This window comes from Opisthocomus hoazin, chromosome 1 (genome assembly GCF_030867145.1).
Source record: "Opisthocomus hoazin isolate bOpiHoa1 chromosome 1, bOpiHoa1.hap1, whole genome shotgun sequence".
In the NCBI taxonomy this organism is placed as follows: Eukaryota; Metazoa; Chordata; class Aves; order Opisthocomiformes; family Opisthocomidae; genus Opisthocomus; species Opisthocomus hoazin.
The window spans coordinates 122,112,333-122,256,511 of record NC_134414.1 but is presented as its reverse complement, the minus strand read 5'-3'; the positions used below and the strand labels follow the sequence as shown (position 1 = coordinate 122,256,511).

The following is a 144,179-nucleotide window of genomic DNA, read 5'->3' as shown; positions in this document are numbered from 1 at the left end:
CTGGGAGCCCTGGGGAGGGTGCGGTGGTGGTGGTGGAGGTGGGTGGCCTTTTGCTAGCCCCACAGTGAGGGCTGTGCATGGGAGGGGGGGACCTTGAGAATCCTGTTGCTTTCTAAGCGATTACTCGTAAGTCCCGGCTTAGTGTTGCCAGCCCATTTCAGGAACTAATCTCATTGTCTTTTGCATAACATGTACTTTTGTACAGTACAATAATTATCCGCCATCTCCCGGCCATTAATAATTTAAAACCCTGTAGACTGTGTGTCATTTGCTGCTTAAGCAGAGATTTGATGACTTGTGAAGCAGGAGCTGGGTATGGGTGAGGTCCGAGACCTCCCATGGCAACTACAGTGATGGGGAGACAATTCAAACAGCTCGGGTAAGGACCTGCGGGTCAGATGCTTGAAGGGGACTTGCCATAGCAAGACAGAAGACAATCATATTTAAGGCTGTGAAGGCCATGCTGCCTGGTCCTGCTCCACACTGTTGCACATGCCTGTCATTGGCCCCTAACAGGCACAAAATTAATTTTCAGATGGATCTGCATGTATGGGCTCACGAGGGGATCTGCTTTCCCTCCTCTTGTTTCTGGGTGGCTGTAGGGAGAGGGAGGACATAGGGATTTTTTTTGGCCCTCCCTCCAGTTCGTGACAGGATTGTTTTCCACCTCTCTCTCCACCTCCCCTCATGAAGTGTGTGCGGAGTGGAGGTGTGGGAGGTCACTTCCTGGCCTTCAGCTTTGTTTCTTTCAAGGTGTTGTAATAAATTTCAACTCCCTTAATGAAAAATTGGTTGAGTTATAGCCAGGGCTGCCTGTTGTTATGGCTGCCAAGCCCTTTGTCTGATAGTGTGTTACTTGGAGTTATTTATAGCTGTCAGGCTTTGACAATTCAGGATGAAATTTTTCAGGCTTAGTGAGAGTCTCAGATGAATTTTTATGGACAGTTTCACCAATTCCACTTTTTATCAGAGAAAGAGCAAGGGAAAGTATTTTGCTTGGGTTTAAGAAAAAAAAAAAACAAAACCAAACTAAACCCCTATCTCTGGAATAACTTGTATTTTGTCCCCATGATTAGAATTTGGAACTCAGATTTCCTTTTGTCAGAAAGATGTGTTTTAACGTACCTTTGAAAACTGGCCTGTGCTTGGTCAATGAAATAGCATTGAAAAACTGTAGTGTGCTCCAAAATAACAAACAATTTTCTAGAGGTTGAAGGGATGCAATACTGAACATTTGTGAGTCTTCCTTCTTGAAGAAGTTCAGGAGGGTGCAGCAGTGAACACGAGCCAGAGGTATGGGGATAAATATGAGAATGGGGGCAGACTGGAAAAGATAGATCAAAAAGGGTTCAGATGTATAAAGAAACAGCAGTGGTGAAGACTGTGTACGTTAACGTCACCAAAGCCATTTTCAGGATATGCTTATTTTGAAGAGCTTAGATTAAGGTATCCTTGGTTTTGAGATACTGAATTTTGAGTATTTGACTTTGCAGATATGATGTGTGCCTTGACTAGAGAGGATAATTGTTTTGATTTGATTGTAGCTAGTAGGCCGATGGTAAACAATAGAAGTTGACCTATTACTACGTTGGAAAAGTTACTCTGAAGATAGGACTTACAATTTATTCTTAAGTATTTTTACTCTTTACAATACAACCAGTACCAGAAAGATTACCATTCTGCCCAGAAGAAAATGCAGGTGCACATAAGAAACTGTACACAGAACTGGGAACAGCCCCAGCAGAACAGGAGGTCAGAGGCTGTACGTGAACATGACTGCATTGTGCTATATAGTAGCATCCATCACTGTGGCCAGGTGCTTTAGCCGAGACCACCTCATTGCCTTGTAACAGAGGAACAGTACAACTACTAAATGTTTCAGGTCTGGCATATGGCACTGACTTTGGGTAGACACTGAATATGCTGTTTGATTGAAAAGGGGGGGAATTGAATTGCCATTGAACTGAAAGGAAAGGGTAAGGAAGACCTTGTTGCTGGCCAAAGGAGAATGTTATGCATACACACCTGTATTTTAAGGGTCCATGGGGAGGCAAATCTCTCACCCTTCACTGAATGCAGACGAGATACTTTTGAAAGCAGGCCAAATAACTACAAACTGAAAGATCATACCTTGGTGTCAGCCTAAGAACTGTAGCTCACCAGTGAAATTCAGTCATCCTCAGAATTCGGTCCCAGGCCTCTAAGCTCTGAATATAAACAGTCCGATTTTAAAGGCTACAGTGCAGTGAATGAGACTGCTGAGACCAGAAAGGTGATGCTTTCAGCAGCTCTGTTGTGACTCTGGGGCTGCCCTTGGAGTGCATTTGAACAGCTACCAATTTCTCAGCTTTCAGAGCAAATCAACTGCTCCAGGCATGCACATTGCATATGCTCCTGGCTCAATAGGTAGGAGAAAAGACATATAAATTTTATCTCTCTTAAATAACTATTCACTTGAATTTAAAATCAAAGCTTTTTACCCTAAGATCAGAAAAATGAACGGAGACCATACCTGACTTATTTAGGATGGCAAAGCCCACCATGGTGACTGGCACCGCACAAGACTAGTAGAGACATGGTTTAGTCTGACTCACTAGTGACATATAACTTAATGCATGTCTCTGCTGTCAGTGGTGAGGTCCAAATCAGGAACTGCCCCTGGTGAAGCAGGTGACCTTGAGCTGTGTCAGCAAGCCTCTTGTGCCAGTATTTCGTAGCTCTACTTTCTAATAAGTGGATCCACATATTGTGAGAGAGAGATATTCAGACAGGTTAGCTTAAGTATATGTGATGTTGGGAAAGAAAAGGTGTGGGACACTCGCTAAAGCAGGAGGTCAAGACTTGGGTGATCTGACTAGAGCTCATTATTTTGTGAATCCTGACCTAAATTCTGTAGAGAAGCTTGCAACATCTCTTGGGTACCAATTCCTCAAATTGTGGGGACAGTAGGTGCTGGCACAGCACAAAGAATTTTTTTGCTTTTGCCTCAAGTATTAAGCTGACATACAATTAAAAGAGAAGACAATGAGACCAACCTATAATAAAGTTTTATGGTATCTGATTAGTTAGAGCACTGAAGCCTTGCTGAATTATTTTATCCCCTGTTGTTCTAAAATGAAAGAGTAATGGTGCAAATGTACATCTAAAAGTCTCTGTGGGGCAGGTTTTCTGGCTGTCTGTAGAAGATCTAGATGAAGCCTACGTAGAATTGAACATTGGATTGAGTATGAGGAGGTTAATTTATCCACTGTGCTTTAGTTTGAAAATAGATGTAAAATGCCTGCTGATAACAAAGAAACCTTACTTTTGATTTTTGATGTGTCAAATTCAAGCCAATGCTATGGAAAGAGTACAATGTAGAGATCAGTGTGTGCATGCATGCACGCATGAGCACACAGCTTTCCATAATTGGTGTCTTTGTGACAGCTGATTCATTTTTATGCTAATTTTTTCTGTAGAAAAGATTCAGTGTGTGTCGTAAAATCTGGCATTCAAGGCATACCAAACACTGCCAGCAATTTCTTTTTATGTAAGATGGATCTCAAATCAGTTTTATTGCTCCTTATTTTTCAGTTACTAAGAAAAAAAATCTGAGCAATTCCTTTTTATTAGCATTTCAGTTTACTTCAGTTAGCCCGAATTCCCATGGTTTTTTCCTAGGTGTCAGACATGAAGGTTTATCTGGTACATGTATCCACATGTCCATACTCTCCCTAGAAAAATTTTGATACTGCAGTATCTGAGCACCTTCTTGTATTTTATTGGCCACTGTGGCTTACTGGTGGTGTTAATGGTGATCTTGTTTGTAACTAGTTCATTATTAAAAAAAAAAAAAAAGCAAAACAAACAAACACAAACCCACAAAAAAACTTGCAACAATTTGAAGTGTGAAAGAGTGTTTCTGAGGAGCTAAGAGGGAGTTTAAATGTATGTATAGTTTACACTAGAAAACTGAAGGTAGAAGGGTAGTAAGTAGACTTGGTAAGATTTGTGATCATTCTATGTTGAACTAGTTGCTAACAAAATTCTGTAGGTTACACAATTAACCTTTATTCCTCTGTGAACTTCATACAAAGGTTATACTTTGAGATCACATTGAACCTCATCTCCTGTGATTTTTTTAAAGTATATTTCGAGGTGTTGTATTTAAAGTATGAAACAGCTCTCACTACCAGAGAAGAGAAAAGTATTGGCTTTAATCCACATTCATGTACATACTCTCACATCACTTTCAGTTATTGTTATTTGTTATTTCAGTTGTTGTATTTAGACATTCTCAATAAAAATTGCCAAATGCTCAAAAATGGTTGTAATGCTTTTCAAAAAATTTGGCCTTTATTTAACTTTTTCTTCTCTGTAGGAATTTGGGTCAGCAGATGAGGAAAGTGGAACTGCCTGATATGTCTGAACAGACCCATAGTCTAGCTTTCACATAATTTGCTTACTTCCATTTAAGGAAAGAAAGGGTAATTCTTTCCTTGTTTATGTGCAGGTTTCAGTGTTAACTTTCCAAAAGTGACCTGTATGCAGGATGGTGTTTGGTCATGCATGAAGTTTGGAACAGAAGCTCCAAAATCTCCAAACCAACTTTCTAAACGGTGGCAAACTTTCAGAATGCAAGTTTTTAACAGTATTTTCTCTCAAAGCAGTAGTGAAAATCTTTATTTCAAATAGTATTCCAGTTTTAATTTGCATCAGTGTAAAAACAGTAAAAAAACCTTGCATGACAGTTAAGCACAAATGAATATTTGTGTTCTGTACCAGTTGTTGTACTGCCCTCACATGCCCTGGTATCTCAGTGCTCTCAATACTTTTTTCAGACTTGTGCTTAATGATATGACCAAAATACATGAAAACATTTTTTTTTCCTCACTCCTACTAGCCCATTTTTGCTAATATTCTGGTTTCTTCAGCTTTTCTCAAAATGGCCAATATGTATGAAAACTATGAAATTATTAGTTCAGAGCGTCCTTTCATGGAATTAACAAATATCTTTATTTTGAAAGAGGCCATATGGATACTGAACAGCCTCTTTATTTCAGCTGTAATTGTCAGTTAAGCACACAGTCAGCTCTATCTCTCTGTCCAAAACAAAGCTGTGATGTGCTTGTATTTGAATACAAACAAATCTATGTTGCAAACTTGTAGCATTTTTGCCCATGGATTTCCTATGCTTAGAAGATGATTCTTGATCATGGAAAAGTTCTGATCTTGCAGAAGTTACCTTTTGAGAGCTGACAGGCCCACAGTGAGAGCTAAGCACACTGCCAAAACTACTGTTATAACAGTGGCCTTATTTTTAATGTGTAGTTTAATGTAAGAACATGGAAAATCTTACTGGTTTGCTTATGTGTTTAAATCCAAACTCACACTAGAATGGTGTTTTGCCTACCGCTTTCATGGCAAATAGTTTTGTGTCAGCATATGCCTCCTTTCTAATACTGCTCCGGTTATGTTTCACTACAAAGGTGACACTTTTGAAACAGACATCACCTAATGTGATATTTTACTGGTTTATATCATTCTTAGCCACTGACCAAATAGAGCAAATTAAATAAGAAATCTTTGCCTAAGAATGATTATTTAAAGCTAAGCTATTAATAAAATCCTCTGACAGGTGGAGGTACTTAGTAATATCAATTAGTTCTCTCTTCAGATATGAAGTATTCATTTTATAAATTTATTTATTCTCTATATAAAGTTTGTTGCCTCTTGAAAAATGACTTGCTATTGGGAATACCTCACGCTATTCATTTAGAAGAATATTCCGTAGATGATATGGACATGCTTTCAACTGTCTTGGGGAAAAAAGAACAAGTGGTTTTGTTTTGCAAACATGAAGATGAGTCTGAGTGTTGGATTAAGAAAAAGGTTGAGAGATGGCTTCATGGAAATCTTCTGCTCAGGTACTGCATTTGCTATGTGGAGATGATAGGTTATCATAAGCATTACTAGTAACATGTTTTTTCTAAAATGCCATATTTCTTAATTAGCTTTCTCTGATAGAAATTTTTGTGAACTCAGAGGTAGTTTGTCTCAGGCTAGAATAAAACTGTCACTGAGAGTGGTAGAAATTCATTGTAAGGACTTAATTCATCATTTGGATCTTTATTTGGCTGATGATCTGCATGAAAGCTGTGTAGCGGAACAAATAACAATAGCTGTGAATCACATCAGCATGGGGATGTTAAAAAAAATTAAATGTGTTTTTTCCCAGGCATTTTGAAAAGTTGCCATGCTTTCAGTGCACCGGAGTAAAGATTATTTATCTGGTTTTGCATTCCTTTTGCTCTGTGTCGGGGTGCATGGTGCAAATAAGGGGGCAGATGCCTGCGTGCTCTCTGGGATCGATCAGTCAGGTAGTTCACCAGCATTTTTAAACAGCTCCATCAAGACTGAAAATCCAAAGCTGGTGGCTATTCAGATCTAATGAAACCTGTCTCCTGAGGGGAAGGTAGCTACTTAGTCTGTCTGAGACAATCCAAAGGGAAGTTCTGGAAGAAATCAACTTATTGTTTATGAAGACAGAGTTAAATAAAAGTAGTTGGAATACGGTGGGATTACTATGTTCTGCTTCCAGTAAATGCCAGCTGGTAGAGAAAACGGTGGTGGTTTTCACCTTTGCTATACTTTCGTGACAGGGGAAGTGCTGGGTTTTTTCTTACTTTCTTATTTTCGTCGAGGAAACAATAATATAGTTTCCAAATTAACTTCCAGTTAAATATAAACAGGTTAGACTGTACCTAATATCTGAAAAATTGTGCTAAACCAACTTTCAGACATGCCAGCTCTTTCTTTAGCTTACTGTAAATTTTTGTTCAACTTCTAGTTTTAAGTTTTACTAGACAACAAGAAAAATGTGGCTTCCTCTAATGCAAGTGATTTTACACCATGTGATTAAGTCAACTGAGTAGTTGGAGGCAGCTTAGAAAAAGAAATTGTAACCAGTTCCAAGTTATAGGGGAAGCAGGTTCTGAAAAGAGGAGGAAACAACAAAGAGAAGTGACAAGGTGACAGGGGAAAGATTTCCTTATCTGTTTGGTCAACCAAAGGGTGTTGGGAAGATGCGCTCAACTAGATTACATTTTGCAGGGTAACTTGTTTCACATGGGTGCTTGGCTCGAGATTTTTCTTGTGGTTTATAATAGATTGTGTTATGGAAAGGCTAGTAAAAGTAGCCTTTTCTGTTTTGTTTGGTTTTTTTTTTTTTTTTTATTTCTTCACTTGAACTGTTTAAGTCCACAATGTTAAATGTTAACGGTGAAGTGGTGAGCATCTGGCACAATTATCAGCGTAGACCTCAAAACCAAGCCGAAATCAAAGATGCTGTTTGCAAACCATCTCCCCATGCTTGGTTCTCCTTTGCTTCTGAAAAGACTCATTTGTACCGATCTGAACCAGAAATGGTGAACAGGGAGGGGAATTCTGTTAGTGCTCTTCCTAGGCTGTGTCATGTGGATAAGGACTTCCTTTTATTTCTGTACGTTCATGCCCTGTGTCTAGGTAGCACATGTAGGAATGCTTAGTATTTCCTTGTGTATAGCCCTTTTGGAGAATGTAGTCTGCAGAGAACCCTCTGTATTACTGACTTGTTATTCATCATCACACACGGATAATTATTATTCTTGTGAAAGAAAGCTCGTAGTTTGATAGCGACTTATGAAGAATGTTATTTGTGTTTCTCGGTGTTAAGTTACTGCAAGGACTGTCTTATGTCTTCCTTGCAATAACTTCCTTATTTCCCCTCATCTGCTACAGTATCGTGGTAAAAGGTGTAAAGATTGTAGAGAACAGTGGTCAGCTTGTGCACCCTGTTCATTCTCTACCCCATCCTTGCTATTCAGGGGCTGCAACGGGGAATAGTGGAATTTCACTGTGGTAAAATCCTTCCCCTCACAGGAAGGAGTGTGTGGAGAAAAATAATGTTTGAAGTCCCTAGGTTGTTTGTATTGTGCTCCATACTATTGGAATCCTCTGACTTAATGCATCTTTTGCAAGAGCGTCCTAATGGAGACTTCCTTAAAAGCCCAGCTCCTGAGATGCTGTGCCATCCCAAGACGGGCTTGGCCTGGCAGGTGAAGGAAAAGGGCATTGCATGGGAGGATCCTTTAGGTTCCTTGCAGGGCGCTTGCAGGCACTGGTGAATAATAAGCTGGGGAGTCTTTGACTGCTCTGGAGGGGAAGAAATCTGCCTTCAAAAAGGGATTCCTACAAGGTTCTCTAACCCCTGCACCTTGCATATGAAACAGAAGAGTTCCTGGATGGCCATGTCTCATGCTCCTGCTCCCTGCCTGCCTTCTGGACCCACAGGCTGGCCAACAGCCCCAGGGGTACGTGGAGACTGGCCAAATACATCTTTCTGATGGTGATGAAGCAGGAGGAAGTCTATCACATTGCATGACAGCTTTGGGTATGGTACGAAGCAGAGGAGGTCTCACCCATAATTGAGCCATGCTGAGAGTCACACACCCTACCCACAACCTACTGCTGTTCTCCCCATAGGGCTTCCTTGCATGGGAAGAAAAAGGGGACTTCAAAGGTCTAAATGTTGGTGAGCTAAACTGAGGATTTCATTTGCCAGGGATGATTCTCTGTAAAGAAACAGAAGGGCTCCCCTCTTCTTCTCCCCCCCTCACACGTACATGTTTGAGTTGTGCTTGTTTTAACTCCTGGAAAATGGCATAGTATTTTATTTAAATATCTGCTCCTTCAGATCAGCACACCTGCTGGTACAGTGAGAAGCTTCTTGCCATATGTTACATGTGTATGCTGTCAGATTAAAATACAGTGCTGTCATTTAAAAGGAAATTTCAAAGCCCTGTTGTTCCTCCCTCCCAGCATGGTTTCCGTAACTGTGGTACCTGTGTGGCAGGGTGCTTTAAAAGGAGAGTGAGGCCCTAGTTAGCAGAGCAGCAATGTTGTGAGAGGGCTGCAGACTCGGTTCCAATGAGAAGCACTAAAATACTTGCCCTGGGGAGAAAGGAACACATCCGAATGGTTTCAAACAATGAGTAATTCTTCTAGTTTCATGCAAATTATTTATGACAATTGCTCCATAGTTTTTTCTCGAATTTAGTTGTATTTTGCTCTGGGAAGGTTCCCACTTTCCGACTTTCACCTGAGCAATATTTTAAGAGGGGTGTGTATATGAATGAGATCATTTTACTTCTCATGTTTAAAAAAAATCAGAAAGTTCCCTCTCAGCTGTCAACTTGTCTTGAGTCTGAATCAGCTCAGAGCTTGGACAGTGGCTTCTGAATTTGGAGCCTGGACAAGTATGGTCCTTTGTCCTTGGACAGACCCTGGAAAGCACAAGGCGAATTTCTGAGTCCTTATGTCCACCTAGTGAGACATTTCAGGCTTTCCCTCATGGCACAGGAATACATTAAAAGCTGTAGAGTTTTATAAGTAAAGCATTGATCAAAATGTTATTGATAGATCTGGCTGCTGTCCCTAGGCTGGCCACTGATTTTGTATTCGCTTGGATGAGCTACTTAACACATTGGTTTCCTTACCCAAAAAATGGAAGCAATACCTTTGCGGACATTGATGAGATCTTTAGACGAAAGGAGATATTGAAGGGCAAAGTGGTGCTAATACCATGATGATTATTCTTTTACTGAGAAGGCACACTTTTCAAGTTTAACACAGGTAATGACTAATCAAGTTGTGTGGGTTAAATTTTTAGTGAAAGTTATGAAATACTTTCCTAAAGAATAATGCATTTTAAATGTTATGTGAGATTTAAGAACTAAAACTTTGTCTCGTATTTCGAAGAATTTGAAATGACCTTCAGACTGAGCCAGTCCATAGTTTGAATATTCTGATGAAATCACTTTGCTTGCAAGATGTTTTGTTTGGTAATGAAACTCAAAACTACTGACCATGTTGAGCTGATGATGTTTGTCTGTCTAGTGCACTAATATTCATCAATGCAGTGTGTGCAGGTAAAGTTCAGGTATGAATATAGATGACTAGGATTTTCTGGGAGCTCACATAATGGTGTCTTTTAGGTCTTGATCTTTGTTGCCAGCTGATGACCTTTGTTTCACACTGATAATGAAAGAAAAGCAGCATTATTTTATCACTTAGCTCCATGAATACAGAAATAATTGAGTTCTCATCACTAGTCATTTTAGCAAACCAGAAAGTCCCACTTAGCCCACATCGTGGCAGCTGTACTTGTACTGAGTACTGTTTTTCAAGTATTTTGAGACTGTTTACTGCTCATTGAGGATATCAAAGTCCAACCCTAATATTTTGAATGTATTTCAGAGCCCGGTTATGGGGTTTTTGAGGTTGTTTTTTTTTTTACTTGATTGTTGCTATAATTGTAATTAGACTGAACCTAGATGAACACAGGAAATTTTTCAGGAAAAAATATGAACATTAAGTAATCTTGGTAAGAAAAAGCAAAATGGATCTGTATAAGCTGGGATCTGAAGTATTGGAGTTGTTTTAAAAAGATAAAAGGCTGTAACCTCAGAGGATTCAAAATGAATTTAGAAAAATCCTCAGATTTCTCTTTTATCTTGTGCCTTTACTACTGTAAATCTTATTAAGTAACATCTGTAAATCTTATTAAGTAGCATTGTAATCTTATTAATTATCACAAATTATCACAATCCCAGAAGAGTGGGTGTCTAAAGTTGCAATTTGTCTGGAAATCTTTCCTCCCGCAATTTATCCTATATAAGCTGTTTGTACTATCTGCATTAAACAGCACTGGTAATACTGCAGGTCAAAGATCTTTTAATATTTTACCTAAAACAACCTCAGATTATTAAAAAAACCATGTTTTATTTAATTTACAAAATCTCATCAAAGATGAGGCCTTTGGTACAGTTTCTGAAATTCGGAATGACTTTTCATTAAAGCTGAAACTTTCTTTTTAAATATGTTGATTTCCTTTATTTTATACCAGAACTGTTGAAACTGAAGATTTTGCTTTTAATTTTGGAACAGTTTTATAGCTGAAAAGTGCTCACCAGTTCTGCTGGTCAGATATCTGTATATAATTGGGAACACATCAACCTATTCCTCTTTCCTGTGACGCTTAATAAGGAAGGAGTGGGGAGCAGAGGAGGAAAGCAGATGAGCACATCAGAGAGTGATTGTTATGCCAGAGGGAGAAGGAAAGAAAAAAAAACAGAGAATCCTCATTATTCAGTACATTTCCCATGAGTTTCAACTTCTCCTTGTCCCAACTTTCCAATAAAGTTGAGCAATGGGCAGAAGTATTAATCAGTCTCCTGGAATATGATTTCAGAGTTGTTATCTATTACACGCCTCTCACACTTCCCTAGAGAGGCTTGGGCATATGAGACACGCATTTGCCTCTGTGAATCGTGTGAAATTACTAGCAGCATATAGTGCCTACACTACCAAAGTTTCATCAGTATTCATTCTAATTAAGTTAATTGTAAAGAGTCGGAGATGAGGCCATGTGAAGAATATATGGTAAACCAGGTTTTTTCACTATGTGGCGTGAAGGAGGTGAAGATGCTCATGAGGATTGTCTTGCCATAGCAGAAACTTTGCTGTGATCCACCAAGAGCTGGAGCTGGGCCTAAATCCAGATCACGAAATTCATCTTCCCAGGAATGTACAAAAGATGTATATTGTTCAAGGAAGGTCACAGGCTGTAATGCCAAAGGCATCTCATTGCGATAAACAGCCAGAGAAGAACGTTTTGAGCTTTTAAATGTGCTCTGATCCTTTCAGGATTTTTGACCTCTAGAAGGAAATTTCTGTAATCCACTCAAAAGATAGTGATGCTAGTATTCTACGCCCTCCCCGGGAATTAAAAAAAAAAAAAGAATTGTTTTTGGAGATACATGAACTGAAAGATGCTTTCATGAAAAAGGGGGGGTTGTTCATTGTCGATTCTTAATACAATTGCTTAATTATATAAGCCCAGCTTCTGAGGAAAAGTTATGTTCAGTAGATTTTTTGCATTTTGGATAGGGGAAAGCTTGTACTGCCAGTTAGATTCTGTCTTTTCTGACATATCTTGTCATCTTTAATAGTAATGGACTAATTCATAACAAAGCTGCAGAGATTAGATGATGTGGTCTTAGGCTACATGTAATTTTAATGAATTTCTGTATTAGGTCAGTAGGTATTTGAATGGCCTGTCTGGGTGGTTCCAAGGCATTTTCTGGGGAGAGATTTATGATCTCAGGGACATGGGTTAGCAGCTTTACGCTGGCAAGCTGTCTCTCTCAGGTCTGACTCATTTGCTGTACTTTCTTTGCCCTGGTGTGCTTATACTCATTCCTTTATATTTTGTTTCCTTCCATTTTTGTGTCACTTCAGGGTATAAAGGGGCATTTCTGTAATATTTCAGACCTGGAGCTGGTCAATCCTTCTTCTTGAAATTTTTTTTTTTTTACTTATTTTTTAAATAAACAGGACTTTTTGATTAACTTCATTTGAGGAGAAATTGTTTTGCTAACAAAAGTATAAACTGAGAAGCAGGTGATGTGTATGCACCATTTTGGGGAATGTGAAGGGACCTTTAAATATAAGTGAATGTAACTCATTTCTGTGCTACAGTAATTTGTAAATATTAGAGTTTTCCAAATATTTGCTGTTACTATCCAGCAGGAAAAAAGACCCCCCATACCTAACCATTATTTTTTTTGCCCAGGTATAAAGTTGAGAGCTTTTCCCTTTTTAAGAAAGTAACATGAAATCAAAGTCTTAGCAGGTGATACCATTTTACGATGTTTGTCCTTAGAGAACTACTCTGATTTTCTTATTGTTTGTTGTAACTAAGTTTTAGTAAACATATACTGTACTGTATGGATGAATGTTTTCATATTTTGAAAGTATTTTTTTTGTAGTCAGACACTTCTGAATCTGAAAAAATCAAGAAAGATGACATGAATGCAGAAGTTTGATTCATAATTGACAGCTTAGATGCAGCTAGATATTGAAGTCAAGTACTTTGAAGCTGTGAGGCAATGCTGAATTTGCAAGATTCACAGTGTACATGAATGTTTACAAAAGCTTTGTGAAAGCAATGTTTGTCTTGAAGTATGAAGGAAAAAACTAGGAAAGAATTAATGATCTGGCTACTGTAGCAAAAGCCCATGTTTGCATGATAAAAGTTTCCTGGTGTTACAGACATCCTTTCTGAAATGACATAAGGAAAATGGAAAGAAGTCACTTGGACAGGAATAAGAGTGCTCGCTGAAAAGTTAGGTTGCTAGAAATAGCACTGTGTGGATTTTAGTTCGTAACCAGGTATATGAAAATTTCTGTGTGGAAAAAACAGACTTTTGCCACTGAAAAGGATGTTATGTGGTTCTGAATTAACTGAAAATGAGTCAACCGTAACACATCTGAGTTTTAAATCTGCCCTTTAACGATTGTGAAATCATTATTAGTAGTAGTATTTTGAAAATGTTTTAAGGACGTGAACTATCATTTTTTTCCACATAGCCGGCTAAACTCTTACCTAGTATAGGTCCACTGGCTGGGTCCAGTTGCAACTGTTTGTAGCCTGATCCTAAACTGCTTTTCACTGGAGTTACACTGGAATGAGCTTGGACCACCACCATGAAGCATCAGGGTCTCTCTCCAGCTGTGTATGTGTAATGTATAACATTTTGAGAAGCATCAGTCTGACTGGGAGCACGAAGCAAACTAGTGGCACTTCTATATCTGTGTTACTTAAGTTTGTAGACCTTATCTATAAGTTTAAACATATTTTATGATGCTCCCTGTACGGGGAGCTGCTGGCAGCAAGGCTTGGGTTGTTCTTTGAGAGCCGTGGGAACGACACCTTTCCCTGCAGATAACAGATCATGTCTGTGCTGTACCTTCAGGGATTCTTTTCTGCAGAGATGATCTAAAGTTAAGGACAGGTGGTTCGGAGAAACAAATAATCTTATGTTCGTTTTGGTCTTTATCAAGTAGTCCCACTTGGTCTAAATCAGGCTTTAAGGCTATTGTACGCTCTAATGCAATTACACGTGTTTTTTGCTCAGACTCCAGCGAACCAGACTTTGGCAACAAGACCAGCTAAGCCTTCTGTAGGTTTTTCAAAGGGAATTGCATTGTGCTGGTCCCTGGGAAAGTGTCTTCCTTAAAAATGTTTAATCCACCCTCCCTGCCCATCATTTGCAGATGAAACTACCCATGGCGTATACTGACAGTTAGTCAATTTATATCTTACCTAAGGAAGATTTTTTTTTTCCCATGCACAGTGTAATATACTTACAGATGTCTTTTTCATTTACAGAGTGGGAAGTAAACCGCAAGTCTATGACATCCCTCCGTCTTTAGTATTTATATAACATGAGCATAGTAATTATAGTTAAAAATCTTTCTGGATAGTAAAATTAAGGTGAAGAATTGTGTAAACATGCAGATTGTATAGCAGTTGCGAATTACTGAAAATATTAAAACGTTGCAAAAATGACACAGCATCTGCAATTGTATCATTAGTGCTTATTTCCATCTAAATCAATGGTTTTGTGTGATAATACTGGCACATTTAATGCTTGCATTCCGAGACATGCTGATATCTTTCTCAGCCTTGCCATTCTGTGATGCTCAGTCCTTCCAGCTCCTATTGATACTACCTACTGTTGGGACCTTTTACTCTGTGAAGACAAGTCCTTGAAAAATAAAGTGCGTTTGTGATACTGAGGAGCAGCCCAAGCATCTGTATTTAAGGAGCTACCCTCACCATTACTGTTGGCTTCATAGGCCAACTTTCTGGTGCAGCCTGTGCAGCCACGATAGAGTATTTCTGCCTGAGGCCCAAGAGAGCTGAGGCCCAAGTGTGGGGAAAGGAGGAACTGTGCGCTTGCTTTCCCAATAAGGATCTTTTAAAGTCTGTACGCACATGAAATGACCTTCACTATGTTTTGCAGATGCCCTTGCTGCACAGTGTTCATCAGGCAGAATTTCAATACTTCATGCAGAACGGTTACGACAGACTTCTCAGCTTTGCACAATTGCTGAGCAGTGCAGAGTGTGCCAGGAGTACAATGAATTAAAAAATTACCCTACATACAGGAATGATACAACTGAAAGCCCCAGTAGAGCTGGGACTCTTTGGAAATCTGGAATGCAGTTGGAGCATGTTCAACCCATCGTTTTATCATGTATCCGCCGACGACTGTTACTGGGAAGATAGAAACAAGTCAGAAGATAGTTTTCTGGTTCCTTTCTATTTATTTAATTTTTCTTACCCAACTCAGTAAAAAGTAACCATGAAATTATGGAATTAAAACCTGGGAAGTTAGGTATTCTGCATAAAAATTAAACGTGTGACAGGGGAATCTTTTTATACAAGTACATTGTGCAAAAAGTTACAGGGATGACAGGTTGCAAATTGTAGTAGTATCAGAAATAGAAAGAGTTAAAGATCCCCCCACCCAGTGTGCAGTAAAGACAAAAGTGAAGCTTACACCCCATGGAACCAGAGGTTCTCTGAGATGCATTATTGGGAGAGAGGGATAGCTGTGTGTGTGTATGTATATGTCTATACACACCCCCCCTCTCCAGAGTGCAAATGTACATGTGCGCAATTATTTGAGTGGGGTATGTTTCAGCCTTAAGAGTTTCATAGTGATTGTGCTTGTAGAGACTTCCATCTCTACAAACTCTTTATTTGAACAAACCTTATATCTGTGACTTGTCTAGAAGAAAGTCTTGGAGACCATTGAAAAGGAATGAATGAATGATGCTGCCAAGACCTGCATTGTGCCTGGTTTCCTTTCAATTATGTAGTGCATAGCAAAGCCGAAGATGAAAATCCATGTTGTCGATCAGCATGGGTCTGCATGTTCCTGGGAACAGAGGTGCTGTGCTCCTGTGAGATAAAACATGGTGCTTTGCATTGTTGTCTCACAGCCAGTCCTGAGAGCTTACAAGGAGAGGCTACCTCTGAACTGAGAAAACCATGTGAAGGGATCTTAGTGCCATGAAAACAAATAGCTTAATTCTGTATAAACAAAAACTCAAAGGTTTTTTGAAGGCTCTCTTCAATATTTTGGGATTCATTCAGAACAATTTTAAGGGGAAAAGAATCAGTCTCCTGACATGAAGTAAAAACTGGAGAGAAATTAAGGAAGAAATTAAAGTGAGCTCAGCATTATCCCATAGTGTACAGTGTAAAAAGGGGCTCAGTCATTAAAAATCCTGATTTTCCCTAGTCTTCCTTATATCAGGTCATAGCCACTTGAAAGGCCAGTTTCAACCGAGTTTTCAGTAGAGGGCAGATGGGCTTTACTGTGACATGTACCAACATCACATCAACATCTAAGTGGAAAATGGGGTCTGTGTCTCAGGGCAGAAAACCCCAGCTGAATTTCTGGGAGCAGTTGTGAGCGTAGGGAAGGGAGGACCTATTTCAGTCAGTAGCAGCAGGTCTGAAATTGCTGGCAGAAGCTCTCAGCTGAACTGTTCGGCTTTCATTTTTAACTGTTAGAAGACAACTCAGAAATAAAGGAAGAGAGTGCTTTCTGGGTGATAATAATTTCTGTGTATGTTTCTTGGTCACTTGAGTATGTCCAGTGAAACCTTTCTCTTTCATAAGGCACTTTCTCACTAGAAGAGGACACATCCATCGGGTTTCCATAAACTGTCCAAACTTGGGAGGCTGAGTATTGAGATTCAGATGGTGAGTGGAATTTATTAGTACATAAATAGTACAGTCTTCCCTTTCTTTTTAAGATCTGGCCAAAGACTGTTGTTTAGGGGGAGGACAGATACAGGTCATATAATGAAGTAAGGGGAAGTGTTTCTGTTCTAAGGCTACAGATAAGCTGGCACAACCTGTTAATTTCTGAGGAGGTAAAAAGGACATTGAATAGCCTTTACAGTCCTGTAAGATTAAGATTTTTTTTAAAAACCCCAACCAACTAACCCCCAAGAACCTCATCACTCCAGTTCTCCCATTTGTGGTCTACCAGCCTGGAAGAGCTTGGTTCTTCTGTGAGCGTAGTCAAAAGAGACAAGCTACTGTTAGTTCAACCTGACTTCTCCAGTCTCAAAGTCTAATTGCTTCTTGACACAGGAGAGGACTGTATCATCCTTTTTACTTGGATTAACATGTTCTCATGCCCAGAATGGAGTGTCCTTAGACCTGGCACAGGTTCCTGAGATGTCAGCACGGCAATAAGAAGGCACTTCTCAGGTCCATGTGGCCCCAGGACCTCCCTAAACAAGCAGAAGAGTATCTATTACTGCAGGTATAGATAGGAGCTGGCATAAGAAGAGCAAATGTTGGCAAAATCCTTGTGAGGCAGAGTTTAAAGTTCACCATGAAATTATTATCTACAGAATCATAGCGTAGCTTTGGGTAAGACACAGTCTGAAGCCCACCCAAAGAGCTGAGTGTGGCTGGTGTGTCAGGGCTTTGCTACCAAAGGATTCTTGGCAGAACAGAAGTAGTAACAGATCAGCACAGTATCCCAAGGAGGTTGTTAGAAAGCTGCAGGAGTGATGCTATTCTCTTTAGAAATGAGCTGTGTTATTTGATCTGATGAATGTGAAATCTGTCAAATATCTACTATTGGTAATGGAGTCTAGCTATTCAGAATCCTCAAAAATGCAGCCAAATAACCTTATTTTTAAACCAAATGCAACTAAACAGACATAATCAAAATGAAAATAAAAATAGTGAAGTGGTTACCTGTAGTGAGAAGCAGGCAATGTGGCACAAACACATAAAACCGAAAATCCAAGTCATTCAGCACTATGAAACACAACACTAAAGAGCAGTGGCATGAAAAACTCTTTTGAGGTGGAGCCTGGGATGGTGTCGTAGAACAGCTTCTTATGTTCTGAGAAGTTCAATGTCTCATGATTGCTGGCTGCAAGTACTTTCCCAGTCTCTTTCGGTCCCAGCTTCTGTGGGTGAGCAGCCTTCATGAACCTGCTACAACTTCCTAATGAACCACACAGGTCTGGAAAGCTTGAGCACCTGGGCAAAGTTAGCTAAGTCTCCTGACCTCGGGAAGAAATGGAAATCTCAAAGTGAGCTCCATCTTGCACTTGAGGATGGGCTACAACCTCTTTGCATCTAGCTATGACTTTTCAGTAGAAATATTACCTGTTGGGATTTGAGAAAAAAGCATTGCCAAGGACAAGGCTGTAAAGTTATTTAGTGATACTTTTTCTCCTGTGGCTTCAAGGCCGCAGGAGGTAGGTAGGCTGAAGCCCTTTGTGGATGTACCATGTTCCTTGTTGAGGGAGAAAAGGTCACCAGAGGTGAAAATGTTTAAAATAATTGTCAAATTTCCACTCGATTGACTAACAGTTTATACACTTTCTGTTAGGTATAGCGCTGGCCAAGTATGTTACACACCTGCCATTTGAGCTAACAACGTTTTTTGTGTCTAAAGAAGGATATACCATTTGAGAACTGTTTATAGTTTGTAAAGTTCTATAATGCCCTGTTATTGTTGACTGCTGTCCTAGTTTCCTTCAGTGCTATGCTCTGATCTGAGAATTGCATGGGTTCCAAATATATCCTCAGCTGAATGAAGTATTTCAGTTTAAGACTCGGTTGTCATTCATTAGTCAGTGTACTTATGAGTCCACAGACTTTAATGTATATCAGACCAAGCCCAAAGTAATATAGATGGCAGTTCACTTGATGACAGAATCTTCCATACTATTGCAAGGATTATTTTAAAGTTTTTATTTTGCAAAAGGAAGTGCATATATGGATAGTAGTTGTGAGCATAGAGCCCCACTACTGTCAGAGCACATGTGCAATTTGCCATATGAAGTACTTCTGATACTTATCAATAACCTCAGATGCAGCTGTCCTCAAAACACATTTAAAGATAATATCAAGAATTCTACAGAATGGCAGTGCAATACCACTTTTCTGCAATAATCCATGAAAAATGACACCATAACACGTATGATTGCTCCCATATCACATCTCGGAAGTCTATGCCGTCAAAATCCTAATTCAGATATTTGAACCAGTTTGGAATATCAAACACACAGAAAGTATCCTCATCTTCACACAATATAAATAAAACGTCTGAACCACCCACCCCTGGTGACAAAACACCAAAAAAAAACCCCACCCTAAAACCCCCCAAAAACCAGACCACCAAAAAACCCCTACCCATCAATACATTTTACTTCCGAATAAGTAAAAATAAACGAAATAGACCTTCTGTGTCATTATTTCCTTTAAAATTTATGGCATATACATAGAATACGTGACTGTGGTGTACTGCAGTAATTTTCATCGTTTTTAGAGGAACTGACCTGCATGTTCTTTACTATTCCAAAGTAGTTCCAGTCTCACGCCGACAAATCACTTAGTAAATTCTTTGAGAAAAGATCCTGCTTTTACTTAGTGTGTAGCAAAATAAAGACTGGGACCTTCTAGATGAGACTGTAGCTGCTGTGGTAGTATAAATTAGTAATAGGAACTGTGAATGAGTTTTATGGGACACTGTGGGCTCTTTTAAGGGTTTATCTTAGATAAACATTTAGCGCATCATGCTTATGTAAAGCTGTCTGTGCAGAAACTTCCTTATGGATACAGCTGCTCTGTATTACACATCTCTGATTTACACTGGTAGAAGTTAAGACAAACGATCACTGTGCAACTGCTGGGAATTAAGCTAATTTAGATTACTTTGCTATGGGTTCTTGACTTTTGCAGACTTTCGACTGAGCTCTCAGACGGTTGCCTTCCAGACAATTGCCTGGATAGAGATTTTGGGGGCAGGTGTTAACTGTGGAAACCTACTTAGTATTAAACGTATTTGTCTCACAGCTACCAACTTTGGAGACGATACTTTAATTTTTTTTTTCTGGTCATTGTTCTTCACAAAAGACCTAATTGAAAATATCTGTCAAATCGTATCTCTGGTTTCCCTCCTTTTCCCCCCCGCCCCATTAATTGGACACGTATTGTGTTTGTGTGGGAAGGAAGGAGGCTCTATAGCAGTGTAGCAAAATTGCTGGGAAAAGAACATTAAAATGGATAAAGGGATTTCCTGGTGGTATAAATACCTGCACACGACCTCCTTGTGCTCTAGAGCTCTCCTGTATATGTATATGCAGGTAAAAAGCCTGGAATAGAGTTCGAGCTGCTGTTAACTGTGCAGGATCTGTTCTGTTGGGAAACAGAGGCAAGCGACGCTTTTGCCCATTCGAGGGTATGACTTGCCAAGCGTTCGCCTCGTCTGACACCTTTGTACCCCTGAATTCTGACTCTTCTCCCTCTCTGCCTCTGATAATGCATCACAGCGCTGCAGAGTGCCTCCCGGTTTCTAACCATGCCACCAATGTTGTGTCTACAGGTACTTTTTAATAATACTCTTGCTCTCAGTAACTCTCATTTGTAATGCTTTTGGATTATACTTGTTCATCAAGTTCTGCAATATTTAAAGTGTTTGGTATCAATACCCTGTCAGATTGGGACTGCATTAAAGTGGAAGGATTTTCACAAAACTGCACGATGAATGAATCAGGAACACCCCAAACATTTATATTTTAGCTAGATTTATAGCTTGCTGTTAGTTTGTTATGTGATTAGGGTTTTGAGTCTAAATGTTAACTTTTAACAAGTTCAAATACTGTCACTGCTGTTATGGCTACACAGTCTTCAGTGACAAGTGTCGTGTAAATTAATTGAAATTTTGTTTATTATGTAAACCATTAAAAGAATATGAGTTACTTTAAACAGGAAATATATTTAAAACAGGTCAGGTCTAAATATCATTTGGGGAAGCTTTCAAAAAGGAAAAACATTGCTTTAGAAAGCCTATTGCACACTGAATCGAGACTAAGATTTGAATGTCATGTTCAAAATTGATGGCAGGTCTCATCAGTATTTTTGAATTTTGTGTGTTTGTGTATATAATCCAATTAATTGCATTTAAATATTAGGAATATGTAATCATTGAACTATCTGAGAGAGAGAATGAGAGTTTTCTTGCAGCCTTAAACCTTAGAAGTGCAATTCTGGAATACAGGAATTGTTGATGGAAAGGTTTCAGGAACAAAAAAGAAACAGTTTTGATTTATTTGAAATTGCATTGAGGTAAGAATTTTATGTGGAGTCTTAACAAGATAGCCTTCTCCTGAAAGGCATTGGTGATAAAACATTTTAATAATAAGAAAAAGCATGCAAGTAATGAAAACTAAGCATTGGTGATAGATAACAAGATCTTATACATTAAACAGGAGGCTCAAAATATCCTAATACGGCTGTTAGTTAGCAGTGGTACTAGGGAATAAGAGAATTTAAATTTTGTAGGAGGCCAAATTTATGTATCTGTATCATAGTTGTATTTTCTAGATTCATCTGGTTCATAATAAATAGCCTACAGTGATAGCCAGCCAGAAGGCTTTGCTTATCTGCTTCAAATTTGGTTTCTGATATTTTGTAGTTATCACCCAAGAATAAATACCACTGCAGTCAGTGGGAATTTTGTTTGCAGGATCGCATCTAGCAGATGACCCTGTGAGAATCGAAGCAATGACAGAGGGTGCTAATTATAATGAGTTTTACAAACTTAATACACAGATTCAGAAATTGTAATGAACAATGCCATTTGGTGAAAGCATCTAGGGAGAATTTGTGCACAAAGTAGAAGTGAAAGAATTTTCAATAATGATTTATGTTAAATGTAAAATATTGTTAAATGCACATGACAATTCTGCATAACAATAGAGGTGGATATACTTCTGTTCAAATACTATACCGTGTCATACAGCTGACATTCTGCAGTATCCTCAATACTTAAACCGTTATTATTTAATTTAAATAGCATTATCCTAACTATTTAATTTTAAATCCTTGTTAGCAAGTTAAAAATTCTATTTTTATGCATAAAAATTATAGTCTATGGATTATGAAATAACAGAAGAAAAAAACCCGGTGAACATTTAGATCTTATCTCAACAGAAAATTTGCATCACTTTAAATACATTAATATTATTAATACAATTTTTATTTTGAATACATTTATACTAGTATAAGCACGACTGATTTTGTATCTGTATAAGTGCATCTAAACAGGATGTTTTACTGTTATGATTACTGTTGTAAAAACCAGAGATTCTAATTCCTAATTAATTATATTGTTTTGAACAACTGGAACTTGTGCTCTAAAGTGCAGTTTTACATATCTGAATGTTCAGGAACATGAATTTTTGATATTATACTTTATGGCAGTTGTTAGAGGGGACAGGATATGCATTTCTGTGCCTGCTTATGCATGAGAAATAGCCATACCTCTCATTTTGCATTCAGTAAAAAATTGTCTGACTCTTCAGGCACTGGTGATTGCACGAAAGACAAATTAATTGTGTGTTTGTTGGTGCTGATGATGGAAAAATGTTGATTTAAGCCTAATTTTTTAGAATAGCCCAGAGTCTATCGTCCTGCTTCCCTACCACCCTGCCAAAGAACTCTGAACTGTTCTTCGTGGCTTGGCACTTCAGGAAATGTAACTTCTGGATGCCTCAAAGCAAATGGCCCAAAGTTCTGCTTTTGGAAACCCAGATCTTAGGCATGCAGAAAATATTGCCTTCCTCAACGCCTGTGCTCACTGTGGGGTTTGCCCGACAGTGAAGCCAGTCAATTTTCTGGGAACATAGAGAAAGTTTTTGTGTAAGATTAAATGAAATGGTGTGTGGAAGTTGTCGGGCGAGAGGAATCGGTTCTCTCCTGGAGAGTTCAACGCTTCCCTTGCTTAGCAGTATATATAAACTGGGTTATGCCTATAGATTATACTACAAATCATGCATTGAGAGCACAGCAGGACAATTTCTGGTCTTGGCTCAGAGAGTATCGCACTGTTTATATTGGCAGTCCCATCTGGTGCGACCTGGCCAAGTGTCTGGACTTCCAGCACTGTTGACCTGATGGTTATGGCCCAGAGTTAAATGCTTACTGAATGCCCACAAAAACTACATACAGGGATACTGTCTGTCTCTGAACTTAAAGGCTGTGTCTTGAACCCTCACACGTTTCCTGACCAGTCCTGTCTGTTTTGCCTTTGATCCAAACTCCTGTATGCTCCCGTATCCGCTTCGCCATGACGCCTTCGGGAAATGCTTTGGCAGGCCTCCATTACTCTGTGCCTTCCTGTCATTATGGAAACCAACCCTCTGCCTACGGGGTGATGGCAGGTAAGAGACATACCCTCAGCTGGGTGAGCTGTTAGCATGCTGATTTTGGTCAGTTTTCCTTTAGCAGGACGGATTCGAGACAGTTGCTTAAAGAGGACAGGACTCAGCGTTAAGTCACTAGGACAGGGGTTCAGAAACTAGGGGTCAGTGCCCAGAGTTTCCCCAAATCTCTGCATCTCTCGGCAGATCACTCTGTATCTTATTTCTCCATGCAAGACCGGGACAGTTCTGCTCTTTTTGCTCTCCTGTGTCTGCTTCCCCTGGGGATCATCACTTTCTGTGGGACCAGGAGTGACGTACCTGATAGACCTGTGTATTACCAGTACCTTGGGTGATGGAGCCCTGACTGGAGCTGTAAAATAAAATGGAGGCAAAATGGAAGGATATCTGAATTCAGCAGGCAGATCATACAGATGACACTGTATTTTTACACTCATGAATGTATGCTAGGAGTGTGTGCATTCTGCTCAGTTTTCCACATTCCAGGCTGAGTAAGAAACAGGAACTGTTATTCTATGCAAGTTCAAGTAGCAATCAATGAGATAACTTGATAAACCAAATTAACGTAACCCCTAGGAAATAATCGTGACTCAGACCTAATCCAAAATCAAACTCAGCATTTTATTTCACTTAAGATGAAGGAAATATTACAGTAAATCAGCATAGATGGATATATCTGCATAGAGTCTTTTTACGGATGGCGAGTAGGGTTCCTTCACTGTGTGCAAATGTCCAAATGCTCCTATTTCATTCTCCGTTAATGTATCTGTTGTAAACATTGCTGGCATTGTTCTTATTCCCACGAAAACTCCATAGGTATTAAAGAAAATGTATTGCTCAGAAGCTCATTTTGTTTATTTCCAAAATAAGTACGTCTTCATTTTTCTCCTTTCTTTTTTTACCCTTGCTTTTTTTTCAGGCATCAAGCCTGCAACTCCAGAGATGCTGTCAGCAAGTCTCTCCCAGAGTCGCATCTTACAGACATGCAGCATGCCACATCCCAATGTGGTAAACAGCGTCAGCACCTTGCAAAGCAAGTACTTCTCTGTTTTGGGGGATTTTTTTAGTCTTTTCCTTTATTTTTTGAGCTTATCTTCTTCTGTAGTTATTGTGTGTGAAGTGAATAAAGTATTCCTATGGGTTTAGAACCTCCAATGTTGGTAAGAGCAATCAGGGCAGTAAAGACAAGAAAAGTAAATGGAGGAATGGGTGGGAGGTTAATGAAGTTCTGAGCTCTGCTACAAAGTTTTGTGTAATTAGAAACTTGAGGAGGATGTCCTGAGAACCTGGAATTTACTGGCTGATCCAGATACATTGAGGAGTGTTAATATTTCTCCAATGATTTTTTTTTTAGTCCCTTTCGGGCCAGAGATTCTTTAGCTCTATGTACAATACCTAGTGAAAAAAAAACAACAGCCTTCATTCTTCACTGAATCTCCTTGTTAAGTCTGATATTTGTGAACAACATGTAGCATGAAATGGTTTTGTTTTGTCCTTCAGCAATTCCTTTTTAAGCCAGAACAATCATTCTGAATGTGTTCTGGGTTTTGTTTTTTTTTTCTTTGAGTTCTTACCTGTGTGCTTTCTTCAAACAAATTTTATGCTGAAGCTAAACCAAGATAATGTCTTGTCTGAGCATCAAATTTTATTTACATGGAACTATTCTTTGTACAGAGATAGAGTGGCACATTTTAGTGGCTCAAAATGACATAGATCCATCAATCTTGTTGTGCCACTTAATTCCAGCCAAGGCATTGGTTTGTTATTTGTTGAAGTTTGGGCCATCTACCATCTTATTTAAGGGCATCACAGTTTACTAAGAAGTAGGATGGCTGTGGCCTGTGAAAGTGGCTGTTGATAGCTTTTCGTATATTAGGACAAGAGAGAGACTGTATCTCCTAGGAGATCCTCACTCTTCGATACTTATGTTATATAATAAATCTTACAGGCATGGATTAGGAGGCGACGAAGGCGGGTTTTTGTTGTGTAGCAGTAGAGAATAACTGTACTGAGTTTTCTTTTTGGTGTTGCTCAGGCAGCCTGACCCCTTGCCTTTATAAATTCCCGGAGCACGCCCTGAGCGCCAGCTCCTGTGCCCTGGGCCACGGCTTCACCCCCATGCACCAGTCCCTCCTCACAGACGATCCCACCGCCGCAGACTTCAAGCAGGAGTTCCGCAGAAAAAACAAGCCTGTCGAAGAGCCTGTCGACATGGACTCCCCTGAAATCAGGGAACTGGAGAAATTTGCTAACGAATTTAAGCTGCGGAGAATTAAGCTGGGTATGTGCTTTACGCCTGTGAACAAAAGGCTGAAAAATTCCAGTGAAAGTCCAATTACTTCCGAATGCTTTATGGTCTAGCCTCTGCAGTTGTCTAATCATAACTCTAATTCTGCCTTGCACTTCCGAACTTTCTCCATTCCTAGAAGATTTGCAGAGAATTAATGAACTTCAGCTTTTTGCAATTTAGTATGCAGAAAGTGACTCTAAACTTTCCTGCCCTTAAAATATTTGTCTTAAATGCAGAGAAAATTACTGCCGCTCATTAAATTACGTTCAGTAGCAGGTGCATTATTTTTGCACAGCCCCAAATTCTCAGTAACTTAGGGCAGCACGTGCTCTAATCCCTCATATCCATCCTCTTCACCATGAAGTGCTTCGCAGTCCGGTGTCATTTCAATGCACAGGATGGGTGACTACTGTGGCACATCTTTCATACCGGTAGGAAACTTCTCTTCCTGATTTGTTTTCTTGTGCCATGACACAGGTACAACAGCATCTTTGTTGCTGTCTGATAACCACTGAGGCTGACGCAAGATGGATTGCTTTAGCAGGTCTCCAGTGAGGCACTTGTCTTTCACTGGACAAGCTTAGCTGAGGACAAAGGTGAACTGAGGCCTGTCTTTCTCACCTGCAGGGGACAGAGGTACATTGCAAAGCAAAAAGCTGTCTCGCACTTGTTTGGACTGTAGTGAAAAAAAATAACATCCAGTGCTTCAAATTCAGCCCACTTGTGAATATTGGCTACTCCGAATGAAGAGCTGCAATTTTGGCATTATTGCTTATAACATCACATTGTATCGTTACAAAAGAGGGCATCCTTCTAGCTTTATAAATGTAAAAAAAAAATATAAGGATATTGCAGGTATCTATGCATTATCTTAACAGCTGGAAAGCTAGTGCATCCCATCTGAAGCGTAAAAATAAAGACTGAAACAAAAATTCAGGGTTTAAAAAAGTATTTGCAACTTGGTCAGTTTTGCTGTATATCATGTATTTAACATCAGCCACAGCCATGGAAAGGTTTGCTAGGCCCCACGCTGTTAATTACTGTAATTATTACTGCATCTTCATCCTGAATATATGAGGGAACAAAACTTCCTCTGATGCAAACAAATTGACACAGAGCCTGTAAAACTGGGCTTAATGCTCTGGTGGGAAAAATGCGATTTGCACACGAAAACTGCTGTGAGGTTGAGCTTTACAAGGGAAGACAGAGTTAATAAGGGCTGTGGGTCTGAGGCACAGAGCTAGTGCAGTCAAAATGAAGGTAAAAAGCTGCCTCCTGAGACCTTCAGCATCTAGAGAGATCCTGCCTGTCCTGGTGCAGAGGCAGAAAGGGAGGACGAGAAGCCAGACCCCCGAAGGTGGCAGGTACACGTTCAGAGCGCTGAACGGGGAGCTGCTGTTACGAAATCAGTGTCTGCATGGAAACTGCGGCATTTCTCTGATGGCTTCGACTTAGTTGTTGCAACAAGTAACAGGAGACCAGTGGTGCCACCAGGGAGTAGCTTCTTGCCACTGCACCATCTATAGAAAGAAAGATATGGGGTGTCTGGATCCTTCTCAGATCCCTAATCTCGGAGTGTAAAACTCCACTAAATCTGTTTAAAGCTCCACTGAAAGCAACTGGAGACTACACACATCTGAGGTTAGCTCAGAGTCGGTCACAGAGACCTCTGCAGAAAGCCCATCCTGAAGACACTGCGGGCACCCGCTGCTCATAAGAGTCAGCAGTGCAGGGCTAAGCATCTCAAGAAAAGTAACCTTTTCTAGAAAGCTCCAAAGTGACTTTTGTTCTCTTCGTTTTTGACAGGTTATACGCAAACCAATGTTGGAGAAGCACTGGCTGCTGTGCACGGCTCTGAATTCAGCCAAACTACTATTTGCCGGTTTGAAAACTTGCAGCTGAGTTTCAAGAACGCATGCAAACTGAAATCAATACTGTCCAAGTGGCTAGAGGAAGCAGAACAAGTAGGAGGTAGAGAATTGAAATCCTCTAAATATTCATTTGCATTTAAACCAGAATCCTATTTATATGTTGAAGGACAAGTACGGGCATTCCATAGACTGAAGTTTTTGTTTTATCAGTTTTAAATACTAAGGCGTGCTTTATTAAAATTTGGATGAGCAAAGAGGGGCAAACTGAAATGCATGGTGGGTACAGAATAGCAGAAACATTACTTAGCCTACTGGAAGTAAGATCTTGCAGTCCCATCCCAGTAAACTAGCTCCACTCCTGCAGTGTCAGTCAGAGCTGTCAATAGGGTCTGCAGGACAGCCCCTTTAGCAGCGTACAGGGATTCTTCACTACGAGAGGACTTTCCTTTCCAGCCTCTGGCATACGCGACGTGGGGGAAAGGATTTGAGTTCAGCCGAAGCATTGGTCTTTAAACCCTGAAGAAGTATAGCGTGGCGCAGAGGTTTTTGATGTGACCTTTTAGCTGTTAGGGGATTCCCTTCCTTTTGCCCAGTTACTTTCCAGTCCCAGGAAGTCATGGGGTTCACTGGGCAAGGCGTACGTTGGAACAAGTTTGTGGGTTTAAAGGAAATGGGTTGCTTTAAAGAACAGCCTTTTCAGCTGGATGAATTGCGATGCTGGAAGCAGTATGCCTGGAGGTGACAGTGAAAGCCAGGACTACCGCTGCACAGCACTCACCTAGCATGGGAAGAAAGAGATGATCTGAATGCTGCTTTTTGGATTTGCCATTGTATTCAACAGTAGGAAATGCTGTTGAACAGCTGCTTCTGCCACACACTTTGGTTTCCTTTGAAATAAGTGTAGAAAGATTCCCTCCCCTGTAGCTGCACTAGAAACCGGAGTCTCTCCTCACGTTGCCGGCTTGTTGCAAGAATCACTTGTAAGGGGTTTGGGGTGGGTGGCAGCTCCTGGCTGCCCAAGCAGTGTTACAGGCTTGAGCTGCAGGGCAAGATCATGCATGCAGGCGGTGGCCCCTGAGAAATGAGGAGGGACTTGTCCATCAGAAGGTGGGGTGGAAGAGGCAGACAAATAAATGGGGTTGGGAGTCAATGCTGTATTTCTGAAGAAAGAGGGTGAGCCAAGGGGTATGGAAATGGACTCCATCTCCCCCATCTGTACCCGGCAGAGCCAGAGGAATAAGGTCCGTAGAAGGATGGGGCTGAAGTACGGCTCTGCAGCTACGTAGGCACAGAGCCAGTGCTGCTTGCAGCTTTACCGGAGGCACACCATATTTTCTTATAACCATTTACAGCTGGAGGTAAAACAATGACCAACCATCTTAAAGAAAAAAGTGCTCCTATGTGTGGTGCGGCTCTTCTTCAGTGCCATTATCTGATAGCTTTCTTTGGTCTTCAGAGAAAGGGTCTTTTTTCTGGAGATAATTGTTCTTGTTTTTCATCCCCTGTGGAAGGTAACTGCTGGGTTTGGTTTTGTTTTGTCTTTAATGCAGCTTTATACAATGAAAAAGTTGGAGTGAATGAGCGGAAGAGGAAGCGCAGAACCACCATAAGGTAATAAATATTTAGGGTGTTACATGTTACCCCTTTGGCTAAAATGCTTCTTTTTCTTGGGCTTGAAATCAAAGTGTTATTTTCTACTAACAAATCTCTATAGCTAGTATTTAAAAATGTTTCACTATTTTGAAACATTCCAATGAAAAATAACAGCATAACCCTCCAAAACACCAATTTGCTCTAAATATACTACCAATTAAAGAGGGTTTTTTTTAACGTAAGACAACATACTTTGATGTGGAAAAATATTTTATTTGAATTCTGCCCAAATTATATGGTATCTGTGTAGGTAACAAGGTATCAGAGCACCTTGCTTTCATTTTGGAAGGTTCAACTTTATACAAAAATAAATTGCATTATTTCACCAGAGAACTGAGGTCTGGGAAGTTTGAGAACAAGCTTTTACACATAACATTGGATCCCCATACCTATTTTCTGTCACTGCATTCTTTGGAGTTCCTAAAGACACACCTTAATGAGCCAAATGGGAAAAGGGAGTTGTTCTGGGAACCTCCTTCTCCTGCTTCTGTCATGTCTGGTGGCCAACAGCTACGATCTATCTAGTGTCATCTCCATATGGAAATCAGTAGGCTAATAAATTATATTACAAAAACAATTACCAAGTAGGCAAAATGAGAACATAGGGCAATTCTTTTGCTGTTAGATATACCAGACTCTTATAATCTTTGGTGAAGAATTCACTCAGGGGGCCTCCAAGAAGCCTTAGCATTCTTCCACAGGAAGGGAATTTGGCTGCCTCTGGGCACCATTGTGGTGCTGCCAGGCCCCACCTGTTATAGTGAAGTGCCTGTCCTTCGAACAGGGATCATTCCCGACGTGCCGTGCCACCTCCCGGAGACATAGGCTGCTCTGTTGTCCCACAACCTCAGAACCCCACAGCCACAACATGTACCTTTTCCTCTCACATTCAACTTGAGACCTCTTTTTTGAGTTGCATTGCCTTTGATAAAAGGAATAAAGATGTGGTTTCTCTCTGACTTTTAAAGTAAATACTCCTCTGATGAGACGCTTCTCAATTAGGAGTGAGATGGGGATGGGAGATGCTTCATAGCTTATTTGCTCATCACAGCACCTCACAAGGGATGAAGCTTTGTTCTCAGGAGGTCAGTTTCTCCTCTCAGCTTCTCTCCAAGCCAGTAAGGACTTCAGCAGCAGTGCCAAGACCTTGCCCGGTTTGTGCAGTATGGCCTGAGTGACAGCTGTGAGTTGAGAGCATCTCCATCCTAGGTGTTTTCCCCCAGCTAGAGGAGCCCGCTGAAGACTGCTTATCTAACATTGTGCATTTTGGTGTTGTTTGTTAACAGCTATTGAGGAAATCAGTTCTCATCTTAAGCATTTTTTAATTATTCCTGCTTTTGCATCTAACTCCACTGCACTGGGACTTTAAAATATGGCAGATTGTCAAGTGCACTGATAATTGAGGGGAAGTTCAGGACCAAATCCCATGTAGTAAGAAAATAGTAATTGTTCCTTTGAAAGCATATAGGGCCTCAGTTTCAAGACCTCAAACTAATCTAGGAGATGGACTTTGCCTGAACTGCAGCCATACTCTTAGCAATTCTTAGTGGAAGTTTGAAGGTAAACCAGGTGTAAAACAAAAGTCCAACTAACTAAACTAGGTTAGTCGTACCCTGAGCAAAAGCTACTTAATGTGAATTTGTGGAAGCTATTTTCTTTTCTATTTTGATCAGAAAGCCTAAGAAACTGTTAGTCAAAATTGATGTTTCTACGCTTTTGTGTGTGCAGAACACCATGCTACTAATTAGAGAATTTTGGTTATGTTACTAAATATTGAAAAACTGACCTATAAATGAAAGACCTACAACCTATTACAGATGAACTAATGAAGTAACTAGAACTGCAGCAGATGCTTTGTGTGTGTCTGTAACAGAACTACCTGCACCTCATTTCCAGGATCGTGCTTGAAGTGCCCTCTTGTGTCCAACGAAATTACAGCTACTGCTGAAGCCAGTTTCGGATGCGTCCTGATGGCACACAAGCATTTTGCAGATGCTCCTCGTTTTCTGAGAATATGTAACACGAACAGGAAAGAAATTCTGTCTGGCAATGAGGAAATATGGGAGTCTTAACTTACTTTCTTGATTGAACCACTCAGCTGTGGTCACTGCCGACTGTGAGGAATAGCTTGAGGCAGACTTTTAGAAAACGTGGTGATTGCTAAAACAGCTTGCCAAAAGCTCCCTGTTTTCTGGAAATACTCTAGTGTTCTCTCTGTAACAAAATGAGATGCAGAACTTGACACAACAGACAATGTTTCCCAAATTGTAAGTGATGGAGGTCTTCCCCTTCGTAAACCCAAATGATTTGACAGAACCAGGTAACCCCAGTAACATGCATCTGCTGAACCCCCCATGACATCACTGTGATGGGGGCAGAATGGGTGCCCAGGCTTGTCCAATACCTGTGATCACATTCATACCTGTCTAGTAGCTGTGTCTCCTAGAGAACACCAAGAAGCACAAACATTTCACGATTACCACTGAAACTGCACCGAACTTGATGCAGGTTTTGCCTTTAAATTACTTTGTGCTGAAATTCTGCGTGATGTGATGCTGTCCATGCCAGCAAAGAACTACAGCGTACTTTAAGCTCTGTGGGTTTCCTTTACACACAAAAAGAGGAAACTAACCGAGTCACTGTCTTCAGTGCTCTTACTTGACCCTTCTTCTGAACTAGTGGTGAAAGCCTGAAAGTGTCAGAAACGTTTTAAAGGTGACATTTTATTCTTTACCCAGTATCGCTGCCAAGGAAGCCCTAGAGAGGCACTTTGGAGAACAAAGTAAGCCTTCTTCTCAGGAGATTATGAGGATGGCTGAGGGGCTCAATCTCGAGAAAGAAGTTGTGAGAGTCTGGTTTTGCAACAGAAGACAAAGGGAAAAAAGAGTGAAGACAAGTTTACATCAGAACACTTTTAGTTCTATTGTCAAGGAGCATCATGAATGCCGGTAAAGTTTTTCCATGTATGGATGTGGATTTCTGGTTTGCTTTTTGTAAATGATGTAAATACCATGTTGTTTAAGAAAAAAAAAAAAAAGAGAGAAAAAAAATCAATAAATCACTTGTTTCTCTTACAAGCTAGTCAGCTTCAGATGAAGCGTATTGTGGAAGACACAATTTTAATGTAAAAGGTTGGAAACAAATTAAATGCTACTGCATATATTTAAAGAGTTGGAGGTCTCTGCTTAACTGCAAGGAACCTATTATGTATTGTTCGACTAGAAATGCTTTCAGAGTTGCACAGGTAGTTGCAGTTCCCCTGTGCTGTGCCTTTCTTGCATCTGCGGTACTTTTAATGATTAACGGAGAACCCCACATAGGTACGCTAAGCATCAGGAAACAAAGCCTTTGCGTTGTGTGTGAAGAAAGGTTACAAAGCTTGATATCAGCAGCTATTGTATTGGAAGTATTTTGCCTCTGCGTGTCCATGCATGTGCTTTACCCCCACCCCATGCTACCCAGCGAACTGCGCTGACCTTTGTGAGATTGTAAGCCATCAGGCACAGGGCAGGGTCCTACCTTCAGCAGCGAACCCTGAGCATCAGGGAGAACTGAGACCTTCCAAGAAGAAAAGGTGAATAAGTGACCCTTAAACAAGCAGTGGCGACACTGCTGAATATCTAGTTATGGCCAAGGATGGGCTATACCCATGGGACCTTGTGGGACTGCCACTAGATCTGAGAGCCACGTAGAGGAACGCTAGCTGAAGACCTGCATTTCCAAAGCATGGCTCAGACTCAGCTACCCACTCACAACAGCTGTGCGCCTCCGAGTGAATCATTTCGGGTAATTTCCTTGTGTAAGTTCAGGACAAAGCCATTAGAAATGGGCCATAATTGCTGTCATTATTTATGGTAGACCAAGCTTACCAGTACGGAGGTGCCAACACTGTTCCTACTGTGTGCTTTGTCTCAGCGTACCATTTGACTGCCTAAATGAGTGCCAAGCAGAAGTGACTTTTTCTTATGCTTATTATCAAAGGCAATTCTTGCTAATATATTATATGCCTTAAAGCTTGATTTGGATGGGCTTAGCTATAAAAACTGGGATACAATTTACCTGAAGACTTTGTGACCTGAGGGGAAAAAAACAGAGAATCATCAGGGGATTTGCTACTTTGGGCTTTCTCTCTGCATTGTGTTTTTTTCGGATTAAATCCACGTGTGGACATACTTACACCAGAGATAGTGTGTTAAACTAAAAAAAGAAGGCCCCTGTGCTCTAAGTATCCACACAAAGCATTTATGGCACTGCACATTCCCACTCTTACACCCCTCTAATTGAAAAGAATCCCTTCTTTTGTCATCCTGTAGCCTAGAGAGACAATCAGGGGAAAAAAAACCCAACCCAAGTGCCAGAGCTCTACCTATCAGAAAGCCAGGCACCAAGAAACTGAATTAATGACTGGAGTACTCACCAGGGACAGATTATCCAGCCACCTCATCAACCCTGCTCATGGTTATTAGAATAGCCCATTACCATGTATGTGGTTTTCACTGTTTTCCCAGGACTGAAATTGAGTACATGCAAGTAGTAATGGCCAGACACATTTTATTTTCCCATAAAACAGACCTGATGATTTAGAAAGTGTCTAGATAATAGGCCCACAGAAAGCAAAAGGATTTTAATGTTCAGGACCACTTAGAAGCAGTGTGTACAAGTTAAGTGTTCTCTCTCTAGTGTACATTAAATTATCTCCGATACCTATTACAGTGACCTTAGGCATATTCAGCTATGGAAATTAGGCTGCCAGATTAAAAAAAAATACTTTTTTTATGGATGCATGCATCGCTATAACCCCTTAATTTAGAAGAAAACTTCAGTGTACTAACTCACAGGAGAGAAATTGTGCTATATATTCTCTCTGGGCTGTTCTCATCACTAGCATAGCTCACCCACTACGGCAGAGAAAGACCAAGCCTTAGCCTTTGTCCACCATGTCTATCGACAGATCACAAACTTTCCAAAAGGGTGAAAGAAAAATACAGTTGAGAAGATTAGCACTCAGTAAAGCTGGTGGCATGCATCTGGGTATCTTTGACGTTATGTGATCTAATGCTATGTATGTTGAAACTATCTGATATATATATAAATTTTATTTATGTTTTAAGTTATTTTCTTTAATTATAAAAAGGCTTCCTAGAAATGCTGTAAGCCTCTGCTTCCCCCCTCCCAATAAAGTATTCTTATACATTTGGTATTTCAGGTAACAGTTTGTAGTTCTGTTTTGCTAATACTTTACTTTCTCAGTTGTGTATCACATTGCTGTTCTTACTCATTTTAGTATGCTGTAATAGTTAATTCAAGAGCAGACTTACTGTAACATTGTGATTTCTAGTCGTAGAAAAAGTCTTGTAAGTGAAGGCTAATTGCAGAAGCATAGCAAACTAAAATGAAAGGTGACACATAATGCCATTTTCTTTCAAAAGAATGACAAAAGGCTAAGCAGAGGAAGCAGCCATAATTTAAGCACATCTAGCTGTTACCACAGAAATTACTGACAAATTAGAGCAGAATTGTTTAAAGAAAAAAAGCTGGATGAAATCAATTTAATGTGCTGCAGCTGCAGCCATTAGACTTGGAGAAAGTAGTAATTCTTTTTTTTTTTCCTATAGGAACAACTTACTCACTGAGTAATTGACAGCAGTCACTCTTGATTGGGGAAAAAAACCCAGACAAGGCTTATGAGGGGCAGCTTCATAAATCTGCAAGAAAGAGTTTAGTTGGCCGTTTGACTAACAACGGGCTATACTATTTTTGAGATATTCGTGGGTTTTTTTCTTGCTCTTCCTTTTCCCATGGTAACTTTAGGTAGGCTGTTACAGCTAGGATAGAGGACAAACCAAGACATTATGACAACGTGTAAATCTGAGGTTCACCTGTCTCTGAAGTACTACGTAGCATTCTGTCCCCCTCGTCTGAAGGATACAACAGAACAGGAAAAGGGCCCTATGTGGGCAAAGCTGATGATCAAAGGTAAGATGAGTAACTGTTTAAGCTACTGTCTCTCTTCTAGATTTAATGTGTGTGCATTGAATGCTATAGAGGTCTACTGAACCATGAGCTGTACTGAAAAGCTGGCTGGAGGCAGGCTGTTCAACATCTTGCCTCTAACATAAGAAAAAGCTAGAAAAAAAAAGAAAAAAAGAAAGCTAGAAAGCAGCTTAAGAAAAGCCAGAAGTGGTGGTTCTTGATGTGGTGGGCAAAAATCTGTGGAACTCCCCTAATAAAAACCATTGGTGCCAGAAGTTCATTTATATGGACAAGCTCACAGATGAGAAAGCCACTTAAAGCTGTCGTCTGTAGAGGAACTTACATATGGCTCTGGAAGTGCTCCAAACTGAAAACAGTTAGAGACTGAAAAAGTGTTACAGGAGGAAGCGTCATCTATGTTTATCTTGTTTTCCTGGGCATTGCTCATGGGCACTCGCGGAGCAGGATTCTGGGCGAGATGGGCCTCGGTCTGCCCCAGCAGAGCCACTCTTCAGCGCATTCACAATCGCATTGTTGTTCTTGGATGGAGGACTTTCAGGTTCAGTTGCTATTAAGGTGTCAGCAAGGATAAAGGAGTTAAATGATTGAATGGGTTGGTTTTTTCAGTCTAACAAAAGTGATTTTAAAGGAATTTGTTCCTAAGTAGGGGATGCAGTTTTGTTATAGACAGATACAACATAATAACTATAATTGAAATAAATACAAGCAAGCTTGCAAACCTACAACACTTCGCACTCTGCTACTGAAAGGTTTTTATACAGATTATTGCTGTGGGACTTAAAGGATAGCTGGTAACAAAATGCTGGATAGATACTGCCATTAGCCCTAGTTCAGCAGTCTTACTGACACCAAAAAGCAATGCTTTTATTACTGTTTGTCAAAGACCCTGTAGATAGATGAAAACTCATAATAGAATTACTCATAATAGAATTATGCCCAATTTTGACAGTCGTTAAAAGGATAATGTGCACACTTCATTCAGAAAGGACATAAGCCTTGGTGTTCAACCAAAATACCATCCAACAGTAACATACCTAACTAATTTCACATTAAGGTTTCTCCCTCAATGCTTAAGAGCAGTACTTGGGCACTCAGTTACAGACAGAAGAGAATGCAAATTTGATCAGGTCTCTACAGAACGTCGAATTTAAATTCAAGGCCCACAAGCAACTACAACAAATATGCTGAGCTATAGTTCAGGTCAAAGGAAAATTTCCCAGAGCTGACAGCAGTCCAAAGAAAGCCCACTAAGAGACAGGTATGCAAGACTAACCCTACAGAGGACAAAGTCATTGCAGAATAAAAAGCCTTTTATTAGATTTTTACAAAAGAACTTGTGAAAAAAAAAAGAAAATTCACCTCATATCGGATATATGCAATATACAAACTTACACATTCCTACCTACTACCTCACAGATTCATAGTTTGTCCATTACTTCATTTAAAGAGAAAGAACACTGGCACTTCTATGCCAAAAAACAGATGAAGACTCATCTATGTTTTTTCTTTCTCTGCTGAATTCAGTCCTAAAAACGGTGCGACAACAGTAGATTCACAGAGGTTATGGTTTCCTGCTACATTTTCTGTAGCAGCAAAGTATTTTTGTGAAGATTTTCCCCCCTCCCCAGTTCACCTGGTTTCACTCTTGGGAGGTATTTTGCTTTTCTCTTTTTAAAGCCAAGATGATTTTGCTGTTTCTGTTCAAAGAACAGCCCCGCTGCATTAGCACAACTGTGGGGCAAATAATCTCCAGTAGAGTAAGGACTGAGGAACTTGACACCATCTGGGGAGTCATAACTGGGAACCGCATCCTCAGACTTTGTCATCTATTTAAAATATCAACAGTTCTTATTTCATTAGCCCAATGCATTCCACTTAAAGCTAGGATCACATTGATGCATTCAGAGACAACAGAAAAACCTTCACAGAACCAGCACTCTTTTATTATAGTGTTTAGACAAGTAATTATCAGGTATCATCCAAAACTGTTCTCAAAACTAAAATTTAGATTTAGCTTATCAATGTGATCAATTGCATCTTAGTAAACAATACAATTATGCACAGTTATCTTCCATTAAGAAATACTGTAAAATATATACAAATGTTGTTTCAGGCAAATAAATGTCCTTTTTGCAAGGGTGCAAGTTGCATTTCTGAACAACTGCATTTCTGAACTTCAGCACTGAGTCCCATCAAGTGTCCACCGAGGTCTCACCATAGTGTTTTGTGAAACCATCTTAATTGCAAGTTTACTCACCTTTAAAGGACCCATTCTGAAAAAAAATCACAAAGGTACAAGATTTATATACATAAAGGCACAGCAATTCTGTTGAAACCAGCTATGTTACAGTACAATAGAGTTCAATCAGTGCCTTTCATGCAACAAAGTTCACTAACAAATTTAAATCCTCTTCCAGTAAAATTAACTGCACAAGGACTGTATCCTTCCCTTTCAGTAAAAAGAATAACCAGCTATCATTTAATCAACTCAAAGTTACTACAGGAACTTGAAAGCAATACATAAAATGCCTTTTCTTTCTGCCTAAATTTGCTACACTTTCAAGGCTATTTCTCATCAAAAGAAAATAGTTTCCAACCAAAAGCAAAGGTGGTTTCATTTGTGCTAAGATGACAGACTAAGAATTTTTCTATAGCAACAGTTTTATAAAAATGATATATATTAAATAGGTACTATCCCAGGAGGCATCACCATCAGCCACAGAACAGCCAATTCTAAAGATAGATCAGGAACTGAGACAGAAGAAAATTTTGAATTCAGAGGGCAGGTTCAGATCAGGTATAAACGACTTTATCATTGGAACTGCATCTCTGGTTCATCCAGTGCTCAAGAAGACCCCAGGCAATGGACACACTAAGCGTACTTCTCCCCGTAAATTGATTCAAAATATTCTCCCCTTCTCCTTCCCCCAGTATCAACTTCAAGTCATCATTTCTGAAGCTTCAGAGCTTCCCTAGACATCAGTTGCACTGAAAGAGTATTTGCACTTTTTACATCTGTCTGTAGCTGAATAATTAGAAGGCAGATTGTATATTGCCATCAAGCTAATCAACTCCCAAAGCTTTGAGCTGTCGTTCAATCTCTTCATCTGATATGGTAGCAGCTTTTGATGTTGATGCAGATGGTAAGCCTCTGGCAGCTGACGGGGCTTTGGCCATCTAGGAGAAGACAGAAGGTTTTTTCAGTAAAAATAATACATGTTATGACAAGCTGACTTCTAGAATAAGACAGTAAAACAAAGGCTGTTAGAATAAACTATTTAAAAAAAAGGAATGAAGGGGAAGAAGTACATGAACCAGGTAAAAATAGCCATACCTTTCCAGAGATTTCAATTCCTATCTCATCAAGCACTTGGTTAACAATATCTTGGCTTTCTTCCTCTTCATCAGAAGCATCAAAAATATCATCCAGAGTATCATTAACTTAGAAAAAAGAAAAAAAATCCACACTGCATGATGCAAAAATGTTACTAAAATAACTTCGTACCATCTTTCTGCCCTCCCAGAATGTGGTAGTAATACCACTGTACAAAATACCAACAGAAAGCACCTGTATATTGGAGAAGCTTTCTTACCTCTGCCTTGCAAAGCCTGTGAGCACAGCTAGAGCAACAACAGGGTCAAGCATGGCTGCTTTTTTATAAAAATGTTTAGTTTCACCAAAATAGTTCAGTTGCTCTATTCCCCCCCCACTAGAATTTAACATTTCTTAAAAACATCTGCTACAGTTCCATAAAACCCCCTTTCCTTTTCCTCCTCCACGTATGTTGCGAAACTGTTAACTACTCAGCTGAATTTCTGAAGTGCAACAATACAATTCTGCACAGCTGAGGTACTCGCGTCTTGCTCAACAATATTGTTTTGAGTCCATGCTACCTCCTACAGCCAACACAGTGGCAGGGATTAGGCTAGGAAGGAGACTGTGCTAGCAACACCAGGAAGTTTGATATTCCTTAGTCGCCAGTGGACAGATGCAATTGGGAACAAGAAACTTGCCACCCCCCAAGAAGTAGTTTGTGGCTTAAAAAAAAGGAGACAAAACCATCCCACACCACCAAGTACGTAAAGCTGAGATTATCAATAAATTAAGTGTCCAGTCCCAGAACAAAAACCACATGCAGAACTATCAGCTATAGAAAGGGTAATTTTTTCAAGTCCCCCTACCAGTTATGTCAACAAGGTTTTGAACTGGTCTCAAACCCTCCTCCCTTCCAGTTTGTTCGTTCTAGAAGTATGACGGGTAGGAACAGATTCTAGATTTAGTATCTAGAGCTACTAAAAAGCCTAAGGCTCAGCCTCCCTGCTCAGACACGCATTGTGTCATTTGATCTTCAATTTTGCTGTCAATTTCATTAATCGTAGAAATAAAACCTCAAGCATCGGTATTTCCAGACTGGTTTTACCCTTCCAAGAGCACTGTGGGCTGAAGCCACCTGTTGCCTTCAGTGCAGAACTTACTCATTTCTTCAGTCATTTCCATCTTCATGTTTTCCTTCTGGAAATTCTGCATAGTTTGTAGCGTCTTTTGTGGATCCATTTTCTTATTAACTGCTTGCATTGTCTATTAATGTTGAAAAAAACCTTAATCATACAACGAGACATTAGTAAAGGCTGATATATACATTAAGAAGGATTAAGACTTTTCTAATAAAAAACCCTTCAGGCCAAATTTCACTTTCCTTGTCTCTTCACATCCTGTGAGAACAGTAGACACACAACAGATCGATAGTACGGCCTGCATCTAGTCAGAAATATTGCTATCTACTACCCTAGTAGATATGCTTTTAAATGTACGCATCTTTCTTGCACCATGACCTTTCTCCTGGCCTCGTATTAGGAAAAATCTGCCTGATCTAAACGAAAATAACGAGACAATATTTCCTAACTTGCAGGCTACATAAAGACATGAATGGCTGCAGGTCTTTTATTCAGTACGGAACATTTATTTGAACCACCACTAGAGGACAGGCATCAAATTGCAATTGTTTCCTTATGCTATAACAACGGAAAAATTACTTTTCTTTAAAAAGTAAATGCCGAAGTGTTCAGGAAGTACATATTAGGTTAGGGTGAATCTTTGTAACGGGCAGAGATCTTTCTGCGACAGTGTAATAAACTTCACTTGTTTTACTACAAGTATGCAGCACTGCCTTTGCAGGCACTGGTCTTTAATATTTTCGTCTTTCCTAAGAAGCAAGTTACTGTATCACTCATGGGACATCAAAAACTAAATATAGGCATGAGCAATTCACAAGTAAAGCCCAACTATCATTAAGATAAAAGAGTCTGTTAATTAAAAGGGATGCTATCAAGCTACTACGGCTGCTACTGGCTTCGTAGAAGCTCTTCTGCCTTCATGTCTGAGTTTGTTTAAAGTGATACTGTATTATGCTTCTAATGTTAACTTGAATTTCAATGACTGCTCTTAGTCACATTATTTGAATTTAAAAAGTTGTTCTGGACTTAGAAAGTGTTGGTTCCTTAGAATTCTTTTACAAGAGTTACAGTGCAAATATTTTAGATGTTCATCTAAACCGATGTAGTTTATATACCTTCAGAAAATAAGAGTCAGATGCATGATTAAAAGAAACCGTTAACTTCAGTGGACTTTACTATGTCAAAAATTAGTCCCATAGATGCTAATAGGTATACAGAGAATACTTTTAAAGTTTCGCATTCACATATTTGTCTTGCTTGTTGAGGCAACTGATTCCATATATTTTTCATTGATGGTTGTATTATATTAAGAATACTTCATAAGCTTCAAAATAAACAACTGAATACTTTTAAGTTTCCCATGTTGATAAGGCAAAATACTCACTTTAAAAGTGACCAAAAGAATTGAATACATTCCTCTCCAATAATGTTACACAAACCAGTCCACAGATTACCTGCTATGTTTCAAAAAACATCAGTTTTCTGGGTGCTGGTTAGTTTATTTTTTTTACTGTTTTTGTTTTTTTCTACTGACTTAACCTTTATAATTAGTCTAGTGACACTTTGGTTTTGAGACATTTAATCCAAGACATCTCATAGATAAAAACAAGTCAACCATATAAAAATAAAAAAGCAAGACCAACTTGTTCACGTGAAACACTGTTGCAGGAATACCAGTCAGCTGTTTAACTCGATGGGTTGTACAGCCAGACAACCCCCCCTTCGTGGATTAGTCATGGAGCATGGCACGTTTGCTACAGAGCCACAACTTTGTATCACTGAACAGCTGATATCTGCCAACAAACTGCTTCTAAAAGGCACCTGACAGCAAAGCCTCAGCAGTAATTACTTTCTGCACTAAGCTCCATTGCATTATCGTGTTTAACTGGCACGTAACTTGATTTAACTTGGACTGTGATAAAAGCACAACTTGTCTACAATGATGTGCGCTAATTCTGTTTCCAGCACCTCAAGCTGAACAATCCTGCTTGCCAAGAGCAAACTCTGTACTTATCAATTCAGGGAAACAGGTGAAAGTTAACAACTAACTCGGATAACCGAGATTTTTCAAACTCTTATAAGCTGAGACCTGTGAGAAAACAATGTGATACTGTTTCCTTAGAGCACAGAGAGTAAGAATGACAGGGAACTCCAGATCATATTTCCTTAGGAACTTAAGATCCAAAGCAATAACCTAGTTTTTGCACAAGCCATAAAGCTACTGTGACACACTGCCTTGATTTCAAGATGAAGCATGCCCTACTTTTTCCCAGTAAAAACTGCTTATGACAAGATACGCAGGCAAGGCACTGTAGCAGCATGGTGTGGGTTTTTTTTTTTGATGTACTAAAAGAGTTCTTCCATTGGCATTAGAGTTTACTTTTATCATGCAAACATCTGACAGATGTCTAGCCCAAGCAAGTATGCTTAGTTAGGTGCTAACTGGCTGGATTGATTAGACAAAAATTTCATAATATTAATCAAATTACATCTCCCTACTGTATCCTCAATGCCATTTGCGGTATTAAACAGTAAGTTTTATGCCTTCAATTATACAAAATAACACAACTTTCGCAACCATACGCTGCATTTTAATGTAAAAGAACGTCTTGTGACACCTTACTTTCGCTGTAGTTGACATAGCTCCTGCCATCTTCATCTGAGAGTTCATGACCTTTGTTTGAGTCGACATAGAAGTGACTTTAGAGCTAACAGCGTATGTTCGATTTTTCTGCTTCCGCAGTTGTACAAGCTGTTTTGCTAGCACTTTACAGGCTTCTTTGTTCCCAGTCTTAGCCATTTTCTTTATCTCCAGTTCCTGTTAAAAGAAGCGTAAGATTAATTCTACAGAATTTTCATTCAGACAAAGACAATTATTAGTGGTAAGACTTAATTATAAAATACCGAAAGTTCACTATCCTCTTGATTTTGTTTTTTTAATGTTTAAAGTCACATAAAGTCTTCCTTACTTTTTACCAAGGCTATTTAGTAGAACAAATGCAATGCTGTTATGATTTGACCTGAAGAAAAAAGCACAATGAAACTGAATTATAGTATGATAGCACACAGTTCCCCAAAAGGCTTCAACTTCTGCATAATGTCACATTCACTTACATGTGTACATTCAATTCCATATCTGGGCAGGGAGTAACACTTCAAAAAACATCCCAAAAAGTGAAGAAATTATTATAGCCAGCCAACTATTTGTGCCACGACTAATCATCTTTGATTTCCAGCATTCACGAGCAATCAAGCCACATCGCCCATGGAAGAAATGGGGAGTTCATACGTTCTTTTTAATACTTTTTCAGCCTCAAGACAATCTCACAGCCTTTTTGGGGAAGAAGTAGATCAAGTTAGATGAGCAATAATTATAGGCTGTTTGCCCACATAATTTAGCTGGACTTAACTTAGCACAAAATAAAAGCAGTACAACTTGTCTACAGCAACATGTGCTTAAACTTTAAGGACAACATTTCTGGCTTACAAAAAACCCCAATCTATCACTTTTAGGAGCAATAGCAAGCTATTTAGCCCAGAAGTATCACGAAAACATTTGGCACAAATAATCTTGTGAGCTGGGATTTTTCAAACTGTACCTTCTGATTTTTGACTTGGTAATGTAAACTTTTCAACTAATTTTTTCCTTTTCAGCCTTTTAAAGGAGGGCCTGCCATAGCAGCTCAGTTCTTTGTATATGTCCAATTGTACGTTTCGATTTTTGCCATTAAGTGAAAGTAGCCTTGAAAGACCAGCTTTCTCCTGTGATCCTTCAGGAGACTACACCTGCCACAGGAATACAGTTGCTCCACTTTATGTGCACTGGTAGTCCAGAAAACTGCACTTATAAGAAGATATGTTGCTCTGAAAAGGTAAATACTGGTCATCAGGGTATACAAAACAGTCATGTTTAAAGGCAAATGTAAGCTGACCCACTGCACTAGCTTTACTACTAGGAAAGATCACGGTTAAGTCTACTACAGAGATGGCACTGGCACAAGATCTTCTCTGTAAATCCATAATTTCTGAAAGGCTGTGTCATACATACTATTTTTAATCCAAGAAGGTACAGATAAGCAAATAAGGAGCATGAGACTGTTCAAAATAGTATTAGGGTCCTGAAATACATTTAAGGCTGTCCTCTGTGTAAGCAGCTCACAGAGACCACAGAAACAAATTTCTGTAGTGTACCAAGAATATTATCTCCTTTTTTCATTCCTCAAGTATTGTGGAGGATAGGAGGGATTAGTTTGTACACTAGTTTGCCACCCTAGTTTGAAGAGCAAACATTTGGAAGTAGGGATTTTCTCACTGGGATGAAATACCTAAGTAGCATTTATAACCTGATTTTCGAAGTGAAATACAAACCTACACCAACCATTGTTACATCACTGCAAGAAACCCAGCTGCAGAAATCAAACCCTATATAAGGGTGATTTTATTCTTCATTCAGAAAAATCGGAGTAAAGAGCTGCAATACATTATTTGCCTTTGAGAGGTTTGGGGCAAGCTTATTCAAGTCAGTTCTGTTCTTCTGGAACAACAATAATCAAAATTCATATAGTCATATGAGGTTACTGAACTGAAACAGAACTGTCTGCATAGTTTAAGGTATTTTTATCCATATAATTGATATAACTAGGTTTTCTCAAAGTAGTACCTCATAATTCAGGAAAAAGCCTTTTTGAAGAAAGTACATAACAAAATGTTCTTAGATTGAGTGAAAAGCCCTTGGTCCTTTTTCACCTGATCTGACTCTGAAAATTAGTATTTATTGTCCATTGATTCTCTCATCCTAGCAGCAAATTTTAACTTTTTCAAAGACATATTTCACTTGTCCTTTCTTCTTCTCCTCAGAAATCCAACATTTCTGAAACAACTTACTGTAGTAAGTAATCAAAACTTCAACCTGATTATTCATGAAAACTAAGGTTATTTCCAGAGTCCGAATATTCCATACTGAAAAAAATGCCATATCTATGAGTAACCTATTATATCTTACATGTTCAAGGCTTCCAGAAACAACTTCTCTGACCTCTTTTAGGTGGTTATTCCCAGCTCTTGGTATTCATGCGACCTGCTACCATGAAACAACACCTCAGCAGCTACTGAAACAGCGGCTGGATTTGCATAGCTTTTCTGACAGTCTGAACATGTCTTCATGCATCAAACCTCACCATCTGTCACATCCGTTTATCCAATTATACCGCCACACAGGTGCAGCATCCATTCACTGAATACTTGATAGGTCACACACATTAAGTCTTAAATAAATCTTAATTTAGGCAGATAGTTTTACTATTATTAGCTAGCTTTAGGGAAGTTCTATATGACTGAAAATAACAACCCTATGGGGTATTCATGACACCCTATGGTTTTTCGAGTACTCTCTCCCACTGCAGAGTCATGGTAACATACGATAGCGCTGACGCTTCTAGTTTTTTCCACTAAAAGACCACTGCTTTACAGGCCTGTTAGAAAAGAATCTTCTGAAATATAGAGAATGCTAAGAATGGAAAGGAAAAATGAATGTGGTTATTTAATCTAAACACATTGTTTCAGGCTTTTCCTATGTTAAAGAGTGAAAAATCACTTTTAGATAGTAAATTTTTTCTGACACAATTTAAATAACTGAAAAGTCAAAAGGGGAAGGCAAAAGTGTTCAATTATTATGCATTGAGTTGTATCTTTAGCACTTTGCAAGGTTTCCTGTTATATTGGGGGGTTGTGTTTTTAAAGAGTGAAATGAAGTTCCCTGCTCTACTTACCAGTTGTTTTTCCTGTTTTTCAAGTGCTGCTCTATCTCTGGTTATAGCCCTCTGTGTACCTCTTAACTCCCGATTTTGCTCCTTTATTATATCTGGAAAGAATATGTTAAATATTAGCAAAATACAGTTTTATGTACACAACGCGATTATGTTTCAGCAGCACAGGCCACATCCCATGACAAAAAGGCTATTTTACCTAGTATGTTTCTTTACATCATAACCATAGCAAAAGCCTTAACCACACAGTAAGAGTTAGGTACATACACCTTTCTGCAAGTTCAACCCTAACACAGCAATAGCATATTCACTGTGAGCCCACCGCTTTTCACCCAATCAGGCCTAACTGCAACAGGTAGGTCAGCTGAAGAAACCTTGTGCACGAGATCTCAGAGCAATCAAGGAGTTCCCAAGTCCATTAAAACAGTGAAAGTACTCCTGGATGCAAGCCCTGGATCCTGCTCTTCTCTGTCCTTATTCTGGTTCGACAGAGATTACTCTCCTGCACAAATGCACCACATCTGTGCAGCCCAACTTCAAGTCAGACCATAAAGCAATAGTGTTCAAACTTTTTCAATTAGCAGATGCTTAAGAAAATTAAGATATGAAAGTGGAAGCCTTCATAGCAAGTTTAAGTTTCCCTACAACTGACATAGCCAGCAGGAGCTTGAACACTCTCTCAGGTGAAACATCTCATCCTTCAACAGTGTTTGTCCATTGCACTATTTGTCCACTGTACTATTTACAAATTATTTACCGGTAACATCCACTTATTAAAGCAAGTATTATTTACAGTAGAGGCATCCATGATGCTAGTTGCAATTAACTTTAGTTAGAATTTACAGCTTGTGCTTAGGTGTGATTCACCTGGACAAAGGTAGAGAGGTTTGCATCTGACTCAGCATCCTCTGACCTTTATAAAGGAAAGAAGTTAGTAGTTTTAGGAAGAGATTCATTTACTAATATACGTGCCTACATGACATTAGGTAAGCTTTGGGTGGGAGTTTAAAAGGAGCAGGCTGTCACATAAACCTTGTGTAGAGCTCTTTCTTCTAATCCAGAGAAGAGGCACCACAGCAGGGCACTGCTATTGTACTTACAAAGTTTGAAGCACATGAAAATCAACACAAACAGGCAGAGTTACTAACAGAAATACAAGCATGAAGGACAAATTCTAGAAACCGCAGCCACCTTTTCCATTTTTATAAGGCTTGCAACATTTTTCTACAAACAGAAAGAAGCATTCATGTTTTTCATTCCCACAATTAGAAATACTGTAAAACATCCTCTGCTGAAATTATTTCAACCTTAACAGGTTTGAATCAGAAAAGCCCCAAACCTTCAGTGGCATTTTAAAGAGGGCATATAAACTACCCTCTCCCATCAACCATTTTTGGCCAAATAAACACATATTCCAAACAAACTCTGTGAAACAGAGACCTGTTCTTACAGTGCTACTGCTGCTCCAAGAGCTACATAAAAACAGCATCTTCAGGACTTTTCAATGGACAATAATGAAGAGCTGCAAGATGACATGGAATATAACACTGTATTCTTCACACTGGCAAAGCAGCAGTGAAAATTATTCTGAAAACAATGCTACAGGCAAGTAATTCTGAAGGTAGACAAACGTATATTACTTGCACAGCTGCACTTGTGAAAATGAAAGAAAAAGCTTAATAGCTACTTACAAGATCTCCTTTTCTAACTACAGTAACTATTAAAAAAAAAAAATCCCTTAGCACAGAAAGCTCAAGAAGTAGGAAATTCAAGACGACAAGAATCCAGCACTGTACTTAAGTCAGCACTTAAGGGGAGCACGATGCTTCTTTCTTACCTCACACAGTAGCTCCAACTAAGGATAGCAATAAACCAAAAACAACAACTATCTGCAGTTACAGGCCCTTTCATTTGTTGTCACAAGTGAAGGCCCAGATGAGAACGTGGCTCTTGTTTCTCTGTGATAACTGATGCAAATACCTAGCTTCATGCCAGCAGACAGAAGAGGACGGGGTATTCCCAAGACAGTCTTTTGCTGATAGCCACTCCCATGTGTCACACCACCACCGCCTCGCACACCAGGGTAAGGAGGAAGCACCTCCATTCCTTAAAACAGGTCGGACAAGAGACTCCCAGAAGGGCTTGACCTGGCTCCTACAATCTGCCTTGGCCGTGGAAGCTTCGTGCCATCTCCCCCTTCCTCCCCACTCAGATGTTGCGCCAGCCCTGGGAAGAGCCAAGCGGGAAACGCACGTGTTCTCCCCCGGCGACAGACAATTGGTTGACGCACAGTGTCATTTCTGGCGAGCCGTTTTCGAAGGAGGACCCACCTGACTCGACGCAGGGCACCCACCACGCCAGGCTGCCAGCTCCGGGGCTCACCGCGCGTGGGGCACGCCGACTCCGAGGGCTGACTATCATTTCTAGCGAGCTTTGAAGGAGGACCCACCTGACTCGACGCAGGGCACCCACCACGCCAGGCAGCCAGCTCCGGGGCTCGCTGCACTTGGGGCACCCCGCCTCGGAGGGCCGACCATTGCCCGCAGGACTGCTGTCAGGTAAGCGATCCATTCTGGCTTTACTTTGGAGCAGGCTATTTCTGCCCCCAGTCAACAGGCCGACTGCAGAGGCACCCAGACCGCCTGGTTTTAAGACCCACGCACAAGGCCAAGAGCGCAAGCGGCTGCTCCCCGCCCCGCCGGGCTCGGCCGCCACCTCCTGGCCGCAGAGCTGCGCCGCTCGTCTCCAGCAACTCTCCGCAAGCCCATGTCGTCCTCTCGCCGCCAACGAGAGCCGTTCAGCCGCCGCCTCCTCTTCCTCCTCCTCACCCGCAGGCCGGGATCACCGGGGCGCGGCTCCCACCACATCCCGGCCCAGCCACCCCACAGGGGAACCCCCCGCCCCGCTGGCCCGGCCCGGCCCGAGCGCCGCCGGTGAGTCACCCCGCGCGGGCTGCGGCCTCCTCCGCTCCCTACGAGCTCCCGCTCCGCCGGGACGCAGGGCCCGAGGCCGCCCCGCAGGCACTGCCGCCACCCCCGGGCGCCCGCTCCCCCCGAGCACAGGCCGGGGCCAGCTCCGCGCCCGGGACCGTACGAGGACGCGCGGCAGCGACCCCCGGGCGGTGAGGAAGCGGCTGGGCCCTCCCTGGGCGGGCGCCGGCGACCCCGCGCCGCACTCACCGTCCACGGTCTTCTTCTTGAAGAGCGAGGCCATGGCGGCAGCCGGACCTGCAGCCCCCCGCCGTCTCAGCCGGCTCCTGCCTCCTCCGCAGGTGACCAGGAAGCGGCCGGGCCGCGCAGACCCGCCCGGCTCCGCCTCCCCACCGGCCAGGGGCGGAGCGGGGCCGGGCCGGGCCGCTCTGTCCCCGCCTACTCGCGGCCGCCCGCGGTGGGACGGGCGGGAACTGGGCAGCGCTCCCCGCCAGGGCCGCTGCTGCCCCCGGGGGAGTCTCGGGCCAGGGCGGGCCGGGGCAGCACCTCCTTGTCGGGCTGCTCCCCGCGCAGGGGTTCGGTTGCGCCGGGGCCAGGGGGGGACCCGGGTCGGGAAACCCGGTTTGGGCTTTCCTCGCGTATGTCTAATTACTGAGAAGTTAATTACGTCCAGCGACGTAACACCGCGCGCGCTGCGTTCCCGCGCCGCCTCTCCCCGCGCAGCCCCCGCGTGTGAGCGGCCGGGGGGGCTTCGGGCTCGTGCCGCGGTTGGACACGCGCGGGGCGAGACCCCGCGGGCGGTGCGTGGGGGGCCGGGCGGGGCCGAGCCCAGCGCCGCAGCAGCCGTGGGGCTGCGGTGGGTTCGGGGGGGTTCGCGGCGGGCTCGGGGGTTTTTGGTGGGATTTTTTTGTTGTTAAGGAGCATCCCATCCTCGGACCCTCGCCACGGCCGCGCCTGGAGAGGGGGCAACACCTGGGTCTTCGGAGATAAGCCCTTGTCCGGGGGTCGCAGCTGCCGTGGTGCGCAAGATGTGGGAGCGTGGAAGGAGGAAGAGTAATTTTGTTGGTTTTCAGCGTCTAATTACCAGCCTTAATTTTTAATAAGGTAGACTATAACGTAGCTGTGGTTTTGTCACTGGCAATTACCGGCGTACGCATCGTGACCTTAGGAAATAAACCAGGAGCCATAGCAGAAAACACAGAGCCATCGGTGTGAATGCTCGCTAGATACGCCTTCACTTCAGAGTGTTGGGGGTTTTATGTTAATTCGGTAGGAAAAGCAAGCGATGGTAATGTAGTAATGCATTTTGATAGCCAGATATAAATTTAACCTGGGGAAGAACTGTAAGTCTATGGCAAATGGCTAATAAACCACACTTTTACAACCTTGCTTGGAGAAACAATGTATTAAAATATTATAATAGCAGTGTAAAGATATATATGGACATAGGTAGGTACAAACTATGTGCTTGGTGTCAGTATTTCTTCATTTTTCTGGAAATGCTAATTTTATTGCAGGTAGCAAGTCTTCATTGTTCTCCACGTGGCCTTTCAGTGTTAGCTGGTCTTCACTATTTGTGCTAGACTAAAATCAAGATCGTGTGTGATGACACAGATGCTATAAAATTTAGCAATTCACTATGAGAGCAGTTAAATAAAATACCCTTTAGAAGTTTATTCCTGTATGTCTGTGCTGTCTGCTAGATCAGATCAGTCAGACACGAGTTAGTAAGCAAACCTGAAATGCACAGATGAAGGGGAGGAGAGCGCTTGTAATTTAGATTCGGTTCCCCACTTTCCTTGAGAGAGAGAGAGGCTGGGGGGCTTAACTATGGGGTACTCTCAAATTGCACTAATTAGCTATGAGACCAGAAGAACATTTTCCCACAATGTTTCTTCATGAATTTTTACTTGTGATGAGGTAAACAAAGATGTCTCTGATAGGCTTCATGACTGCAATAAATAAAGTGTCTGAGCCATGGCTTGCCAAGACTTACTTTTTTCTGCTATAAGCCTGAGTGCTGGGATGCTACTGTGTGCTTGATTTGAATCTTTTTGGCTGTAGTTATAGGATAAGAAAAGTCCTTGAATTTATCTTTTAAAAGAATAATGCTTAAACTTCAGTGTTTCTTTTAGATTCTCAGTGTCCTGTTCCAGGATCTACTTGCAAATCAAAATGTAAAAAGAGTATCTTAGTTCTTCATACTATAGACAAACTTCAAAAATCAACCAGATGGAATAAATAACCTTTCCTTAGTGACAGTATGCAAATAACAATTGGGCATAAAAGCAGGGACTGTGTGTTTTCTGTTTGTTGTGCATTGAGTAAAGTGGGACACAGACTGGTTCAGAAGGACCATACGATATCCTGTATGAATTTGAAATTAGGCACCTTCAAATCGAAGTATGACAAATGAATTTGGATACGAAACATAGATTAATTGCAGGAAGGACGGTCTGTGGTCCAGAGTTGTACTTAGAAAAAGGTGGGACTTGTTTTTAAATACCGATATAAGCTACTCTAGCATTGGTCCACAGGAATATTTAAGCACACTGTTAATTTAAACCAGGTGACTAGGTTCAGTCTGCTTAAAGCGAAACATGTTCAGGTGCTCGGATGAAATGGCTGCTGTGAAGAGATCGTTGCAAATTGGCTCTTTCGTGTGCTGTTCTGTAGAACAGTAGATACAGCAGCTGATTTGCAAAAATACTTTTTTGTTGCGTTCACAGGAGAAAAAGGAAAGGTGGGCTTTCAGGTATGTAAGTCTTGAAGAAGCTCTCAAGGTTATGCTTTAAACATTTTCAGGCTTTCTGGCTGTATCAGCTGGTCTAATGAAAGTTATTAGTCTTCCTTATCTCCCTTTCTAGGGTAAGGGAAGCATTGCTAGTGAACTTTAGCTGATAAGCTAAGGCAGACTGTCTTGGGATGCCTTGTGGATAATGACCCAAATTCAGTAGTCTGTCTGATCTATTCTGGGCCTGTCTAATTTCTCATCTGCAGATATCAGGAAAATAAATGAGGCCATGTGTAGTAAAGGATGAAGTGGGTAAGCTGAAAATTACAGGAGCTGGAATGAATAAACGATCAAAGACCAGTATTGTTATAAGAAACACACAGTGCTTAGCGAGTAAAATGATGTTATGAGGAGAAGTGTCTCTGGGGCCTCAGCAGCCGGCCATCTTCCGCATCCTGCAAGGATTTGCTAACGCTTCGCTTTATCCTGGAGGAGTGCCACTGAAATCAAATGGCATGTCACATGTGTAAGAGTTAGTGAGATCGTGCCCTAAAGGCTGTGTGACCTTTTACCATGTTGTGTGAAGGTAGGCTGCTAGGAGGGGGGCATGAAGGGGAGGGTGGGGAGGGTGTTGCAGGCCCTGTGGAAGCTCAGGCTGCAGTTCAACTCATCGCCCGAATTTCTTTCCTGAGTAAAAATCTGCTGTGGCACAGGCTGAATGTTAAGGCTGTGCTTAAATGCTCCGCTCAAGTCCGTGTGTGTGTCGTGATGTTACCTCTAACTACACTTGTTAGTAATGGTAGCTGGAAACTGGAGTGCGCTCCCCAGGGCGGAGAGGTGATGGCAGTGCGCCCCGTGGGCACAGAATGTGGGGCGCTGGGAGGAAGGTGAAGCAGAAAGGGGCAGAGGAGGACAGGTGGTCAGCACAAAAGGCATGTGTGGAAATTTGTGAAGAAGAATAAAGAGTTAGACACAATAGGAATAAATGAAGAAGGCCCTGGAGGAGCGGATAAGGAGGATGGAGAAAAGTAGTGGAAGTGGTTCAGCTGTAAGATGCTGGAGGTTCCCTCTGGTACCGTGGTTCTGAAATTCATTTTCTTTGCTTTGTTCAAAATAAAATCACTTATTTATGTGTACAAGTACAAAAGAAGTGTTTTATATGGTGCATCTTGCCCTTACCTTGCAGAGAAGACAACTTTCCAGCAACTTTTGTGGAAACGTCACAAGAACTGAGAAATACCTCATTCATAGGAGGAAAGGAGGAGTTGCATCTAATGAATACACAGGTACAAAATAACCCTTAGAAGCACTGAAAGTAAAATTATGAGATGATAGATTTCATAAGGGAAAACTATTGAACTGTCTACAAATAACGGCAGTAGTGAATTGCTGGCAGCTAAGAATATTGCCAAAATAAATGAGGTTGCAATGGGAATCAAGTCAGTGAGCTACAGAGCAATCAGTGGATTACCTATCTGGAAATAGTTTACAAGTCTTAAGATTTTAATTTTTTAAAAAAGATATTTTTCATTAATTTAAGAAACTGTTGAGGAATGTGGTGGATCTGTAATATGAACGAATATCTTGCTTCGCATCTGTTCATGATTGAAGTTGATTTGGGCATGTATGTGACGCAGAGAGAGTGTATTGTTGGTCTTATGAATAACTTCATTGTTTCTTGCTTTCTCTGTCTGAAAAGGATCGATTGCCAATAGACCACTACTCATCTATGCCTTACAGCATACAAATTGTACAGGATAGAGGGGAAATACGCATCTAAGTGTGGAAGCATGCTTTGATTTAATTTGTTCTTGTGAGGAATGTGTGACATCTATGGAGACTGAAATTTTTTTTTCATGTGAGAGGGGGCTTTGTGGTGTGCATGTTTTGCCTGGTAATCCAATGAATTCATTTGACAGACTGAGTGAGTAAAATACCTGCAAGAATGAGTTAAAGAAAAACTGTAGTGTCTTAAATGTGAAATGTTACTGTAGAGCTTTTAGTGAACTGGAACTCTGAACATTTAAAGGATACTGTCTTCATCTTAATTTTTTACTCATGGATGTATTTGCAAACAATTCTGGAAAAAAAAATAGAACAAAAACCCCAACCTTCAATATATGGGAGAGACTAGGCAAGTAAGTTTTTTCTGTTGCATAGAACCAGCGTATCAAAGTATGATACTTATGTATGCAAGATTACACTTTAGTTTCAGTCACTTTCAGCATCTTCTTAATAAAGTGAAGTACTTTGCACCATTTGGTATATGCATGTAGTTCAGTACTTCATGAAACCCTCTAAATGCCTGACTCCTCCTTACAGTAATCTGGTTTTAATTATTACCTTGATTGGTGATACTAAGATACTTCTGAGTTGCAGACTACATCTTTTATAACCTTCACATCTGATTGCAAGGTTTTTCCTTGGTGAAAGAGCAAACAGTTCTTTATAAAATAGTGCTGTTACTTTGTACAAACAGATTTAGTTCTGCTTGAGTAATCAAGTACAGTAGGACATCATATTTCTGTAGGGCATGCATGAAATCAAAGGTTATACTTTTAAAAGCATTTGCTTGCTAATATTGTATCTTTAAATGACTTTGCCCAAGGAGAAAAGGAAATCCAGGCTAACAACAAAATAGGTAAATAATGTTAGCATTTTATCACAAGCTTCAAGAACTCCTCAAGGCATCAAGTTTAGAAAAAAGAGTGGGAGATTATAGGGAGGATATTTATTATTACAAACTGCAAAGTCAACAGGGACTGCTAAATGTTCTTACAGTCATAATAGCCTATCTTATGTTAATTCTAGCCTGAAGCTCTGTGACTCTATATGTGCAGAGATAATGGGGGGTAAAACTGTATTTTTAGCTCAGCAGCAGATTCCTCCCAACCATGGAAAATAAATTAGAGAGCTCTGCAAACTAAAAATGATTTGGGCTTTGAAGGAATTCCCAGCAATAATATACAAGACTTATTACCCTGGGTAGTTAGAGGGTCCCGTATGTTTGTGGCTGATAGTAGTCATTTTGATTTAATATTGCCTCAGCAACTTGTTTTCAAACAATTTGCCTTTAACCCAGATTTGTTGATCCAAAAAAGAAGACCTTTTTGGTGGTGGTCTTATTGTTTTTACTTCCTATGTGTATCTTGGGTAAAATTTAGTGTATGTTCCCCAGGCAAAATGCAGCATTAGTGGCAAATTTGTTGTATATTGCTTAGCTGGAATTCACCACATATCAAGATGTAACACATCAATACCTATGTTAAATAGGTTCAGATCTGAGAACATGTGTACTTTTTTTTTTTTCTCAAAGTGAAACACACTACAAGTGGTTGTTCTAAAATAATGCATTAAAAAACTGGGAAATTCCATTTAATGTTATTATTGTTCATTGTTTATGTTACATTATTATCCAGGAACATGACTGCTTTGGGCTAGGAATGCTTTAAAGGTGAAATAAAGCCACTCCATCCCCCAGGGAACCTATTGTCCCAATATAATACGAAATAAGACGTGGGTGTCAACAGACTGGACAGTGCCAGGAAACCAGAAGTTTCCTCACATACTGTCTGTGCATAGATGTCAAGATAAAAAGATGTTAAGCATTTGAAAAAAGACCTCTGTGTCAGTTTGTGAAGAAGTCCTTCCAATAGTGACAACAGTGATGAGTAGGTAAGGAGAACATAAAAGTTGGTTGTCAGAAGAAAAATTAGTATGTGGCTGCTAAAAGCTAGAGTTAATGAGAACTGAAGGAAGGAGTCAGTGTGGGCTATGAATGTGGGGTGGTATGGAGGTGGTACGGAGATTGGGATAGGCGAGGGAAGGCCTTGAATAGAGACGCACCGTTTGTGGTGAACAACTGAAGGAACCACCTGGAAGTAGGCAATGAAAGTGGCAATGTGATCAAAGTAATGAACTAAGGTGATGGCCTTTTGCAAAACATTTTGAAGGAGCCAGGCTGGATTCACTAGGGAGGTGAAGAAAGCTGCTACACTTACCTTGCGCCACAGTTATGACTATTTGGTCTACAGCTTCAGCTTTGTGCCTTGGTCAGAAAGGCTGGTCTAGCAGAGCTTCTCTGCAAGAGGAAGCTGTAAGATTTTTGTACAGCTAAAACAAAGAGCATCTGGAGATGATGTCCAGCTGACCACCCTCAGTAATGGAGGTGAAGGTGGTGGTGATTATATTGATGAGGAAAGGGAGGAGGTTCAAAGCACTGGGTAGGTGACAGTTTGGAAACACTGCCTTATGCAGCTTAATATCTATAAGCTAATGGCGGACATAGAGACTGACATTTCAATTCAAACAGACGTCTGGAGTAGAGAAGCAGAGCTATAAATTATCAGAAAAAGTGGGTTGGTGGATTTTTTGTACTAATGAATGAGACTCTGGAGAAACAAAATAGAAAAGAAAATAAGGACAGGGCCTTATGAAAAGGAGAGGGTGCATTTTAAATATGTGCAATTCTATTTTTGTTTTTTAGCATTTTTGTAATTATATTTATGGAGGGGATTTTTTTAGAAGTTTGATAAAGTGGAAGTACTTTAATATTAAATTCTGTTCTAAATAAACTGCATGATATTCATCCCTTAAGAAGGCAAGAAACTTTTTAACTTATAGTTTAAAAACATTTATTATTCAGTCTTTTGACAGTTGTGAAAAGAAGCAAACATTTATTTAGTGGAGTTGTGATGGTATTCTTGCATCCACATGAAGACAAAGTAATTTTAATACTTTATAGAATAGTTAATGTTTCTCTTAAAGTGTAAAAGGGATACAAAAATATCTCTTAACACAGGAAATGTCAAATCAAGGATTTCTCATCTTGATCTTTTTGTTAATGATTTGTATTTTCACTGGGGTTCAGAATGCTTGTCGCTTATGCTGTCCTTTGAGAATAGCCATAGCTACCTAATGGTCCCTTCCAACAAAAAATATGTTCAGTTCCTGCATCGCAAAAGTGTATATAAAACTCATAGTCACTAGAATCTGCTCCCAAAGCAGATACTGCCAGAAAGGCAGATATATTTTATATTGCATTGGGCCCTAAAGTGTTATAAAAAATGGCATGTCCGTTTTTTTCGTAGCTTTATGACCAGTAAGACAGCATCAAGCAGTTTATTGCAGACCCTGTTTATGCCTTGCAAGAATGCAGTGTAGTAGACCCTTGTGCATGCTTTGTTTTCAGCACCAACTCTGGAAGCAATTTTGAATCTCATTTGATTTTAGTTGAATCTGTGTTCTCTTTGTTGCCTGTGTGTGAATCAGTATTGAAAACAATTAGACCAATGTTGTTTTCACTGTTTAAAAAGGCATTCCATGTATTTTAGATCTTTTCAAACTCTATTTTTATGTCATGCTTATCAATTTCTTTCTGAACCCTGTAATGCCATTGTCACGTTATGCAGCTAGGGTAAAACACATCTCAGTTCCAGGGATGGGGCAGAGTGGAGAACTCAGCGACATGTAAATGAGAATTCAGTTCTACAAAGCCAGGAAAGACATTTGGCCACATTAATTTCAGTGAGAATTCATATGGATAATCCCTTTATAAGCTAATTGGGATGTTCCATTGGTAAACGAGGTAGCCAGGATCCACATGCAAGTGTCTGTGGCCTTCTGGGAGCCCCAGCTGCCGCTGATGGAAGCAATGCTGAGCAGCCTCTCCTTTGCTCATACAACATCCAGTCTCCTGAGCTGAGCCTTTGAGTCTAATTAGATCCCTGTTCAGGGAACTTGCCTGGCTTAACCTTTAAATTGTATCTGAAAAAAGGTGTTTCTGTGGTGGTTTTTTTTTTTCTCGACTTGTATCAAGATGTTGAAGTGACTAACTTAGCAACCGTTTGCTTGTAAAAAAGTATTGCTGACTTACTCCTTGATTCTGATATGGCTGTAGTTGCCAAAAATGTGTGTGTGACAATGATAGATCTTGGTCCAGTGTTAGAGGGAAAGCATGAACCACAGGTGGTTTTGATGTCCCAGTTCAGCAGATTTCTTCTGAATCGCTTGCCTGTACACAAGTGCACAATTCCTCTCTCAGCAGGGAAAGTCCTTTTGTCAGGACTCGCTCCAGTCCTGGAAATGAATTGGAGATACAGCTATTCTGCTGAGAATGAAGACTTGGTGGCTACCTCTATTTTTTGCTGGTTTGTATAGTGCACAGCAAAATGTACTAGGATGAAATTATGCTCTGTGGAGCGGAAGGGAAAGAAACTCGACTGTGTTTTTTTTCTCTGCTGCCCAGGAGAGCCAGGTCGCTCCAAGTAGGAGGGGACCCTGTGGGTGTGGGAAGTGCAGCTGGCTGGGAAGTCAGGGAAGAGCAGCACTGTGTGGTGGGCCTTTTTTTGCAATAGCAGTTTCTGATTGTAACTTATCCTGGGAATCACAGATATTTTGGTTTTAGGAATAGTCTCTGTACAACAGGATATTTTACATGGCGGTGCCAGAATTCTGAAGAGGGCTGTTTCCTTCAGAGTTCTGCTGACTACATCACTTTATAACAAAAGACCTCATTTATGAAGTGCCTGATCAGAACTACTGAAATTTGTAATGTTAGCCAAATCCACCAACTGACAATTTAGCTCTCACTGCAGTATCAATTACAGTTCTTCTGGTTGTTGTTGTCATTTGTGTTCACAGAATGCCTTAATACAGGGAATACAGAGAGGGTTATCATGTGCTTTCTTGTTGTACAGAAATAGATGATGCAAGCGCACTGATTTTGTCTCACTTATGAATAGCTTCCAGAAACAGTGGTCGGTGAGGGAATAGGTCTGATTGACTAATTCGTTGTGAATAATTTAGCCTGAAAAATTTGCATTTTTCTACACGTATTATTGACGGAGAACTGAATTTGCATTCATCTATTTGTTATTCACAATCTTCCATTTAATAGTTTATGAATTGGTGTCTGAATTTTTTTGAGAAGTGCTCACCTCACTCTTTTGTTACACATGATGTGTGATGGGCCTCTGAGTCATCTTCAGGATTTCTGGGTCCTTGCTGGAGGACTGAAACTTTTAACTAGAGAACGGGTACAGCTGTCTGTGGTTCTTTGTGGACACATGAGAAGACGACTCTCCCCTATGAAGAGGACTCAGGTGCTAGTGCTTTTTTAGGAGATGGAGGTGGTCAAGGGAGACTTGCAGTGGTTGTGAAATCAGTTGCACTGTGGTTTTTGAATTCAAGTTTGTGCAAGACCTCCTAACCCGACTTTCTTATCAGAGCAAATTCCCCTTTCTTTTGTGAGAAGGCAGGGTCATACAGAGTCCATGTAGGACTGGGAAATGTGATGTCCATAGCTACAGCTCCGAAGCGTGAAGCTGTGTATGTGGAGGTGATGGAGAGCCACTGGGCAAAGTAGTGCAGGTGCCAGAAACAGAGTGTGTACATTAGCATGCTATTCTACCTATAAACATATATCTATATCCATCAGGCTTCTAGTTTAGGAATTTCTTAGATATCTCTACTGAATTGTGGTTTTTGTATGTGTATGTCCATTGTGTGTGTATACGCATACATCTGATGTATACATGCCTCAGTTTCACTCTTTTATTAATTTCTGCTCTGTGTGTGAGTGGCCTTGCACAGGTCTGTTTCTCATCAGCAAACAGGAATAGCAATTATTTACCACTGCCTTCTCAAGATTATTGTGTTCTATTAGTCCGTGGTTTTGAGGTGCTCTAAGCTTGCTGACCATTTGTGTGGAAAACCTGATAGTGCTGGATTGCCAGCATGCGCGAAGGAGTGCCAGGAAGAATTAATGCTATAATCACACAAGCAAATATACAAAATCACTGAATGTTAGTTTTATGCATGGTTACAATCAGTGTCAAAACTATAGGATGTTGTATAATCAAATAATTTATTAGGCACAGCTGGTTAACTGCTTACAGCAAAACAACCTGTAGCTTAATTACTCCTCCTACTGCACTGGTTTTGTGCATGGTCTTTGTGGCCCCAATACCCAAAGTAGAAAACCCTGCCTTGGGCTTCTTGAGAGTTATGCAAGAAACAGTGGGTCATAACTCATCCATGGCAAATTAATGTTGTTGTCATGGGACATCCATGGCATAATGAAGGGAGAATAAGGGCATTAAGGAGAGTTAGTCCTTCACCAGGACTTCCCTTTGGATTTCATTGGTACACTAAATGCAATCACACCTCCCCCCCCCCCCCCCCAAATCATTATAATCTCTTTAAATAATTAACAACGGGGGGGCAAATGTGAAACTTGTTTGTTTTAAGTGTTAATAATTTTGTGTGTTTCCATTCATAACTGAATTGTTTTATACATTTAGGAATGCAATAAGGGAAGTTGCTGCATTACATCAATCTGAAATGCCTTTTCCTCTGAGGTGGTTTTGGCAGTTCAACTATTATAGTCTGTAAAGTACAAAGTTAAATGTCTTGCTCTGACCCATGTTCTAGAATGGCAGTTCGCTATTTTGATTTTGTTTTCAGGAGCTCTCCTTTATAACCAGGTAGGTGAAGGGTACTGATTCTTAATTACTTGTATGTTTGGGTGTCAGTTTGAACAAAACTAAGAAGGTTTCTGTGGGTCGTTGATTGTAGATGAGAGAATTTGAGAAATAGTGCTTCACTTGATCATTGAAGCACTTTGCATGAAGTGCTGAATTTCAAAAATAATCTCCTTGAGTTAGGGGCATGAGTCTGTTGGGACAGGTGAAGTTCAGTCACGCAAGACGTGTCTGTGTTGCAGTTGTTTGCTTATTGTATCAACACAGATAGCTGCTCGGTGCTATGGTGTGATGCTAATTCCTGTTTTGAAGAGAAAAAGGACACTTTTGACTGCTTTAATTGTGTCCATGTTAGAAGATTTTATTAGTTTAACTGTTAAATACTTCAGATTTTGTTAATAGCTCTGATGCTAGATACTGTTAAAAATGTGTTCATGTGTCTTCATACTTTCTGTCTTCATGTTTAGAAGCAGTGATTTCTTGAATAAGTAAATAAATGGGATAGAAATAAAACTTTACGAAGTTCAGTAGTGGTGTAAGTTAGTGTATCAGGCAAAACTAATTTTCATCTCTGTTTTGCTTTTTATTCATGCAGTGCTCAGTCCAATGAGTCTGTCCTAATTCAATGGGATTGCAAGGTCCTACTGCTTTACAAATAAAGAAATACACAAATTGGCATGGGGATTTTTTCTGCTACTGAACATTGGGATTGGGCATAAACAGTTTCGTGTCTTGCTTGCCTGTACTGTATTCCCTATGACTCCCTGCATGTCTTTTTGTAGGCATCTTAACTATATGAAAGTTCACCCTCTGTGCAGACCATTTAGCACCTTCTTCTCATGTGACCTTCAGTTAGCATGTGTCACAGCAGCTGCTGCAGTGTAATTTTTAAGTCACATCTGTTATGACTATCTGCTTTTGTCTGTAGAACTAGAGGTGAAAAGCCATGAACTCTCACCATATCTCAGCACTTGTGTCAAAGAAACCCTGAAATTCCATTTCATACCTACTGCTCTGACAGAGGTGTCTACCTTAGCAGAACTTACCTGTTTCCTTGAACATATGGTGGGTTCCTAGTTTTCACATATGCATTTGAAGAGAAGGAAAAATAACTTGAAAATTCAGTTTTCCATTTGTATTTTTCGACATCAGATCTTTCTCAAATTGTTGAATGTGGCTAATGTACTCTGTCATATATTTCTCTCTGCTAATTTCTTCCAGCATAAATAACCAGATTCACTTGTGTTCCTGGCGGGTTGGTTTGTTTACTTCAATCAAGAGCAATGGGAAGCTGGAAAAAAAAGGCTTTCGGTTCACTTACATGGTGAGCTGTCACTGGAGTGATTTTGTCAGAAAAAAACCCACTAGATATAATTATGTAAGTTTCTAATTTGTTTTACAGAGCTCTCAACAAACTTAAGGTCTGTTTGTAACAGGTCCAGGAGAAGTCAGTCAGAAAAATAAACTCTGGTGGGCTTAAATTTGTTTTGGAAGTGTTCAACACTTCCACGGTAAAATTCTTAAGGTGGCTACCAAACAAAAACTGGTTGTACACCAGTGCTGTAAGGTGATGATGCACACAAATGTCTGTAAGTATATTCTTTATATGTATATTTTCTGCAGCTAACTGAATAGCAGCAACAAACAGAAATAATTTTCCTTCATACCATTCTTCTTTAGTCTTGAACCTTTCTCAGCTGGTGACTCAGTTTCTCCAAGTAATTTACCAAGTGTACAAATTTCAAAGAAATCGAGCCATAAAGTTCTCAAAGCACTTGACCACTATTCCTGTTCCTGTTTTTGAAATAGGTTGATTGTTTTTAGAGCGCTAAACTCAGGGTGCCACCCAGGCAGCTCAATAAAACTGCATTAAAAACCGTGTGAAAGGGGAATTGAACTTATTCACTGTATAGATCAACCTGCTATACGCTGGGGAGGAAAGACAAGGCTAACAAATACTATAACCAGTCCTGAGCAGGAGTCTCTGGGCTTAATGACATTTAAAACTAGATTAGAGAGAACACAGGGAGGTAAACAGGAGTTAAACGGAGGAGTCCGCTGTGGGGGGAGGATGGGGCCACATGATGCTTCCCCTCCCTCCCCGGTACCAATGAGTGTAGAAACAGTGCCATATATTCAGTGCGCTAACAATTTGCATTACAAATGCTTGTACTGGGTTTAGAAAAGAGCTAACAGATCGTCATTGCCCAGAGCACTGGCATTACAATGATTGCTCCAATATAACATGGCTATTAAACTTTTTCTTAACCCTTGTGCTACCTTCACCCAGCTTGGAAGAGAGTTACTTGCCTAGAGCCAGCCTTCTTAGACAAATGCACGTTTTAATGCCCACAGAGATCTGGACAAAACAGTTATCTGTTTCAATCACTAGCATCTGAGATATTACACGTTTCAAGATGCATGGATTTTCTGAAGTGTTGGAGTAATAGATGATGCACTGGTCAGCCCTCGGAGCACTGCCGAGATTGCACCCTTGGCTGACTGGAAGATGAAGGATTATGCAAGGCTTTTCACACATTTGTTTTTCTTCTATCCCTTACAATTTTCTGAAAGCTGTAGACAGTAAAATTAACACCCATTTGCCGTTTACACCATTGTTACAATTCTGTCATTCAGTTTAATTTCAGCCATCCTAATTTAGATTGGTGGAAGCTGGAAGACAATTTTGTCCTCTGGTTACTTAATGAGTCCTCTATAAATGAGCAGATCTGGAAAATGGTGAGAATTTGCTTTGTGAATTTTTTTTTTTAATTTTCTGTAAATGAAAAAAATCCTCAATTTCATTTGTCTTGGAGTTCCACAACTAACCAAAAAACGGTGAATGTCACATATTTCTTAACTTGGCTTTTTGGATCTAGGCTTTGATGTCGAAGGTATCAGTACCCCTGAAAGGGCATTATCATTGGGGCAGGAATAATGGCAACTTTTGCAGGAAACAATGCAGGATTCTTGGCACTCTTTTGCTAAATATAGTCACAAAAGCTATTTGTATGGCACTTGAGTTTTATTATATTCTTGTCTGCTTATTCTTACTTGCTCGTGGTTGTCTATTTGTATTGAGTCAACGCTTCAAAGATTTTTACTGGGTAATTCTTAGTGTTTTCCATTCCACTAACAAAATGCAGATCTGTGTAGACACTTATCAGCCCGAAGTGTGGTTATAAAAGTTATTAATCATCACAGCAAAGCATAGCTGCCAATTGCTAAAATGTTCCCGTTCATGGCAGTGCAAAAAGTGTGTATCTGAACGAATACTCTAAAATAATATCAGAGCAACCTGTACTCTGCTCTGTAGAAGTAAAGCATTAGTGAACCCACTTCTATCAGTAATAGAGTGGGAAAAGGCAGTGATCTTAATTACAGCCTGCAAACCTAACAAAAGTGTTTAAACTTTGTTGCTTAAAAACAGCTCTTCAGAGTCTCATAATGAAACAACCAACCAACTGGTATTAACACACATTCAAATGAAGTTCCACTATTTTTTGCCTTTTAACAAGGCCAGTTCACATCTCTCAGGAAACATAGCCTGAACAATCTGGTCTGTGACAGGACAATGTGCTAGCATTTCAAGTTTTACCAGAACTTCAGTTTGCTTAAAATAAATAAAAATTGCTGATAAATAAATAAATCTCTTGTACTTTTACAAACTCCATCTCACAATTGTCCCTACATTATTAGTCATATTGCAGAAACATCCATTTTCAGATGTATGTACATTATTCTGATTCAAGATCTTTTAGGAGGTGACAGACTATTTCTTTCAGTACTGCTTCAGTTCAAGTACAACTGCCATCTTTTCTTTGGCTCAAAGGCATCATAGGATGGTTTTACTAGTGGCTCCAGCTCAAAAACACATAGGAAGGTCACAAGCCTGCGTCTTTCTAGTTCCTTTACTTTTGTCTTCTGGTCAGGAAGATGTAAGAACATGCTTAGAGTTTTGCCTCACCTGAGACAGTAACTCAGCTCCAGAGAAGTTTTAATATGATGAATAAAAAAAAAGAAAACAAACTGAAAACAACTCCTCTTTTGCTATATTAATTCAATAAAATAAATAAAACATTTTATATTTTAACAAATACTAGTCTTTAAATTTACATATTTCTAAATCTAACCAGTTAATCAGTGTTTTGTATTGGATGTCATCTTCCATTTACAATGGATTATATTACCAAAGCCCCCTTGTCATTAGCATACAAAATATCCTTGATGTTGATAAAAGTTGCATCAAGAAGTTGTTGTATGACAGCTTGCAACTAGATGTTAATTTTCTTAAACGATTATCCGAAAGAAGAGTATATCACTTTAGCATTTAGTGGACAACAAAAATGTGTACTTTGAAGTAGACAGACAAAAGTAGCTGATATTTTTTCATTCAGATACACTGTACAGAGTAGATCGTCACATAGAGGAAGCTGAATGTACAAAAAACCCCACAGATATTATATGCAAACGTTTTAAAGATAAAAATATCATCACTGATAGGCTGGTGTCTGGCATAAAAAGGTGTCATTAACTGCTTTGAGAAGATAGCATTTTGTGGGGGCTGTTTTTTGGCTCTTGGTGTTATTAATTTATGACTTGCAGTTAAAAGCTTCCGTAAGTATTCTATGTAGAGCACAAAAGTGTGTAACATGCACATGTTTCAAAATGCTGAGTGAAAGAGGATATAATGGCATGGTCAAAAAAAAATAGCATCATAAAGCTGCGTTCTAGAATTTGTGCAAATGTCCTAAGAGATAATAAATAGGATTTTGTGGTTGAGGGATTGTGATTGTATCTTTTTTTTCATCTGTGAGAGAAATTATATGTTTCTGCAACTATCTTGACTATTTCATCAACCTAAAGCAAAATGTTGTTCTGAATTTTAAGAATGGTTTCTGGCGGAAAGAAAAGGGCAGATTTGTGATTATCTAAATTGTGAAGAGACATAATATTATATTAGCAGTCTTGGCAGCAATACTCATGCATGCATGCTGTAGCACAATCTATGGTATTTGTTACAGTGAAATCTAATTAAAATTTAAACTGAGCTGATGGTGTTCAAACTGCCATTGGACAGAGAGGATTGCATCCTATGGGTCTCTTTTAATGTATGTGCATTTGCCATTTTGTTAATCTGTAGCCAAAGAGTTTCTGCCTGAGCTCAGAAATGTGTTAGTCTGCAGTTGTTTTGTGTGCTGGTGTCAGAAAGCAGATACATGGCCTGTTATTTGCCATAGTTTTGTGTAGTGCTTTAACTTCTGTGGTCCTTGATAACTTCTCTGGCCAGGCATTTTCAGCTATCAGATGCTGGAGCCTTGTTTTGGTCTGCAATTTTACTTAGCGCCATTGTAACGAAGAATTAGATATGCAAAATGGGTTTTATGTGAGTTTATTAGATGAAGGTTAGGTCAAGATAGTTAACCACCTGCTGTTGTGATTGCTCTTGTAGTTCACTGAGGATGACATTACAGTAGTAAATCTTGTGGTTTTTTTTGTATGAAGAATGACAGCTCAGTACAATGTTTTACTGTACAGCATGTCAGTCTGGCATATAAACACGCTTCTATTCTTGATGCGCGCCAAAGGCTTGAGACGGGATTACAGAAGCTGAATAAAGAGCAGTATGTGCCATGGCTTGCTTTTACTGATGAATGTGGCTCAGGCTAACTGTCATTAGGGCTTACAGACAACTACCTTTTAAGTCAGGACTGTGCCAAGTACCTAGTGAGCTGCTTGCTCTTCTGAAAATTCACAGTAATTCTATGCAAGTTTCTACATTGCTGTTTTGCTGGATTTAACTCCTACTGTTTGAGGTGGATGCGATCAGCAAATTATCCATTTCCTTCCCTGTTTTTGATAATACTTGTGTTGGAAAACATACCAGTAATGGTGGAAGGTTTATTCCTTCTCTTTGATACTTAGCCAGAGAAGACTAATCCAAATATATCAGCTGATGAATTCCAAATGGTAAGTGAAGGCAAACTGTGGCAAAAGCAGTGAATCTGTAAAAGATGAATTGCTCGATCGTTTTACGTAGCTGCATAACAGACTTTTTTTATTTCAAAGTTTTTTTGTATGTATGAAGTTTAAAAGGAAAAAATATGCCTGTTAAAGTTTCCAGTATTCCTAGTCAATACAAAATACTGCGATAATATCTGTAACATCATTTGGCTCTTGTATCCCTGGTTTCAGTATATGCAGAGATGCAAGACAGATTGTTTCTGTAGTTGGTGACAAAGTGTCTTGTAGGCACTGGAAAAGAGAATATTGAACAAATATTTGAAACAGTCTTACACCACAGAATTGAGAGAAAATTTGTAAAGAAATAGTGAAATAATACAGGCATCTCTTTTACCACTGATTTTTTTTGACTGCTACGGTTGTTTGTCTCCACCTCAGGGAAGTTTTCACATAACAAAATTCTTAAAGTGGCTTCCTTCAGAGAGGGTTTGTGTTTTAATGTTTTAATGTTTTCCCATGTAATAGAAGAAAAAAGGTTTATTCTGTTATAATTGGCAGATGCGGTAGAATGACTGGGAGCAGACATGGAGTCTAATGCAGTTTAATGAAATTATGGTGTAGCCTGAAATTTCTTTCCAATGGAAACTTCTTATCAAATACAGTGAAGCTCTCTCCTGGTGTCCCTCAGGAGCATCTCTGTCTCTCTGGACGTATATGAGACTTTTGCATCTATTAAGGTGATTGGCAGCATTTTCAATACATTTTCCAATTATCTCTGCAAACACTTTGGAAAAGTCAATTGCCTAAAGCTCTTTCCCACCCCTGCCCCTTTATGCTATTCCTTATTTAAATAAGTTAAAAAAAGAAAAAAAAAAAGATTTTATAGCAGAGCATGTCTTTGCTATGGCAAATGTAAAAAGTTGATCCTTACTGAGAACAAAATGAATTATGTGAAACTGTGCAAACACTTTTACAGTCTTTTATGTCCTTTGATGATCTGACCAAAAGCTGTTACGGAGTGTAACGTGCTGCTGTACTCTCTTGCACGGTCTGGAATAAATACTTTGTCGCAATAGAGAGCACTGACAGTTTCATGTGCAGGAGATCATATGTATATGGAGTAAATAATCCTGAGATATGAGATATGACTGTTTTTAATTCTCAACCCAAAATATATGCTGTGAAGAGAGTATTTTATAGGGTGATTTCCTTCCCCTCTCCCCGCAAGGACTTCATTATATATGGACAAGCCTGCTAATAGTCGCTGAAACATTATTGTTCTTAAGCAGAAATCTGCTTTTTCTGTGAGTGGACATGACATTCATAATCTGTTTAATGTCTGGTTTTTTCCACTACTACCCCACCCCCACCATGTTCAGTGGTTTAACTGCAAAAATTAGCTGTGAATGGAAAAAGAGAGCAGAGACCAAAGGTAGGTCTAAATATGTAAATGTATTTCAAAAGTGATGTCCTTGACATTAAATCTTTAAAAGAACCTCACCCTGTCTTCATGTTATACTGTTGCCCAGCATCCTGTCTAAGCCTATTACTGCTCCTTACTTGCTGCTGGCATATTCATTAGCTACTTAATCTTTTAATTCCTCTGTGAGGATTCATAGAGAAATTATGTTTGCTTGTAAGTATATATGTGCATGTGGGTTGTATACCCCTGCAAAACAAGTCTTATTTCTGTTCCTTCTTGTGTTCTTGCAGTACTTACATCTCTGCATCTTTGCAAATGGCACCATGGTGCCTACTATTCAACTACCTTCTCAATCTGAGTCTTGTCACTGGGCAGACAAAAGTGCTGACTGGAGAAACATTTATTCCTTCTCAGGCTTTGGCAGCTATTCTGGGAAGGCTCCTCTCTCCCAGAAATGGTTCTCTCCATCCTAGGTGTCCTTTTGTCTGGCAGCAAGCTGTGGGCCTGGGCAATGTACTCAGTCCTGGGGATGTGGGGGAAACAGCAGTGCATGCAGAACTTCAAGGCAGAAGGACACAGTCAATGCTGTCTCCTGTGAGCTGACACCAGAGCTCTGGACTGTCAGCAGATGCAATTTCAGGAATCTGTTTCTGTATTTGAAAGACTGGTCCTCTGGAGTATTGTGAGCCATCACTCCCAGTGGTCAGTAGCTTACCAGTTTGTGGGGGGCAAGTGTATTGTGGGAGAAGTCCTGACTAAATCCCCAAAGATGTCCACAAGTCCACTGTGTTCAGATAATGTATGGGGGAAGTGCTGACTAGACCTTTACTCCTCGTGGTTTCCTGAGTGGTGCAGGATTTTCTGAAATTGTGCACAATTCTGTTTTATGCTCAGGGCACCTATGGTGATGTAAGCATCAAAGGCTACCGTGTGACATTGTCCTGCAGGCCATGGCATACCAATAAGACAAGGTCATGGGTATCTTGAGAAGGTATGAAACTTCTCTGATAGCTGTGTTTTAGTCTTTGGACTGAAAATTGCCTCCTGCATCTTCATTTCAAGTAGGGACAGGGTCACTTGCACCATTTTGGTGCTTGGAGCGTTGTCGGAGATGCTACATGCTTCCTGGCCCACTGGTTTTATGAGTCTATGCATAGACAGTGACTTAGGCTGTTATAGCCAATTAAATGGGCTTGCTTGTGTGTCATTCTGAAGTGCAAATAAGTTGTGGTTGCTAGTCTGTGAGATGTGATGTCTATTACAGTGTGCCAACAGCCTGTATGGCTGGCTGGATGTGAATATTCCTTTACTGGCCAAGCTCTTCACACCTTTCTCCCATGCAAAGATTAGAACCATCTATTTGGAAAGTGCATGTGTCACGCCAGCCTCATGATGGCCCCTTCCATTACCCCAGATCCCTGCTACTTCATTACAAAGAAACAACCTGCTTTGTAGGGAGCAAAGGCCAAAAACATGATTGGGACAAACTGGTCAGCAAAACTGTTCAAAGGCAAAGAAAATTTTATTTCCTGCAAGACCTAACATGATTCATAATGTGTGTGGAAATTAACAGAGATGAGGCACAGCAGGAGGTAATGGGATGTGTGAAGAGACAGACAGGTAAACAGTGTGTGAAGCAAACAGCCAAACCACAAACATTTCCGTATGTGCTACCATGGCCCATCAGAGGCCAACTGTAATGACTTCGGTGCCATCTGACTTTTTATATAGCATAAGAAGTACTTTGGGCTGTCATATGAGCTCTCAGTAGTTTGAGAGCAGTCTGTTGCATCATGCAAGCTGGGAGCATGCTGGAGGCCTTCATGGCTTTATGGACTGCTCATTAGTTCAGACTTTTTTCGCCCCATTGGCCACTGGAGTGTGCTATGTGTGCACCTGGAGCACATCACCAACAGCAGCCTAGTTGTGCACCATTCAATTGTCTGAACCTGTGTGCAGTTAGCACAGAAAATCAGAGAATTTGCTTGAAGTGCCCTTCTGCTCGGCACTAAAACAGTCAAGAGGCCCCACTCTGAAAAACTGTCTTCCAGTATGTACTATACATGGTGTATCAATCAAAAAAAATTAACTGTTTTGTCTCTTAAGGTCAACTGTGCGTGTTTGAACAGAACTTCAGTTCCCCGTCTCTGTGCTGGGGTGTTGTGGCTCCACTGTTCTCTGCACATGCTGCTGTGAACTGACTACAGCATGGTTCACTATTAAGACTACTGAGGTGGTTAACCTTGCTGGTGCTACATTAAGCATAACAGATAATAGACCACAAACCTTCATTAAATGATGTCCATTTTAAATTAACCAACAGATGGCACTATCAGTCTCCTTTTCTCTTGTGGCTTAGAAACAAATCTTAAACTGTTATCTATATCTCTCAGCCACTAAATTCAGCAACTTCTTTCTAATTAATATTTCATTTTAATTCCTGATGTCTTATAATAGCGGTTAAAATCTGTGCACGCCTACATGTGCAATGAAATGAATTACAAGGATACATGTTCATAAATTTAACCTATAATGGTTCTGCTAAAGTATTAAATGGCTCTTGATTTTTGAGGGGTCTGTAATTCAAGCCTGAATTTGAATAATTTAAGTAGAAAAGGCACTGCATGTGATCCTCTCAGTTTAACAGATGCAGACAATTGTGGAGAGCTAAAAAGCACTTTGAAAATTAATAGAACAAGCTAAACGGTATAAAAAGTATACAGCATGAATTTCTGGAAACTCTACCTTTTTCTTTTCTCAAATTCATAGTATGTTTTGATAATATTCTGTAACTTTAAGAAGCCTTTTCAGGATCCATGGAAAACACCTTCAACTGATAAAAATGATGACTTATAGCAACAATGTTTTCATATATTATCTGAATTGCTAATGAGATTTTCAGAATGAGGCTTTACTGAGAAAGTGTCAGGAATAAGATCTGCCTGGACAGAGCGAAAATAAAGATAAAGTCACAGGGAAAGAGAAAGCAACGCAGAGATTAAAGGAGCTATTATGTAGTTTTGAAGGGATAAATGCTGTGCAGTGTAGACATCTAATTTTGATTAGCTACTGTGGAAGAGAGAGACTGCTGAGGCTACACTGTGTGTACTACCACCCTCACAGTACAAAAGGGTTTTCTCCTATGTTTAAATAGAATTTTCTGTATTTCAATGTGTGCCGGTTGTCCCTTGTCCTTTCACCAGGCACCACTGAGAAGTGCCTGCCTCCATAGTCTCAAACACCCCTGTTTATACATATTGATAAGATTCCCCCTTGAGCCTTCTGCAGGGTAAACAGTCCCAGCTCTCTCAGCCTCTCCTCATATGAGAGATATTCCCTTAACCATCTTTGTGGCTCTTTGCTGGACTTGTTCCAGTATGTGGGGAGCACAGAGCTGGACATGGTGCTCCTGATGTGCTGTCTGAAGGGCTGCGCGGAAGCATCACGTCCATGTGTTCACAGATAGCACACCACTGCTCTTTAGTAGTCCCAGATACCTTGGCAAGATGATGTCACTTTAGGAAGATACAAAGGTTGCTTCTTTTGAGTTTCAGTGTTTATTATTTTATCCTGAAAGGTGTTGGTGTTAACTGCTTTTAGTATACAGCCTGTTTTCTGAAAGGCCATCCATGGTGTAAAGATGTTTATCAGCCTGAATACTTTGGACAGCCCTAGGCCAGCTTCTCTACAGTTGTCCTCTCTGGATGGTCAGGATGTACCTTGTGCAGAGCATCTCTAACATACGACTGCTCTGAATTGCTTGGTTTCACTGGTTGATATCTGATTTTGCACAAATGTATGTGATTAAAATGTCAGCAAGGTTTGGAAATAGATTTTATTTTCTAATAAGAGAATAGCGGTATTATTCCAAATTCCTTGTGATGACCGAGTACAAATATGGGCTTAACTTGCAGAGCACCAAGACAAACTCTGCTGTGAGGGTGGAAGAAGGCAGATGTAGGGTCTCGTAGCGAATGTAAAGCGAGCTTTCTTTCTACTCGAAGCTATTTTTTTCCGAGAGGTATTTTTATCACCACAGGTATTTCAATTACATTTTAATCAAGCTATATCATTATAGGTGCTTGTCAACAGAGGACATCTATCTGGGTAATTAGAATGATAGTGTAAGGGATAATTATAGAATATAAAAACTAACTAAAAATGAGTCTGTTACAGTGCAGTTAAATCCTTCAGAGCTGCTCTGCTTTCCTTGCCCCACCTTACTGGGTGCATATGTCATTTGCTGTCCACTCACACTGCATCACTTTAAACTGGGTTAGGGAACAGTTTAATGTGAAAACTTAGTGAAATGGAATTCCAGGAGGGATGTGAATGGAGGGAGAACACCCAACACACCATCCAAAGCCTCTCCTGTATCATAATGCAGTGTGTTCCACGACAGTAGGAAATGCTTCTTCACCAGATGCTAAATAAATGTGTTGTTCCACAAGGAACCCTATTTAGACATCCCCAAGGCCCATGTCAGCATGCTACTTAAGCACATACTCAAATCCAGTCAGATTTCATGAAGTACTTAAGCTCTGAGCAAGGAAAGGTTGCAAAATCAGAACCTGTTAATAAGTGTCTAATTTATTAAGCTGGGGTTTATTAGTCCTTTTCCATCAATGCTTTGCTTAGGTAGGGTTTAATTTATAAGTGTAGATATTTTTTATCTTTTTTGATTGGCTTTAAGCTGATGGAAATCAGCAGTAATATATGAACAAATTATTCTTCATTTTAGGTCTAATTTCAAAGACACAATAGAAGGTAATGGAGTTTTTCCTTAAAGTCAACAGGGAGCAGCATAAAGCGTTTGCATTCTTGAAAGTATTCAGAAAGCCTTAAATTTCCTTCAGTGCATGCATGTTTGTTTTGCAGTCTCTGAGAACACCTATGAAGAAGTCTAGAAGGAGTAAATGTGAATGCAAATTTTTATGCATGATTCTGAAATCCAACATTTCTTATTTATGCTATTCGTGGAATAAAAGTCTAAGGGTTAGAGTGAAAGCTTCAGAAAAGGAAACACCATTTCTAAATTCTGAAAAAAACCCCACTCCAGGGAGCTTCTAGCAGAGTTTGTAGATTTTTGAGGTGTCCTTGCTTTTTATGTCATGGTTATTTTCCTTAACCTGACTTTTTGAAAAGAGAAGCAGCCAGCAGTTCCCTCGTATGCAGTCCTTTATCATTTGAGAATACAGCAGAAGAAAGTGCAGCTGTTCCTTTTCCTCTAAATCTGAAAGTTTCTGAGTTAAGGACTTGCTTTGTAGCCTCAGGAAGGCAGTGATAGCTTTCTGTTTAGCTTTGCTGGGCCTTTCATGAGCTTCATCTACTGTTGATTTATGGTGAGTAGGGATAATGCTATAAGACACAAAATACTGTATCTTAATTTGTGTGCTGGAACCTCACTGTAAATTTGTTGTCCAAGACATTTCCCTTTCATAATTAAATTGCAGTAGGTAGTTTTATTGCTGTTCCCAGGGATAAATCTTTGATCTGAGAGCTTTCATGCTCTGTATCTCTATTGCTCACCTTTTTATTACAGGTAAGGGATTATTTTTTACTATCTTCCTGGCGGTCTTGACATAAACTTAACTTATATTGGTCTGTGCCTTCTAAATTATTTGTTGACTGGAGAAACCTTGTATTAATAAGCTTTTTACATATTGCCCCATACTGTTATGTTCTCTCCAGCTTATATGCGGGTACCTTCCAATTTCCTATAGAATTTTTAACCTCACTGGTTTCTGTATTTTAGGACATCTATCATCCTGTCCTCAGGCAGCATGCAGAACTGGTAGTACTCTTAAAGGAATTTGTGTAACCTCTTATATAGTAATAAAACCCAGAATTCTGGAAAGCAGAAGGTCGAGCTTGTGTGCAGTTATAGCTGAAAAAGCAGAAACCCCTCATGGAATTACTGTCTAGTACATATGGGGTTTTCTCGGAAGGCAGAGAGAACAACAATAAATTTGTAAGTGCTATTTGGCATAGGGCTTTTCTAGACAAGAGCTTGAATGGGTGAAATACTTGTGAGAATGCAAATGATAGCCTTGTCTGTGAAAATAAAATGAAGCTCCAGATATGAGAATTAGAACAGAAAACTAAAGCAATACACAAGAATTATAAACAGCGTAAAATGTAATTGCAGCATTTAACATTTACGCTGTAATGTCATAAACATCAGCCAACAGTGCCTTCAGCGGAGATTGAAGTGCCTCGCTTCAGCAGCGGGATGGGTACGTGTAGTAATCACTCCAGTTGCTTCCTCTGCACAGCTGTCCCAAGATTTCTCTTGGCAAAGAGGATGCTCTTCGCTACCTTTGCATGTCTCTTCTGCCCTTTTGGGATTTGTCAGAATTTTACCCAGGATTCATGTAAATTGAGGAGCCAAGATGTTGCCACGGTAATCTCCTTTGTTTATAGCTTTTTGATATATCCACACACCATTCATTGTAGCACTGCTTCTAAAAATTCTGTTTAAGAGGTGTGTTAGTAACAGATAAACACATGATGCAATGTTCTACCTTTCTGCTTTTACAGGAAAGAAAAAAAGGAAATGAAATCTGACTTTTTCCCCCCCTACCTTAGATTATGTATACAAAGGTCAGAACAAAACCTGGATGGTACTTCGAACCCTGCAACTATCTGCATAAAATATGTTACTGTTCAAGGGTATTTCTCTTTGTCTTTGTTGGGTTGGAATATATTTATGGAGCAGGAGATGCTCCCTCTGGTGCCTGAGTTTTCACTTAACATCTTTTACATCTTACGTTTTTAAAACTTGGTCTCTATGTAGTCTGGTGGATAAAATACTGGCAAGCACAAAGTGTTGGTTCAAATGCTGTTGGAAATGGAGCAATGTTCATCAATTTACATCAGGAAAGAGTGATTAGTGGGTACTAATAAGAGTGGTTTGTTGAGCATGCACAAACTTTATTATAAATTTACCTGCACATCTCAAACGTGACCTTTGACCCCTGAAAAATTAGTTTGGCTGTCTCATGACAGAGGTTGCTAACATTGCTGAAGTTTAGGAAAGCTGTAGGATATGCTAAATTCAAAGACTGACTTGCCCAGCCTACCTGTTGTGTGTTTATGTAAATTTAATGGTCTTTTGTCAAAAAGAAAGCATTATGTTTAGATTATGTTGTGGAAGAAAGAGAGAAGAGGCTGAATATGTTTTTAATTAGAATTTGGTTTCTTGTCACACCTTGTGATAGGGAAAAAAATATTTTTCTTGAAGAAAAAAAAAACAACACCTAGATTTCAACAATAAGGGCTCTTAACATTATCTCAGCTTCGGAGCTGAGGGTCCCTGCCAGGCAAGTCATTTTACAAACTGGCTGCCTACAATGGTGACTGAGCATTTAGCAATACATAGGGCTTGCAATGAGATTTTTCAGTCTTTTAGAGTGGCAAGAGCATTTTCCTTTCCCCATTCCAAACAGTCATTTTTGAGGTAATTAATATACTGGCTTTATGGACTGTAACTTGAAAAAGGAAGTGTAGGAGCTTAGAGAACTCATTTAACAGGAGGGATATTTTCAAGGTGTTTGAATGACTTTGAAAGAAACCTTAATTTCATATGCAAATGCAGGTGCTTTTGAAGCAGTTTCGAGGATCAGTTTTCTCTTAAAGTGATATAAACACAATATCAATGCTGTCCAGCTTTTGGGATAGATAGCCTTTGTAATTGGTTCAGTCTGCCACTTGTGTTGTGATTGCGATGCTGTTAAAATTTTGGTGGTGTTACTTTGTACTCGCTCTTTCTTTGTGGAAGCACTTATAAAACCAAGTATTTAAAAAAAAAAAAACCGAAACAAAAAAAAAACCCAAAACCAAACCCAAAGTATAAACATTCTTTTCAGCTTTGATGACAACTTGCATAAGTATTGTGATTTGGATATTTTCCCAAAAGGCTTAACTACTGGAATCGATAAATTACACTGAGAACATTGGCTTTCATTAAAATTAAATACCATAAGAAAGTCCAGAGTCTGCCTTTGCAGAGAAATTCCTTAAATATTGAACTGATTGTAAGCTGTTGATTCAAAAGTGAAAAGCCAAAGCTAAATAATCACAAATTTTATTACACTGAAACTTGTCTAAGGGTTTTGGAAGCCAGGTTGCTGTTTTTCCTTGAATTTCAAATAGTGAGATTTGGAACAACTGAACAACATCTGCTGAAAATAAAAATTTGATATGATTATAGTGAGCAAGAAAAGAACTGCTCCAGAAGCTGCTCCAGCTAGTTCAGAAACACTTGTTGACCAAAGAATGATTTTCTTTTCTGTTTTCTGTGCAATTCCATGCCTTTGCTTCCAGTCTTCATGCATGTGTATTTTTCCTTTATCTGTCAGGCAACTGATGATGTTCCAAATTTAGGTTTTTCATGTGCTCAGTATTGCTACCTACAGCCATTCAAAAATTAGATCTTGCTCCTGCCCTCTCTTCTGAGGGAAATCAGTCACTTGGTCGTAGTATCATGATTTTAGAAAGTAAAGAAATCTTTTACTCTTTTAAAGATAGTTTATTTTCTTTGCATTTCTCAGTGATAGAAACTTCCCTTTCAGGCAGCAAGAAACCCAAGGTTCTTGGCCTGGCTTCTGATTCAAATAGGTAAGTATGAAGAAGTAATTCCAGTCCTGTTAGGTGTATTTAAAAAGTCATGCCAGGTAGCAGTGATGTGCAGTTTCAGTCTGTCATCAGGTTTCTGCATTGTCCTGGGACAGCAGAACAAATTTTTACATGTTTTTTTGCACATAACTTCATTAGCCTGATGCAGCCTCCGCAATCCAAGTGTTTATATGCGCCGTCGTGTCTGAGGCTTACCCAGTATGTTTTCAGTCTATTGGCTGATGTTAACAAATTTTGACAAAAGGTCAGACTTTTCAGATAGATTTACAGTTTCAAGCTTAGTTTAACCACGAGAAAACGGTGGGCCTTCCCTGGGAGGAACAGCCCATGCGTTGCTGCTTCCTCCCTGACGTCGCTCTAGCAGTCCTGTGGCTGCGCGGACAGCAGAGCCGCTTGCTGATCTGGGTCGAAATGAATTGTTCCTAAGTCAGGCCAACTCACAGGTGGATCAGCAAGTCGGCCGCGCAGCCGCAAGGTTGCTGTCGCTGGCCAAATGGTGACAGCAAGCAAGCAATAGCAGGTTGTTGGGAAGCATAGCAGGGAGGAGGACAGAGCATTGGGGATTACCTAGTTCATTAAGCAGCTGGTTGTTAGATTGAGCCACAAATCTTTTGAGAGTCAGGCCTCTTTGATTCTGATTTACGCACATACCTACTACTTGTTTTTCAGAGCTTTATGCACCACAGTTGGGGGAAAGATTAAGAGAAGGCTGGGGAAGCATCTCCAAGTGCAAACTTCCCCCTCGTGGTCTGTAATGAGGAGATTCATTTTTATTGTTCCTTTTTCTATTATCTTCGCATTCTCACATGGGACCAGCTCAGTGAGGCTCCTGTAGCAAAAGAATAAATTTCTCTGAACTGTTGCCCTGTTTTGCTTTGAGAAGAAAGGACAGGATGGATGAGGGATGAGAAGGCAAAAGCTATGGAGAAATGCGTGCCTCTGCCTTGTCTGAAATTTCCTGTAAGCATACTTTCGGCAGAATAGAAGAGAAACATTTCCCTGTTGCTCAGCATTTAACTATGGGCATCAAAGCAGCCTAATTTAATTAAACAGGTTGACAAATTAATTCAGGCTAACACTTGGTGATTTAGGCTTTTAGCTCACTTTTCCAGAAGGCTCTCAGAGCCCTTGCGGAAATGGAGCAGTCTCTGTAGTCTCACAGATTTTAGAGATACTTCAGGTTCAATTTTGTTTTAATAAATCTTTCAGCAAAACAATAGCAGTAGAATAACAGAAAGATAGCCTTACAAGATGCCCTTCACTGATAACAAAGCATAAGTAGTCCTGGCTTGCTTTATGTAGGGATGTTTTCAGTTGTATACATTTCCTTGTCCTATAAACAGTTCCAGATCTGCAGCCTACATAGGAATGAATGTGTACTTCCACTGACTGAGTACTCCAGTGAAGTGAGTCTTAAGGGGGTAAAAAAACCCAACAACGTTCCTGTTACACAATTGTTCCTTGTGCTTAGGCACCCAGAATCCATCTCAGAGCATTATCAGATGCTTCTCAGGATAAAAACAGGTCCAAACTTTCCATTGCGGAAACTTCCAGCCTAGAAGAACATATCTTTTCAGAAACAGGTTGGCTTTTTTGTAATGCTTTATAGGCCTTCAATTTTTTTTTTTCTTTTAAAAAAGCAAAACAAAACAAAAAATATTTGAAGTGTTAGCATTCACGTAGGTCACTGAAGGAGAATCCTGCTGAGTCATTGATATCTGTGGCATTTTGAATTTGTTGGTTTTATACTTATTGTGGGAAATCTATATGTATTTTCATGAAGGTACTCAAGCTAATATCTCCTAGCCTTGACCATGATACCTTTGTTGTTTTGGTTTTTTTTAACTACATCTGAGCCTGCTGAGAACAGCTGCCTAAAGGTACAGGGCATCTGCGAAGACCAAGATTATTTCAATTCCGTTGATTTTTTGGAGTCAAAGATGAGCTTGAAATATTCAGCTTAGCAAGCAGACTTCTTTGCTTATGCACGACTAATAACTATCCACCAAACTGCTCCATTGCAAATAAATATTTATATAACATTTGGACATTAATTGCTGTCAACAAGTGCCACACAGAGCTCCTCTTACTTGTAATTTTGGTCAGAATCACCTGTACTCACTCATTCACAGGGTACTTAATGCCGTTTCAGAACTTTCCTAGGCAATTTATTGTGCTCGTGGAAATTTGTGCATAGCTTTTAAATGCATTTATGGCTATGTGATGCTCCTAAAGTATTTAAAAGTGATATCTGCTGTTTCTTAGATAGTGACCAACTCCAAAACCACTTTTACTGTTGCACATCTAAGAGTTGCATGTGTCTGATTAGCAAAGCAAATTACCAAAAGTTTACATGTGTTGTCTAAAAGACAAATAAAAAAAAGAGAATTTCACATTCTTTTCTACTGCTGCACAACTAGCACATTTTCTGTGTTTTCAAATCCCAGCACTGCAGAAAAATAAGAGATCCCCGCCTTCTAAAAGTCATGTGCTTTCATTTAATGAATAAGCAGAACACAGCACAAATTGGTGAAAAAAAAAGTGCTGAGAGAAGATGCAAGGAGGTGAAATAATGTCTTTGTAAGACTTGGACATTTAGTAACAATTATATGCTGCATCAAGTAACTTATTAAGACTTTTCTTCCGTACCTAATATCTGAAAACAACAGTTTGATCCTTGTGTAAAACATGGAAGAGTGCATGTGCACAGTTACAGACGGCCATTGCATTGGATGTAGACATGTGCTTACGCTTTTTACTGGGTTTATATTTTGGTTTGTGAAGGTTCCATAGTAACTGGCTTTGTCTTTAATAAGCTGTATGAGGAGACACAGAATGAAGTCTAAAAGAATAAGAAGATGGTGAATATCTCAAGAAGTTAAATAATTATTCTTAATAATTATGAGTATGTGCCTAAACTGCCTAAGCCAGAGCTTAAGAGACTGGGGTCTGTTGCCTTCCCAGCTTACTTTGAGTTGCTCTCAGTGGGGACTAGAGAAGAAAGACTGTCACCATCATAAACTTCTCTGTAACAAGCGCACAGAGAAGGCAGGGTGTTCTCTGGTGGAATGGAAGGTACCTGAAGGATGCTTGTAGGATTTGCAGGCTCTGAATCATAAGTGTTACGATGATCGGCTGCAGGTTGTAAACTATGAACCCAATCAAATAAAAGAGCAGCAGATATGATAAGGGAAGTAACTGGGTCACTCTCTTGATTTCAGCATCTGTTATTCAGAGGCTGATTTGAAAACCTAATTATTGCTATAAAGCTGTTCATCCAAAATAGCGTTAGAAATGGCTTTTTTTTTTTGGTAATCAAAATTACTTTTTGCATCGTGTTTCATGTTCCTGTACTTTTCCCCATTACAAAAGAGATGGAGCTACTGGAGAGAATCCAGTAAAAGACCACTAAAATAATTAAGGGACTGGAGCATCTCTTCTATGAGGAAAGGCTGAGAAAGTTGGGGCTGTTCAGCCTGGAGAAGAGAAGTCTTGAGGGGATCTCATCCATGTTTTATATGCTGATATTTATTATCTAGAGGGAGGGTGTAAAGAAGGTGGAGCCAGGCTCTTTTCAGTGGTGCCCAGTGACAGGACAAGATGCAATGGGCACAAACTGAAGCACAGGAGATTCCTTCTAAACATCAGAAGAGATTTGTTTGCTGTGAGGTTGGCTGGGCAGTGGCACAGGCTGTCCAGAGAGGTTGTGGAGTCTCCATTCTTGGTGATATTTGAAAGCTGTCTAGACATGGTCTTGGGCAACTGGGTCTAGGTGGCTTTGCTTGAGCAGCAGACTTGGAACAGATGAGCTCCTTCCAACCTCGACCATTCTGATACTGCTTCTGTGCCTGTATTTTTATGCCCTAGTTATGCTTTGAATTAGAAGCTAATCCTGCAAAAAATCACATTTAAGAAGTGCCAGTTATACAATTTCCTTGACTTCCTGCACAGTGACAAGCACGTTGATAACAAAAACTTTTAATTTTCTTCGTGGCATCTCTTGGACATACATGGCATACCTTTGAAGATGCTAACAAACTAGGTGATAACAGTTTTGGGGACAGATCTCTGAAATTTGGTCACCTAAATTTAAGTATTTGATTGCAAATGCAACAAGTAGTAGGACAGCTGATTATTCTAAAATGGGCCTCAAAATACTTGCTGAGTAGAGCAAAACTATGCCTGCAATTACTTGCGTACATAAAACTGTGTATCAGAAAATATCCATGCAGAAAATCAGACCTTTAAAAATGCTGTGAATTTGAAGCCTGTTACACTAGAAATGAAAGGTCCTTAATACAGTGTGTTGTATGGGGAATAGGAGGTGTAACTCATTCTGTCAAGTATTCTAATTTGCAGGTTCCTGTTTTATTATAATTTAGGAGTAGGAGTAATGAATGGAAAGATAGCATTTCATGAAGCAAATAAGATGGAAGAATGAATATATCACTTTTATTTCTTCTATAACTTCTCCTCAATTTATTTCTATGTCATGTTTTTTGAGTGGTTGTTAGTGTTGATGGCCCCATAGCCCAGAGCTGATAAAATAATGAAGATAATATTGTTCCTGTGGGTGCAATTACTATTTCTAGATCACAGACATCACCAAAAAATTCCACCTCTTTTTCTTCATAAATCATGGTTAAAATGCAGGGATTTTGGAGGCGAGGGAGAAAAGAGATAGGGGACGGGGGGGCTGGCTAACAACTTAAAAATTAGCCATTAAGTACACATGTAAAACACTTTCCTGTTTACAAGTTTCGGATAGAACTGAAAGAACTAAGAGCCCTAGCGAAGAATGTTAATTTCTGGCTTCAGTTTTGGGTTGAAGGTTCATTTCCCAGTCACACTTATATGTCCTTTTTCTGGAATGCTGTATTGAATGAAGGGGCATGAGCTCTGTAGTAAGATTCACTGCATCTATTAAAAAGTATAAACAGTTTGTAAATCCTCCAAGTAATGACAGTAAAGAATATACTTTCTGAAAATGTCTTTATACTTGCATTTGTGCTATTTTGGCATTAGATAGAAAGGAATATAGTCAGCCAAAACCGGTTTTGATCTAAAATAAGTGAGGATCCTCTGGTCAGGTTTCATTGGCTTTTGGATCCTGGCAAATTGTATATGTGCAAATTCGTAATAACTTTTTTTTTTCACTTAAGTAACCTAAAAACTGTGACATGGTATAGTATTCCATTGCTTTATGCTTTATGGCCTCTTGGGAGAAAAATGTTACCTTAATTTTGTATAAGCATTTTGTATACCTGCAGTTTGCTTAGAGATAATTGAGAGGAAAAGATGTAAGGGAATCATTGAGAGAGAAAAAATAAAGACACAAAGTTTTCAGATGGAGTGCATGTGTGCATTTGAGTGAGAAGGCAGAGCAAGAATGATCTTAGAGTGTCTAAGATTTTTCATGAAGAAATTTGAGGCATCAAGGCTGATAATGAGTTATATAAACATGCTGCATATAAAAGGATTTCACTATATATTATGGAAACACCCTCTTGGTAGAAACAAAAGGTGAAAAATTTTAGGATCGTTGTTTGTACTTAGTATCTTTGATTTAGTGACATCATTCACTAAATCCAATCTAATGATTTTTTCACTAATATCTTAACACACTGTAAGTCACATCACTGTATCCAGTTTCCAGCTGTAGGTCTTCTCATGATGACAGCTGTCTCAAACTATTCAGATATCGCACATACTAGAAACAATGGGCTGCACTGGCAGTTATTCTCTCCCAAATGAACAGACAGCGTGCTGATAGCTACCTACTCCTGCTAAATGAGTAAGCTGAAAGAATTATATTCAAAATAAGTTTCTTGCCCTCGGCTGCTGCCAAAATGTTTACCTTGTTACTCGGCATATCAAGCTGTCAGCCGTATGGATGCCATTCACCCATTTTTGCTTCTCAGAATGCCGTTGAATGGGGCCCACACGACCAAATGTCCATGCATTCTGCAACTCAACATGACTCAATAAAGACGAAAGACCACAATTTTCTCAAGTAGCATCAGACACCTGTGTCTTTGCTTTAATCATCTTCCTGTCATAAAAACCAAACAACCATTGTGCATGCCAATTGAAGTTCTGTCTGCTGGGCTGCAAAGATGCACAGATACCTGCTTTACTGATGATGCTTTGCAGTTGTAACGTATGAGCAATGTTGGATAAGATGGATTATTGTAAAAAAAAAAAAAAGGTATAGCAGTTTACGATAACTTTGGTCAGGTTGCAACAGAAAGGAGGGAAAAAAAGGATGGTAGTCCTTGCACAAGAGTTTTCTAGTAGTGTGGAGACTTTGTCGTTAAAACGATAGTACTGTAGAAAAATCATGGCTCAGATGAGCTAATAAGAGATTTCCAAGAAGCCATAAAAACTTAGACTTGTATTACACTGTTAGTTTGCTGTTGCACTTCATATCAGTAATATCTGCTAACGAACCTCCTAGGAACATTTTGCCAAATGTATCATATTATTGGCTTGGTTATCTAGAAATGCCCAGGAAGCCAACAGGCTGCCAGTGACGGCTGTCTATGGCACTGCATCTAAAGAGGGGGCAAAGGGACTTGTACTGTGTCCCTTTTACTTTGATTTCATGGTCCTGGCTGGCTAGAGGTTTAGACCCTGGGGGCATAGAGAGAGAGGGCTCATGTCTAAAATGTAATATAACTGAATTTCCTTATTAGATTGAAATTTTCTGACAAGGTCCAATGCAAGCAGAAATACCAGCCACAGTTTGCTCTCTAATCCAGAGTGATGTAGTTGGTCTAAACCCTATTTGGCCATCAGTTGGCCTCTCTAATGACAATAAGAATATTTTAAACCATTCAAAATGATCACAGTTTTGCTTAGCTGCCTACGCTTTGCTATGGTTACATGAAGAAGTAACTTCATGACACATGGTTGGCATTTCTTGCATTTGTTTGTTTGTTCGAGCTCCAGGAGGGCTATCAGTGATATACATCTGAGAGAGGAGGTTTGAGTTTACATCCCTCTAGCCCCCAGACTGTTAATTTTAACAACATGAGTAACTTGACAGAGTTTCCACATTCAGCATGTTTGGGGCATGCCAGGGTGGGGGTGGTACAAGGCAGGGGGCTACAAAACAGCAGATGAAGGTGGTTTCATTGCCATGGGAACCAGACCGCCTGTGGGGAAGGGAGCAGATCTGGTGAGCTGGGGAGGGGGCACAGAAGAGACACATTATTATGTAGTTGTATTTATTTTTAAAATTGTTTGTGGCATGGAAATGTCACTGATGCAGATTTTAACTTGGAGAAGACTAGCAGCAACCTTGGTTTAAAGTGTGCAGCTCTGCACATGACGGGATTATCCTTACAGAGTTTCTGATACATCAGTACATTAAAACTGGTGACCTTGCAGATATACATTCTTTTAACTGACTGCAGTTCATCCATTTGGCATTTCATTGAGTGGATCCTGCCTGAAGAAGCAAGCAAATGGTTTTGGTTCTCGTGAAAATAAAGATAACATCAAAGGCTGAGCATCTCTGGCGCCCCAGATGTTGCTTGTGTCATCCGTGTGGCTCCAAAACCCAAATGCTCTTCTGTCCAGCTTTCGTATGACCCTTTCAGTGAGATTTGGGACAGATAAGTTACAAACATGACATCTTCACACTGCAACATCTCAGTTGTGACTCAATCAACAATGCTTTCATTGCAATGAAACCTGCAGAGATTAAACTTGAGTAAGTCGTCGGTATTATTTATGATTCTAAACAAAGATCAGGAAGACTAAAATAAAATAATAGTTCTAAACTTGCCTTGCATTTTCACTGATGTAGTCTGTTTTCTGAAGAGGAGTTGATTCCCTCTACTTGGCAGCCATTAAAGATGTTGATTGGAAGTGAGTACAAAGCTCATATTTCCTGATGGAAATATGCTCTGGCAAATATTATGAACATTTATTTAAGGAATTGTGTAATACAGTCAATGTATTTGGCTTTTTTTTTTTCATTTTATTTTTTTAGACAATGGTGAATCACAGAATCACCAAAAAGACCATTTATCATCGAAAGAGCATTAACTTTCCTTAGTTAGATCTTGATGCAAAATTAGATTCACATAAAAAGTATAAAAATATTAAAAAATAATATCAAGTCAATAAAACTTTAAAAGTGCCCTTGAATTGCATTTTTTTTGCTATATTTCTAAACCAAAGGCAACAATATGCATGATTAATAAACGCACATATTGTGGTTACCATATTTGTCTATTTGAATTACAAGATCTTACTGCAGTTTTTAGAGTAAAAAAGAAAAGTAAATTCTGCTGAACTAATTTCCCAATCAGTTCTTAATGTGTGAGCTAGGTATTGAGATAATTTAATTGAATGACTATTCTTTACACCTGCAAGTGGAGCTACTGCTGCCAAAAACTGAAATATTGCTTCAACAAGCTTTCCGTCTACTTAATGACTTCTCCCATTGATCTGTGGTTTGGCCTCTTTTAAAACTTCAGCACCAACATGAATTGCTTAAGACATTAAATGTTAAATTACATTTTGAGGATTTTAATAAGTTGTAGTAAAGTTACAACTTAATGTACATTGTCTTGCTTTAAATTTAATTTTAAGTAGGCTTGTTTTATGAGACATAAAAGAACATAGGGTTTTTTCAAATAAATTTATACACCTTTGGAATGCTGATTTATCTGTTTTTGCACTTCATTACATCCACAGATTTCAAATAGCACTGGACTGGATCCTGTATATTCTCCAAAACAGACTTTTCAGTGAATATTGTATTAATTATACCTATTTAAATACAAAGAAAGTCCTTGTTAATAGGAGAAAGTTGTTTTAAAGTTTCCAGTGGGGCTAGTAAAATCACACTGTTGCTTTCCAAGTTACATGGAAGAACTTTTCAGCCAAGGACACAACTCAAAGCTATGACAAAATTATCTGATTTTACTTGATATTTATTTAACTGTTATGTATATTGCTGAAGGCCATTTACTCTGACAAGAAATGTAAAATAAACCAGTAAGAAGTCAAAACAGGAGATAGGATACAGTTCTCTTTCCTTTTTTGATGTTTTGGCAAGGTAAAGAGTGGTTTGTAGACTACTGAAATTCAAAGGGCTGATCACATATGGAAAAACATTTTTTCATTAGGAAAATTCTGTAAATTTAAGCATCTCAACGTGTTATGAAAGTTCTTAGTTACATATTTTTATGGTGACTAACTGCTGTAATGTACAGTCTGTTGTGTATATTCAGCATTAACTGTTTCTCTTTAAATGAACTTTTTTTTTCCTTTCTCTACTTCTATAATACAGTAAAATATTTGGCATGATGATATGTGTCTGATGCATATGCCTTTTATAATATGGTCCACTTCCTTGTTATAGACAGACCTTAACAATTAAATACTGGTCAGTTAGTATACTTTTATAAACCCTGAAGCTCATTGGTATCTGCACTGGATTATGATCACTTTAGATCAAGGAGAATTCAATTTTTTTTACTAATTCAGATATTTTTAATTTACTGATTTCCTTTTATTCCCCTGCTTTCCTTTAGAAAAAAATAATTCTGTTTATTAAATGAGTGGAATAACTGTTTAGAAGTAGACTTTGCTTCAGAAGAGGTGGGCAGAGATGGGTCAATGCTGGATCACCCCCTACAGCCATCTTCTGAAATAACAAGGTTTTTGTTACTAGTTGACCATTTGGTGACCACTTCTTAGAAAACAAAGCGGGAAATTCCTCTGCATCTTTACACTTTATTGTGCTTCCAATTTTAAACAGAATGTAGTCCACCAGATGACAAAAAATTGACAGGCTTTGACAATAGTAGATGGCTTTAGGTACAGCCAAATACATCTACAGAACCTTCAGGGAAGTTTTCTCCTTTAGATCAGCAGAGAAATTAGCCTATGATTTACAGAAATTCTATTTTTTAAAAGTGTCAGTACTTCAATTTTTAAATTTAGTTGTAAAAATAATTTGGTGGACTGGAATCATATGAAAAATACGTCACGTGCTTTTTACTGCCTCAGATTTCTAGAAGTAATCCCTCTTTACCAGGATGGCTGTGCGATTGAATACAGGATAATTTACTGGTTTCACAATATTTTTTTTTTCAAAAAGAATGACTTCTAGGTCAAATTCAAAAAGATGGAGGAAAATGTTTCACAGCTGCTTAAAAATCATCAGATTTTTTAATCTGCTAATGAGATACTGAAATATTTAAAAACCACAGAGGAAGGATTAATATTGGTGGAGTAGTTCAAACAGATGTAAGAACTTCTGTGATGTGAAAAGTCGTCCCAATCTCTAAGCAGAGCAAAACAGAGACTTTACTTAAAATGCAAGATTAAAGAGAATTCTTTAGAATATATTGATGAAGTAACTTTCTGTGGGAGCTTTGACTTATTTGTGTGTGCATTTTAATGGTGTTCATTATTTTTTTGTGCCAAAAAAAGAGAAGTGCACAGTAGTGTAATATGGTGTTTTAATGTTGGAAGAAATACAAAAAATTAAGTAGTATTTAGATGAATATGGAATAATAGAGTCTACACATGTAGATTGACAGTATCATGTCAGTTTTTATGTTGTGGCTTGTTCCATTCTTTTGACACTCATTCTTCACTAAGCAAATCATACCTTTTTTACTTCAGCTACGTTACCTATTTTCATGCGCATAAACTCATGCAGTCATCTAAATAATTTTAAAATTAAATCATTTTGGTTTAAAATTGCTGGTAAATAGTGGAAAAAAAACAGCAAAGCATTTTATTTCAGAACAGCCAATTCTGTTAATATGTTGTTTTCATCGTATCTTTCCATTTGTTATTAATTACTAAGTATGTTTCCCTGAAAAATATGATCTTTTGTGGGTTAAGGGTTCCTCTGCTCCTGCTGCTTCTTTCTTTCAAGCAGACATACTTCACTGTTTCTGGCAACCAGATCATCTTTAAAGCAGCACATGGTAACGTTGCAAAGAGTGAACGCTGACTTCCAGTGAGAAACAAGCAAGCTTTTGAACAACACGAAACCTGGATCAAATCTTGAGATGGCGTAGACTGATATAGTTCTGATTTGAGCCAGACTTTCAGTTTTCCACTATCTGAGGATCTTACCTATATATATCCTCATGTAAATGTCTTCCTTAATCATGGAGAGGTGAAAACTGAAATTACGTAGGGGTGGAACCTCTGTACATAATAACATTTCCAGTCTGCCATACAGCATTCCTTTGGCTTTTGTGGTTGATTTTGTACACATAATATAAATATAATGAGTGCATGAGATGGGTCTCAATGAAAGCAATATATGTATTGCATGAATTAACAGTAGTTGTATCAGGGCTGGATGAAGTGTTGATCTAAATGGGAATGCTGCTCAGCTGCACAGTTGTGACCTTATCATATGAGGGAAAAGTGCATTTTACTCAACAGTGCTAGTAAGGCTGGAAGGGAGAATTAAAGCTTCTTAAGTATATATTAAATCATCCATAAATAACATTTTCCACATAACTTTATTCATTATTTATCTTCTATTTCAGACTTTAAGATGGCAATGTTGCACATCAAGATTTCTCCAAAAACTGAAAAAAAAGCAGCAAAAGATATTTTCCCCAAAATCTTTCTTTTGAGTTTATTCCTTTCTTAGGAATTGTGCTAATTATGTGCTAATGTAGCCATAGTTTTTCAGTACAAAATGTTAGGTGGCATTAGGCAATGTCAGGCAGTTGGCTTCCCCAGCTTTTTTCCACTTCTGTGGCACAGATCTTGCTCTGGTCTTCCAAGCTGTCCTGGCACAACCATTTGTGGGACAATCCAGTGAATGAGGTCAGGAGCCTGTTTGCATTAAAAAAAAGCAAAAGGTATGATTTGAAATTGTCACCTCACCAAACACTACCAGTGCCACAGACTGACCATGCTTCGACAGAGATGGGAATCTCACTTAGCAAAATAGTCCTACTAAGCACAATTCAAGTGAGACCAGCCACATCAAGCTGTTTTATTTTTCATCAGCATCCAATTCGTGTTAAAAGCTGTTTAGATAGCTGGGAGTGTCAGGAGGCCTGTATGCTAATTGCCTTTAAAAATAAATGCGTCAGAGCCACTGGGGTATTTCGGTTGTGTTTTTAGATTATTCATATAAATTATAAGGTTATCAAATGTGAATGTGAAATTATCTGAGCATATGCCTGACATCATCTTCCTAAGCTATGCAATTACTCAAGATGTCATCTCAGTCCTCAAGCAACCAGAAACTTCTGTTTCTACATAAAACATCATCACGGTATTAGAAAGCCTTTGGCAATAGAACACAATTAAAATACCTCAAGCAGTGAAATTCATTAATATAAAAAAGGCTAAGTTCAAGAACAAGAGTTAGGGCATGTCTGCTTGACAGTGACAACAGCACAGGGCCCTCACAGATTAAATTACCCTGCTGAGAAGCTGGGATCTCTGCATTGTGATGGCTACAGTACAGTGCCTGGTCTGCTACACTTGAAGTTAGTTTGGACATCTCTGTGCTACACTTCAGTGGCTACAGGCAGCAATGGTCCTTCTTTTGTCAGGGCAAACTTTATCAAGGCAGGAATATTACAACACAATCCAGATGTTGATGTTACCGACTTCAGACTTGGTTGTATTAGACTGAGTGTCATCTTCTACTGCTGACTCCCTCTGGTACTGTGGCCAAGTCCTTACAGCACACCGGTATGGACGCACACGGTTTGAGCAGCTTGGATGCAAACTGCCTCTGTTTGGGAAGTTAATGAAACTGTGCTTATTATGGGGCCAAACCTATTCTAATATGTTCTGCAGGACTAATAAAATCAAGGAAACACTCCCCCAACTCACAGTTAACCGTACCCTTTGAGATCAAGAATTCTTTGTCAACACTCAGAGTTACAAAAACAAATTATACAGGTTGCTTCTTAGCTTTTATACACTAATTTTACAGTAAGCCTATAGAGATAATGAAGTTTTCATCTTTTCAGCATGAAAAGGATGAGATCCACTGCACTACAGAGAAACAGGTGTACTTGTGGACACACACTAAACTCTCTTCATGGGTATTTTTTGAAAATAATAGTTAAATGTTCAGACTAGTATTCTGACACTTAAAATTCATGTGCACAAATTATGTGCTGGAAACTTTCACTTCACTGTTCGTGCATTTATTCTACGCAGAGTTTACATTATGCACATAAAGAAAACATCTGTATTTTCTAGTTATAGAAGCTTTAATAAACACCGTCTTTGAACCATGACTTTCTTTATATCTGTAGAAGCACAGAATACACAACTGCGTTTCCACATGCTACCTTTCCGATGTGTATGGGATGTGACCCCAAACAAGTATCTATGCAGATAAAGGTGGGGTCTGTGCACACTTAATTCTTGAACTCTACTGAAATTACCCAGCTGTGAGTATTTCTGGAATGGCAACATCCTATCATCGGAAAAAGAACAATTTATTTCATGTAAACTAATTTAAAGAGCTTACAGATGAAAATTGCTCTCAGTCATTACTTGCATAGCCTGGCCTTGAAAGGATCATCAGCTTTCATTTCTTTCTACATCATAACTGAGTTACTCATATCCCAATTAATGTATTGCATCCTTTAAAAAATGTTTGACCCGATCTTTCACTGTCATTCCACCTCATGAGCTTGTGCTTTTCGAGAGGACAGCATCTCTTCCCATCACAACAGTTATAGAAGCATAGAGCTACCAGTGGTGCTGCCCAGATGTACATTTTACAGTTTTGTTCAGGTAAACTAGAACTACATATCCTTGTCCAGTGAAACTATATCTTAGCAATTTTGCTTTTCATTTTTCTGTCAGCAGGCCTGTCTGCTGTGTGCAATCAACTTACTGTTGAAAATGATCAATCTAGCAATAACTGTACCTGTAAATATTACCTATGTTAGCCTTTGTCATTAACTGAAAAATATGTTTTTGTATATAAAATTTTAAGAATCTGTGTACTAGGTACTCTGAAGAAATCTACAAATAATATGTGCTATACTTCCATTTCAGAAGTTGTTTTTATGATTTGATCAAGTACATAATCAGAGTCTCTGGCATGATTTATTAGCTGGTTAATATTCATAACTATATTTTCCTAGAAGCACTTACAAACCTTCTCATTAATACCTGTACAACTATCAGAATTTATATTACACACCAGATGACACTTCCCAAAATCATATTGCCCTCTGTAAGGTAGCCTGACATCCTGCAGGTCTCGATGCTCTCATGGAGCTCTGAGAGCCACCTTTTCCGTCATGATTCCTTGTGCCCCTGACTGAGAGCCCACATCACCAGCCATACTCTGCAAGTGGCTTTTCAGTGATCACCGTACAGTTTCTGGCTCTCTTAAGTTTCTCAAGTAATTCCTACCTATGCATTTTCATTTGACCTAAATAGAAGCTTTTTACTTGCAAAGTATAAAGACTAACTCAGGAAACAAGCAGAATTATAAATGAACACTTGAAATAATATGACCAACAATGATTTGAATGGCTCAAAACTTCTTTAACGATTTATATGTAAAATATGGGTGAAAGCATCTTTAGCTTCAGGGAAGAAGGTTTCTGTTTTCTCAGAAGCTCTCACTCTTTGTCCTAAAATAAACTCAGGGAAAAAAATCTCAGCTTCTAGCATGTTTCTAGAAATCTGCATTTGTTATGCTCCTGCATCTTCTTTATCCTGCAACACTTCTTTACATAGCCCTTTTCTTGCAGGTTTCCTTTTGAAATCTGGAGACCAAACTACCTGCAGCAGTAGAATTCCCTACTTCCCAACCTGAGCAGCAGCAGGGGTGAGGAGGAGGAAAAAAATATCCCACAAGGCAATTTCTGTGAATTATAAACTCATTAGTGAACATTCTGTCTTTGGATTCATTGAAGTCTGCTGATTTAGTTGGAATTTGTTTGAACTGTTGTGGTGGGTTGATCCTGCCTGGACACCAGGTGCTCACCAAAGCCACTCTGTCACTCCCCTCCTCAGCTGGACAGGGGAGAGAAAATAGAAGGAAAAACTTGTGGGTTGAGATAAGCACAGGGAGAGATCACTCACCAATTACTGTCATGGGCAAACCAGACTCGACTTGGGGAAAATTAATTTATTATCAATCAAAATCAGCGTAATGAGAAATAAGCCCAAATCTTAAAACACCCCTCCCTTCTTCCCAGGCTCAATTTCACTCGCAGTTTTCTCTATCTCCTCCCCCTGAGCAGCACAGGGGGATGGGGAATGGGGGCTGTAGTCAGTTCATCACATGTTGGCTCTGCCGCTCCTTCCTCCTCACACTCTTCCCCTGCTCCAGCGTGGGGTCTCTCCCATGGGAGACAGTTCTTCACAAACTTCCCCATCTGAGTCCTTCTCATGGGCTGCAGCTCTTCAAGAACTGCTCCAGTGTGGGTGCCTTCCACGGGGTGCAGTCCTTCAGGAACAGACAGCTCCAGCGTGGGTCCCCCACGGGGTCACAAGCCCTGCCAGCAAACTGTTCCAGTGTGGACTCTTCTCTCCATGGGTCCGCAGGGCCTGGCAGGATCCTGCTCCAGCACGGGCTCCTCATGGGGTCACAGCCTTCTTTGGGCTTCCACCTGCGTGGGGTCCCTTCCACGGGCTGCTGGTGGATCTCTGTTCCACCATGGACCTCCATGGACTGCAAGGGGAGAGCCTGCCTCACCATGGTCTTCATCACAGGCTGCAGGGGAATCTCTGCTCTGGCATCTGGAGCACATCCTCACCGTCCTTCTTCACTGACCCTGGTGTCTGCAGAATTGTATCTTTCATGTATTCTCAATCCTCTCCTCTGGCAGCTGTTGTGCGGCAACTTATCCCCCTTCTTAAGTATTTTATCCCAGAGGTGCTACCACCATCATTGATGGACTTGGCCTTGACCGGTGGTGGGTCTGTCTTGGAGCTGGCTGCAACTGGCTCTATTGGACATGGGGGAACCTTCTAGCAGCTTCTCACAAAAGCCACCCCTGTAGCCCCCTCTGCTACCAAAACCTTACCACGCAAACTCAATACAACTGTATGAATAACAATTACTATGATTCTTGCATTTGTGAAAGTGATTAGGAAACTGCTACACGTGGTTTAAAGTGTGTCATCTTAATTTTATGCTTGGATAATTTCAGTTTGGTAACAAAATTGGTGCTTAGCAAGTACAGCAGAGAGTAGAGGAGAGTGGACAGGGCATGAAAGTTTTGTCATAACATTCTGTAGTCTATAGGGAGGGTGATCACGCGCCCTGAATCACAGTTACCTGAACAGTAACTGGAAACATGGTGTTGACCAAACAGCTAATGCATGGCAGGGCAGCATTATACTTGTTATCACTGGAAAGCATTAGACACACAAGTGTGTACAGGACCTATGTTCTAGGAGGCCTCAGGCTGGAGGAAAGTTTGGTGGAAGCAGCCCTCCCCAGCTCTTATCGGGTGCCTTTCACAGAGGCAGGGAGCAGGCTAGCAGCAGAACTGCTCTGCGTATGAAGCAAATCATTGCTTCAGTCGTAAGCCAGGCATATTCCAGCAGACCCATGGAAGTATTACAGGCACCGAGTATGTCCAAGATAAATCAGAATTTGCTGTGTCTTCGCGGTAGGTGCAGACATATTTCATGAAAGAGGCCACTTAAGGCCCTAAGTGGTCCTGTGTTTGCAAAAGCCAGTCCGCAGAGGGCTGTATGTGAGAGGTATTGGTTATTTTATACTTGTTCCTATATAAGAAGGCAGCTGTGTTGTTGCATTCCCAAAGGATGTCTGAGCTCTTATGTCTTGGAAAAATCAGCTGTGAAATGACTAAGAAAAGTTTAGTTGAATTTCCCAAAGCCAAAAATAGAAGCATGCTTATATAGTAAAGATAGATTGAATCCAGCACTTCTTTCTGCTATAGGTAACTAGCAGCAGAGTTGCTTTTTTTTTCTGTTGTCTGCCTTCCACATCCCATTATAGGGAACGCTTCCTTCCTTTAAAGGAATGTTTTCTCATGATTAGGTTCTCGTTGATTAGATTGTGATTAGCCGTATCAAAATACAGCTTGCTGTATGGCACAAGTCAAGCAAGGTACAGAGTCTTGTGATCTCTTTCCCACAAACAGGCAACCCATGTCACTGTCATCGGATAAATGAGGCGCACACACATCTACAGTGAGGCAAGATTCCTGAGTTAATCCTGAATCTGCAACTGATGTTCTGGTTGACTTTTTCAGAAGCTTCTTCACATTTCTTGGATGCTGTAAAATTGAGAGTGATAAAGTGATAGATTTTGATCTCTAGGACTTAAATGCTATTTGTTCCCCCAAATCCTTTGAGATCTTCTTTGTTTTCATACAGTATATGTATTAGCGAACTTCTTTAAAACCACAACCAGCTGACTGGTTATATTCCTGTCGATGTTATTCACTTGCCTGACTTTTAACATGACTTACTATTCTTACAACTGATCTCCTATTATGGGCCACTTTGCCTGAATTCTTTTTCTGAAATTGCCATTAGTGCTGAGGTAATAAAAGCACAGCAACCTGTACATACTTCACATCACCCAAGAATTTAGCTGTCAGGGTTGTTATTCTGCTTAGTACCTTTTGTACAGGTAAAACCAGCAACATCTTAGAGGCTTTTATCAATTATTGGCCTATTGTAGAATGTATTCCATATACCATGGAATGTGCTGTATACCATTTTGCAACAGTATTGTGGTTTCATAACATCCTATCAGCATATAGATATTGCAGTAAAAGGAGCACCTGATTCTGACTCTGCTCTGACTTTGTGCCGGAGTAACTCCATTGCTTCAAATGGACAGAAGTGAAATCAGACTCAGGTCCGGTAGAGTTGCACAGATGAGCTGATGGGCTAGGCATAAACTTTTGGACTTTGTTGGAAACTATAAATATTCTTAATTCTGCAAGTAAATTTTTATTTATCTTCCTGGGCTTGCCCATGAATGTATTGTGTTTTGGTAGGGGTTGTAGGCCCCAAGTCCTTTGTCTGGCAGTTTTATTTGGTTCCAAGTGTTCTCTTACCCAGCACCAGGAGAGTAATGAGTAGAGCAGTACCAAGCATCACTCAGAGTGGGACTCTGCTGCTTTCATGATGTTGCTGCTGCTCACATAGCTTTTCCCAAATTAGCTTTAAACTAGCTGCTTGGGTCTCTCTGAGAAAGTAACTGCAGCTGCACCGAATGCAGTGCAGCTGCCAGAGATGTTTGGTACCTATCCCACCCATCAGTCTGTGCTGAGATCCATGTTGCCATAGCTACACAGCTGTCAGCACCTGTGCTACTTAAAGTCAGTTGAAGTCGAGTTTCTCAAGCTGCAGTCAACCTCTTTGGTTCAGGGTAAATGAACTCTCAGGTCCAAGTGCCTATCATTGCTGTGCAAAGCACAACATTATCCACATGCTAATGTATTTATGTGTAATTATTTGCATCATTTGCTGTCTGTATTACCACTAGTTTGAATTCTAGTTAATTAGATGATTAGCCATTAGCAGCTGTTCACAGGTATTTATTTTCTAGAAATATAGAAGTTTGTTCCCCTAAACAAAGTTTTTTTATTGTGCAAAGATTAGTGAAGTCTGATGTAATAAATTTTAATATACTGTTACTCCTCCGTGGTGGCTATGACTGTGTTATCCAATATGGGCGCCCATTTTATGCTTTGTGGAATTTTATAGCCAACCAAAATTACAATATACAAATCATTTTCAGAAAGTTAGAGTCAAAAATATGAATCTGAAAGTATTTCCCTGGAACTACCCTGTACACCCTACTTTAGATCTTTTTATTTTCTTTTTCTACAGTAGCAAATCTTTGCTGGCCTAAGACATGGAACTGTGGTACTGTATTTGTGCTGTGCTGTATTTCAACTGCTGTTTCTGCACTGGATGTCCTGATAATGACTTCCATGATTATCCTTAATTGGAAGCACTGGCTGTTTAATGAGTTTTCTCCTGCCTGTGTTGGCCTACCAATCTACGCTCCTACTTGCAGCTCCAGTGCTCCTGGCTCTGCCCTCAATAGAATGAACAAATAATGCAGCCATAAGGGTTTGGAAGCGTTGGAGAAGCTCGCCTCTCCTCTGCCGTTATGAGCAGTAACAGCCCCTTGGCTGAACCAGCACAGAGGTACTGGCAGCATGAGATGTGTGGCTGAGATTGCTTGCTTGCTTCCATGCTCGTCTCGTTGATCGTGTTCACTTTACTCAGCATTCAAGGCATATTAGAGAAAGCAGTGATTGCTTAGGCAGCCAAGTCCCCTTCTTGTAACTGGTCTGGTGATTAGAATTTAAGAAATTGCCTGCTGACTCAGACTAGCCGCACATTGTGTTTGCATCTGGGGCAATCAGAGTGACTGTTTGGGGAGAACACATGAGCCTGGCCATACTCTGCTGGCCGTTCCCTTCCTGCTGCCCCAGAGCCATAATTTTTGGATTAGAGATATCAAGGAAACCTTCTTGTCTGTTCCTCTTAGTATCCGTTTATGGCCCTGTTGTCCACAAATGTGTGCAGCTGCTTTTTGAACCTAATGATACCTTCTGCTTTCACAAGCTTCCATGGTGAAGTCTCGAAGGGAAAAATTCAGCTGAAAATACCACAGTTACACTAAGATTAGCAAGCTTTTTGAGTGTTTTATGAAAGGTAATTACTGCCATAAATATAACCTGTCAAGACTTTGACTTCTTACTTTAGCAGATAGCTGCACAAACTATGAAATCAGCAAAGCAGAGTGATACTTTTATCTCTGTCATAAGACACTGAAACACAAGAAAGGCAGTGGTGGGTCAGATCAAATGAACAGGGCAATCATGGGTTTCATCCAGTTTCCTCTTTCCAACACTGGCCTTGGTGCTTAAGGTCGATCATAATTAGAGGGAATATCTATAATATTATTTTCCCAGCAGTTATCCGAAGCCTCCAGTGATTTACAGCTCAAAGACATCCTGATCCAGAAATGGTGGTCTTTGGCTTTAATAGTAGCTTGCTGGATTGTTCTTTCACAAAATTATCCGATTGCTTTCTGAATCCCTACAGTCTGGGCATCCGTGACACCTTGTGTAACAGCATGTTGCCTCCATAGGAATATTGAAGCTTGAGTATTTGCATTTAGTTGTTGCGAGTGCCTTATCTGTGTGTGGGAAAATGTATAGATAAAATCATGATTATTTTGAATAGTGAATTCAAAGTGTGTTTACGAGCTGTGAACAAAAAGAGGGAATGATTTGTTTTGATTTATTCATTTGAATTTTTTAGTAATGCTGTTGACATGACATGCATGGACCTACTGCCTGATTCCTGGCTATAATAATAATGAAGCCCAAACAGAAGAAAGTATGGTGTATGGTTCCAAGCATACATGCAAGTTATAGCAGTAACACAGCTATAGGCATACACAGATTTATCTTTACATATTTGTGGAATCAAAGGTCCTTTTTACGGGCACAGCCATTTATTTGGGTGGATCCAAAAGTAAAGTAGCAGATTAAACTTTTGAAAACAATAGTCCTGATTCTGCCAGTCACTTGAAAATACGCTGCATTTTAAACAAGGGATCCTTCCCACTGCAGCCCATGGTAGTGCTTATGCAAGAAAGGCAGGCTTGAGCCTTCAGCCCCAGTGCTGAACTGAGGCATCTGGGGCTTGCAGTCACTGCCCTGTTTGAACTGGAGCCTGTTGACAAAGCTGGGATGGTTCAGGAGCATGGGGAAGGTTCGTAAACAGCTGAAGTGGAGCCTTCTGGGTTTAATGTGTTCTACGATCAGTTCAAACAGGGCAGTAACAGAAAACCCCAGATGTCCAGATCTCTGAGTTACACAACAGCTCCTTCAGAAAAGCAGCTTGAAGTTTTCAGTGGGCTTTATAATAAAGAGCGTGCATGAAATGTTCACCCACAGATAGTGAAGTGTTTGCTTTGCTAGCAGTACTCACCCACCATCAGCTCTCAGCTCATCCTCTCACAGGGGGAGAGATGGAGCTAATATTATTCTTCATCCCTAATGCATGTTTTTACATTACCCTTATGCTATTGTGTGTGGGTTGTATACAGCAGACTTAATGCAGCAATTTGTAGACCTGCATCAATTTAGTGCCTTTTTTTGTTCTTAAAGAAATGCTATATTGAGTGCAAAGTCTGAGGCCTTTATCCACCTGGGCTAAGGTTGAGGACTTTGAAGGAAAGGAGGGTTTGTTTTGAAACTAACAGAAGTTTGGTGTTTTCTATTCATACCTGTAGCTTTGTATCCCACCAGCATTCAATTGCATCCTATCTATTTCATCCACCTACCATGGGATGTGATAAGCTGCATCCTATAAGCACCCATTTCTCCCCTCCTTCAAAAGGAGTCAAGACTGTGAGCTCAAATGCCAACTGTTGTACCGAAGCTGTTTAAAGAATCTCACACCAGGTAACCAGGTTTTAAATTTCCAACATTTCTAAAGTTTTTCTGGGAAGTTCTGCAAATTTAGTGTTTCTAGTGTACCGTGAGGTCAGGATTCTTCCACATAGCACTTGTATTTGGCAGAATATTTTTCTTTTCTACCATGTTACGAGGGTATAACAGCACTGCTACTTGTTGTACTGTCTTGCAGTGAGTGAATTTAAAAGCTCCAGTCTTTTTAAATAGAAAGTTTTTTTGATCATGAAGAATGATTTAAAAGGACCAACACTGATCTGTGTATTCTTATTTGGGTTAAGACTAGTACTTTGGTTTGGTTAAGAATATAACATCACAAAACATGGACTCACACAGTCTCTGGCATCAGTATAGTTAACTAGCCTTACTTTAATGCAGCCTTTCCATGCAAGGAAAGAAGAAGGCTGCAGCTCTGCCATCCCTTCAAATCCAGGTTGCCATCTCCTCAAATCACGCAGTGCTGGGCCTACTTAAAAGTGGAGTACTTCTGCTTTTGAATGCTGTAGGACAAAGATCTTCACCTGATATTCATTACAAGGCTCAATGTGTCTCTGCTGCATCATAAATTATCTCATTATCATGCACAAGACCTTGCAGGTTTGACGCTTCCTGCATGCTTAGACCCTCTTCAAACTGCCTGGAAGGTTTTGGCACAGTCAGGACTTAGCTGAGCACTGTCTGACCTCTTTTGCTTTGCATTTCTCACTGGCTTTTCCCTCCCCTCTTTGACTCTTTCTGTCATTTATCATCAGTATGCTGATATGTACCCATGTGTGGTAATGACTTTACCCCAGTGTTTTCATGTGACTGTAGTGAAAAGATAAAAATTAGTTCAAGTGTCACAGCTCTACTTCTCACACCTCAGTATATCCCTTACCTTACCTCTGCTTCACTAAAATAAATGTTGATGCCAACCTCTAGAAAACCTATCCACCAGTAAAAGACTTCTGCTGTGAAGAACTGTCTGTAATGGCTGACTGGTCTTACTGGAGTACTCTAAGAGGATTTTAATAGGGTTTTTCTATCAAGGCTTGGTCAGTAAGAGTAGACACAATGTTTTTATCAATCAGGTGTCTGATTATTGCAGACATTGTTGGTCCTTCATATCGTAGTCAGTGAACAGTGTAGTATTCTAAAACATGAGAGGACACATCTGATGCTGATTTGAATTCATTATAAATCAGCAGTCAGTACTGATATTGTCTTACTTAATTTTGCCTGAGATCATGAGAAATAGAACAGGAATGCAAGTTCCGTTTCCACAAGTGTGAGGAAATGCTTCATTAAATCACAGTTTTCTGGGTGACTTTTCAACCTTCCTCATTCAATCAGCTGTACAACACACTGCTTTCTCTTAAATGCCCTGGACTCAGGGAAGTAAGAGCAGAAGAATCAAACAGCTGTCCCTAGACAGCAACAAACCTTGATGTGACGGAATGTGAGAAAACCAGCTAGGTGGGGTCTGGTTCTGCAATGTTCAAGCAAGTAAGGTGCTCTCAGTAATTCCTTCAGAGGCTTTCAGAGTGCAGGGTTTTGAACCACTTTGTTAGTGCATGTTGGTGTTAGGCTATTGTATGTCACTCTTCACAGATTAGTGGGTCCTACTCCATGTCTATGCATCAGAAGAAGCAGGCACCAGGGTGAAACCTACCCTGCAGACTTCGCGTAACAAAGTTAGAATGAGCCTCTGTGGCCCATTAAAGCTTAATGTTTTTAATATACAGAAGGGCTTCCATGTATTAGGGCGTCAAAATCTTCTTCTACTGCATCATCAACGTAGCATTTACAGTCCTACCCACTGAATTGAATTTGTCACTCATTTGAGGTTGAATTTGAGACTGAATTGAATCTGTCAGTCATCTGGGGATGATGCAGAGATGGGAACAGCAAGTTGCAGAGACAATGATGCACTTCTACATCTCTGTTGTCTCAACATGTTGTATGCTTATAAAAAAATCAATGCTTTATGCTAGTGGACATGAACAGGTGTTAATTGATATTTAGCACAGCCCAAAATTTGTACCTGGGTAAGGGGTACCTAAGCTATCCTGGCTATGACTAGGCAAACCCCAAACTCTTTACCTATTTTCAACATACTTCTAGTTCTTCCATCATCTCTTTTTCCTGCTTAAAACTGGAGCTAATATACCATAGGTGCTAATTTAAAAGCAAGCTCAATTTTCTTCATAATAAGACCAAATCTTTTTTCTCTTCAGTGTCCTTAATGGAAGACTGTGAAACATTGTTTTGGTTTTCTTTTCAACCAGGTGGGTTTAGCTCATCACTGTAGTGTACTGATGGCTGCTGCTTTAGCCAGTTGTCCAGAACCCTCTTATCTGGAGAAGACTGATGATAGCAAATGATGCTGGTGAAAGCCTCAAAGGATTATGAAACATTATGAATTGTCCACTCTTCTGCCTCACATATTATGCCTTTTGCCCCAGATTCTTTTTGTGGGGGAAAGTCTGTAGTGTAAGGAGTAGGATAATTCACCACATTTTTTCAACAGCCTCTGCTGGCAAGGTCCAAGGGGTCTCTACATGAAAACTAATAGGATATTCTTGCTCTAACTGAACTGGTAGAATTTATTTGCTGTAGTAGAGATGCTTGTAGGGTCTAATTCAACGCAAATGTTCCTGCCTGTTTTGAGCAGATAGTGGTTATACTGAGTGTATTCCCTTTCAAATGGGAGGACCCTTTACCAGGGCAGATAAACTGAGCTTGTTACCATTACTTAGATTTCCAGTGACCACATGATTTATCACGATTTTTCTGTCATAGTTTTTCTTTTATGGAGAGAGCAGCTTAATATAACTGCAGGAATGACTGGATTGTGGTAAGCAGCGTGCAGAGCTTGCACCAAAGAGTATTTTGAATGTGTTGACTTTTTCAAGAGCTCGTAAAGGCCATGAGGGCTAGCTTGAAGATTTAAAAAGTGTGCTGGGAGTCTCTGGTCTAAGCTATCACAGAAATTGGTCACTGCACACATATGCCTGCTCTCCAGCTCACAAAGTTGTCTTCAGACATACCTGAACATACTTTGGGCAGCTTAAAACTGTCTGGTAGGTTCTGGGAGAGAAAGGGGAAGGGAAAAGTAAATTTTACCATTCCTGATGAACACCATATTGTTGCAGTGACGCTGTTGGTGATGCCCAGTGTGTAACTAATACAAAAAGCAGCTTGGGTGTATTCACACAAGCTGTCATTAACACCATTGGATTGCAATTGCGTATCCGAAGTATGGTAGCTAGTGTGTTTTGCTCTAATTTTTTTCAGACTTCATAAGATTATATTGTATGTACCAGCAACAACTATTTCAGTGCCTGGGATCATGCCCTGGGCAGATTCAAACTGGCACTCCAATGGGAAGAAAACTCTATAAGGTATGGCTATTTTTCCAAAGCAGCTGATCATTCATGAGAATAACATGAAATATTATTACCACTAACTGTTCTTCCAATCTGGGGTTTATTCAGTGCTCTTTGACTTCAGAGTATAGGCTCCTTTTGACTCCAGATAATGTAATTCTTGTCTTTTGTAATAATTTTCTAATAAGCTACAGTCTCATTCAGTTAGCTTGGTAAGCAGTCCTATTTTGTGAACTGTGTTTTATTTTGAAGGTTCAACTTGCATCTAAATTATGAGAAATACATGGAAATAACATCCTTTACTTATCAGCATGTAGATTTTTTTTCCATAATTCTTGTGAAATAAAAATAGAAATAAGGTAAAAGATCTGACAGAAGTAATGTAGTACATAACTCTGGAGGCATTGCTATCTGGCAGAACAAATCCTAATGAAATCATCATTCAAAGGAAACCTTGCTTCACGTTACAGAATGAATATGAAAATGATAGATGAATATGCTTAAAAAGAAAGTAGATAAATAGACAGAAGGTGGAACTGAATAAAATTCATCTAACTTGGGTAGTTTACGTATCATTTTGTACTTATAAACCCATGTTGTAGGTGCCAGCAAAGACTTGGTGTTTTCCCCTGGCTTTCCATCAGTAAGTCATCACTCCTGATTGATGTCCTATCACTGGATATCCTGTGGCAACTACTCCCCAGCAATTTGGCACATCCATATTACTCACTTTCAATCAGATAAGACATTTTCTTCAGCACCTGCTCTCACCCTCAGTAAGCTTTCTCTAAATTTACATGAACTTTACTAAGAACTGATTTAAGCCCAGTGTGGTAATAAAAGTATCCCCATTAATAAATGAAAGGTAATTTTCTTGCAAAGTAGAATAAAACTTCTGCACAGTTTTGATACTTTAAGGGTATGTTTTATGATTGATGTGTTAAACCTGTTTCTCTTGAAGTGGCTTTATATATCAACATCCAAGAACGTATACCCTCATTCTTGAAGTCTGGCTCCTCCTGCAGTTCCAGCTGTCCCATCAAGACTGAAATCAGACAATTTTCAGGTGTTTCCTATAGCTGGTCAGAGAGTGATACTTTACTAGCTTCCCTTTCTGTGATGCTTGTAGTTCCTGTGCTCCCCCAAAAAATGCAAATTTGACTTAGAAGACTGCTGGTGTGATGCCTGAGGAGTCGATAACAATCACTCCACAGCTCTACTGAACTCTGTGGGTTCAGGTTAACATCTGAATTGCTTCTCCCATGATGAGCAACTCTCTCTTACCAAGCATGGAAAGGCATCATTCTGTATGACTCTGGACTACAGTCAGAAGCAGTATTTTTATTTCCCTTGAGGAACAGTGGAACTTAAAATAGTCTGGGTTTTGATTTTTCATTTGAGAAACCAAATTATTCATGGCTAGCCTGAATTATGAAAGATTTACTTTGAAGAACAATATAAAACTGCTGATGCAATTAAAATAAAAATATTATTCAGAGGTAAGGCTATAGGAAGAACAAGGAAGTATAAAAGCAATTTAGTTTCACGGGTTTTAGAAGCATTGCCCTTCATCTCTTTAAGATCTATTTTTATTAGAATTTTGCAGCCTGAAGGTTAATTCATTTTTTCATGTATATTTGTCTTTCAGAAGCTTATTGATTTAGGTGGCTGTTTGTACGGCAGTGGTCTAGAAATTTTAATTTACATGAGCTGTATCTATATTTCTTCTGCAACCTACACAAATGGCTTTTTATCAAAGCTTCTTTCAGTTGGTCGCTTTTTTGGAAAACTATGCTAAATGCAGATTGGCCCACTAATGAATTGTTCCATAATCCCTGGGATAATGAAGTTTGTTTATTCAGGTCTGTGTCCTGTGTCCTTTACCTTTCCTGCCAGGATCTTTCCTGTTCCCCCCCACCATGTAACACCACCAAATCCCTCTCTCCACTGTGCTCTTATTCCCTTTTCTCCCTCAAAACCAACAGGTCTTGTTATGGGTCTTACCTTCCCTCTCTGGCTTCCTGGCTGAAACACCCGCAGGCTGACCGGCTGGCTAGCAACACTTTCTTTTCAAGTAAGTAGCGCTCTGTAGCCCTAACTAACATGGTATTAATCTAATTCATACACAGTGGCAGCTCATATCATGAGCCAAATCTTTGACTGACAAAACTTGTGTGACTTTGGTTAAACCAAGAACTTTGTCGATTTAAACCAGAGCCTAATCCTTAAAGTGGAAGTAGTAGTCATGTAAGAAGCTGCTGGGTGATCTCATAAACTGAATTTATCACATCTCTGATCCTCCATTTTTCTACAGGTTTCTATACTAATTCATTCTCACTTTGAGTCTGCCCTGCTTTTCCATGCTGCTGTTGCGAAATCCATTGATGTGTTTAGTTCTCATTTTGAAGCCAGGTGGCATTCAGATCCAGAATAAGCTAAGCTTATTTTGCAGGTTGTTCAAAAGGGGCTTTCATAGCTCAAGTCATAATTTAAAAATATGTATGGTTTCAAGTAGATCCATGTGTTTATGTGTGTTTACCAAAGTGCCTGGATGCATAAAGCCAAATATGAGCCTAATACAGTAAGAAAAGCAAATTTGTTTCTTACGGTTTTGCCAAGACTTGTTATTCTTGTTACAAACCAAGCAATATTTGGTGGGTTTATATATCTATTATTTGAGTCATGTGATTATTATTTTTTACATTCCTACCTTTCATTTAAAATGCAAACCAAATTTTGTTCTCACAATTACTGAGAAAACACCATCCAAACAGTCCAAACCAATTAAAGTCTAAGGCAGGGTAAAACCAGAATGAACCCAAAAGCTCAGAAGCCCAAAGTCTAACAAGAAATCCAGATGAGCTCATTCTTACAGTTGATTTTTTTCAAGGTGATTGTAAGTTATGATTTTAGGGGCACACTGACTCGTGAGTTTTGATTGCAATAGACCAAAAATAACACCTTATTATAATTGGGTTATTCAAATGGAGAAATAACCAACAGTTCTTACCTTGTGGGTAACCTTCCAGAAACAGTCACAGTCCATGCTTGTGCTTGCTAAGACAATGGCAATGTGGGAATGGACATATCAGATCATCGTGGAGATGAATCTGTTCAGCTATCGCTACTCAAGTCTCTGTTAAGCAGTAAACAGAAAAGAAAGCGCACTCTATGGGGTTGTTAGATGGAGCCCTGCGGTGCGGTGCGGACCCAGACCTTTGAACTTCTTGAAAATGACGTCCATCTAGTGGGCACAACTCGATATTACAGCAGCAAAAACCAACGCCCTCTTAAAAGGTGTGTTAGTATTGTCTATATGTACAAATGTGACTTTTTTTTTAAAGGAGATGTGTTTATTTGTGAATTCTTGAAGCCTGCGAGAGAGTTTATCTGATGGACTACTTTTCTCAATAAGCCCATCGTTCTTGACAGAGATATATTCCCACTTTTGTATTTTTTTTCAGATTCTTACCTACATCCTGATGAGGCTGGCGTTTTCTTTAAGTTCAGAATCTGGACTTTGGCTCATTCCCTGCTGATAGATTTGCCACCAGTGAACAAGTGGAATTTGGAGAAGAATGATCGATCACTATCTGAGTGATCCAAACTGTATAAATGAATTAAAGGCGCAGTTCTGCAATCTGTCTCCATTTGCTTCAGCAGACACTACATCAGGAAGGCTCCTGAGAGACTTAAGTGAATCCTCTTACTTGTGTGCACTAGATCTTGCTGCCTAGGAGATGTACAGCTGGCATAAGTAATAGCACAGTGTACCTGAACTGTGTTTAAAAATAGGAACCCTGTTAAACAGAAAGGTAAAATCTGGAATTAGCATGATTAACAAACAGGTTTTCATATCAATTTTATTTATGAAGACTAATTGAGAGTATCCTGAGTACCTTGTGATCTTGACTACCGTAACCTGTGGAAGTAATCATAGGTCAGAGAACAAGAAACAAATTACAAAACCCTTTTGAAAGTATCATGTGATTTTGACACCACTTAATCAAAATTATTTAAAAGTAAAGTGTTTTTTGGCACCAAACGCAAGTGTTGGACTGCCAGAAATGGGAATCCTGCTGCCTTTCACGCCCCCCCCCTCATGTCAACACGGAAGGGTAGCGCTGTTGCCACCTATGCACTGCAGTCATCTACCCTCCCTGGAGCCTCTCGTTACCCATGCTGCTTGAGTGAAGTGAGTAACTGATAGATCTGTGTCTCTGGATCTCAGCCAACACAGTGATCATTTACTTCAGTTATTTAACAGAAGGGCCGTGACCACAGCGTAGAACTGCAAAGTGGTTGCAAGTCTTGCTTTGATGGCCTCTGAGTGTTGAGTGTCCTGCTGTGCATGCTCTTTTTCTCCTTCAAGTGCCCGTATCAGGCTAATTAATTTCCCAGTGAGCTGTGTTGTCCCTAATGCTTTGCAGAATGAGTAGGGCAGCATTCCCAACCATTAACTTCACTTAAAAATTGATGTTTGCAATTTGACAAGACGTTTCCTTCTTGTGATGTGTTTAGTATGCTTGTTACAGCGAAGAAGTTCCACTGGAATGGAATACCTCTAGCGAGAAGCTTCAGGGGTACCAACTCAGCTATTCTGTGTGAAAAACACTTAGGCGTTCTCAACAAGTTTTAATTCTAACAGCCTTTTAAAGCTGCTCTAAACAGAGAAAGTCAACAAAACCCTACTCAAGCTGTCATTTGGACAATTCAAAAGCACAGTAAATACTGAGACAGTTGGTAAGTGACGTGTTGGCGTGTGTTGGTGCTTAACTACTTGCAATAGCTTAACTTTCTGATTTGACTAACTTAAAATTCACTGCGTGCTCTTGGCTTTCATTTTTGAGAGGGAAAGCCATGAATGAATGTAACTTTATTCTCTTTTGGACATCAAAATGGTTAGTTATTGCTGTTAATGCTAGTATTCATAGCACACCAATTCTATTCCTTGCATATAGCAATAGAAAAAACTACTATAATACCTGAGCACCTTCCAGCTGTGCATGGTAATGTTTACATTCTCTTCAGAGAGGTGCAGGTGTGAAGGGAAAGAGTTGGTTCAATTACTAAAATAGCTATACATGTCACTGTGTATGTTTTAGAGAAAGCAATTCCTTATATCTCATGGAAGCAATAGTGAACTTTGCAAGGACTCTGGAGGAGGCCATCCCCTTTGTATCTGCAAAAAGTTCTGTCAACTGTAGAGATCTGTGTCACCTTCGTTCTAGAGCTCTGGGAGCTCTACCCTCACTGTGGAGAGGCAGTAACCTCATGCAAACAGGCTTTATTTCCAACTAGTTTTCAGTATGGAGCATTAGGCAGTCTTTCCAATGTCCTGGAGTAATCTCCAGGCACTGACTATGACAGCAAGTGAAACATAAACCAAAACTACTCCTGGACCTTAAGAAATATTTTGATATTTTTTTTTGCTATGTAGATGCTGTTCAGAACAAGGGATTCCCCTTCTCTGCCAAGGTTAAATATTTGCAAAGAAGAGCAATTACCTTTATAAACATTGCAATATGCCTGAGGGTCATTTTTTTCTTACACAGCATTAATTTTAAAAGTAATCAAATCTCCCAGGAGTGCAATGTCACATGAAGTCATTTAAACTGTCAGAAAACAAACAGAACAGTTAACACTACCTTTTCATCTTTGCCGTTTTCTCTGTTATGCCCAAACTTTACAAAATGCAATAATGCAAGTAGGAGATCTGGCAGTCTGATGTGTGTCCATCCTGAGGCACAACGGAGGGAGTGAAGAAGAGCGCAGCTGCCTGATTTCTGAACCATCTTGTTTTTATAGGCTCTTACGTAAGCCTTTTTCATCCTGACTCTGTATTTACCAAGTCAAGGGTCTGTCTCATTGTTCCATTAGTGCACTACCTGAATTCACAGCAAAATAATGAAATATGGCAATAGATCTTATTAGCTGTTGTGTGTGGAACGTAGCTCAGTCCCAAATGCTCTCCTGAGAGAGCCCCGTTCCTCTCAAAGCAGATATCGATGAGAGTAAGATTATATGCGGCAAAAGAGAACAACAAACTTTTTCAAAACGGTGAAATCTAAATTGCATGGCGCAAATGCTGTTCTTTGGGAAAGCGAGATTTTTCAAATGAGCTATGTATAAAACCACTGATGGGGATGCACAGGTAGAGTGGACGAAGTGCTCCCGCCCTCATTCCTCTCTTTCTCTCCTTGTTCCTGGCAGGAGTCTAAGTGGACTGAGGCTACAGGGGCTGCCTCCCTGCTTGTACACGCTGCAGCTGATGAGCTTCAAATGTTAGTCTGAGCTGGGCACAACACATTTAAAGGATTAATTTTCACACTTTGGTCTGAAGATGCAGCGTTTTAAAAAGCACATTTCTTGCCTCGCTGTGGATGAGGTACCTGGCTCATTTGTCCTCCCTAATTTGCAGCTCTGAGTGTTTCTGAGAGTGTTAGGACTGCCTCTCTGCTGTATCGCTTCCCGTCGTGTAACCGCTGGATCTGCGACATGTCTTTGAACAGGCCTGTTTGCTTGCTGCATTATAACTTATAATTAGACTGACTTTATTTGTGACCCATTCAAGAGATACAGGTAGGCTTTTGGATGCTTCTGTCCACCAGACAAAGGTTATCGTGGCTGAAAGCTCTCTGGTTTCTCCTGGCTCTCGAGAGGCTCAGCACTGGGGCAGCATGAGCTTCCTCAGCCCTGTCAGCAGTCAAGTGTTTCTTGGCACATGCGGAAGCTGAATGGTAGGCACCTGGAGAACTCTAAAAATGAAATAGGTACCTACTTAGGTTTAAGAGCCTTCAGAGTTGGGCCGCAGCTAAGCAGAGGTTTTTAGTATCACTGTTTGTAATTGCAGCTAAATTCTGCCTAGCTGCCTGCTTAGATACTGAAGTGCCTTTTTGGGATCTGGCCCTAAAGCTTTTTTGAGCTTTCTTATGCATTAAATAAAAAAGAAAAGGCAATTAAGAAGTCTTGCTTAACTGCATTCACCTCTTGAAGAGAGCTACAAATCAGCCTTGTTTCCTCCTCCTGAGAATCGTTAGATCATTTGTTACAAGGGTGAAGGGAGCCTCTGCAGCGTTTCACAGCAGAAGCGTGTAGGGCTGCTCTATGGACTGCTCTGTTCCGTTGTTTACAAACCATGTGTGCTAGCTCGAGCATCCCAGATGGATGTTTAGTTTGAAAAGCGATACATCAGCTGCTGTTTAATGAGGACTCTGCAACCTACCTTTCTCAGATGCTGTTGCTTATTAAGCTGTTCACTGATTAGGAATATGCAGATGCTGTTGGCGGAAGCAATAGTTGCCTTTAGTCAGAGTGGAAGGACTTCACCATTGCTAACTCAGAGTTATGGCAGCAGAATTGGACCCCGGGGGTTAGGTGTAAGGACAGAGGAGACAAACAGGCTTCTATTCTCTTTCCAAGAAAAATGCTGTCAGCAAGGGGTGTTGCTGTGCTCCCTGGCCCAGGAGAGGAAATCTTTCTCCATCGCTGCCTGTGTACCCTGCTCGTATTGCTGCTTGGGCTTTCTCTGCAAGAATTTCAAGAACAGGTGAGCAACTTCTCTTTGCTGCTTGCTTGTTTGGGCTGGGGTGTGAGGGCAATAGCAATCAAAAACGTTGGTGTTTAATACCTCTGAGGGAGGCCTGCAAAGAATAAGCTTGTTACAGTAAAAGAGCGTGGCTTATTCTCTGGTGGTGGAGCCTTCTCTCATTTGGAAGGCAATTAGTACTTCTTCACGAAACTAAAGGCTTCGAGACTGCATTTCTCCAAAGAGACTCCCCAATATGCTCTACTGAAATTGTAAAGATACCTCTGAAATAAACTGTAGTGTGCCATTCAAGTGCCCTGGTTTAGTATTAGTGTTGTTAACTATTTCCTGTCTCTCTAATTTATTTCTGCAAGCTTAAAGAGAGCCCCAAACCCTCACCAAAACTGATGGTGCTCATGGGAACCGTGGTACTGATATGCTTGGAGAATTAAGTTGTTTATTCATACTGAGCTATAGCAGCTATGCCAGTGCTCTCAGACCATCTGGTTTGTTTGCCTCAAAAGTACCTTGCCAAAGTGGCAATTCTCTGTCTAACTTTGAAATATGAAAGGTGAGTTCAAAAGAAAGCATTCGATTTGTTTGTTTGGTTTTTGTGGATTTTTTTAGAAAATTTACGTTAGTGAAATAAAACACCAAGTACTGATGTGTTGGACTCACCTCCTCCAAAAAAACTGAAATGCGTTATATTTTGTATGTACTTTTAAGACAGAAGCACAACAATTCTTCTAGGTGCTAAGGATAATGCATGTGTGTGTATAGGAATAAGGACTGTTTAACAGGTGAGAAAATTCCATTATGGGGGGAAAAATGGAGCTTAATCTTCAGCTCTCTTATCACTGACTTTGGGAATACTGTCTCTGTTCAGTAGTTTGCTTTAGCTTTGGTGCAAGATAAAGCCATTCTATGGTATTTCCCTCATGCTTTGGCTTTCTGGGAAGTGAAGAATCATCACTGTGAACAATATCCTTCCTCTTTAAGTTGCTTTTTCCAGACAGTTTCAGGATGTTGGTTTTGCTTACTTTAAGACCTCCTTTTTCATTAATGCAATCACATCCTGTAGCATAGAGATGCCCATGGAGTAGCGAATAATCACGGCAATGAATCTTGGTATCTACAGACTAAACAAGCTGCATGACTTAAGCCCATGCCTGAGTGGCAAAAATTCTGGCCATGATCTTGAGCTGATTAAGCCCACTGCCTCTGTATCTCCAATTCTAAGAGAAATAGTGGTGATAGCTCACACAGTCATTGCAGAAATTAGTGCATCTATATAGAAACATTTTACACATTTTACTATACAGCATATTAATACACTAAGAATTACCTACTTGCTTTCCCACTCACACAGAGTATTCTATTTCTGTGATGGGAAAGGAATGATACCATAGTCAACTGAGAAGAGCTGGTGAAGTGTTATTGATAGCTGCATTTTATTTACCAGGAGACTGGTAATACTCTAGAAGTATTTCTCTAGTCATTTCATTCACCATACACACACATTCTTTTGATGAGCAAAGAAAAGCTAATGAAAAGCCTATGATAATGAGATCACAAGACCAATATGAAAAGAAACTGAGAAATGCTGACAGTCTTGATTATTATAATAATCTAGTACAGGAGCAAACTGCATGATTGTTCTAATATACACTCGTGGCAAAAGAAATTAAGAAAATCCCCAAGCAATTGTCAAACTCTTACTGGCATTTGTGAAACTGTGTGTTGCAGCAGCAAAGACACTTTTCACTTGCATTTAACATATATATTTATAGTTGGGAAATGGTGTATGATATTAAAAGCGTGGCATTGTTTCTTGTATTAAATGCTTTCTGTCATTTAAGCCAAAGAAAGGATTTGCATTGCCCCATTTCTGCAGACAAGGGCGTTCATTGAATGCTCCTATAGACACTAATCACACCCAGTAAAACACAAGGACTGTTACTAGCTGAATTATTACGGAAACCACTTACTTCAAGCAGAGAGAAATAAGGAAGAAAAATGAGTGCAGCTCAACTGGATGCAGTACTGCAATTACTTTGTTTCTTGAGGAGTTATTTGAAGTAGCCTACCTAGGAAAGACAGGTTTGCTACATCTGGTGACAGAACTATACAATTGTGATATAGGTCTGAGGGTGAAGTGGAAGTATAAAAAATTGTTCCTGTTCTCCTGAAGATTGCAATATCTGAATGCAAGGCTGGGACAGGGCAGAATGTTAGCTATGCCACAGCGGGGATGGTTGTAGAAAATCTAGGCATCATTTGGGTGTGGGGAAGTATGATTTGTAAGGTTGGGTTTTTTTCAAACTAAGAATTAATCCAAGATAAAACTTATCATTATTTTACTGAGTTAGTCCTAGCTTGGACTGGTGTCTCTGTCCTATGAATCTTATAGACACAGATGTCTGCACTGATATGAGGGGAAGCAAAGGTAAACAAGGAGATAGGATTTTTTGCGTATGTTTTTTGTTTTCTTTTCTTTTAACAGCAATTATGGCTTAAGTGTCATGAAAAGCCTTAGCCCTGCCTCAGGGCTTGTTGGGCTGGATCAAAACTTTTGCAGTCAGCTGATGCAAACATGGTCTGCTACAAATTCACTCTGCCTGTTCAGATTTGTTCTGAATGTGCTGCTGGGCTAATGTTTTGCTATAGGCTTCATGCCAGACCAGGCATTGTCAGCTTGCTCCCAGCTGCATAAAACTGGCAGACACTATATATTGTATTCTGGCTAATTCATCGAAAAAGTGCTCATATGCATGCCGTTCAGCAGTTACAGGTGGCATATCAAAGACTGGAGGACCACTGCAGTACTCTGTGAGAAGCTATGCCGATGACAACAGGACTAATTTCAGAGCAAAGTGGCAGTCAGTGTTCACGAACCGGTCACAGATCCCCAGTCTGCAGAACAGTAAAACTGTATTCTCCCAGGCTTTTCAGTTGCCAGGAGCTGCTAGGCTTCATCCTCAATCCCTCCATACTCACCACTTTTGCTGCAGCCCCAGAGTTTGGCAGGGGGAGCAGGGAGTGAGTCTGTTCTCAATCCGTGGCCACTTTAGGGATCAAAGCAACCTTCAGGACAACTGGGAAGTGTTGAAGCTACCCTGTGTTGGGCCAGCTACTGCACCAGCTGCAAGCTTGAAGGAGCACCCCAATGTGCTTTTTCCCATGAAGAGGAGGATGGAAGAGAAAGGCATCATCCAGCATCTGAAGGTTTTGTCAGTTTTCAGCTTCTCCTTTACAGTTACGCCCTAGCTGTTTTGCTCTTCCTTCACAGATGGAACAGGGCCCCAAAATTCAACTGCTGAGATGGAAGCATGTTTAATAATGTATTACGAAATAGACGTGGTGAAAAATTCCAAAATAGATGGAGGATTTTAGTGCCAGATTGTGCCCTGGGATTCCAATGCATATATTCAATAAAAGCTATTAAAAATGTTCGTGTTTCAAGGAAGAATTTGGACTTTTGACACAATTCCTTCTTTTTCTTTGGGAGCCAAACATTTTCTGTGGTAACAGAAAATATTACAAGAAGAATAAATATAATACGTTTAGGCATTAAAATGAATAACAGTCCTTGATCTATTTGCTGAAGATTACAGGCATGAGATGTGAAAGCTGTTGGTGGCTTGAAGCAAGATATTTGCTGTGATCGGCACTGCAGCTTTACTTATGTTGCAAAATATGAAGGAGATGACTAGAGAGGTGTCTAGATCATCACATCATATGGGAGGTTGCTATGCACCTTGTGATCATAGCTTTGGCCAACGTTTTGCTGTTCTTTCATTGCCTGTTGAATCAAGCGATCCTAAAATCTTAGGGTAATGTACTTGCCACACACGAGCTGCTGCCTCCCATTCCAGAGGGGTCAAACCTCGGTGGTGAATGCGTAATTGCTATATGTATAAGGGAAACGTTAAGCCTGTTTCCTGGACTCCCAAGGTGCTGCATGAAAGAAAATGGCATTGAATGAGTGAAATGCTTCTTTTTTCCCAAACACCCAACCTTTCAATTTCCGTACTGTTTCAAATTGGAGCAATATAAGTGTCTATAGAGAGAAACTTTCTTCTCAGGAAAGGAAGTAACTCCCATCCTTCTCTCCCTCCCCAAATGTTTAGGGCAGTCTAAGTATGCTTCCATTCCTTTTTTTCAGGAATGGAAGTGAGTGCCTGCCTGCCCCCGGCTTGTGCTTCTTTCCTGGGGAATGGAGAGACCCTGAGCTCAATACCCGAGTTTTGGAGCTCTCAGTTGCCTCTTGCACTTCTGGGACCTGTGCTGTATCAGCTGGAAGTGTAACTCACAGTGGTGATGGCACTACAGCTTTACAGGAATGTGCCTAGCAGCCTTTGAGTCCCTAGATCAAGGTAAACTCCCTTGCTGAGCTACACAGCATCACGTAAGTTGACGTTAAACCTTTAGAAACCTGTAGGGCAAATTCCACCTGAAACCTAACCTGCTTTAGGGGGTGCTTATCAAAGCTGAGTTGTCTCCGCAAAAATGCTGTTTCATCAATGTTGACTTTTTTGATTATTATTTTTTTTGTCAATCTCATCAGAGAATTCCAAGCCAATTGCAAACAAATGTGATTTTTACCCTTCCTATTCCTTTATATATAAGGCACAGATAATGCCTGGTGTTTATTTCATTGGGATGCAGTGCGTGTCTTCAAACGTGGTCTCCTCTTCTAGGAAAATCTAACGTGTTACATTTTTGGCTGTTGAGCGGACTGTAACAGTAAAGCCAAGGGCCTCTGCCTGTAAATACTAGCCACAGCTAGCTAGGGTGTGGTTTCCAATGATTTAAATACTTATAGGATGCCAGCAGAGGGTGAAACAAGGAGGGGGGGGATAAAGGAGGGGACTTGTTTGTTTTAATCTCTGTGGAACTGCTAGCTGTACAGAATTGTTTTCTCAAAGAAATATTTGGAAATAATTGCACACTGGTGAGAAGGGAAGAGGAAGAGCTGTACTTCTTGTTGTCATTGTTCAAAGGTTTGAAAGGCTTGCTACTGCTTTCCAGCATTTATTCGGACCCCTACATAAACTTTCTAATCTGTGGAAGTGGTGAGCACCCACGACTCCAACAGGTAAAGTTCATCTCAAAACAAACAATTCTTGAAGAGCTGGTGCAGAGTCTGCTTCCACCATGTCATTAATGTGTTCCCTCTTCCCTCTTGTCCAGAACTACAGCATTCCAGACAAGCTGAGTTCGCTCCATGTTACAACCCACATAGCTGCTGTACCAAGTCGCGTTTGGCTGTGGTGCTTACCTAGTGCTCTGTGAGTATTTTCCGATCTCTATTTCCATGGTTGCCCTTAGCATTGCTGAAGTTTAGCTAGTCCAAGAATCAGGGTGCCCTGATGGATTTAAGAAGCTAGAATACACAGCAAAAATGAATGAACTTTACTTAAAATACAGCCAGTTGGTTCTTTTCCTCATTAAAGAAATGAACTGTGGCAGAAAGCCAGGGTGTTTCTCTCCTGCAAAGATCATGCACCAGTCATACCTTAGCCTGCTCTTGTCCTCTCCTGTTGTCAGTGTGGTGCATCTGCACTAGCAAGCTGTGCTTTTCATTCCGGAGTGATGAAAGGGAACAGCAATAAATTACTATGCCTTTTAAGAAATCTCCAAATCTTACCAGATCTCACATTTCATTCTGGCCACTCTTTCATGTCATTCTTTTACTATTACTTTAATTGCCACTGCAAATCTACAGTTTGCTGCTGTTCTGGGGTACCTAGCACTTGAAGCTACTGTTGTGAAATAGTATGGAGGCAGAAAGTGGAGATTCTCTCTCTTCCTTTTTTGTGAATTCCAGCTCCTTGTGAAATCCCCAAATTCACAAGTTCCCATGTTTCTGAAAAGAGCGAACCTCTATGTACTCCGAGGTATTGTTACACTGCTAAAAATGGAAACCTGATGCTGCTTCTTGTGAGGTGGAGGGGAAAGAGTTGAGAAAGGTTGCAGTTTTACCCCAACTGTCTCATAGTGCTTGAATGCTGGGAGTAGAAAGCAGTATAACAAATATCTGAAAATGTAGCCACTTACCAGTCTTTTATATAAATTCCAGATTACGGGCCAAACTCACTGTTGACATAAGCAGATGCAAATCTAATGAAGTCACTGCAGTTAGTTCTACTTATGCCAGAGGTGAATTTGTCCCTATTTTTGGAACATGCTAGTTCTGTGCTACGGTGTTGGCACACTCTATCATGTCAAAATCCTGTTCAGCAATGGCTGCGTGCCACTGGCTGACTGACAGAATGCATCATGTCAAACATCTGCCTGATAATGGTCCCGTTCTGATTTTTGACATGATGTGTCATGCCACTGTATCGTGCCCGAAGGCATCTGATAGGATCTGATAACAAGGAATGTGCATTAATTGAATATCGGAGCATTTTGTCATCCTGCGGAAAACAGTGATGTCTGTGTTAGCGCATCTATAAATCTCTTGCAAGTGCCTCCTGTACTTGGGTGTAAAATGTTCACTAATGTGCTCCCACCTCAATGTCTTGCATTAGCACAGTAGATGATAAATCATTTTCTGGGTTGGTCTGGTTCTGCTTTAAGGACTGATAGTGGATTTTCTCCTGAGAATGATCAATTGGCATTGAAAGAACTTGTTCCTGTTCATGATTTTACAGACTTGTTACTGCTTACTAAGCATAGATGGGTGGTGTTTTGGGTTGTTGTTGTTTTTGTTTTTGTTTTTTATTTTATAAACTATCATCGGGCCTTATTGCCCTTGCATCTGAAAGCATGTCAAACAGAACGGTGCTAAACAACACCTTCCCTAAACCAGGAAACATGTTTCACCGTTCTCTGCGGCAAGCAGCGCAGCTTCCCTGAGAGGATCTGCGAGGGTGGATAGCAGCCAGTCGTCCAAAGGCGAGGAGGCCGGGTGCCAGGAGACGAGCGGCCGGAGGAATGCCTGACGGCAGCCCGGCCCGACGCGCTCTCGGTAAGAAACTCCAGGTCGGGGTCAGGCGCGTGTCCAGGAACAGCGAGCTCCAGAAGGCGGCACTTGCTATTGCCGATCGACGGCCGCCGGCTCCTGCAGACGTTGCTGTCGGGAAAATTTCTGCCTCAGGCTTGTTGTTGCAGTAGAAAATGAGGGCAAAGAGATTTCTGAAATTAATAGGGTCCAGATCGACCAGAGATTTGCGGATAGCGATCGACACTGGGATTTTCTGTTTCCCCGAAGAAACTGCTTGGAAGCCCATACTTTCGGAATAGCAAAGTAGATGCTGTTTGTGTGTTGTAACCTTGCGGAAACTTCTGAGTGGCTGCAAGGGTTAACGCTGAAGATTGGATCCATTTATGTAGATATACAAAATACAACAGGAACAAATTACCGGAGTGCTATTAAAAAAGTATATAGCTACCTTAAAATCTGTATGCCTAAAACTTTAAAAAAAAAAAAAAAAAAAAAAAAATTTAAACGTGCCTGCAGGAAACTGGCTCTTTTTTCAAAGTATTGCAGTTGAGTGTTTTGGAGAAATGCTTTCTATAAGCAGGGAATCCTACCGGGGTCAGACAGAGCTATTTTCACCTTGTGTATTCATCTAATTGTCCTGCCCAAGGAGTTGTGCGTGTGTGTGTGTGTGTGTGTGTGTGTGTATATACAGAGGGAGAGAGGATAAATTTAGACTTCTTGATGGAAGGCTTCAGTTTTTGGCCACTATTAAATGCAGTTAAACCTTGAAACAAATTTTGTGAGAAAGAAACTTGAAAGAATTCATTTCAGGCCAAACAAGAAGAAAACAAGAGCAAACAAGTGTAGTCATTCCCGGGCTCGTAAGCTGGGGCAACGCTAACCAGCCATAGGCGTAGTCGTTTCCATGTGAGGAATAGCATCGAAAGCCTGCTAGTGCGGGACGGCAGTAGGGCGGCTCGCAGGCAAAAAATGTGTGTACGGAGGTAGGCCGTGAATATGTTTGGGTAGGACTGGAGCCATTACAACCAGATCCTGGTTTTCTGCGTATTTTTCAAGTAGAGCGGTACACTTAAGTGATGGTTTTTTTTTTTTTTAATTTAAAAAAAAAACCAACAAAAGCATCGTGGACCAAACATGGGGAGGGAAGTGAGACTCCCCGGGCTCGCTGGCAAGGCATCCCACCTGCCACCTCCCCCGGGACGGGCGGGTTCCCCCCCGGATGAATTCCCAGCGCGAACCCCTCGGGAGGGGATCGCTCGTTCCGAGCCTCCCGCGGACCCGAGCCCGGCACCGCGCCGCTTCCCTCTCCCGACCCCGCAGTGGGGGGAGAGGGGGGAAGACGACACGGACGACGGGACTCCCCCCAAAACCGAACGAATAAATAGCGATGGGGGCCCCTCAAACCGTTGGGGGGGGGGGGGGGAGCGCAGGTGCTGCGCGCCCGCGGAGCCGCCGCGCGGGGGGCGGGCGGGGCGCGGTGGTCCCCGCCTCCCCCCCTCCCCGCTCCCCCCTTCCCGCCGCCGCTGTCCGGTCGCCCCGCGCTCCCGCCGCCGCGCTATAAGTGCGGTTGCGGGGCGCGGCGAGCGCCGAAGATGCGCTGGCAGCCGGGGCTGCGCGGCGCCCCGCCGCGGCCGCCCTGCGCGGAGGAGAGGGAGAAGAAGCCGGAGGAGGAGGAAGAAGCAGGAGGAGGAGGAGGCGGCGGTGGCGCGGAGCGGCCGCGGCCGCGGCCATGAGCTGCTCGGACGTGGCCATGCAGCAGCCGGCCCCGGCGGCGTGCGGGGCTCCCCGCTATCCGGCCGCGCCCGCTGCGGGCTGCCCGCAGGTGAGGGGCGGGGAGGGTTGCGAGGGGCAGCGCGCAAATCTCGGGTGGAGGCGGGGGGGGGCTTTTTGGGGAGGCCTTCCCCCCCCCCCCCCCCTCTTTCCCCCCCCCCGAGAGGGCTGCATAGCGCATCGCTGGCTGGCCGGGGCGGAGACCTCCGCCCCGGCCAGCCAGCGATGCGCTATGCAGCCCCCGGCCTGATTTGGAGATGCGGGGAGCTGTGGAGGGTGCCCTGGAGCCGCGGAGCCTGGTAAGACCTCTTCCCACCCCCCCCCCCCCCCAAAAAAAAAAAAAAAATTCCCCAAATTCTTGCATTTTGGGGGTGGGCGCTGGCTTGCGAGGCTGGAGCAGGGAAGGGGAGAAAGTTATTTCTCGCCTTCTTCCCCCCCCCCCCCCTCCTCCTCCTCTTCCTCCTCTCCGCCGTTCCTCCGTACTTGGGGAGTCTCCACGCTCTCCCGCTGTGCCGGCAGGAGGGGACCCGGGCTGCTCCCCGCGCACCCCGGCTCTCCTGCGAGACCGGCCCCAGCGGGGTTTGCAGCCGAGTTTGGTGATCGGGTGGATTTTATTTTAATTTTTTTTTTTTTTTTTTTAAAGAAAGTGAATCAGGAAATTCTTATCAGGCTGACAGCATTTTTAGACTATGCAGTGCGTGGGTGAAGTGGGACTAATATTGACTTGGCCCTAATGTAGTCATCTGAGAATACATTTTTTGGTTGTTGCTGCATTCCATAAGGTTTTATCATTATTATCCATGAAGATTGTTTTCTCCGTACATGGGAAGTGACCCCTAATATCAGCTTGCCTGGGAGACACGAATATGGGCTAAAACATTAAAATTCCTATCGCGTGTTACTGGTTTTTTTTCTTTATCGTTGGGAGGGAGAACCCGTTTGCAGAAATGATACCCCGGCGAACTTCTCCAGGTTGCTCACGTTGTTCGCTGCAAACACCAGCTCTGGAAAATGTGTGAGTGTTGTCCGTTACACCGTGCCTTCGTTGTTATTTTTTCGCTAATCTAGGTCACAGTTTGCCCAACCTTCCATCTGTTCAGTAATTTTAGTTATGAACTTTGAATATCTGGAGCTCCAGTTGTTACCCTGCATGATTTGGAGGGAAAATAAATAAATAATCTCGAATAACTTGACTCTCTGACTAGAAGTAGAAAACCGCGATTGAAACTTTGGTGAACTTCTTTGGCATTTAACTCTGTAGGTGATTGGCTGTGTTTCTCTTACACATCTACAGTGTAGAACACATAGCACATGAAAATCTATTAAACGATCGTTAGCAGCTGTGTCACGCTCAAGTGCAATTGCTTTTTATTTTTAAACAGAATCATGAAGTTTTTCGGTCAGCCGAAAGCAGCACCGTACATGAAATGTCCCAGAGGCACCCTAATGAACGCCAAAGTTTCTTGAAAATTTATTTTAAATAAACTGAGTTCTTGTGGGTTATGATATTTAAGAAAGGTGGAGGTAGATACGCAAGGCAAGAACAATAGATAGCTCTGTTGAGCCAATACAGTTCGGGAGTCGTGGCCAGCACCATATATCCCATTTCCACCAAGAAACATTCTAAACCTTGCTATCCTACACGTTACTGACAATTTGTTTTAGTTAATCCTTCTCGCGCCAGTTTTCCTGAAATATTTGGAGCTGGAGGGTCTTCACAACCTAGTCAAATGTCAGACTGAAAAACCGAGCTGTGGTTGCTGAAATAAGAATGTTGCACCCTTTAATTCTATCAGCTGCGAGCTTTAGAGCAGTTTGTGTATTTCCTCTGAATCCAATGCTTTTTAAATCAAAAAAGAGGCAAACATAGAATGAACTCCTCATGCATCTGTAGTTGTAGGGGAAAGATTTATTGTTTGGGTAACGCATGACATTTTGCAAGTCTCTGTTTCTTCAGAACTGTCCTGTCAGGGACACTTAATCAACTGGTAAAGAGCATAAGAAAGAAGGACGAAGAATCTGTTGCCAGGTTTTTGTTTCTTCTTACACATGTGTTCAACATGTAAAACGCTCCTGCGCTCTTCGTGGGGATGATGACCATTTTAAAGAATGTTGTTCTTTGCCGGAATTAAAACTGTGGTTTAAAAATAACAGCGAGGAGAGATGAATTGGTGGGATATCTTAAAAATAAAGCTCTGCATTGGAGCTGATAAAGTGGAGCTCGCCCTCAAAATATCTGAGGACTCCATCGAAGCATTTTTCAGTGGTGGTGTGCTACTCCAGTGTCTTTCAGTATCCGGTGTAATGGTTTGTTTTCTGGGGCAGAAAGCTCCTCCACGCTGTGTTCCCGTTGGCTTTCCTTTCCTTCTCACTGCAAGGAGATGTAGGTGTGTTATTCTAACTAAAGCTTGTGCATCTTCATAGGTATTTGTAGTAAATCTGTCATGAACGTCTAGTTGGTTATGCCGGCTTTCGGTATCAGTTCCGTGTCCTTTACAGAGCAAAGCAAGCTCCCTAGCCGTGGCGCTGCCGCTCCGGATGTAGAGGCGCAAGTTCTGGGCCGCGGTGCCTCTTCGGAGAGGTAACCTCACCGAGTTTCTGTAGGTCGCGTGCTGCATACGTGGGTCAGGAGGGAGAAGTGTCCCCGGCGAGCGGCTGGCATTGTGCCACTGCTCTGCAGTGAAAGGGATTTGAATGGCTGTGTCTTTTTTGGGTTTTTTTTCTAAGTACCAGATCTTGGGTTGCTTTTAAACGATGGACTAGCATGCGCTTGGGATGTGCAGAAGTGGCTTTTAAATTTTTTTTTTTTTTTGTAGGGGATGGTCCATCATACCCTTTTAAAGTTACCTCACACTAAAGTTATTCCCACATTTCTGCATCTGTAGCTTTCACCCCCTTAACATCAGTGCAGAACTGATTTTTGCCTTGCACAGAAATGCAGAATTTCTGGAAGCTTAGCTTTCACCAATCCTTAGCCAATAAAGGACTTGCTGGCAAATTAATTTAGAAGGGATTTTGTTTTTTTTGAAGTGCTTAATGGACTGAAGCCTGAATTCCTATTGAATGTTAGTGGGAGTAGAGGCTTAGCACTTAGATCGCTGAGATTGCCGAAGTCCAGGGTGTTTGCTGGAGGGAAGTAAGTGGAGTATGGATATATACATGCTCATGCGATGCCAGAAGGAACTGATGAAAATGGGATGTGGCCCTAATTCTCAGATAAATCAGGGTTTCGGTGTTCCTTTGCCAAAAGACAGAGCGAGTGTGTGCCGGTGTTACAATACGAATGTGTTCCTATGTGTGCTAAGAAGACCTGCCTGTGTGAGGGTAAAGCCCTGCGGAAAGGCGAAATTAAAACGCTCTTCATCGTGCGCTTTCCTGAGGGTCTGTGCAGCTGTAGTGGTAGGTTTTGGCTTTCCTATGGGTTTGGTAAGGAATGGGTGTAACAGAGCTGCTCATTCAAAGAGACTGTGGAAACACATGATCGGTGAAGAATCCCGTTATATTCTTGGCGCACGCGGAACGCCGTGACGGCTTGCCATGCCCTGCCAGTGTAGGTATAGCAGGTGGCAGAGCTGAGGCTAAGATAGGATTCACCCTGGCTCACTAACGGCTGAGCTTAAGACCTTTGAAATGGGAAGTTACAGTAAATGGTCGTTTTGGAATTTCTCCATGGTATGTAGAGGTAGAGAGCTAAGCCAACACCATCCTTGCTAAATCAAGTCTTGCATAAAGAGTTGTGATATGCTCAAGTCAGACTTTCTGCTGGCAGTGCAGTAGACGGACTTTTTCCAGATAAGGGCTTGTCTTAATTAGGAAATTAGGTTAGTAACTCAACTCTTCCTTCCAAACTAACAACATTGCAGACAAGGACAAGTCGCGTTTAACGTTGTGTCAGCTGGCTGTAGCTAAACCCTAATTCAGGTACTGTAACTTCGATTTTTGGTGAAGTTCTTCGTATCTTGTGCTCACTACTATGAGGATGGGCTTGTTACGCTGCTTGTACTGTGTGGCAGTCCGCAGTATCTAACACAGCAGATAACAGCAAAAGATAGCTTCACATTCAGTTTTTGTAATTCAGATGCTTTCTCAAGGCTTATTTAGAAACCTGGAGTTTGCCCTGCTACGGACTTCACTGGAAGCTGAATCAGACCTGTATAACTCACTTGTAAAGACCACTCTTAGAATAACAGGATGTAAAACCTGGATTAAGTCTTGCCCTGTGTGGGGACTTTCATTGGGTTGTTTTGTTTAAACCCATGAGACACTGCTGAGTTAAAAAATGTGGCTTGCTTTACTTTGTTGTTCCGATTGGCACCAAATTCTATTTGATCGTCCTCTACCTACATAAAAACAGAACTTTAGAGTTTAATGGTACACCTCTGTTTAGATGTACAGCAAGAGATGTATAGATTCATTCTTTTTCCACCGCTTCCCTCATATCAGCAGAGCATAGCAGGAGCTCCAGGCTCTGCTGCTGCAAATCCGGTGGCTCACCTGAAAGCAGGTGTGTGGCTTTGCTCGGCTTGCTCATTTGTGAGGGTAGAAGTTAGCATTTCATGTTTCCAGGGCATGCTGTAAATACCGCTTTGAGGCCCAGCATTTGGTGCCCTGATTGCTTGAAATTGTCGTCTTCCTTGAATACTTTCTGTGTTATCAGTAGGAGCCTGCTTGGCAGACAGCGCCACAAATGGAGGACTGTCTGTGATTTGCCTCGAGTTTGTTGCTGAAATTCCTTCTCAGAAGCTTATGTCAAATGACAGCCTTTTTCTCAGGATAGGGTCATACAGCGTTTCCTCAGTGTAGTTATTCTTTATTTTGGGTTCCTGTTCTTTCTCTCATGATGGAAAATCTGTAACAGGTGGCCACAGGCACACCAGACTTTCATGCTTGGGAGCATAAAGGACCATATGCTGGATGATGGCATGTATGGAGGTAGTAAGTTGTAGGAACAGGCAGCCAGCTTATATGAAAAATAAGAGCTGGCCTGAATTTTCGATTCAAACTTAGCTAAAGTAAAACTTTCTCTGTTCTCAGCCATGCTTGGTTGTTTTTCTGTTTTGCTGCTTACTTTCTGGTTTCATCTGGAAGTGGATTTTTTTGCAGTTTGCGAAGAGGATTGCTCTGACATTTTTACCAGACACCCTGGGCGAGATCCGGGACCCCTGGAGTCAGTTGGACTTTTGCCATTGGCTTTAATGTGGCCAGAATTTCACTGCATGAGAACGGTTTTGCTTGGTTCTGGATAGGGTATGTCAGAAAATAACAGCACTCTTCAAGATGGGGATTTTGTGTGAGATTTTGGACCACAGGCTTTCTAGGTCTAAAAATGCTCAGTTTTCCTCCAGGACACAGAATGATGCTTATCCAGCATAAAGCTTCTCTTTAATAGTCCCATATTAGCGGTGATTTGCTATTGACCTTTAGTTTCCTTTTGTTAGACAACTTTCAGTGAAGAGTTTAATTCTCTTTGGAAAAGCCTGTTTGTGAATATCTGAAATAACAAAAATAACATTGGTTTATGCTGAATTCAGCCCATGCTGTACAGCAGTGTATACCCAGAGGTCATACCGCTCATCCTTCAGCCACAGGCTGGGGTCTGTTATCTAAGCTGGCATCAGGTGCTACAGACACCGAATTTCCCTATTTCCCAGTAGGCTAAGCTGGCTTTTCATTCTGTGTTCTGGGTCTAGGCCAAGATGAGATTCGGTGTGTTTGTTTTGTTTTTCAGAGGCTGCTTAATACCAGTCTCTGGTTTGTAAGGAAGAGGGAGGTAGATTTCATGCCTATGTTTGAGTATTGGCGATCTGAGTATAGTCAAGAAAGAACATTGTGTTTGTCAGTTTGTAAAGATCTTACACATGCTGTTGGCCACCGAAGTATATGCCAGAACCATTCCTATGTGAAGAGTACACGTGAAGCTGGGCTAGCCCAGATAACAGGTTAGGTTTCTGGGAAGTTTTGTTCCCCCTTACCCCATGATGGTGGGACAAGTTAATTTAGCAGTTGATGATCTTGGATACTTTTCCACTCACGCGAGTGCAGTCAGAAGTGTTATGAGAAGATTACTGCTAAGGTCAGAAGAAGTAACATCAAATTTGTGTGCAGACAGGGTATTTTAAGGGGGTTGCGGGGAGAAAAACATTTTTAAAGGATGTATACAATGCAAAGGATGTATATACATTTCATACAAGGAAAAATTGTTGAGTCACTTTATCTCACTGTAGTTTCTTATTTAAAGAGTTCTGTAATCACAGGCTGATAATTTCTTCCTGAAATACAAATTGCATCTGTGTTTGATCCCAGGCTTGATGCTGTTTTGAAAAATCTTTTAATTTAGAACTTTCATCCTTTGCAAAAAGCTCACCACAAAACATAACTTTTCACTATAAAAAACTTCAGTCCCTACACAAGGCCTCGTACTTGTCTATCAGTACTACCATCTTTTTTTTTGTACATTAAAAAAAAAAAAAGGTCAGATTTGGTGCAAGTGCTCCGAATATCTTGTAATGACTGCCCATGGACTGGAGGCGAGGGAAGAGAGTTGAAATGGAAAATGAATTAGATTCTTAGGCTGTGGAAGGGGGAACATTCCTGCACAGAGAAGCGACTCTGGAGATAAGTTTTAATTTCCTGAGCTCCAGTCTCTATATAGGAACATTGAAAGACTTCCTTCCTGATAACCAAGTCAAGCCAGGGGCTATATTAAATGATGTGTTTCTGTATATAATTGCATGCTTGTGCATGTATTTGCATACTTACAGTATAAATACAAATAGTGTACTATAATGATAGAAGTCAACTTTTAAAGTGCGTTGCTTGTGTTCAAGGTCAGACATATACATTGAGCCTGAGAGGTCGTAATAGATCAACATCTATTTAGTCTTCTATAAAGGATCTCTGTCACACTTTGTCTCTACTTGAAAATCAACACCCAACCAAAAAATTAAATGAAAGAAACACCCTCACCAATCACTTGTCTTGCATTTTTAAGAGGATCTGGGTTATGGTGCACCTTTAGGAATGACCAAGTCACTGAGGTAGATGTGTTGCAAATTTCTGATAGGTACATCTCCTGTATGTGCAATATTGTTATAATCATTTCTGTCTTACTAAGGTCTTATCGGTCTGTGATTACTTAGGCATAACGATGAAGCTCATTGTGAGTGATACCTTACTAAGCATTTCAGGAGCACGTATTAGGAGACTTTTTGTTTGTTGGTTTGTTTACAGAGGGCATAAAGCATTTACAAAAAAAGTATAGGTCACCCCAAATTCTGCATTTGCAAAAACATGTTTCAGAGCCTCAGACTGGTTTCTTTTTAGCAATTGTAAAGCTGTTTGGATTTGCTGTTTCCACATTTGGTTCCTTTTATTTATTTATTTTTTTAAAGTGAAACCCACAGTTTATGTATTATAGGATCTTCGGATAAAACTGTAAGTCTAAATACATAATATTCTGCTAAGCAGAGCTGTGGTATAACTTGCTTTGTGAAGTACAGATTTACATGACTTCCAAACTGTTGTCTGAATATCCAAAATTGTAAAATAAGATTACTTACATCCTTCATTGCAGTTCAGGCGACAGCATGGGAATTAAATGTATTACTGAGCTGTTTTATGTTTATCAGTTAACCTACTGTAATGTCAGATACATTGCTTAGTTGCTATGAGCTTTTAGTGTTAGAAGTTTTAATTCCACTTGTCAATAGCTCTTTCTTACATTTATTTTTTAAATAACCATTCATAATTAAGACTTAGCCCCGCAGTATCTATTTTGTATTACGAGAGCATTTGTATTGGCTTATAGGATTTTAGAAAGCACCGAATGTAGATGTATTGATGGTATACAAGATGAGAAAATTACATTCAATTATGTCTAAATCGGACAAGTGTATTTATTGTATAAATGAAACTTTATGGGCTCTGTAGTTGTTTAACTTTTTCTATGAAACAGCTTTGGAAAAAGGGAAAAAAGTGGTAAACTTAAAGAGATTCTGATGACTCTAAAACATTGCCAAGCAGACCATAAACTACAAGTCAAACTGTAATTCTATAGAAAAGCTATGAAATCTTTCTACATATGTGCTATAGTTGTTTTTGGGTTCTTGAAGCTGCTTGTGTGTAAAGTCAGCTGTGGAAGTGGCTAGCTAGCTGAAAGCTATGATTCCTGTAGCTTGACTGTTGTGGGGAGAATTTTTTCTGCGAAAACAGTTGTAAAGTGGAACATCTGAAAAATATGTTCCATGCAAAATGGATCTTCGCACACATTTATTTTGACATTTAGGTTTGATCTGAGAGAGAGAGAGAAGATTCTGAAATAGCCATTCACAGATGGCTTGTGCGGGTTTTATTTTTTTATATGCTTCTCTGTGTTTTTGGTTTGGGGTGGATTTTTCTGCATGTGTTTGCAGACTTGTCAATCCCCCTCTTCCCCCAGATCACATGTTTAATTTTTTATGGCTTGAATTTTTGTGCTTTTTTCCAAAACCTGGTGTTTAAAAAAATAAAAGGAAAAAAGGAAAAGGGGGAAAAACCCCACCCCAACCTATCAAAAGACCCCAAACCAACCAACCAAAAAAACCCCCCCACCCCAATCACCACCCTAAGTTATAGCTTCCTATGATAAAAATTTTCTTGGCAGTGAGTGAGAATTTACGTATACAGTGGAAAATTTTTCAGGAAGCAGCAAATTCTCCCGTCTGTGTGACCTTCAGCAATGAGTAAATGTGGGGAGTCCGGAGGGCCACGTACTCTCAACGGGGCGATTGTGGCCGGCAGAACCTTGTGCGTGTTCAGCTGGACGGGTGAAGTGCAGACGTTGTGTATCTGGCCACCCTTCCGCAGGGCCGGGCTCGACCTGTGTAGTCTTTATTGATGGGAATATCCTTTCCAGGTGGGAGTTAGGAGTGAACTGTTAGAGCCTGTCTGTTTTGTTTTGAAGGTACTGAGTGAAAGACGTTGCCAATAAATGGTGGTATGTGCCTGAGAAGCAGGTCCATCTGTGTGTGAGGAATAAAAACTCTTAAGTGGCGCTGGTAATATCTTCTTTGTGAAATGTCGGTGCAAAACATCCCTGTATTCCAACTGTAATTATGAAATGAATATTCAATGTATTCAGTTATTTTTCTTTAAGGAAACCAGATGTTGAGCTTGTACTGAATGCCATCAGTGATACATCTCTTGTTTGTTTTGTTTTTAATCCCAGAAGAAGTTAGCCGTATACAACAAGATGCAGGATTCTCTGGAAGTGACCCTTCCCAGCAAGCAAGAGGAGGACGAGAAAGACCAGCCTGCCGAGATGGAGTACCTTAACTCTCGCTGCGTCCTTTTCACTTACTTCCAGGGAGACATTGGTTCAGTAGTGGATGAACACTTCTCAAGAGCTTTGAGCCAATCTAGTAGCTTCAATCCAGAAACTGCCCTTACCAAGAGCAAGGCAGGGCTAAGTCCTCTGTGGAGAGGTAAGAGGAGCAGTAACTTGCTTTCTGTGGTGTGGCTTACTCAATCTGGCAGTAATGCGTATTTTATTGCAGCTGAAGTTTTGCTCCTCTGGGAGGGTGGAAAAATCCTACTCAAATTTGAAAGGCCAGAGGAGCTTCTTGGGGTTGAGTGATCTGAAGTGTTAAAAGGGGGAAAGAGGGGCCAAAGGCATGGAAGAAGCAGGCATCTCCCTCTCTTGCCATAGCCTGCAGCTCTGCCGAGGCCTGGAAGGAACGGGGCAGAGCTCACATGGCTTCACAAGCATCTGCTGCAAGGTCAGAGGATTATTTTTAAGCTCCAAGTGTGAAACTTGGCCTGTGAGGCAAGAGCAAAGCTGTTTGGGCTGCTGGCCTTGGACGTGAGGAGACCCGTGCAGCCTTCTCGGGTGACTTTGCCAGGCGGTTAGGATTTGTCTGCGGCTGCTTTCCAGGTAGGGAGGCGGCAGCCCAGGCTGGAATAGGTTCGGGTGCAAGACCTGGCCCATGTGGCTGCAGCCGTGTGGTGTGGTGTGTTACAGCCTGCCCACGGGCAGAACTCACGGGAGAGACAGAGGAGAGAGACAGCCGTTGTTACTGGCTTCCCATGTGTGAAACGGGGATGGCGTTACTCTGCATCCCAGCAGGGAGTACAAACACAGCAGGTACTGCTAGGCATTTGCTTACTGCCATAAGTTTCTGTCTTGTGCATGTCAGCACGATCAACGTAACAAAGAGCAGATCTTGCCAGATAAACTTGGTAGACCTTACCTTGATAAGATTTCAAAATTGGTGGCTGGAGAAGGTGTGCCGTAAGACTCTATTTCCATTCTGTTGAATGTGGCGGTCTGCGCTGTTTTTCAAATCCACAGCTGCGTTATTTCTGATCATGTCCTTACGTGGACTGGCAAAGGGACATGAACTAAGTACTGTTAGTAACAGCCTTGCATCGGGCTGAGAGAGAGAGATACGATGATGATCCTTGTAGGAGTGGTGGAGCTCATAATCAGCGATGCTGAGATGAGAGTGTATTGACGAAAGTCACAGATAATAAAGAGAGAAGGGATTTTTGGAAACCACTGCAAAGAGAAAAATAGCACAGAAGGACTTGCTTTCCAGAAGGATGATGACAAATCCAAAGAAGTTTAAGCAAAGGTCAGCAGAAGTGGCTGGGGAGCTAGAGGAATTTATGGCTTGAGCCGGGACCATTAATGTTAATGGGAAGTTTTCCGTCGACTCGGCTGAGAGCAGGATTGAACCTATGCTTTCTAAAAAGGAGACTGGAGCATTTATAAATGGAGCCCAGACAGTCTATAAATGTTTTAAAGATGGGATCAAGGCAGTCCCCAGAGACCCTGTGCCTACAACAAGCCCTCTTCAAGAGCTTGGAGACATACCGTGGGTTGAGTTGCATGTCTTCTCTTTGGCCTCAGACATACCCTGCTGTTTTTGCCTGGCTCCCCCAAGGCTGCAGAGCCCTCCGCAGAGAGGGTTCTTCAGGGGGCAGGGTGGCCTGGCGTAAGGGTTCTTCAGCCATGCTGCCTCCTGACCCAGCGTGCCCCATGCTGTCAGCGGGGAGCGAGGTCTGCGTGTCCTGAAAGTCTTCTAGGATTAAAGTAAGGGGATATGCTCTGTGTTGTTGCTGCACCTGCTGAAGCAGTATGAAAACCCTCCAGGGAGGCTACCGGGCGGGGCTTCTCGGTTCTGCACTGTGGACGCTGAGAAAGCTGAGGGTATCTGCTTGTCCGGACAAGAGATGCTGACAAGAGTTTTGTCAGGCACGAATGAGTTTCTGAAACATGCCTACTTGAAAAAAGTGGGCAAGAAACAATGCTAACACCTTGGTCTTCTGGTTCATGTACAGTTGTCAAAGATACGCAGTTACAGTGAATGGATGTGAATTTGTATCCCATTACCTAAAGAAGTTAAAATGTCATTAGCTAAAATATCACTGAAGATCTTTTATAAATAACCTTCACGGGTAGTCACAGCTTTGGTCAATAGATTACTCAAAGATAAATTAAAAAAAAAACCACCTTTTGTATTTGTAATAGCCATTTTGGAAGGTACGGAAAGTGTGTGAGCATGAACTGGTTACTCAGCTCACTGCGTTATTTCTCGTTTACCTGTTTTCTACCTTTTTTTTCATCTTCATGTGGGATTTTTTAGTGTCCTGATGGAAGAACAAAGTGTAATTTCATCATAAGGTGATATGGGACTTTTTTTGTTTGGAGGAGGGATTTTGCTTATGTAGAGAATATAGAACCTGTTGTCCTGAAAAGAGCAAATTTTTGTCTTTTGTATATTGAAAATATTGATCAGTTTAGGCTAAAATTAACTTAAAAACTGGCTTTTTATAAAATATGGTTCCTACAAGAGGCTCTGGCAACATGGAGTTAGAATATTCAATTATAGGTGTAGCTACCTGAAATCTTTTGCAGGGGCTAATGAAACTAATGATGCTTTGAAGCTGATGTCACCTTAATGGTATTTTTATCATGCTTTTTCTTAGCTGAAAGTTTTGGGGTTTTTTTCTTTCTTGGGTTTTGGTTTTGGTTTTTTTTTTTTTCCTCTTGCCTTCACTGAGAAGTAATGTTGTACTACAGAAAATTCCATACATTGTCTTCTTTACAGCATGTGCACTTTGGCACGTTTTCAGTGCATATTGGCCAACCGCTGTGAACATTTGCATTAGTCACCGCTTTGTGGTATCTGAGATGTTGCCATCTCCTTGCCTCCCTGCACTTAGAATAGGAAATTGTGGTAACTGTAGTATCTTCCTTGGCAGCCAATTTTTGTTAAATGCCTCCTTCCCCCATCCTGAAAGCCCGTGAAAGCTACTCAGATTATTTTTTTTTTTCTTTCTCAAGGACAGTGCTGAAATGGTTGTTTCTCTATTGCCGTGTCCCATAGAGGCCAGGTATCTGACATGGTGGTATCTGTAAAGATAATTGGTTGTGCTCACCGTTTTAAAAGTGGGAAGGAAAGGAGACCCTGCAAACACTGTGGAAATGTGTGGTGGTCGGGGGTTGTGGCTCAACACAGAGATGATTCTTGTTGGTGGGGTTGCTGCACGCTTAATAGTAACAACCTCTGTGAGCACTCAGGGTGGATGAAGTTTTCTTGCATGTTCATGTAGCCTGGATGGACCCTGTATCTTCAGTGACATGACTTGACCTTGACCAGTGATGTTGGCCTCTGCAGTTACATTCAGTAGTGTCGTGGTAGGGGCTGATACGTGGCAGTTTCTGGCAGTGGTAACGGCTTTGTGAAATGAGCACAGGTTTGAAAAATAGAGATGACTAAACTTGTTTTCTGTGGCATAAACCTTCTGCATGATTGGTAAAGCCCAGCTGGTGTGCAATCTGGGATGAATTCATATTGGCAAATCCAGTGGTTTAAAGTGCTCTCTCGTGGTATTAAAGTTGTCCTGCAGATACTTTGTGGTTTTCTGTGCTTTTTTGAAGTGAGATGATTTGGATTTAGGACTTTTCCATGCAGGTAACAGCCAGATAGTTTCCAAAAACTCTCGATAGCAGAGGTGAATTTTCCAGAATAATGGCAATGCATTGTCAAGCTGTGCTCCTCTTTTTAGCAGTGAGGAAAACAGACTGGACATGAAGAAGTTTGGTTTTGCTTTTTTCTGTCAGCTCTACTGCCAGCACTGTAATCCGTGTGCACTCTCCATCTCAGCCTAATTCCTTGTAACAAGGAATAATCTGCAAACAAGGAACAACACCAATTTCGGAGGGCTGCTGAGGCTTCTGTTATATGCTTGAAGCTCTCTCCATGCTCTTCTAGCATGAACTACAATAGAAATGCGTTACCAAAAAAAAAGTGACCTTTTGAAGAAAGATGTGTTGAGTACAGATTGCTGGATAAGCTTGGAGCCTCTGAAGTGGTTTGGCACCAAGAGAAGTTCTCTACGTTTGTCCATAGTGCATTTGCAAAGTTCATTTTCAATATCAGAAGTTAATCAGGCTCAATAAACTGCCTAAATCAAAGCCAATTGTGTGGAAAAATTTCTGTGATTTTAATGGATTTTAAAACAGATGCATGAGTGTCCTAGTGATGCAGTCAGAAAGCATTTTTAGTTTTTGTTTCCGAAATATTTTTGTGTAAGTAAAGTTCAGAGGCAGGAGCGTTATAAGAATCTGTTCATTCTCAATGGTGTCTTCACCTAGCTGTCATTCCAGCTGCTTATTAAACAAAGCAAAGCAAAGGGTCATTTAAAAAAAATAGTATAAACATTTTTGTGAATGTTATATGAAGAACAGAGGATTCCTTGCCTCGTCAAATATTATACTTCCCTGGCTTTATTTCTCCATAGGCTATTTTTATAACTGCTCTTTCATCAGAGGTGAAATCCTTTATTTTTATGTTTCCATCTTTAACCAAAAAAACCCGTATTTGAGCTCACACATATTGCATGAAGCAGTACTTTCAAACATGAGCTGGCAGGAGGATTGTGAGAATCGAGATCCCAATACTTTCCTACACATCAAAAACACTTAACTGATGCGTCAAAACAGGATTTTTTAGAATGTGATTTCATAATGTAGAGGTATTGGGACTTAAAGAGAAGTTGAGCCCTAACTGTCAGATGGAGCGAGTCTTATTTCTGACAAAAAGTCCTTCGAGTTACATAGATGTTTCTGTCTGTCTGATCCCATTGAGTACAGGGCAGCGTGATATATTCTATAAGGGACTAATGTAAGCATGTTAGGTGTGATATTTACTCCATCAAAGCGTGCAATTAGATTGAGAAGATCTGGTATTCTTCCTTTAGGCAAGCGTCTCCTATTCTGCAGTGTGACCTGTTTCTCTGTCCTCAGAAGCATTTACAGCCACAACAGCTGCCTTTCTAAATTATGTGTTCTGGTCTGGTCAGGAGTCAGCTTCTCCTCATAATTCCTGTACCAAGATCCTGAGAGAGCTGCGACTCTTCAGCCTGGAGAAGTCGTCTTCTCGGAGGGGATCTTATCAATATGTTTAAATACCCGATGGGAGGGAATGAAGATGGGGGAGCCAGTCTCTCCTCAGCAATGCTTGCTGTCCGGACAAGAGACAATAGGTGTGAATTAGGAAACAGAAAACTGCACCTGAACACAAGAAAACACTTTTTTTCTTTTTTGGCCCCCCCTTTTTTTTTTTTTTAATGTTGTTGAGGGTGGCTAAACACTGGAACAGACTGGCCAGAGAGGTTGTGGAGTTTGGATCTCAGTCAAAATCTGACTGGACACCGTCCTGGACAACGTGCTGCAGGTGACCTCATTTGAGCAGGGACTACACGATCTCAAAAGGTCCCTTCATACCTCAACTGACATGTGATTCTGTAATTGCGGGAGAAGCTTGAGTTCAGTGTTACAGGTTTCAGAGAGCAGAAAATCATTGTGGGGTTTTTGTCATTAAATTTGTTGCTCGGCTTCAGTTGTACTTCATTTCTCTTCTCTCTACCAGAAAGCTCAACAATTTCAAGCCAGAGGAGCAGTTTCCCAACATCGTTTTGGACCAGCTCTTATCAGCCTCCCCCTCCACCGTGCTTAAGTGGAGTACACCCCGATTTCCCCGTTACTGCACCAGGCACCTTCCCAACACCAGATCCCAGCAGCTGGCCAGGACACAGCCTTCATCAGACTGCCCCACCTCCTCCCCCTGCTGCATCTGAATCCTGGCATTATCCTTTAGCATCTCAGGTGAGCCCTTCGTATGCACACATGCATGACGTGTACATGCATCGCCATCACCCTCATCCACACATGCACCATCACCATCCCAGCTCGCCCCGTGACCCCCGGTATGGGTCCCTGCTGATGCCTTCAGTCTGCGCAGCCAGGATTCCTGCTCCCCAGTGTGACGTGACAAAGACAGATCCTGCTGCTGTCACCAGCGCTACCTCAGCATGGGCTGGAGCCTTTCACGGAACGGTGGACATTGTGCCAAGTTTTGGGTTTGAGACAGGTAAGATGGTTCGATTGTGTCTGTGACTTGTTTTAGCAAGAAGAATTTGAGCAAAGAAGTGAACTCTTTGCAGCTGTAGCAGGGCTTGCTCACAGAGCCTTCTCCATGTATGTTTCCAGGTGGGAATCCCTCCTGAAATTGCTGTCAGGGCAGATGAGCTGTGAAACATCCAGCTCTTGCTGCTTTTTGCTGAGAGACCATTGTCTGCCTTGGTCCCATTCAAGCTAAATGATTTGTGACATGATAGGCCTTTTTTTGGTTTAAGTCTTGTGGGAAATGGTTAATTAAAACTTCCATGTGGAAGCTTCCAGCTTGTTCAGCTAGTTCATATGTGCATTCACCAAAACACAGCTCCAATGAGGACTGAACTAATAACTTGTCAGTACATGAGGATTGCATCTTACTCATCTAAATTGGAACAGATCAGCATTTCCTTCCTGTGTAGTATTCAGGTGTCACGCAGAGGGCAGAGATGCTGCCTGGGCTGTGCTCGCCATCAAACTAAACTTTCTGTAGGATCCAGGCAGTGGTCTGTGAATTAGATTGATTTTACTGCAGGGTCTGTAGCCATAGGACAGCCTCCATAAACTACATCTGCGAGCTTTGACTGGCAGGCTCTCATCTCCGTGTTAGGAGCAGTCTAGCAGCCCTCACTGTCCATGGATGCTTGCCATCAGGTGATGGATGACGAACAGTTTCCAGCGCATCCATCCTGGAGCGCATGTGCACTGCTGAGGTCTCGTTTTTCTTCTTGGTATTTATCTCACCAGCAGCAATCCTTGCAGATTAATACTTCCTAAACATGTTATTTATTAAGGAAATACTGGGTTTGCATCTCTGTTCCCTTTTCCTGAAAGGATCTGTCTCTCTTCTTGGCAGCACTAGTTAACTGATTCAATGTGTGAGAAGCACTTCCTTGCTTTGAGTAGTGTGCAGGGGAACAAAGAATTGGTGGAATGTAAAAGTGCTGTTTCTTAAATATGAAATCCTATGAACCCAAAACTCAATTATAATTGAGTTAACCCAATGCCAATCTCTCTCTCTTCCCTTAATAGCAACTGAGAATGAATAATCTCTGCTGAATACTATGCCACTCGCTGCCTCAAGTAATGAAGAAAAAGTGTAATAGGCTTCTTAACAGTGGACAACTTTATATTTATTCATAACATTTCCACCCATGCCAATGATAGAAGAGGAATTACATTTTATGCTTTCGGGTATAAAATGGTAATCTGACAAGGCTGGGTTCTCAAGTTTTGCCCTTCTGACCAATTCCATAATGGGAGTGAGCTGCCTTCTCTGAAGCATGAGCGAATCATCCCTGCTGCCGGCAGAGGGGATGAGCCCCCTGGTCTGACAGTAGCCCCAGCATTCCAGAGCTCTGGTATTTGACTTGCCTTTTGGGCATGGAGATGAGAAGTGCGTAAGGAATTATTAGTCAGGAGAAACCACTACCTGGCTTAGGTATGAGTCCAGCCCAGACTGTGAGTTGTTTGTGCTGGGCAAGTTAATTTGCTTACTGCTACTTTATTGGTAGCAGTAGGTCTAATAAACCAGATGCTTTTTCTCTTTTCTGTAAGAGCACAGTGCTTCAAGAGGGACTATGAGTCCTAGCACTGCCTTACAGCACCAGTTTAGCCTTTGCTTGGTGCTGCCTGCTTCTTGTGAAAATCCCTATAGAGGGGTACAGTTGGATGCTACTTTTATTAGTATCCTGATCTGGCAGTGCTTGACAGTGGCTTGCATGTCATGTAGTTGTCTCCTTAGCGTGGGCGGCAGTGGAGAAGGCCTGAACTGTTAATTTCTGGCCCATGCCTGACGTATGTGTTGAAGTCCATGAGCTCCTGTGGGGGAAAAGAAAGAGGGCAAATGATGTGTGACTGGTTTGCAGGAACAGAGGAGCTTAGCAGAGCAATACCTTGCTTGTTGGTGACTATTCAAAACAGCCATGCACTGAAACACAACAGCAAAACCATATCAGGCAGCCCCAGTTTGGCACGTAAGCCCTTGGAAACAAGGGAGCAAGCACCCAAACACAGCAGGTAGTGGTAGCCTGTGACATTACAGTTATTTGCTCTCTTGCCCTGCACACTTATCTCTCCTGTGCTCTCCAAGTGGAAGCTTGCTGGGAAGGGTAGGAAGGCTCTGAGCTCCCTTTTCAGCCCTGCCTGCAGCTGGTACGTTTGAGACAAATGCTTTGGTGACAGGCATTCGAGGCATGATGATGGTGAAAAGAGGGAGATTAATTGCCCCAGTGTTTTGCATGCACCTGAAATGGTGTCATCCCAGGGGAGGTTCGTTGTGCTGCTGGGGAGAGCAGGGGGCTGCTGAAGCACCACACTGAGTTGCATCCAGCACTCACCAGCGCAGGTGAAGCTTCTCTTGTTCCATGTCCACTCCAGGGGAGGATTATACTGGATAAATCTCCACATCACGCAGAATTTCATTACATTTGACTCTCACGTGTGATAGCAATCTCAACAGAGAGGCTAAAAACTGAAGAGTCTGGAGGAGTGTACTGGCTTTCTGTGGCGTAGAAGTGGTTTCTCCAGAGTAGGGTAAGGCCATAGCGGCAAGAAAACTTCAGTTCTGGAATTCTTTGCTCGCATTTCCCTGGAGAATAAAAGACATCAACCTGTGGAGCTGTCAATGTATCAGGTTCCATGAGGTTCAGATGATTTATATAAAAAGGCTTATTTGGTATATACCTAGATGTAGCTTTTCAGAGCTGTTCAGATACAAAAATTGTTATTCCTCCCCCCCCCCACACCTGCCCCATTGTGGGTCACATTTCTGATGCTACTGTCACATGCAATTATAGAAACATTTGCAAAATTCCTCACGCTGAATTATACAGAGTGGTAGTGTTGGGATCAGGGCAGGCTGGCTGTAATCTTACCCTCTTCCAGCTACGTTGTTGCATCTCTGCCATACTAAGCCAACTGTTCAGTCTGGTGAATGGATGATGCTGAATCACTGCAAACGTTAAGAGGGTTCCCCCTGCGTGCACAGTGTAGTTTGGGAATTTGTTTCAGAACAGATTGTGTGGGACATCAGCGTATCGCCGTTTGTAGAGCTAACAAAGTATTGATCCATCTTGCACATCTGTTTGAACTTACATGGTCCTTCTTTAGAGGATGAAGAGGGATTTAGCTACCTGATTCCCATTAAACGTGGCTTAATCCTCATGTTGTGTACTGCAAATTAACCCTTTTGGAAGCTTCTTTATTTGTACTAGTGGGATTAAAGAAATTGCTAGTCTACATCAATATCTATTAAGTTCTGTTGTGTTTGTGGCTGCTGGTATGCAGTGTCTTTCCAAAGCTGAAGTGCCCAAGCTACAATGCTCAATATAAAAGTGTGTTTTGTATGAAGCATTGATAAAAACACATTGACAGAAGCACAACGTGTTTGTGCTGTAGACCATGTTCCCTGCCCCGCCGATGTCGAGCAAGCCAGGTCAGCCCCTGACAGCATCGGCTGCAGTTCACAGTATACGTACAAAGAGCACTGCTGCAGCCGTAACCCCACAGTGTCCAAATCCTTGTGTTTACACAAAGGGTGCGCAAGCCGAGTCGAGCACCGTAGGCCAGGAGAGCGGGGAGGGGAATGGCTGTCTTGCAGGGGAGCTGGTGGTTACGGCCATCAGTGTTTCCCTCGGGAACCGGGCGGGAGGCTGCCCTGCACACCGGGCACTTCAGTTGATCGGTCGGATCCGGCTGCGCTGACGGCTGCCGGGTCTGCGGGCAGCCCTGTGGGGAGGAGAGCAGAGTGGCTTGCCCTGCTACTGCAGCGCCTGGGAGGATATCCTGTCCTGCTGCTGGACAGATGTGCTGGAGGGGGCTTCCTGGAGCCCCGGCACACTGAAGGCAGAGCAGGATTTTGGCGTATCTGCGGGCTGTAAGTCTGTCTTAAAACTGAGGTGCACATCCTTTATCATGGAAAGTTATGCACATTGAGGTGCATAACATTAAACTTAGGTGAATTAATCGACATCCTCTAGTCCTGGCTAGCTATGGAAAGTTCACTTTTGGAAATGCCTGGATGTCGGTGCGTCGTGTTGAATACGGGATCTGAGTGGTCAGTCGTCTGCCTTCTGTAGAGTTGTGTCTGCTCACACACACCCTGTGAGTTTGTCACAACTCGTTAAGTTTGTTTAGATGTTCCCACAGAACCTGAGTTCTGCTTGTGTGGCAATTAGCTACAATGTCGGCATCCCAGAGATGGGGAGTTGTGCTGGTGAGGCGGTAGCGTCTCATGCAACCCAAGCCTGGATGTCCTTGCGAAGAGGAAGGCGTTCTTGCAGCAGGCTGCAGGTGAAAGCTCAGTTAGTAGCAGGGATGCACTTGGGTGATGTGTTAGGACTGCAGATAGCCTTGCTGTGAAGGCGATCGGAATACAATGAGGAAAAAGGCATGGAAGGTGTTCATGTTGCCTCTGGTGGCCTTTAGTGCTGCACTGGTGAGCTTAAATGACTTCCTTACACTCTGAAAGGTTTCTGCTGTATGACTCCCTCTTTTTTTCTCTTTTTTGGTCATCTATGTTTAAAAAAAACATAAGCAGCAGGGGAAAATACCACAAAATTGTCATTGCTAACTTTGAGGGACCTTTGAAGGAAACTAACAGCAGTTTATGATGACTCTGCCTGTCAACGATGTTGTCAGGAAAACAAGTAACTCTAAGCAACAAGGAGATATCTTCACTGAATAAAGAGCATCTGAACAGGTTTTTATGGCCATGCTTTACTTGAGGGATATCCCAGTTTTTCCAAGCAGGTGCATGTGAAATGGAGCAGAAAGCCACTGAACAGGGTTTGGCATGCTATACTTGTGTGCTCTGCTTTCCCTATCTGTTCACTGCTGGACACACAAATGTTTGGACACTGCTTAGGAATCTTCACATGGATAGAGCCGTATGCTGTCAACTTTTATGTGACTATCAATTGCTTTGTAGCTCAAGTCTGAAAGGATGTCATCATTAAATATTTAACTGTTTGCACTCTTAAAACAAGGAGGTAGTGGTCAGATCTGAACTCGTCATGCCTGTTAGGCTTTCTGAAAACGTATGGGTCTTCCTTTGTTTTTCACTATGTGATCAGATGTGGAAATGAGAGATCCATGCTTAGCAGATGGATCTGTCAATTCTCACAGGTCAATGATCAAATGAACGTGGAGCTCAAATGGTTCCAACATCACTGAGGTCTGGAGTTGCACCTACTTACATTAGTGGTGGAATTGTCCCTAAATTCTTAGCAGATCAGGTAGTTGATGCATTGGTCTTGGTGCACCGTGTGGCAGGGCAATATATAGTATGACACAGAGCGAAGCATTGCTGTCTCTGTAGCAATGATGATTTATAGTGGGAAGTGCAGCTTCATTTCATGAAATGTAATTTGCTTGGCTCAAAACATCAAGGGGCGGGTTTTAAATTGTCGAGCCCAAAGTGCCTTACTACCTCTTACAATATGTGCCTGCACCTCTCTCCTTTCTGCTTTCCCTATAAATGATCAAGAATGTGTCTTCTTTGGGAAGTTTCATCCATACCTCCTCCTCTATTGTCTGGATTTTAGGCATACGCCCTGTTGGGTGTAAATCCAGCAAAGATTGAATCCCTCTGGAGCAGAAACATCCTAGATTAGAACACAGGTTCCAAGTCTATAATGCTAAAGCCGCAACATAGCACCACATTTATTAGATAGTCCTCACTTTTTATGAAGGAAAATGTTAGAGGAACTCATAACAAATGCAAGCTGAAAATCATTAATTTTTCCCATGTGGAAGCACTCGCTGTTCTTGGCTAAAAATCTGACGCTCTGTAGGTGAAATTATTTGGGTTTCTTACATGCTGCGGGAACATTTTCCCCCCTCTCCTCTGTAAGGTGAAACGCCACAGAAACTGTGAGATCCGAAAGTGTCACAGGCCTTTTCTAAAAGAGTTAGGGTCTGTGGCTGGCCCCTATCAGGAGAAATTATTCTGTTGCATGCTGGAATATTTATGCAGACCTTGCTGGAGGATTTTATCACGCCATGCCATGCTCCAAAGTAGGCCAAAACAAGGAAGCGCATGCAGGATTTTATCAGCATTCCTGAACTGCCTGAGCCAGTCTAAAACTTAAGTGTGGTTTAAGCTTATCCCACATTAGCTATGAAATTGGGAGCAATAGCAATGTTACTAGCAAGTCCACTAGGCTGGAAAATTGTGGGGGTTTTTCCTTCTTCTTTTTTTTAAATCAAAAACTGTTTACTCTCACTTCAGTTTCTTGGGGAGGGGGAGGAAAAAGCTGTATCAATTTTAAATTTATTTTTTTTTCTTTTCTGAAACGTAGGTCTACAGCATCAGGACAAGAGCAAGGAAACTTCTTGGTTCTGAAGTTCAGATAAATTAAGACCAGCTAGAGCTGGAGTCAGCGCAGCTGGGTGGGCGATATAACAGTCGTTGACTCCTTCTGCATGGAGCAAAGGACACACATGAAGATGAAGAGCCAACCATTCTGGTTTTGCTATTGAGCCTTTTGTTTGTAAGGCTGTTTATGTGTCCCACAGTGTTGGAAAAAAACAAAAACCTAACATTTCTTTCTTTCTTCATCTGAGCCTGCTGCAGCTGGGCAACCTAACTCCTTTCTGCTCCTTTAACAGTGTTTTGTTTTGTTCAGCTTGATATTTTTATGAACAGTCTCAATTGTCAGGAAAAAGACTCTCCCTTTATTACAGTGCGCCTCCTTTCAGGAATACAGTATTTTGTAGCTCTTTGTGCATCTATTTTTGTAGAAATACAGAAAGTTTGAGTAAGGATTGATGGGCTATTTTAGGATGACATATTTTTTTAAAAAAAATTGTAAAATTGTTAAGTTCTGTTTAAAGAACTTGCTCTCAGAGAAGCACTGGCAAAAAAAATGTATAAAATGCTATTTTTAGATGTCTGTGATGCGTTTGTGCATTTTGGTTTTTTGTTTGTTACCTCAAATGTCTATCTTTCCTTTCTTTTTAAAGAGCTAAACCTTCCTTGTTTCCCCATTACTAGATTGTGATGTTTTTGTCCTTTTGTTCTAGCTTAAGCAAGTATAATTCGCACCTGAAGTTTCAGTGAAATATTTTTTCCTAGTGTTGTGGTAGGGGTGGTTTTATTTTCTTGCTTCTAAAGGTGTTTTTGTGCTGTGCTGATTGTCAGAGACTCGCGAACACCTTTAGTATGGAGCAAAGCTTAGGGTTACAGGAACTGCATTTCCAACCCATCCATTCTTTCAAAATGGACCAAATACTCTTACGGATTTAAATCAGACATGAATTTGGGTCTCATCTATGATCCGTTGAAGCTGTTGAACACAGTACCCTATGGGTTATGTTTCAGGCCCTCATGGTACTCATAAATATCACTATACTCGTATTTTAACTCATGAGGCAGGACTTTCAACTAAGCCATATCAAGGGTGTTAATTTATAACATCAGCATTTGGGAAAGAAATGTCAGTTTTATTAAAACATGTGACTTGTGGAAGCAAAATGTTTTCAACTGGCCTGATCTACCTGCTGAGCAGCTCAAGGAGAGTACTGAAATTTTCGACTCCTGTTGACTTCAAAATGTATTTGTCTAACCTAAGATTTGCTGTGGGCCTTACAAAGACCCCAGCTGCAGCTCTTGAAATTCGTATGAAGTTGCAGGTACTCAGCGTGCATGAATTCAGGCTTGGCTGCTGTCTAGGTAAGAATCTGAACTTGGAAATCACACGGCCGTGTCTAGCCACAGTGCTATGGAAGATGTTTGGGAAACCCCATTTCTGTCCTGGGCCTTGGGTCTGACTTGCACAGTAAGGACTTCAGTTGACGCCAAGGTGAGCACTATCCAATCCTGAATAAGGGCTGCAAGAGCACCCTTGACAGCCCCAGTCCTGGGATGGGCTGGAGCTGGGTCAGCCCCCATGCCCAGCCCTTAGTGACTCCAGCGAGTGTCAGCATGTGCTTAGGTGGGACTGAGCACAGGATTGTGGCCTGGGTTGCCAGATCCTAGCTATTGCTTGGAGATGTTGCCATTCTGCTCTGTGCACCCAACGTCCCTCTGTAATATCTTGTAAGGCTCTTATAACCTATTATATTTGTGTTACCACGGTTTTGCAACATGCCTGTCTGAAAGACAAACCAGCTAAATGGAAAGCAAGACACAAACACGTGGCCGAGATAAGAAACAGTTTAATTTTAAGGCAATGAGCTTTGTAAGTGTAGGTTTGTCAGGTGGAGGCCACATGGACCTGCATGTGAAAGGGGAGGGGGAGTGTTGGATTGTGCATGCGACTCCGAAGTTCAGGCCTCCCTCCCTGCGCTGCTGTCTTTCTAGGCTTTTTGAACGTGATCCTACAAGGTGTTGAGCATTCTCCCTTGCCATGTGAGAGGGCTTGACATGCTGGCATTGGAGGCATTAGGATTATATCACAATTTGGCAAGACCTTAAAGTGTGTACCTTGCTGATTTGAAGTTTGAGACAGTGTAAAAGTGCTGAGTGGACTATGCTTAAATATTACTTTAAAATAGTAGGGTTGTAGTTTCTGTGTTGGGATGCTGAATTAAATGGGGTTGGGGGGGTGGTTTCCTCAGCTTTATAGTCCATCAGCATTTCTTTCTCAGTAAAGTTCACTCTTGTGAAATTTCTATATATTACCACTGCTCTGGCGGAGCTAGCTCCTCAATTTGTCAATGAATTTGTAATGCAATGGGAAAACTGTATGGGAGGGAACATGGTAATAGCTGCCACGTTTCACTTTATGAGCACAGGATAGTTCAGGAAATATTTCAAGAATAAGAGTTCTGACTTCAGATTTCCTGTCAGAAAATAATACAAGCTTTTTAAATTTTTATTTTATATTTCTTTGGAATTGGCAAAGAGGCAACGTATCCTCTTTGAACTTCAGACCTGGAGAGTTTGGGTGGCAGGGGGAGCAAAAGAAAAGGCAACATTGCTTTTTGAGGTGTAATGTGTTTGACTTCCTGAAATAGTTCAAAGTCTAGGAAGAGCAGTCAGATCGTTGCCTTCCTCTTCGCAAGTTCAGATGATGAGGGACCTCATTCTGTTTCCTATAGATGTTAAAGAAGAATGGGACAGGAAAAAACAGGCCCACAGTTTGCACTGGACTCCCTTTCTGGATTGTTTTATAGAGTTGATGGGTACTGGGGATGAATGTGGTGAAGCTATTGCCTCTTCCACCTGAAGGACTACTGTTTTGTGCCCAGTTTCCACTGCTGAACCTGTGAGTGTGCTGAAGGAACTTCTGTTGCTCTGCAGCCTCTGGGAGACAAGTGTCAATAAAACCTCCTATGCTCTATAGCCGTTCATGCACTAGTCAATCAACTGTGAAAGTTAAATAAAAGCATTTTTTTTCCTCAGTCACAAACCATCCCCTGTACTACAAAGCGGGTTGAAAGTAAAAGCGCAAGTGGATAGCAGTAGCCCTGCTTCTGTGTTCTACAGCTTGAAGGATGGGACAGAAAAAATCCTTCCCCGTGACAAACTTTTAAGTTAAATTCAGCAGATTTACTTCTCTTTCTCTCTCTCGCTCTCTCATACACACACTCTTATACACACGCACAAATGTGCTTATGAGAAGCAGATGCTGTGATGGTTTTCTTCTTGAAAGAGGCGAGCACTTGCTCACAATGTTGCAGTTACGGAGAACTGATTGCACTGAAAAAAGAAGCAGAAATGTTAAGACTGCTCATGTTTCCACAGACAGGAAAAAAGGCCCTTAAAATCTGGTCACAGACATGTTATGTGTCGTAATGCATTGCTAAAGGAGTTGTTTCACTATTTTTATGTGTGGTGAGTTCTGATGCTGTCCCAAGAAAGTGGATGATTCATTTTGCTAGGACTTATAAAACATGATGTACTCTATCACTATTTCTGGGAGAACACAGGGAAATTATTGTTTTATTTCAAGAAAATCTACATACTAAACTCCTTAAAGTTGTCCAGGATTTTATTTTATTCCTATTAATGTTGAGAAGTCTGCTGTCAATTTTTATGTCTTCATTTGAAGACTGAGAGGGTTCAAGCTGTCCACCAGTTTTTGAAAAGCAGATGCCAGTTTGTTTCAACTGGGAATTTCCATCCAAATAAAATGATGGAATAGTGCAACTACTGACTGCCCAGCATATTTGATTTCTGGAGAGCCGAATAAGCTACACTTGGCAGTAGTAAAATGCACTTTGTTCTGATTCCTTTTCTCACCAGACACACAAATTCAGTTATCAGTTTATCTAATACCTCTTTCATAGTGTGAAAATCTTCAGCGAATGGCAGTTTTCTCTCAATCATCTACTTCTGCCTCAAAACATTCTTTCAAGGATGAATCTCTCATCACAGCATTCAGAGAGAGCAGAGGTTGCGGGAGGGGAGTGTCATGTTTCCCGCCACCTGCTCTTGGGATTGACTTGCCTGTACCCAGCCTTTCTGTTTCCAGGGTGTTGTGTGGGTCTTACTCACCTCCTCCCACAATTCCTTATGTGTATGTATGTATTTGTATACATACATATATACACATACATGTGTAGCTGTAGCTGGTTCCCTCCATTCCACCCTCATGCTTTTTGGAGATAAAGTGAATCACATTGCCAAATCTCATCTGAGAATGAGAAAATGTAGGAATTTTATTGTGTTCTCTGTTAACTCAGGAGTGAATGGAATTTTTCCATGCTTGTAAAAAACAAAAACAAACAACAACAATGAAAACCCAACAAAAAAACCCTTTTCAAAACCACTGATTTGTTGTATTTGTAAAGATGACCATGGAGACAGCAGAATTATGTGGAAAGGTGCAATATATCGCCTTTCAGCAGACAAGCATATCTTTTTGAATATGATTCTTTTAATCAATTTCAGGTACAAGCTTTTTCTCCATATCAATGGACCAGCAACATATGTTTCTTATAAACAATTTAGAAATATATATATTTTTAAAATTGACTTCTTGGCTTTAGTATGTCAGCCTTTCAGCTTTTAAAGGGTATTTGGATGATAAATATTGTTTGTGTGTGAATTTTTAAAAAAAGTTGATGCATATTGTTTGGAACTGAAATCTCATGTAAAGCAGGAAGATATTTAAAAATAAATACTGCTTTTACATATTAGCCCTATGGGCATAATCTGACAGTTGTGATGCGTAAAGATGTCTCTTTAAAGACTAAGGGATTCTTGCCTGAGCAAGGTCAAAATCCAGTCCCTGTGACAGGAGAGGCAGGAGTAGTCTTCTTGCAGTAGTTGAGGTGGCAGAGCTGTGAGCAGAGATGATCCTCTCCAGCATTGTATGTAGATGGTTGGGCAGCCACTGCTCAACATAGTAAAATCAGTCTCTGTTGGCAGATTTGTACTTGCCCTATCTTATGGGGTGAACTGGTTGCCAAGGGGAATTAGAAATGTCCTCGTGTTTTATCTGCCCTTGGTCTGCACGGTGCCCATGATCCACTCCCTGTTCTTGCTCTGCAGTCTCCGTGACACCACAGTGGGACCTGTGAAAGCTGGGCTGGAGTTCCATGCAAAATGCAGGATGTTTTTAGCTCCCAAAAAAGACAGTTTAGGCATGGGGGTAATTACAACATTACAGTTATCTCAAGTACCTGCTCAAAGGCTCAAGCCTTCAAGAAGGATCAGCTGTGTATCAATGATGGCCGTTTGCATACAGGAGCCCAAATACTGCTTCCTCTCTTCAGTGTCTCTGGAAATCTCTGATGGCATTAAGATCATTGGGACCAGCCTCAAATGCCTAAGTTGCAGTCCAGTGTTCGCTGGCACAGCGTCGTGACCTGGGGTCTGGTCCAACATTGGTGAACATCAATTGGAATCAGCATAGATTCCGGTGAGCTTTGGCTCAGGTGACTAGTACCTATGGACAACTGATACTTATAGCAGTTGAGGTTTACAGTAATCTAGTAAAGTATCTGCAGAACTATGCTGCACTTTCCCTGCTAGCTGTTTGTAGCTATTGTTTAAAACCATCAGTCAAATCAGGGTCCCTCTCCTCCCCCCACCTGTTTTCCAACCCTACTTCCCTCAAAACTCCATTGAACTTTTTTACCCCTCTCATCAAAACTGATGGGGGGCTTTGTATAAAGAAAAGTGTCACTGTTTTAATTACTGAATAAATAATTTAATGTGAATTTTATTGTTACATTTTTTATGTAGCATTTTTGGTTTGGTTTGTATTTCTCAACAATTAGCTAATGCTTTCTTTTTATTCTTATGCAACTGAAGAACTCATAAATCTCTTTGTAAATTACAGCATCCTGAGTTTCTTTTTTTTTTATGAGATTAATTTTTATAGCCAAGGGGTTTTCTTCTGTTGTAAACATTGTAAAACAAGTGTTATAAAGTGGTTCTCTACTAAAATTGGACGGAGCGAAAG

The 144,179-nt window shown here is 40.8% G+C and overlaps 3 protein-coding genes and 1 long non-coding RNA gene across 11 annotated transcripts; 3 read left to right on the top strand and 1 right to left on the bottom strand.

Annotated features, from left to right (window-relative positions):
* The first annotated feature begins 20,158 nt into the window (after positions 1–20,158).
* POU1F1 (POU class 1 homeobox 1) lies at positions 20,159–31,905 on the top strand. 5 transcript variants are annotated; one of them, XM_075410872.1, is made up of 8 exons: positions 20,159–20,287; positions 22,990–23,005; positions 23,074–23,139; positions 24,059–24,176; positions 25,179–25,420; positions 27,236–27,400; positions 28,851–28,911; positions 31,692–31,905. In XM_075410872.1, exons 1-8 carry the CDS (start codon positions 20,159–20,161, stop codon positions 31,903–31,905), a joined length of 1,011 nt encoding a protein of 336 aa, XP_075266987.1. The 5 variants fall into 5 exon arrangements, with proteins under 5 accessions (XP_075266987.1, XP_075266912.1, XP_075266831.1 ...); XM_075410797.1 differs by lacking the exon at positions 22,990–23,005 and having other exon boundaries at positions 20,159–20,300; XM_075410716.1 differs by having other exon boundaries at positions 20,159–20,300; positions 22,990–23,139.
* Positions 31,906–36,258: 4,353 nt separating this feature from the next.
* CHMP2B (charged multivesicular body protein 2B) lies at positions 36,259–48,501 on the bottom strand. The gene is made up of 6 exons (XM_075434193.1): positions 48,347–48,501; positions 45,171–45,262; positions 42,026–42,220; positions 39,424–39,526; positions 38,282–38,388; positions 36,259–38,124 (listed from the first exon to the last, which is right to left on the bottom strand). The coding sequence occupies exons 1-6, from the start codon at positions 48,378–48,380 to the stop codon at positions 38,011–38,013; spliced, it is 645 nt and encodes a 214-aa protein (XP_075290308.1). The 5' UTR covers positions 48,381–48,501; the 3' UTR covers positions 36,259–38,010.
* LOC142362932 (uncharacterized) lies at positions 47,898–103,970 on the top strand. The gene is made up of 4 exons (XR_012765390.1): positions 47,898–48,100; positions 52,018–52,117; positions 102,117–102,205; positions 103,596–103,970. It is a non-coding gene; the product is annotated as an uncharacterized LOC142362932 (long non-coding RNA).
* A 3,624-nt stretch (positions 103,971–107,594) lies between these two features.
* On the top strand, positions 107,595–143,979 carry VGLL3 (vestigial like family member 3). Of its 4 annotated transcripts, XM_075434175.1 has the most exons (7): positions 107,595–107,680; positions 112,663–112,757; positions 112,853–112,950; positions 114,477–114,635; positions 125,587–125,842; positions 131,297–131,797; positions 138,123–143,979. In XM_075434175.1, the coding sequence occupies exons 5-7, from the start codon at positions 125,611–125,613 to the stop codon at positions 138,164–138,166; spliced, it is 777 nt and encodes a 258-aa protein (XP_075290290.1). In that variant the 5' UTR covers positions 107,595–107,680; positions 112,663–112,757; positions 112,853–112,950; positions 114,477–114,635; positions 125,587–125,610; the 3' UTR covers positions 138,167–143,979. The 4 variants fall into 4 exon arrangements, with proteins under 4 accessions (XP_075290290.1, XP_075290282.1, XP_075290274.1 ...); XM_075434167.1 differs by lacking the exons at positions 107,595–107,680; positions 112,663–112,757; positions 112,853–112,950; positions 114,477–114,635 and adding an exon at positions 116,190–116,433 and having other exon boundaries at positions 125,590–125,842; XM_075434159.1 differs by lacking the exons at positions 107,595–107,680; positions 112,663–112,757; positions 112,853–112,950; positions 114,477–114,635 and adding an exon at positions 116,190–116,433.
* The last annotated feature ends 200 nt before the right edge of the window (positions 143,980–144,179 follow it).

What these genes read in the sequence shown, in the direction of transcription:
- VGLL3 (XM_075434159.1), top strand. Translation starts at nt 116,341, where the DNA reads ATGAGCTGCTCGGACGTGGCCATGCAGCAGCCGGCCCCGGCGGCGTGC. An exon ending in CCGCTGCGGGCTGCCCGCAG is followed by an intron (nt 116,434 to 125,586) that starts GTGAGGGGCGGG and finishes TTTTAATCCCAG; the next exon opens with AAGAAGTTAGCCGTATACAA. An exon ending in GCTAAGTCCTCTGTGGAGAG is followed by an intron (nt 125,843 to 131,296) that starts GTAAGAGGAGCA and finishes TCTCTCTACCAG; the next exon opens with AAAGCTCAACAATTTCAAGC.
- POU1F1 (XM_075410716.1), top strand. Translation starts at nt 20,159, where the DNA reads ATGACTTGCCAAGCGTTCGCCTCGTCTGACACCTTTGTACCCCTGAAT. An exon ending in GTCAGCACCTTGCAAAGCAA is followed by an intron (nt 24,177 to 25,178) that starts GTACTTCTCTGT and finishes TTGCTCAGGCAG; the next exon opens with CCTGACCCCTTGCCTTTATA. An exon ending in AAGCGCAGAACCACCATAAG is followed by an intron (nt 28,912 to 31,691) that starts GTAATAAATATT and finishes TTCTTTACCCAG; the next exon opens with TATCGCTGCCAAGGAAGCCC.
- CHMP2B (XM_075434193.1), bottom strand. Translation starts at nt 48,380, where the DNA reads ATGGCCTCGCTCTTCAAGAAGAAGACCGTGGACG. An exon ending in AAAAACAGGAAAAACAACTG is followed by an intron (nt 42,221 to 45,170) that starts GTAAGTAGAGCA and finishes TTCTTTTAACAG; the next exon opens with GAACTGGAGATAAAGAAAAT. An exon ending in GAATTGAAATCTCTGGAAAG is followed by an intron (nt 38,125 to 38,281) that starts GTATGGCTATTT and finishes GTCTTCTCCTAG; the next exon opens with ATGGCCAAAGCCCCGTCAGC.